The 144,179-nt window shown below is 38.0% G+C and overlaps 5 protein-coding genes and 4 long non-coding RNA genes across 12 annotated transcripts; 6 read left to right on the forward strand and 3 right to left on the reverse strand.

Annotated features, from left to right (window-relative positions):
• Positions 1 to 542: 542 nt before the first annotated feature.
• LOC136255684 (uncharacterized) lies at positions 543 to 3,742 on the forward strand. Its single transcript, XM_066048499.1, has 6 exons — positions 543 to 1,193; positions 1,392 to 2,599; positions 2,647 to 2,799; positions 2,851 to 3,039; positions 3,093 to 3,225; positions 3,299 to 3,742. Exons 1-6 carry the CDS (start codon positions 869 to 871, stop codon positions 3,580 to 3,582), a joined length of 2,292 nt encoding a protein of 763 aa, XP_065904571.1. The 5' UTR covers positions 543 to 868; the 3' UTR covers positions 3,583 to 3,742.
• A 901-nt stretch (positions 3,743 to 4,643) lies between these two features.
• Positions 4,644 to 43,253, forward strand: LOC136255685 (broad substrate specificity ATP-binding cassette transporter ABCG2-like). 2 transcript variants are annotated; one of them, XM_066048501.1, is made up of 17 exons: positions 4,644 to 4,753; positions 9,560 to 9,793; positions 10,016 to 10,075; positions 19,928 to 20,042; positions 21,207 to 21,359; positions 21,519 to 21,676; positions 22,258 to 22,409; positions 26,107 to 26,190; positions 26,324 to 26,499; positions 26,551 to 26,616; positions 26,903 to 26,985; positions 27,036 to 27,125; positions 27,703 to 27,827; positions 34,355 to 34,509; positions 38,885 to 38,974; positions 39,035 to 39,102; positions 42,994 to 43,253. In XM_066048501.1, the coding sequence occupies exons 2-17, from the start codon at positions 9,561 to 9,563 to the stop codon at positions 43,145 to 43,147; spliced, it is 1,962 nt and encodes a 653-aa protein (XP_065904573.1). In that variant the 5' UTR covers positions 4,644 to 4,753; position 9,560; the 3' UTR covers positions 43,148 to 43,253. The 2 variants fall into 2 exon arrangements, with proteins under 2 accessions (XP_065904573.1, XP_065904572.1); XM_066048500.1 differs by having other exon boundaries at positions 4,669 to 4,753; positions 9,545 to 9,793.
• An 8,184-nt stretch (positions 43,254 to 51,437) lies between these two features.
• On the reverse strand, positions 51,438 to 54,568 carry LOC136255219 (uncharacterized). Its single transcript, XM_066047944.1, has 9 exons — positions 54,326 to 54,568; positions 53,894 to 54,226; positions 53,799 to 53,840; positions 53,352 to 53,445; positions 53,155 to 53,295; positions 53,031 to 53,098; positions 52,480 to 52,534; positions 52,166 to 52,221; positions 51,438 to 52,111 (listed from the first exon to the last, which is right to left on the reverse strand). Exons 1-9 carry the CDS (start codon positions 54,566 to 54,568, stop codon positions 51,581 to 51,583), a joined length of 1,563 nt encoding a protein of 520 aa, XP_065904016.1. The 3' UTR covers positions 51,438 to 51,580.
• A 58-nt stretch (positions 54,569 to 54,626) lies between these two features.
• LOC136255220 (uncharacterized) lies at positions 54,627 to 57,432 on the reverse strand. The gene is made up of 3 exons (XM_066047945.1): positions 57,147 to 57,432; positions 55,350 to 56,744; positions 54,627 to 55,160 (listed from the first exon to the last, which is right to left on the reverse strand). The coding sequence occupies exons 1-3, from the start codon at positions 57,417 to 57,419 to the stop codon at positions 54,627 to 54,629; spliced, it is 2,202 nt and encodes a 733-aa protein (XP_065904017.1). The 5' UTR covers positions 57,420 to 57,432.
• Positions 57,433 to 83,944: 26,512 nt separating this feature from the next.
• LOC136255221 (uncharacterized) lies at positions 83,945 to 86,488 on the forward strand. The gene is made up of 5 exons (XM_066047947.1): positions 83,945 to 84,317; positions 84,396 to 84,708; positions 84,789 to 85,182; positions 85,392 to 86,075; positions 86,132 to 86,488. Exons 1-5 carry the CDS (start codon positions 83,945 to 83,947, stop codon positions 86,486 to 86,488), a joined length of 2,121 nt encoding a protein of 706 aa, XP_065904019.1.
• A 5,497-nt stretch (positions 86,489 to 91,985) lies between these two features.
• Positions 91,986 to 92,307, forward strand: LOC136256624 (uncharacterized). Its single transcript, XR_010701572.1, has 3 exons — positions 91,986 to 92,060; positions 92,113 to 92,154; positions 92,206 to 92,307. It is a non-coding gene; the product is annotated as an uncharacterized lncRNA (long non-coding RNA).
• Positions 92,308 to 92,616: 309 nt separating this feature from the next.
• On the forward strand, positions 92,617 to 93,654 carry LOC136256371 (uncharacterized). 2 transcript variants are annotated; one of them, XR_010701489.1, is made up of 6 exons: positions 92,617 to 92,799; positions 92,849 to 93,031; positions 93,101 to 93,169; positions 93,227 to 93,379; positions 93,439 to 93,489; positions 93,540 to 93,654. It is a non-coding gene; the product is annotated as an uncharacterized lncRNA (long non-coding RNA). The 2 variants fall into 2 exon arrangements; XR_010701488.1 differs by having other exon boundaries at positions 93,227 to 93,489.
• On the reverse strand, positions 93,639 to 104,016 carry LOC136256372 (uncharacterized). Of its 2 annotated transcripts, none has more exons than XR_010701491.1 (3): positions 103,913 to 104,016; positions 94,087 to 94,381; positions 93,639 to 93,848 (listed from the first exon to the last, which is right to left on the reverse strand). It is a non-coding gene; the product is annotated as an uncharacterized lncRNA (long non-coding RNA). The 2 variants fall into 2 exon arrangements; XR_010701490.1 differs by having other exon boundaries at positions 93,640 to 93,848; positions 94,087 to 94,387.
• Positions 103,061 to 103,556, forward strand: LOC136256617 (uncharacterized). The gene is made up of 2 exons (XR_010701566.1): positions 103,061 to 103,269; positions 103,322 to 103,556. It is a non-coding gene; the product is annotated as an uncharacterized lncRNA (long non-coding RNA).
• Positions 104,017 to 144,179: the final 40,163 nt, after the last annotated feature.

The following is a 144,179-nucleotide window of genomic DNA, read 5'->3' on the forward strand; positions in this document are numbered from 1 at the left end:
GTCTTTGCGGTCGACATCCATGTACATCTTTTGTGAACCCTAGCGTATCGCTTCATGGCTTGATCAAGCTAATCTTTTGTTATTCCATAAAGAAGGCCTTGATTCGTCGAACTGGTGGCGTTTTGGGTACTGTTGATATTCAAACATGCAGATACAGAATTTTAAAAAAAGTGTTGTTTAGGATTTTGTGTACGTGTAAAGTAATTTTTTTGGTTTAACGCGTAGGGCTGTGTATTAAACGTATGCTGTCTATTGTAGAACTATGCCAGGGGGGCACAAGCTGAAGCTTTCAAGTGTGAAGAGTTACAGAAAAAAGAGAAAAGAAAGGCTAGCAAAGAAGACGACATCGACTGTTGCTGCTACATTACCATCAACCGATCCTGCAACATTACCATCAACCGGTCCTGCAACATTACCATCAACCGGTCCTGCAACATTACCATCAACCGGTCCTGCAACATTACCATCAACCGGTCCTGCAACATTACCATCAACCGGTCCTGCAACATTACCATCAACCGGTCCTGCAACATTACCATCAACCGGTCCTGCAACATTACCATCAACCGGTCCTGCAACATTACCATCAACCGGTCCTGCAACATTACCATCAACCGGTCCTGCAACATTACCATCAACCGGTCCTGCAACATTACCATCAACCGGTCCTGCAACATTACCATCAACCGGTCCTGCAACATTACCGTCAACTGATCCTGCAACACCACAATCATCAACTATTGCTGCAACATTACCATCAACATTGCGTACAGAAGATGTTGCAGCATCAAGCCTAAGGGTATCAGTGCCACTCATTTCATACACTTGTAGTGAAACTAAAAGTTTGGATGAACTACACAGCCGTTTAATGAAGAATGGAGTGTGTTCAGGTTGGCAAGTAGTTGAAGCAAATTTGAATTGTCTTGCTTTGGCTAAAATGAAGCTTGTGCCTTCCCCTTATGTTGTTGCGTCAGTCCAGATATATTCAAATTTCAATTATAGTGTCACCATTGAAGGACATTCCATTAGTCTGGCTAAGCTAGGAGCAGCTGTGTGTTCCAAAATTTCTTGTATCAGTGATGCTTTATTGCTGCTTAGAACAATTGACCAATTGCACATGTGTGAAGGGAACTTATGTTCAGAATTTACAGAAGTCGTTCAGCATAATGAGGGAAAATTCCTTGGGACTGATCGTAAGTTTTAGTATACACTGATGTGTTGTTTTGTGTGAGTGTCCTTATAATCGTTGTCTAATATGAGCAATTTATTACTATGCTGAATATAGATTGAGTACATTACCATTCTCCATTGCAACAGCTCCCTTCTTAACATACGCAGATTGTATAATTTTGTGTGCATATTTATTAACTTTTTATTTAATGTTTATACAGGGAAAACTGTGGTAGCAAATATTGCAACAGTTGATGGGAAGCAAACTATCAGGCACCATGAATGCTACATTGTTGTCAGTGAAGGCACAATAAGGTGCAGCAAGTGTGCTGCTCATCGCAAATCTCTACAGTCAGCTGTTTCCAGACTCACTTCAAAAGCAAAGACTGTTCCTTCACCCAGTTCACATGTTGATACCTCACCTAGCAGCCATACAAACTTAGACTATTTGACATCATCCGAAACATCACTCAGAGTGCGCACATTGCAAGGCAGGTATAAAGCTAGCAAAAAAGTTATCAGCCGTCTCCAAGAGAAAGTAAAACAGCTCACTGAAACGCAAGGACTTACAGTTGAACAATCGTTGCATGATGATTTGGTCACAGTGATGGATCAACATGAAAGTGAGATCACTAAGCAGCATGAGGAATCATCATTCCAGATGCTGTTTTGGAAGCAACAACGGGAAGCTTTGAAGAAAGGCAAAGGCATTCGATGGCACCCTCTTGTAATTAAATGGTGTTTGTATCTTCACCATTGCAGCAGTAAAGCCTATAAGGTGTTGAGAAATTCGAAATGTTTACATCTGCCCTCAGAACGCACTTTACAGGACTATACCCATTTCAACACTACTGGTGCAGGCTTCTCAGCTGCTACAGACAATCAGCTAAGGGAGTACGCAAGGCTCAGTGCAACTCCAAATCACAAAAATAATGTTGGATTGCTGTTTGATGAAATGCATATAAAGGAGGGGTTGGTGTTCAGCAAAAACACTGGTAATTTAGTTGGTTTTGTAAACTTGGGAGATGTTAACAATGATTTTATACGTTATGCTAATTCTGAGGCAGATGGTGAGAGCAGCTTACCTTTGGCTAAGTCTGTGTTGTTTATCATGGTCAGAGGCTTGACTTCCAAATTAACATTTCCATATGCTCAATTTCCAGTGGATTCCATCAAAGGATCACAGTTGTACCCACTATTCTGGGAGGCAGTTCATCGACTTGAATGCATGAGTTTTAAAGTGTTCACCTGTACATGTGATGGTGCTACCTCAAATCGACGACTTTATCATCTGCTCACCAAATCAGAGCCTGAGAAGCACAAAGTGCGTAATAAATATAGCAAGGAAGAACGATATATTTATCTGATTTGTGACCCGCCCCACCTCCTTAAAACAATCCGTAACTGTTTTTCATCTAGACCACTATGGGTAAGTGTCTTTATACTGACTTATGGTGTCAGCCATAATTATTATAGCGTTGTGGAAAGTACATCAGCTGGCAGCATGTAGTGAGCCTCTATCGTCGTACAACAGGAGCAGGTACAGGAGTTTCGTTGGTGCCAAAGCTTAAGTATGAGCACCTTCACCTCACTTCTTTTTCTAAGATGCGAGTTGACCTTGCTGCGCAGGTATAGTAATAACTATATAAACTACCTTATTTTATTTCATAACACATATAGGTACTCAGTGGGACTGTATCCAGTGCAATGAAGTTAACAGGAGGAGAAGATGCCCGCGCTACAGCTGACTTCATTGATTATATCGATAAATTTTTTGACTCTCTAAATGTGGACAATCTTAATGAAGGCACACGGACAAGGAAGAAATTTCAGGAACCATACTATCTCAAGGATGATTTTCGGTTGAAGGTGAAGCTCCATGATTTTGGTTCTAATGCTATAGCTATTATACATTCTTCTAGTGGTTAAGTGATGATTTTACCTCGTACATGAACACGTGGAAAACATCTGTGGAGGCACGAGAGGGCTACACTGCTCAGCAAAAGCAGCGAAATCTGTTGAGTGAACTCACAATGGAGGGTATCCAGATTACAGGTATGTTTATATTATGCATACAACTGATATTACTAGCAAGTACAAACATCTTTTATAGTGTCATCATTTGTAGAGTTTGTACCATTAATTCTGAGTCAACCAGGTGTGACCTATTTTCTAAGTGAGAAATTATGTCAAGATCCCCTCGAGAAGTTTTTCGGACTCCAGAGGCAACGAGGGAAATCAAATGATAATCCTTTGCTCAACGAAGTGCAGAAGAACACTCAAGCTCTACGCGTGGTTGGTGACATCAATGTCAAGTCTATTGCTGGAAACTGCAGAGGCAAAAAAAGAGATGCTATTTTTACAGAGACTAATGTACAATTGCAGAAACGCAAGAAGTCTCGGAAAACATAATTAAATGTAACCACATGATTCACTTTCACATTGTTATGTAACATACTTTATTACGTGTACTTGATAAATACTAAAACAATTTCTTTCTCAATGATTTTGATTTCTGTGTGCTTTTTTTGTTCTTTTGCTTGTATTGTTCCATAAATCCTTTTGCAAAAGCATTTCCACGAACTGTCGTATACAAATCAATTGTCATCTTTAACAGCTCATCTCCTATTTCAGTGGGTGTGATGCCAATTGCAAGGTCCCAGTAGAACCCGACATCCACATCACCTAGTGCCTGGTCCAAAATCAAATGTTTCACATCACTCAGTTGGCTAGAATCACCATCAAACACATTGCAGCATATTTTCTCAATAGCTATCAAGCAATTGTAAAACATCTCGCTTATGTGGGTTAACCCACCACGATCAACTGCTTCAGTCCACTGTGCGCTTTCCAACCCTGTAGGGAGGTCTGACTGTAGTAACAACAAAGTATCGACATATGCTTTCTTGGTGACAACTTTTGTGTGTAACTGTTTGATAATGTACCCACCAATGTAGTTGATGGTATTCATTTCTTCAAAAGTCAACTGGTGTTCTGGATTACTAGAATCTGCACATTTGGTTTTGGTATTGACTTTGGCTCTCAGCATCTTCTTGAAAACTTCCTCAGTGATGAACTGATAAAACAGTGGGTTCACCTCCACACCAACCTGCTCCAAAAGCTTCTTCCACTCCAGTTTTAATGTGTCCCCAACAGCTAATTTATGAAATGCTGGCCACAATATGGAAAGATTCAAGGTGGTAGCAAATATTTTCTCTAAAAGGTGTACCAATTTGTGAGAAAAAGTTCTGCTGGCTTCGTGTTCTAACAAACGAGTTGCTGCAGAGTGAAAGAAACGATAACTTTCTACTTTTTGATCACTATATCTCGGCTCGCTTAGTACTTCGTTGCACACTTCTGTAAAGTAGTTAACTTCCACCCGTGTGCCAACTTCATCAGCAACAAGAGCTGTACTCTCGGCCGTTCTGGTACTGGTATCAAAGCTTGTACTAGAAGTCATTTCACTACCACACACGCACTCAGTTCAGTAGTATGGAAATAATTTATCAAGCGGCGTCTAAGATAGAAAGGTGTTGACAGAGGTGCGGATAGAGTCGTGAAAAACAACCAGTTTCATATCCCGGTGAGTAGAATATCTATGGCTAGATATTATCTAGAGTTATTGTAGTTAAAAAGTATGCACAGTAATAAGCAAATGATCCACTGGGTTCCGGGTACAGTGATTAATGATTGGAACAGTTTACCTATACCTCTGTTGTAGAAAGTACTTCAACTAACACTTTTAAATCCGGCTGTTAGATAGCTAATTATTTTTTTGATTTAATACATTAATCGGGTATACAGGCTTTGCCTCAAGTTTACCCGTATTTAATCATAATCATAATCACAGGGTTGCTTTCTTTCAAGAAGTAGAAAACGCCTCGGAAGCACGAATGAATTTTTGAATTCAAACTGTCCTACCACCCAAGACAAGAAAATCCAACTCTTTCTCATAGTGATGTGATAAGGTTGGATGCATAGTCTGTCTATGCTGTTAGTCTGGAAAGGATCTGAGACTTCTCACCATCTGGGTGAAGAGCATCAAAATTTTCGTACGTCATTTCAAGGGATTCTCTCAATGGTGCCAAAGTCCTTTCCATTACTTCTAATGCCACACTGCATGGTCACAAAATTTTGTTTAGAATGATGATAAATGATGGTATGAAACGTTTGGTGGTAGTAGCAGTTGGTGTTTCTGTGATTTTATTATACCAGCAGCTCACCAGGAGCTCCACCCAGCTTGAATCTAAAATGAAAGATTTGTACTCGTTTTCGGTTTGTTTTGGGATGTTTTGCTGCATAATGATGATGTAGGGTGATCTAGGGAAGATTTGAAGCTGCTGTGAAGCGTGAGAGTTGAAGTCAAATTTGCTGCCTTCCTTGCCGGATGAATCTAGCTTAGTGCCTCCGGATTCACAGTGGATCTAGTAATGGGATACTAAAATGAACATTCCACAATGGTAGGGAGATCGATTTGTAAAATTTGATTTTTCGGATTGCGGACCCTACCCCAGGTCAGGCAGCGAGTGGGGATTTGTAGGGGGTTCGTCAACCAAACTCGTCCCCAGAGTAGGGGCATTTGCAACACAAATACCATACTTGGCCATATTGTTAGTGATTCTCGGGATAAAGAATACGAATTAGTTGGGGATTTATAACTCGAAGTTGTCCCCAGGGGTGGGGAATTTGTCAGCTAACATTTGCAAATTCCCACCTCTGCCCGACCTGGGGTAAGTGGGGCTTGACATTGATAGGTGCATAAAATCCATCCCTCCTGGAGGAAGACTGAGTGTGGTCCCGACTAGACATTGGGTGACCTGCAGTTCGAATCCTGGGGTTGGAGGGATTTTTTCCTTACTTTGGCCCCTTTTCTGTTACACCTTTTCAGTCAGTCAGTAAGTCAAGTCATTAGGTCTAAGTCCCTGAAATTAGGTTAGGTAATCCTAAGGCTGCAGCACATGTTGCTGTCAGACCTTCAGTGCTGGTCACTGTAAAGTGCTAATAATAATAAATACTTTAGGTTTAAGGAAGAAAATCCATCCCTCCTGGAGGAAGACTGAGTGTGGCCCCGACTAGACATTGGGTGACCTGCAGTTCGAATCCTGGGGCTGGAGGGATTTTTTTCCTTACTTTGGCCCCTTTTCTGTTACACCTTTTCTGTGAGTCAAGTCATTAGGTCTAAGTCCCTGAAATTAGGTTAGGTAATCCTAAGGCTGCAGGTCAGACCTTCAGTGCTGGTCACTGTAAAGTGCTAATAATAATAATAATAATAATTACAGGGGCGGATCCAGGAGCTGGCAAGGGGAAGGGCACGAACAGACTAAGTTGTAGGTTGGGAACGCGTTACTCCCAACACTGGTGAGTGCATCGTAGAACCGATGACAAAAAGTCCATCAGGCCATGGCCTGTGGTAACTCTATGTATCTTAGAGACCTATGAATGTTTATCTTGTTCGAAAAGTTCAAAAGCAGTGGTTAAACGATTTCTTTGTACGTGCTAAAAAAATTTCTGTCAGACTGACTTTTTGTGCCCATTTTCAATAAAGCTAAAGTATACTGTGCACTTTTTGGCTTCTTGTATGGTTTTACTGGAGAGCCTGTTTTCCATAGACTCCAATATATTTTGTCATTAGCTGTTAATTAATCCCATATACTTTAGTGTGCAGTTTTCCACGTTTTTGCAATGCAAAGCGTCATGCAGGCATATACGTGTGCAGTTGTTCAACAGTGGATTTTTAGTGACGACTACTGACTCACTGGACTTCAAGCATGCCTACGCATACAAATCAACAGCCTCAGAACATTACAGGTGTAAAGAAGTACGCATACTGACACAATATTAGCGCATTTTGCATTGCAAGAAATTGGAAAACCTTAGTAGTGAAATGGGTTTTCAGAAGCTTCTAGAACCACTCTACTAATTGATTCTTGTTGAATAGTGCTGAGACCACAAATGAAGATCATATGCAGTGATACTGATGACCTGTTAATAGACTCTTCCCAAATATACGTCATCGCTTAGCAACATCTTTCCGACATTTTGATTGGGGCCACTATCAATAATCATAATTGCGCTGCATAAAGTTACGATGGTGAAAACAGCTCAAGCAGAGTAGTATTGTTGAAGGACAGGCCATGGAAGTCTTCAAGGTTCCAAATTAGTGTTCTGGTTAGAGACAGGTGGTTATCAAGGCTGAACAAGGTGCAAAACATCCACAACACTAATTTTCTTTTCTGCCTGTACAAGAAGCTGTTAAATAATGTGTGGGAGGTCAGCCGCTGTTAGTCACTATCTTTAATCACCCACACTAAAATGCTAGCTTCTTGTACAGGCAAGTAAGGAAATTAGTGTTGTTGATGTTTCACACCTTGTTGGGCTGTGATAACCACCTGCCTCTTACCAGAACACTAATTTGTAACCTCGAAGACTTCTATGGCCTGTACTACTCTGCTTGAGCTGTTTTCACCACTGTATTTCTATGTAGCACAATCATGATTATTGATAGTGGCCCCAATCAAAATGTCGGAAAAGTGTTGCTAAGCGATGACGTATTTTTGGAAAGAGTCTATTATGACATCATTTGTGTGTGGGTTGCCTTTAGCACTTAAAACAGGCTAGAGGAGATCTCTTTTGTGAGGTAGGCACTTAGTGGTTTAGAGTTTGAATGATTTCTGGCCTTGTAGCCATTAATAAGTGCTGTATTGCTTCGCCAACTGAGTAAACCTAGTTTTCACGTGTGATACTGGTGTTTGCCTTTATCTAACCATAAAGTCTTACAGTTCAGAGATTGTAATTGATGTTTTCTTTGTACTATTGTTTCTGGTAGCCTTCCTTACTGGCTAGCCTTTATCTTCCCTGCTTTCTAGATTATGTGCACAAATGATGTCATAAGTGAGTGATAATTTATACTGCTGCATATTAATGTCATGCTTCATGGTATGTACCACCAACATGGACTGGTTTAAAGAGTACTCCTTAAAGTTTATAAAGTTTCATAGCAGTTACCAATACTGTGAATTATACCCAAGTAACATGTGTAGAAAGAGAAGGCTAAAATAAATTGAAGCCATTGGAAAACATGGTTTCGTGGTTAAAATAAACTACTCCACTGAAGCCGTAAATTTAATTAGATTCTTTGGTTACTTATTGAAAATGGACTATTAAGGGAGTGTCATGTACAGTAGGCACACATCGAAGATTTGCGATCACGGAATGATATTTATCTTGAACTGTGACAGGTATAGCCTTTTCCATGTAACTTCATAGCAGATATTGATGATGATAAAAGTAATGTCTTATTGATTATTAAGGCAATATTTTATAGTGTTATATATTTTCAAGTGTTTCTGGCATGAAGTGACCCAGACATCGTATCTCAATAGAAATGAGATCATCAACTAACCCAGTATGTTGAAGATCATACAGTAAAGACCCATATTTATCTTCCTTCTGTGCTCTTGCAGCCAATAAGTGTTGCTGGGTATTAGTGGGACTGGTCAACTCAAACAGGTAGATGGAATTCTTAGAAACCAAGATCAACTCAGGTCTGCTAAGGGAGGTAGAAAGTTTGGTGGGTATAGTGCTAGGAGGACTGACACTGGCAAGGTAACCTGGAAGGTCAGCATAAAGTTTAAAAATTCTGGTAAATGCTTGTGAAACCCGTGGACAAAAACCTGCAAGACTGAATCATGCCTCCAGGTATACCCACCCTGAACAAGAGCAACAGAACATGCGGTCAAGATATGATTCGTGGTAGGTTGGGGAGTTTGACAGAGAGCACACTTTGGATTAGTAATTATAGTCCACCTGGACAAGTTCATAGGAGTTCGAAGAGTATCACAACCAGCACGTAGCTATACTTATAGATTGTGTGTGAGTTTCAAAGTTTTGAACATTCATTTGGTGTCTCATTTGGTGTCCCAGTCCTGCTTTACCAGTTGGGTGAACAGAGAAGGCAGAGCATTAACTTAGCACGAATTTTTCTGCCTTGGCCATTACTTTTTTGACATGGCTGCAGCAAGTTTTGTCATCCTGTGATGTGTTAACATAGAGCTAGTCTTGAAGACACCAATCACACAAACTCATAAGCTTGATTACACTCACCATATCCACATGTAGTTTAAAATAGTAAGCAGGCTGATTACCTGTGTCATATGCATGGTTCGCATGTGTGAAATCGTATACATACGTATATAGTTCGTATATAGCAGTGAAGATGTGGCCATAGGCAAACTATGCAAATGTTTCAAGTTCTGATCTGGCTTGTATATAGCTAAGGCATGTGTTAGAAATGCTTTTAACTCTTGCTACAATGCATAACTACATGGCTTATTACAGAATGTGCACAGAGAATCTTATTATTGTTTTAATTTAGTGAATTTGGTGCTAGAATGTCATCACGAAAAGCTAAAATTGCTTTACAATTTGAAGAATCTGATGAAAGTGATCTGGTAGCTGAAACTACTTCTCTACTGAAGGCATCTAAATCATCTACTTACAATACTGTGGGTATACATAGTGGCAACAATGTGTCATTTGTTAACATCAACTACACCATACAACCAAAATCATTCTTGGCTCATTTTAAGGAGATTCCTCCAAAAATAATCCTTGAAAATGTTAGGTAAGGCATATACTTGTATACACAGAGCATACTTTATGTCAATCAAGTACACACATGAAGCTACTTGACATTGCTTTAGGATATAATGTTTGATGAATTACAATATACAAGTTTCACACCCACGTTGTTCACAATTCTAATAACAAAGTTAAACAAGAAATGCTGAGCAATATTTAGTAGGAAATAATTAATGAAATTTTAGCTATTTGTCTTTGGTTGTAGTGGATCAATGAATCCTGGTCTGAATGCCATAATGGGACCAAGTGGAAGTGGAAAGACTTCGTAAGTTGCAAATACGCATATAATATAATGTGTATGGTGCCAAGTCATACACACCATAGTACACAACCATACTTAGACAATGCATGTCAAGAATGCTTTGATATTTGCAAAGTATGCAGGGTTTTTATTCTAGTAAGACACCTGTAAACAGGTGGAACCTAGTAAGACACCTAGCCACAAACTTCAACAAACAAATTGCATACTTTGTGGGTTCATAACAAAATTCCAGTCACCACAGGCCATTGTCTAAATTACTAAGACATACATTGCTAGGAGTCTTCAGTGGATAAACAACCCGAAGGAATGATGTAATAATCACCGAGGCAGAGAGCCGAGGTGATTATTACATCATTCCTGAGGGGTGTTTATCCACTGAAGACTCCTAGCAATGCATGTTTCTGAGGGGTGTTTATCCACTGAAGACTCCTAGCAATGCATGTCTTAGCTATATTTAATGACCTAACTTCTCTAGTGCTCACTCTCTCACATGCACACATACACACATGCTCAGTCTCACACACACAGAGCCTCACACACACACACACACACACACACACACACACACACACACACACACACACACACTCACACTCACACTCACACTCACACTCACACTCACACTCACACTCACACTCACACTCACACTCACACTCACACTCACACTCACACTCACACTCACACTCACACTCACACTCACACTCACACTCACACTCACACTCACACTCACACTCACACTCACACTCACACTCACACTCACACGCACACACACACACACATTACACGTACACACTACATATACATGCTACATACACACACACATGCATGCTAGTCTCGTTCTCATGCATGGACTCCTTTCACCAGTGTGGCACTCATTGTTTAGAGACTACATTAGTCACAAAGCTACTTGAAGTGCTTAATGGGGGCTTTAAATGATCACAACACCCGCCACATCACAGCCATGTATCAACCCCTTAATAATTTAGCTACAATCAAATTCAGTTTTTGCTGTTATGTAACCATGCCTTAATCTATTGTGGAACTCAAAACAGGGAGATCGAAATACTGTAACAAAGCACATGTGTATATCATAGCCATGCTATAACTAAAAAGTGTTCGTTAAAACCCAGATTGGACCAGGCTGGACTAAAATTTAATTGCTGGAAATTCCTTGCCATGACTTTAATAAATCTAGGCATGCCATAAATTTAAGTGCACTTATTCTCAAATCTCTATATTAGGCTTGGGTCAATAGTTGGCATTGAACATTGGCGCTCTTCACATCACTTATGATGCCACTAGCACTGAGGCAACAAGTGTAGCAATTGCATTGCAGTAGTGCAGCTTTACGATGAAGCAGCTTTTGAGGTAGCTACTTAATGGATCAAGTTTCGCCTTGATGTTCTTCCCAACTAAATGGTAGTATTTGTGTAGTCTCACTGTGACTCTCACATGGACAGCTCCTGTGGCAGATATTGATCAATTAAGAGGCTATAAATGTCCTTTTTTGATGGGCACTTATATGATTGATAAGATTCTAGAAAAGTCTGGCCTCACCAGGGGCATATTTAGGTGGATTTCGGTTCCAGAACCCCCTTAACTTTGTGGGTTTGCAGCAAGAATACCAGGCTATCTTAGCTAGGCAACACAAATACATGGAAACAGGACAGGACAATATACAGTGTAATAAGGAACTTACATTAGTTCCTTAAAAGTGCATTAAGGGGAACAGGGGTACGTAATGAAAGATCCTTTATAAAAGATCAAGATACTCTAATAGAGCAGTCAGGTGTACTCTAATAGAGCAATCAAAACTACTCTAATAGAACATTCATGCTGGAATACAATTTTAAAATGGGTAGCTTTCTTTTAGACTGGTATGAAATAATCTACCAGGAAGTGTTTTTGATTTAATTGGAAAGTTCAGAAATGTATTTGGACCATTAGGCTATGGTATAAGTATACTTGACCAACCATTAAAACTTTACCGATTGAAATTTGAAGCTTAATTGAAAGCATTACTTTTGTTGAAAATATTTTAATATATTATATATATATATATATATATAGTCTCCATGAAGTCACACATAGTAATTTCAAAGTCTTTTGTTGCTCAAAATGTGTTAGTGGCTGGGGTCACGCAAAATCTGGAAATCCGCTAGTAAAAATCCTGGATATGCCTCTGAACACGAGACTATTTAAAATGTCAAATATATACACTGAATTGATGAATACACTTTAAGTACTTTAAAACTTCATTGATCATGAGCTGAAAGGTTACATGTTACACATAACTTGTATACTTTACACTATAGCCTAAATTTCCATTAGTGTAAATACTAGTAGGTATATAAGACGAGTCCAGTATCTTAGTGACTGTCAACTGACTCCAAACTCATGAGCAACTAATTCCAGATGAACTGGAATGAAGCTTTGAATTATCCAGTGGCAACTGAAGTGTGCTCGGTACAAACAAAGGTTCAGCTTTAACAACACATGACAACTTCACATGATAGTGGCTGTTTGTTGCCTTTTGAGGATAACACCATGTTCTACTAGCCTTGTCAAAGTATGGTCTTTTTTCAAGATGGGCAACAGCAATATCATTTGGAACACTAGGAATAGATCCATCAGGTAGTCTGAGACTCCTTCTGCATCCTTGGCATACATGAATGATTCCACTAATAAAACAAATGAAAAAAAGGATTGCCTTATCTTGGACTTTCCATGAAACTTTGCTGCGGTGAACATGTTTGAGGTGGAACATTATGTGATGGACATGCTAGGGGTACATAAGGTGGAGCATTCCATGCCTGATATCCAACTTGAGAATATGGCAAGAATGAACTCAGTGAGAAATTGCTTTGCATTGTGGGTGAATGAAAGCATGACTGTTGATTATATTGGTTTTGCATTGGCATGTACATCCACAGATGAGGAGGCAGACGCTTCCTAAATGATGTAGGACAATCACTGATGCTTGAATTGACAGATGACACAGACACATCTGATGCATTTTGTTCTGTTACAGTTTGATTATCCAGTAAACCAAAGCAGGTTGTGCTTCCCTTCTTCCTCTTTCTTGGAGGCCTCTCATCTTTCCTCCCACTTCCTTTAGGTATGTCTACTTTTGATAGCGTACCCAAATTTGGCTTTGACTTGGAACCCCTGTACCAGGTTAAAAACTCTTCCAATTGATTAGAATAGTCTGCTGTAGCAATGCAATGTGCATATATTTTGGAAGATTGCCACATCAGGCATGACAGCTTACATGAAAATTGTCCCGACTTACTTTGTTGAATTATATGAGGGTGAATTATATGTTGAATTACTGAGATATGAATTTTAAATCACCAGCATCAATCACTGCCAGTTCAACCAAACGATAGCTCTATGCAACTAATTCTTTCATTGATTCATTGAGTTAATACCAGTGGAACTTTTTGTATTTTACTTTCTCATGAAGCATACTATTTAGACTTTCATTAGCATTAGTGTAGAAAGGAGACAGAGGGCTTCCTAAACCAGCAGCCTCCCTCAATGACATTAACATGCTGCTCTTAATATCTCTGGTTTTCTCTTTAACAAACCAATTATAGAACATTGGAAGACGATTTGAGGAAACAGAATGTTCACGGCGGTTCCAATTTTCCTGCAAAGCTTGTACTTGCATTCAAACTCTTCTTCTGCTGAGCAGTCCACTAGACCAACCTCATGCAGTCCATCTATGGTTGCTCCAAATATATCCTTCATAAATTGATCAACTATTTCAGATGCCATACCAAGAGCAGTTAACTTGGTGACAAGGTTGGCATGGAAATGTTGAAACCATCACAGGTGTACAGCATCAGGAAGCTGCATTTGAAAAGCCTAATATAGTTGAGCTTCTCCATCGATACCAAATGATCTGATGTTTTTGAGACAAGGACAGAGGCTTATTAGAGTTGATGCAAAAAATGATACGAAGAAAAATTCTTTTGCTGGTGAATGAGAAGTGGACCAAGTGTAATTGGTGAATGCCCTTGCTTTCTGTGCTCCAGAAGTAGATATCTAAATGCTGTAAGAGTTACGTTAAAGTCAAAGGTTGAGTCTATTCCCATTACTGTATGTTGATTTGGATCGGTCAGGAAACACACCATGTCATCCAACTGATGATTGGTGGCAAGAACTGCCATTGGTTCTGGTGCTGCAACAACAGTTTGAACAAATGTGGTATCAGAATTTGGCTCAGTTGACTTACACTGTAGCATCACATTAAACAATGAGTCACTTGCTGATGACTTTTGTTTACTTTTTGACATGCGGTATCTGACTTGACTGCAGCTTTTTGGAAGGCATCCCACACTACGAGTTCCAAGTAATCCTCCACACTTCTGTAATGAGTCTGCAAGCGCTTGTTTTGGTGTAGCATTTCCAGAGCTTTGTTTCAGTGTGTTGTGTACACTTTTCATTGTACAACAATAGGGCCGTTCTGTTTTGCTGTTGTCATGTGGTTTTGAATGGATTTCAAGTGGTTTTTTTATCAAAGTAGTACTGCACAAGACATAAGTGATGTCTAACTTTTACTAAATCTGTATAAAAAATCCAGAATAAATGATTATGATACACAGTGCAGTATTTATAAACATGACAATGCTTAACGGTAGGAATTCCCTAAGCTATTCCATGCTGTCACTGAGTACACAGTGAAATTTAAATTTCAACGCAAACTCCAGTTTTTGCTAAGAAACAATACTATTACGTCCCCAAATTCTATTAAATATCCACTCTTTAGTATGCTACACTACCGTACGATAACACATGATAATGCTATTCATTCTATGTTAAAACTTAAAGGTTAGGTAAGCATATTTAATTACTTTTACTATTTCCTTTGAGACAAGCCAGGACAACTTAAAGTGTACCGAGAAAGAATGCACCATCAACACATACCAAAAGGCTTATGCATGGCCTCTCCTACCTCATCATCATAAATATTATGGAGTATTGTATTTGCTTGGTTAAACACTGCGGCGTTTATTAACTTAGTTTTCAAAACTGATGAGGTGACTATTCAAAATCTACCACCACTTGATACTCAAAAATGATGTTTAAGCCCTTAAATCGATTGTGGCAACACTAAAGTGTAGCTACTATTTAAGGTGCAACATCTAACCAAGTAAATACAGTATTTGCTATAATAATAGCACTTTACTAGGATTATTTACTTGTGTTTGATGATAATTTCCAGATTTTCATTATGGATATACTCAGTGTTGGGAGTAACGCGTTACTTATGTAATGCGTTACGTAATATTATTACTTTTGTGGTAACAAAGTAATATAACGAAATACGCTATAAAAATAGGTAATATAACGTAAGCTACTTTACTTACAAATGTAACGCGTTACCTAAGTAATATAGTTACTGTAACGAGTCTAATATTATGCAATATTATTACTACAAGTAACGAAGTTACCAATCTCGTTAGTTATCCCCTGAGTAACGCCTAGCCACAACGAAGTAACGAGGCCTACTGAATGAAGCTTATTCACCAGCTTCTTATTTATAACCAAAATTTGCATATTGTCCAACAACGCAATCATATCACGTGATAAGGTGGTAGTTTCACACGTGACAGTTTAAGGCTATGGACACAAAGTAATATAATATGTAATATTATTACAGTTACTTTATTTTATGGGTAATATGTAACTGTAACTAAATAGTTCAGTTGCAAGTAATATGTAATATGTAACTAGTTACTTTTACAAAGTAACTTGCCCAACACTGGATATACTAGGATACAAAATACCTAACTGCTAGTAACAGAAGCTGGCATTTGCAACTTACCATAAATGTGGTAGAACACTCACCTGAAATGGTCATGCGGATCATGAGAATAATATGTGTGGACTAAACAAAATATCTTGCTGTTTTCATCTGGTGGCTTAGATTTTCTTTCAATAGATTTAACATACATTACTTTTCCATTTCGACACTCCACATCCACAGTAGTTGATTTGCGACCATTGTGTATCCAGTGTCCACAGTCATCGCTTTTTATATCATCAGGATCATCAAGTGCCCTCAAGTCAATAAGGAACACGTAGTTGTTTTCAACAAGGATTGGCTACTTCGTACATGTCAAACTGTTATTTCTATCTAAAAAGCACCCTGACTGCTTCACTGTATATGCACTCACTGCTACAGACGTCATAAATTGGTATGCATTTGTCGCCGCTCAAATATTTTGTTTCACTTTTACTCCTAAAGAAAATCTTGCATGAAACAAATACACACTACCATGATCTCCTTACAATATTGGAAAAGAACTATCACTATCATCACTACTTGTAGCTTCTTCATTGACTTCATCCTAAGAAATATGGATAGATTTTATGATAAAAATAAATTCATTACCTCTCTTTTATAGGTACACATTCTGAATCAGCAGCTGATTTGCTATCACAACTATTGTCACTGTGATATCCTCATCTCTGTGGAATACAGGTGGCTTGCAATATAAAAATAGTCTAACAGCAATGAGATTGAGCTTTCACCTTCTTTTGTATATCCAAATCCTTCAGCCTAAATATACATAGAAAATGGTGACATAAAAATGCTGATACCACATAGCTTCATAGACAATTCACTGTGTTGTAATTTATTACTGTGGTAGTAACCAATAAACTGACCCTAATGAAACACTAGGCAGGCAGGCAACACCGGCAGGTCGCAAAAAAATAATGTAAACTGTTTTACTGCAACTGACTGTTTTATTAGAGTATATCTGACTGCTCTATTAGAGTTTACAGACTAAGTGCCAAAGCTCTTTCTGAGATAAAATAAGGAAGCTCCATTTCTGTCCCTTTTTTAGTCTCATTGTCGCTCCTAGCTGCTACACCTACTGTTGATTGTGCACTATTAAGAGTCTAGGGTCCTTTTAGCACTTTTTTTCAGCAGATCACGTGATTTACATTTTTTATGAATTTGGCAAAACAGTGACCCGCTGCATCCATAAAACATTTGTCATGGCCTAAGTCATGATAGTGTTTGCATGCAGTGGGCATGAATTGGTGGAGCACGTGATCCATAATCTATTAAATTACTAAATACAAATGCCCAATATGCGAGACTAAATCATTACCGAATTGGTCACAGAACCATTACCCTTGTCATCTTGCTTATCAATCCAGCACAAGCATTCGATCCGCACTTCATCATTGACCATCATTTTGCTTCTCTGATGTTTCTCTCGAACTCAGCATCATCGGAATCACTTATGTCAGACTCTGAACTTATAATGATAGCCGCCATCATTGCTTAAAGAACACAGTACAAGGTGACACCTTCAACATGTGGCAACAAACCCATACATGAGAACCAAACGTCAGCACATCTTACACACATGACTACTAATGCTTCCAATAAACACACTTAATTAAGTCTTGCAAGGCATTTCCAGCAATGAAATTTTAGTCCGGTCCTGTCCTGGTTTTATCAAATGCCCAAAAAGTTAGCAATTAAAATTTTTAAAATGAAGCAGGGTTACAGCAATAAAAACTAACAAAATAATGTATGAATGATGGTAGTTATTACAACATAGCTATGTGGGAAGATCCCCACTTTGCCATTGAACAGATGGCGATAACTATGGAATTTCCCACATAGCTATTTTGTAAAGAAAATTCCTACTTTGGTATTGAACAGATGGTGATAACTTGTAGGGATTTTCCATCATAGCTGTGTTTTAATTGCTCACATATCTTGTTTTGATTTTATCACCATTCATTTTTAAGTCAGTAATACAGTGCCTATACCTTTTGTCTGAAAACTCATCAAGTCTGGTGAGTGATGATTGGTGTTGAATAACTACACAAAGGGGTAACAATTTGAAATGAGCTTTCTTTAGTAAAGTTATCATCACCTTTTGTGAACTCCTGTGTACCCATAAAACACCAAACATCACTCATTAGACTTGATGATTTCTCAGGGTTTAGGGTTTCACACCCAAGGGCGTAGCCAGAATTTTTTGAAGTGGGGTTCCAATAGTAATACTGAGTTACCAAAAGCAGGGGTCTGGAGACACAGCCCCCAGCCACTGAGAGACTTCCAATATTTTAATGAATCAAAACTCATTTTATGCAAAAATAGTACATTAATTATAATGCATATAAGTGTTCCTGGGATGAAGTTAGTACTAGGTAAAGCTACCTAGTGGAAACTGACAGCATAACACATAGACACACATATATTAATCTGTAAGTGATTATTATCTCACTGGTATAGGAACCATAAATCTACTGGTACAAATGTCATGACTTACAATCAAAACATTACAACTACACAAATATGCATAGCATGAATTCATTTTGCATAAAAAGTGATAAATTACTGGAATTCTATATTTTTAAACACTGCACACCAAAGCTACAGCAGTATAAGGTCATACTCAGTTTTGCATTTAGTGTTAGAATGTCTGAAAAACTTCATATGGATATGGATATTTACATGCATGTTCTATTAGAGTATACCTGACTGTTCTATTAGAGTATACACCTGACTGCTCTATTAGAGTATATTGATCTTTTTAACAAGTTTTGAAGAGGGTATGTTACCACTGTAAATCCTTCCCCTCGTCCTTCACTGAGAGATAAATGCAAGCTTCATCAATTGTTGTGCTGTGCCATTACACTACATTATTCACTCATTTTGTCCTACCACACTAAATGGAGTGTTAGGGTCCCGCTTGCAGAAGTCTAATTTTTACAGGGGGTGGGGGATTCCTGAACCCCTTGGAACCCCCTCTCTACATCCCTGACACCAGATCCTTCAGAGGAGACTCTTAATCAACAAAAAAATTTGGAATTTTTGGCTAGAGTACGGACCAAACCACATTGATAAAAAGTACTGAAACAAGTTGGAGTAGTCCATGATATTGAATCACAGTAAAACAATAGGAAGTGTTATATCCCTACTGTGCATTTGTGAACTTGTTTATTAAATTTAATAATTATGACTGGCGAACCTACGCATAGTACATCTGAAATGGTGCCACGTGCCGTATCCATTATGCTTTGTTGTCATCTATGTACACAACATTTTGTTGTTTGAAAATCACATCTCCAATCCATCCATACCAAAAGAAGCGGCACTGTGTGCCCCAGTTACTATATATCAGTTATTGTCTGAAAAGTGAAGTATCCATTATGCTTTGTTGTCGGCTATGTTCAACCCATATATTATACAGCAGTACGAATCAACAACTGTTCGAAAAGCACCTTTGCAATCAAAATAGCCACTATGAAAAATACAGACAACTTCCATTATGAAGAGAAGCCATCATGTGCTACCACCAAATTGACACTTTTGCTGTCAGCAAAGATAAATGGGACACAAAGGCGGACTCTGGTAAATCCATGAAGAATGCATTGTACGTACTGCGGTATGCCAAAAGACACCTCTTGGGCTGAAGCGATGTCAAATAGTGAAAAAATCAAGCCCATAGCCTTAGCCGCTATTGAGTTATGCTTGTCTGAAGGCATCAGTCAGTCAGTCAGTCACTAGAAAATTCCGTTAAATGTATATATATTTTAAATTCTGTAGCAACTTGTTGAAAGCATTTCTGGTCGATCTGAAAGCTTGTTTGGGCCTAATTAATGCTGCTTCATTGTCATCAGGGAAAATTGAGGCTGGTTTTTGGGTGATGTTATTTCATGGGCCACGCCTACTGCTTTGTGGTCCCTACTATACAGTATGATAATCACCCTGCAAGGACAATACTACACAAACACGCACTACACCCACACATGCATGCTTATACTTACACTCATGATACAATTCAATGATGCTATTCAATGTATTTTCAAAAGATTATTAGATGTCTTGGCTGACCGCAAGGCTAAGAAGGGACTATCAGGACATGTTCTTATTAATGGTAGGAGACAACCATGTAACTTCAAGTGTGCCTCAGCCTATGTAGTCCAGGTTAGTCAGGGTAGTGTTAATCCTTTTTTGCACAAGAACACAAGAAAAATTGGGAATTTTCAACTAGAGTAGGGACCATAGCACATTGATAAAAGTGCTGAAACAAGTTGGAGTAGTGCACGATATTAAATCAAACAATAAGAAGTGTTATATCCCTACTGTGCATTTTCATTATGGTATCTTGACACTTCTTATTGTTTTGCTGAGATTTAATATCGTACACTACTCCAATTTGTTTCAGTACTTTTTATTGATGTGCTATGGTCCTACTCTAGTTGAAAATTCCAAATTTTTCTGTGTACTTGATTGTTAACTTTTTTTGTGAATAATTATTATGACTGGTGAACCCACGCATACTGCATCTGAATGGCGCCGTGCATCTCAGCTATTGTCTGAAAAGTGAAGTATCCATTACTCTTCATTGTCAGATATGTTCAACCCGTTACACAGCATTTCGGATCAAGAACTGTTCAAAAAGCACCTCTGCAATCCATGCATACAGGAACAAAGAAATGTTGCTGTGTGCCCCAGCTATATCAGTTATCATCTGAAAAGTGAAGTATCCATTACGCTTCATTGTCATGCAGCTATATTCAACTTGTTACACAGCAGTACGAATCAAGAACTGTTTGAAAAGCACCTCTGCAATCAAATAGCCACTATGAAAAATACGGACAATTTCCATTATGAAGGGAAGCCATCACGTACTACCGCCAAATCGACACTTTCGCTGTCAGCAAAGATAAATGGGACACAAAGGAGGACCCTGGTAAGTCCATGAAGAATACATTGTATGTACTGCGGTATGCCAAAAGGCACCTCTCAAGCTGAAGCAACATCGAATAGTGAAAATATCGAGACCGTAGTCATAGCCGTTATCGATTTATGCTTGTCTGAAAGCATCAGTCAGTTACTCAGTCAGTTACTCAGTCAGTCAGTAGAAAATTAATTTAAAAAAAAATTCCATAGCAACTTGTTTAAAGCTTTTCAGGTCAATCTCAAGGCTTGTTTTGGGCTTAGTTTTACCTAAACAATACTACCTCATCATTGTCAGAGAAAATTGAGGCTGGCTTTGGGTGATGTTATTTCGTGGGCCATGCCTACTCCTTTGTGGTCCCTACTATACAGTTACTATTGTACTGTATGATACATTCAATAATGTAGGATGATTTGTTAATGGGTACATTGTCTGTGAGGGAGAACTTAGCCTTCTCTGCTACTTTACGACTACCCATGTCATTGACAAGGAAGGAAAGATCTGACAAAGTGGAGAGTGTTATAGCTGAATTGGGTCTCAGTCATGTTGCAAACACTAAGGTTAGATTGTGCTGTATGTGTATGTTGAAGATAGATGCACTAAAACTAGTGATTTTTGTTGGGTATGATGTTTCTATGATGGTTTTTAACTGCAGCATTTTGGGCGGCACCCATCATTTTTAGGATGACCCTACTAACTTACATTGATCACTCCCACAGGTTGGAACAGAACTGATTAGAGGAATATCTGGAGGTCAGAAGAAACGTACCAGTATTGGAATGGAGTTGATCATTTCACCTGATATTGTATTCCTGGATGAGCCCACTACCGGATTAGATGCTACAACAGCAGTATCTGTTGTCAGATTGTTGAAGGAGTGAGTGTGTAGTTTGTGTATTTATGTTTATACTATTGTACGGTTCACACTGCAATGATGTATTACTGTGTAGAAAATCAAATTTTCTACCTGCATTATATGTACTGTATTTTCCCATTGCAGTCTCTAATGCTTAGCCTGTCATTATTATTAACAGGAAATTGTCACAATATATGTTACTTAGCTTGTTATTGTGAATGTTGCATCATTGTTTGACCTAATGTGAAGTAGTATACTGTATAGTAGAAATATAAAACATTGACGAATTTGGTCCTTTTATTTGCCAAAGATTTTTCCACCAAAGTATATTTCCAGCCATCCATTGGTTAAAATCAAGCACCTATACTGGTATATTTCTGTATATCAGTTTTCAAAGAAAGTCTTACAGTAGGAAAACTGGTTACTAGTATTACTGGTATATCGCCGACCACCGTACAGAAAGCAAAGTGCAATAATTCATGCAAAAACATAGGTACAAGGAATTTTCCTTATATGTTGAGGGACACAGGTTGAGTGGATCAACCAAAAGTATATATGTGGTGATTACGTACATTATAGTGCTTGTATTTATCACTTAACAGATTGAGTTCATCAGCCAGGGTGATCATAATGTCAATACATCAACCACGTTACTCCATTTACAAGTTGTTTGATTCACTGACACTGATGTCTCGTGGTCGATTGGTCTATCATGGACCTGCTAACAATGCCTTGAACTATTTTTCTGAAATAGGTTAGTATTTACTAGTGCGTGTGTGGTTTTGTAATGATAGTTTAGTCTGTTACTAACAATTACACATGCTTCAATATTGTCAGGTTCCCAATTGAACAATTTTCATAGCATTTGAACATAATTTTAAAATTATCAATTTAAAAATAAAGGAGGGACCTACATATGTGGTAAAAGTAGTGGAACTTGAAACATATTAACATAGCTATGTGGGACATTCCCACATTGGATAGCCATGCTGTATTGCCCTCTTGTTTCTTGTTTCACTACGTTTTATCACATGGTTTCCTACTTCATTTTATATATGTAGTTTTTAAAAATGTTTGTAACAGCACAGCCATGACAATTATACACATTTGTCTGTCACTGGATTGTACATGGCTGTTGTATTAGGGTGGCTGCTTTATTAGAGTATATTGATCTTGCTGCTAACTTTAAGTGAGCCTCTGCTAGAGCTATCTCACATGCATATGATAGATCATTAGTTTGGAACATGTATTTTGTAGCGAAACTGAACATTGTAGCTATCTACCCCATCTTATACAGAGTAGATGTTCTTGGGTCCTTTCTTCAATTAAATAATATGTATCACTGTCTATTCCATTGTCTGAAACAAATCACCCCATTTGTAAGCTTTGGTCATGAAACTTCACAGCAAGAAGGTTAATAGTTGCTTTATCCATATGTGCAAATAAAAATTTTGAAATGCTATTGAGTTTTCCTGTAACTTTTGCATGTGCCCAAAAGGATGGTTTTCTAAAATTGGGTCATGTGTTATTTTCTAGTTACATAATATTTCCTTTGATGTCTGAGGTTACTAAATCCAATAGAAACTTGTGGTGGGGTTACTAAATAGTTAGTAACCTGTGGTCTTGCTGGTGGTTGTTTACTACATTCATCAAATAAAAATCAGCAAAGCCAAAAACAAAAGTCCTTACTGTTAGCTTGCTTTCTGGACAAGACAGGCTACTAGCGTTCAGCTAGACATTCAATACCAATACCCGGCACAGTGTGGCGCTGATACAACAAACTCGACGGATAAATCTCAATGCTAGCACTTACAATTTACTTCTTAATAGCTTACTTTTTGGACAAGACAAGCATCTTTCTAGCCCAGCATAGTAACTACTTGATACCGGCACTATTGTCGTGTACTGCCTTGGTCTCGCGTGGTCAAACCACTTTTTTCTCTTTGTCATTGGGTAGGAAGAAACCTACCCAATGACTAAGAGAAAAACCTAAACAAAAGAATTTGTTTCACATAATTTTTGTGATCAAGACAAACGGTAGTGTGTCGTGCGGCCAAGAAAGCCGGTGACCACACCATGAGTATATTTACAGGAAGAAAGAAAACAGCTTTTTCATGCATGCATAGCTCCATGGTCCCTTCTCCAAAGCACACCATTTCTGCATTATAGCTGTCCCCATAGTAGGGTACACCACACAGCAAATTTGATTAAATTCGCAACTGCCATTTGCGAGATATGGGCGTTCAACATTTCGCTTTAATTTCTTCGTTTTTTCTTCTTTTGCCGTACGGGAGCTATGGGGGCTTCGATTTCTTTTCGCACACTTTGCAAACGTTGTTATAAAATGCAAACGTATAACTCGATTGCCTCGATCTTTGGCACAAATGAAGAGTGTGTAATGATGGATTCACGTACCAAGTTTGTTGTGAATCTGAGTAGTATTCAGGGTGTTATGAGCATTTATTCACATAAAAAAGTATCAAACTTCTGTCACGGCTACAGGGTAAACCAAGTATACAAATGACTTGAACATTGGTGTGTAGATAGGCTGCTCATCATAGCAGTACCTTTTGATAGCTTGATAGCAATAGAGTTACAGCGACAAAGTTATAAAGCAAAAACTAAGCAAGTGTAAAATCGCGGGATCAAGATACTCTAAAAGAGCAGTCACCGGTAAGAAAGGTGTGCAAAAAATGTCAAGAAAAAAACTTACCAGAGTTCAAACCAGGGACCTCCATACCTAACACCTGCATCCTTAACCACTGAACTACTGCTACCTTGGCTGATCACCTCACTTAACGTCTGCTTTATAAATGCAATTTCTAGTTGAAATCTACTTATAATCAAACATTTGTAATTTCATAGATCTACCAATAGAAGTACTAGATTGTTCTAGAACATTCTATGTATGTTCTATTAGAAGTCCTCAAAAAAATGTGCACTCTATTAGAGTATTACAATAATATTATCAAATATTGAATTAAATCATGCAATGAAATACATTTATAAGTCTGTCTTCAATAATCATCATTGTATCTACATAGAAAAGAAATGTGAGTAAAAACAAACCTCAGTCAGCCATAGGCTGGTTTTGGGGCCTTATAAAGTACAAAAAGAAGTGAAATCCACACACAAACAGCCAAGCTGTGAAAAAATGGTGCGGCCTTAAAAAGCCTGGGTGAAAAAAGTTGTGAAATCAAAGGTGGCTGCCAAGAAATGGCTGCAATGATGTTAATGCTAAAACTTTTAACAATGGTTGTGTGCATTATTAAAATTTATTAGCATTAACATCATTGCAGCCATTTCTTGGCCACCACCTTTGATTTCACAACTTTTTTCACCCAGGCTTTTTAAGGCCGCACCATTTTTTCACAGCTTGGCTGTTTTTGTGTGGATGTCTAATTACATGTGCATACAGAAAGGTGTCAATATGAATAAGTTACACCTTGAGAAAATGATGAGAAGAATCGGAGGTGAGAGGTAAAGGAACAGCTCAGAGAGCAGATTTTTGTCAGAACTCAAAAAGGCAAATACCATACGTCAGCTTGTTACATATCACGTAGAATTGAAGTTGCACAATACATCATTTAGCCTCTAGTGTGTTGGCAGACAGACCAAAATCAGTAAAATTCTCCTGTACTTTTTGTTTACTTTTTGTGTAACATAATAATGTGACTGGTAAACCTATGGGAAGAATTTCACCAGACATACACTACCGCTCAAATGCAACGTCGTCTTGCGAGAGTGCGAGTGATTAAAAACTCACTAATTAAAGGCGTAGCAGCTGTTTCGCTCACGAGTATTCATCCCAAACAAAACAGGATGAATACTCGTGAGCGAAACAGCTGCCACACCCTTTAATTAGCAAGTTTTTTAATCACTCACACTGTTGCGAGACGACGTTGCATTTGAGTGGCTTAATCCCGCATCTGAATGTGCTCCCGACTATCAATTATGGAAGACCAAAGTGGCTATGTCACTTCATTTTCGGTTTGAAGAACCTCTGCAATCAATCACCTTGCTACAGAAATTACACACCTTTCCTGATAAAACTTAACAGTCAGCAAGAGAAACCATAGATGCACTACTGCTAATGAACTCCTAGTGGAGGAAGAAAAGGTAAGTCCATGATGTACACATTGTAGCTGCTACAGTTGGCAAAAATGGGCCTTAGCAATGTTGAACAGGAAAGAAATCAAATCTGTAGTGTTAACAATAGGCACCAGTTAGAAGAAAATTCAGTTATAGTTTTTTTGATTTCATAGTGACTTGTTGAAAGCATTTAGCATCACTCTGAAGGCACTTTGAATTTTGTTATGCCAAACTAATACTACCAAGCTGTTGTGAAGGAAAAGCAAGGCTGGTTATTGGTTTACTAGAAAGTACAAACCTTTATGACTTCTACTATATATGCTGTACTGTATGTTTATTGTACACATACATACACTCAGGTTACCAGTGTGAACAACACAATAATCCTGCTGATTTCTTCCTTGATGTGATCATAGAGAATGAGGAGGCTGATGGTCCTGAAGGTACTGCATTACATAACGTTTGTATGTAGAAGTCTCTTGAGTTTCTTTGAAACTTGTAAGCATGTGCCCTTAACTATGCACTAGGTGTATTATTGGAAACATGTATGCATTGTAGTCTGTCCTATTTGTGCAGGTGAAGATACAGATGGTTCAACAACAAACTCTTCATATGGTCCACGTCTTCTTAAGACATTTGAGGAGAGCAGGGAATATCTGGCCCTCAAACAGCACCTTGACACTCAGCTGAATACAGCTCTCAACAAGCCCCAAGGTGAATCTCCTAAATATGCCACCAGCTTTCTTTGGCAGGTTAGAGTTTATCATCATGTACCCTGTATATCTTCTTGTGTTTCTATACAGTTTAATGTATTGACAATTAGGACCATCCGCAACCTTGTTCGTAACAGATTATTCTCTGGAGTACAAGTATGTTTTAACATGTTAAGTTGTTGTATAAGTTTAGTTTAAAGGTGTGGTATTGTTTCAGTACAGATAGATATGGTATAAAGTGCTCTGATAAAACATCACTTAAAATGCCTGCCCTTTACTACAATGTATTTGAATTGTGTGGCTACTGTGCAAGAAATATACTGTACATATCAATGTAGTCTTAATAATGTGTGACAGCACTAGAAGGACCCTCTAAATGAAAACTAAATTTGTAAAACACTATAGTGTTTCACAACAAGTATAATCTTTTTTTGGCTCACAGATTTTTATGATGTTGGGTCTTGCAGTGCTGCTTGGACTAGTATTCTTTCAAGCTGATGATGATTTTACTGGTGTACAAGACAGGTACATACACACATGAATGTGTATGGCAAAAAATATTATGTTAATTTTAGAATTGGGGCCATGTTCTTTGAAACCATCATTGCAACGTTTATCAACATTGCAGCTATTGACTTATTTTTAAGAGAAAGACCATTGTTTGTGTAAGGAAATGATAAATGCCATAGTATTCAGAGTTCTGTCCACACTGGTCGGCAGTGGTTCAAACTGACCAGTACCATCTAAAAACTAACCAGTACCTCTAAAAACCGACCAGTACCTGCTAATACATACATCGCTGATATGCTCTAATATAACACACAAACATTCTAATACAACACACAGCATAACAGTTCATGTTAACTTTAGGCCACCACTTAGGAATTCCTGGGCAGAACCCTGAGTATTGTACGTATGCATGTATTACACATATGCACTATATAACTACCATATTTACTTAGTTAAATGCCACACCTTCAATAGTAGCTGTCCTCGAGTGATACAACAAACAGTTTTGAAAATAAGGGCTGCAACATCCTTTTCGAGCATTGAGTGGTAGTCAAGTTGCTTTTAGAACTGAGGTAATAAACACTGTGGCATTTAACCAAGTAAATACACTACTTTACTAATTGTATTTATAACTAATCCCATTTACTAGTTATGCGAATGTTTGCTTGGACCATACACTCATACACTAAACCACATGTTTACACAAAATTATAACTGTATTTTTCATTTTAGCCACCAAAATGTGAGTGGTTACTACAGAGTCTCTAGTTACTTTTTTGCCAAAATGTTGTGTGATCTTCTGCCAATAAGAGTAATTCCAATAGTCCTACATGTCACAATATTGTACTGGATGATAGGTAATTTATGTATATTTTGCTGTGTACTGTGTATTTGTGTATCAGTTATTGATGTAAGTAATTTTTACAGCATAGCTGAGTTGTTTACAAATTTAGGTTTGTTATATAGCAGTGCAATGGAGTAATAGTTTGTATAGCAGCCATAGCCACACAAGACATAGTCTAAAGTAGTTTGTACATGTATACAAGTATCTATGCTATTTAGAAGCCTCCAAAATGGTACAATAATCACTGCTCTTGGTGATCATTGCACCATTCCTCAGGTCTCTAAATAATGGTTAGACATCAAAACACAGGGTTCTATGGAACTTAGTAACCCAAAAGGTCTTGTGTTGTGGCATTACTATAGTGCCCGAGGGTTTCTAAATTCTGTGGAACCCTGTGTTTCGATGTCTAACTAATTTAGATTGCAGCTTGTTGTTGTACCTTCATTGCTGCTTGTTGTACCTTCACAGCTGCTTGGGACATAAGAAATGTAGTGTTCATTGTAGAAACAGCCCCAATACACCTCCCTGTAACTTGTTAAGGCACTTAGCTTGCTATCCAGTTAAACGCCCATGCTTGTCAATGTTACAGGTGCATTATTGCCATGTTTTGTATCGCCCCAGAGACAGGGATCTATTGAGACATAAACAAGGGATCTACAGAATTTAGATACCTGTAAGTAACCAATGAAATTTGAGTATTTTACCTTGCTGTGGTCTAAAATAGCATAGATACATACGTACTTTTTATATGCAACTAGCTTCCAGTGCAATTAATAGAGTAGGGTTCCAAGGATAAAATTAGACTGTGAAACAATAGACAAATGATGGTAGCTATTACAACATAGCTATGTGTATGTTGAAGACATGGGCCAAGTATGTTTAAAAGCACTTAAGTAAAGTACAAGTACTTTTGAGTTTTCGAAGTATAAGTACAAGTACTCCAACTGAAGTCACAAGAGTACTTACAGTTAAGTACAAGTACAGTACATTTTCCTATAGTAAAATTTATGTAGCCATGCAAAATAACTTAAGCTTGAGATACAAACATGCAAGGTACAGTTTCTATTTTCACAGAACCATTACATGGCACAAATAATCATTTAATTTTAAAATCAATATAAGTCTACTATGCTCAGGCTTAAATTCTTCTCTTGCGATGCTAAATAACCACTTGATCGGGGTAAATGAACAGGTACTGAAAAATCATCTTTTATCACAATGGAAAAGTAAAGATATGCTTTGCGATTATTCTTCCAAAAACTTTACAGGGTTAGTTTTATTTCAGTGCACATGGGGTTTCCTAGTAGACATCAAGTTCAGCATGTAAAGTAAATAAAGTAATTTCGATCAGTTACCATAATTGAGTTGTCTTCTTCACAAGTCGTGGTGCCTGATGTAAAAGGATGCATACGTATACACTATAAATAATAATTTTATACCACCAATTCAACAAAATCCTCATTACAGTGGTCACATTTAGCCTTGCAGTCTCAAAATCAGAAATTGAAAAATATTTTAGGACAACAGGTACTTTCAGGTTTTTGTCAACCATTCTCTTCAACTCTCAATTTAAACAACAGTATTGTTTTTATAATACCAGAATTCCAACCAGAATAACAGCTGCTAGTGGCTACATGATACATAGTAAGGTTGTAAAAGTACTATAGAAGCTGAAAACTGCAACTTCATCAAATATATTCATTGAACCTCACTGTGTACAAACTACAACGTTTGTAGTACTTAAAAAAAGTACTTTAAGTACTCAACTCAAGTACATACAAGTACTTGGCAAAATACTTGAGTATAAGTACAAGTGCATTGCAGTAAATTTAAGTAAAATACAAGTACTTTCAAACTTGTACTTAATCTGGCCCTATGTCTGGTACATTGACATTTGTTCAGTGCCAAAGTAGGGATTTTCCCACATAGCTATGTTGTAATAGCTACATACCATCATTCTTATAATTTATCTTGCTTCGCTATTTTTTTAAGCTCTATAACAACTACCAACATGTACTGTACTGGGGGCATAGCAACGTTGAAACCGGGTCACTACTGCTGACCCGGATGACCCACTGACCCGGATGTGACCCGGATGTGACCTGGATTAATTAAAGCCGAGACGTGTTTCGGCTAGTCTCGGGTGAGCGAACGAGTCTACATTTTGAGCGTTCGATTCGTGTTGAGTAAATATTGCAACTTCAGCCTAGCTGTAGGTTGAAGACCAAAAAAAAAAAAAAAAAAAGGTCTTCACCTAGCTACCGACAATAGCCACCCCTCACCATAGATACCCTCAGTTTCGTGCTACATACTGCACTTACTAACAAATAGGCATGGCTGAGCATATGTTGGTAATGCGATAAGTGGGCGTGGCTCATGAAAGAGCTACGCGATAGCGTTTATAAGTTCCACGTCGTCAAACGAACAATTTCGTTTCTCACGTGATCCAATCCGGGTCAGACCCGGATAAATTGTAAACCGGGTCAGACCCGGATGACCCGGAGAAAATGTGACCCGGATGACCCGACCCGGTTTCAACGCTGGGGCATAGGCAGGGGGGTTCCAAGGGGTTCAGGAACCCCCTGTAAAATTTATACTTCTGCAAGCAGGACCCTAACATACCATTTAGTGTGGCAGGACAAAATGAGTGAGAAATATAGTGTAACGGCATAGCACAACAATTGATGAAGCTTGCATTTATCTCTCCAGAGAAGGATTTAAAGAGGTAACATGAGCCCTCTTCAAAACTTCTTAAAAAGATTAATATACTCTAATAGAGCAGTCAGGTATATGCTATGCATGTAAATATCTACATCCATATGAAGTTTTTCAGACATTCTAACATTACATGCAAAACTGAGCGTGACCTTATACTGCTGTTACAGTAGCTTTGGTGTGCAGTATTTAAAGATATAGAACTCCAGTAATTTATCACCTGTGTTATGCAAAACAGTGGCGGATCTAGACGGGTTTCTGGGGTTAACCCCCTTTTAATTTTAGCTTAGTGGCATTCTCAATACGTAAACATTATTGTATTGACAATTTGTCATAGCAAACAACTATATACCAGTAGCATGCATGTAGTTGCACTTAACTAACACCATTTATAGCTATTAAACCCTCAGCAACACTTCACTTTCATCTCCCACTGCATTAAAACAATCGAAATACTCTAATAGAACAGTCAAGTAACTACTCTAATAGAGCAATTGAAGCTACAGCTTGCAGTCATCATTATTTGCCTTATAATTAGCTATAGTACTTAGTAACTATTTACAGCTTAAAGTATTGAATTTATTGTGTAATTGCTAACTAAAAATAGCCTAAAATCCAATCTGAGAGCTTCTAAAATCTCTAAAAATTTCTGGAAAATTGTCATCAGATGCCTTATTTAGCTATACCACTTTTCAGAAACTTCCTTTTAAAAATCCTAGATCCGCCACTGCAAAATAAATTCATGCTATGCATATTTGTATAGTTAAAATGTTTTGATTCTATGTCATGACATTTGTATCAGTGGGTTTATGGTTCCTATACCAGTGAGATAACTATCACTTACAGATTTCTATGTCATATCATCTGTTATGCTGTCTGTTTTCACTAGATAGCTTTATCTAGTACTAGCTTCATCCCAGGGGTACTTATATGCATTATAATTACTGTACTTTTTGCATAAAATATAGTAATTTGTAGAGTTTTGATTCATTAAAATATTGAAAGTCTCTCAGCAGCGGGGGCTGTGCCTCTTCTGGTAACTCAATACTGTTGTTGGAACCTCCATTCAAAAAAATACTGGCTGTGCCTCTGTGTACATATAAACTGAATCATGCTGGAATAGTAACAGTTGTTCATACACAATACATGAAAATGTCTTACTGTGTTGATTATAATAATATTATGGTGAGTGTAATAGTTCCATTGTACACTGCTATAATGTACTATTGAGTAATAAGTGTTAAAATGGTACAATCTTGGCAACCAGAGGTTCAGTCTATCAAATGAGATGATTGAAGAATTATTTACTAAGAAGTTTACTAACAGCCTATCTAGTAACAATAACTGTTCGCAATTGCAGAAACTATACTAATGATATGTATTGTAGGTTATGTACCTTCACTAGCTTGCAACCAACTGAGTCACCTTTCAGCCTAACCAGTGTTCAATCATAATCATAACTCGATCTTCCTACTTATTTTGAGCGAGATACGCAATAAATTAAGGGATGTAGTTGCCATATCTTAGAATCAGGATACGCGATACTGTGTTATGCGGCCAAGGAAAGCTAATGCATCTGGGTGCACAACAGACAAGTATGTGTTTTACAGGAGCCAAGAAAACATGATTTTCACACATTCGTACCTCAGTAATGGCTGAACAGAAATATCCCTGTGCAACATCCCTCAGGGTGGGACATCTCCCAACATATTACTTAATTTCTACCTTATAAATGGAAGTTCTAGTGTACTACACCAGAATGTAATTTCTTAGATCTATCCATGGAAACTCTAGAACATTCTATGTGCATTATATTAAAAGTGCTCAGAAAAAAATGTGCACTCTATTAGGTTAGAAGTACATGGAATTTTCAACTAGAGTTATGTTATCAGTATACCTCAAGCCTATACTTCACTTAAACAACTTAAAAATTGCACAGCAGGCCTCATAGACTGTTAGAAATCCTTCCAACTGATGCATACAAATATTTAATAAATTGTGTATTGCATTTTTTGCAAGAAGCAATGATAGACAAAGTTGATAAGATAATATAATGTAATCCAAAACAGCCTGGCTGTGAAAAAGGGTGCGGCCTTCCAAAAAAGCTAGTATGAAAAGGATGTGATATCAAAAATGGCGGCCAAGAAATGGCTGCAATGTTATTATACTGTCACTTTATTTGTGACATTACAAATTAATTGACATAATATCATTGCAGTCTTTTCATATCACATCTTTTTCATACTAGCTTTTTTGGAAGGCCGCACCCTTTTTCACAGCTTGGCTGTTTTGGATTAGATATTTCTTTTTTTTTGTATATGCTGGCTTTTTGTTTACCTTTTTTATTTTCCTAAAGGTAAAACAGAAGAACTAGACTTTAAGAAACATTTGTACTAATTTTCACAGCAAAACCCATGTATGAATACTAAATAATACTGACTGATACTAACTCTGTATTCATTGAATTTTACTCAGTATCTCTCTGTCTCGGAACAATTTTTTTTCAAGTAAAGCTTAGCCTGAAGCAAATCATAGTAGTAGACTATTAGTGTGCAAATTTTTACAGGATTTGAATAATGGTCCCAAGATGGAGTAATACTGAGTAAAATACAGAGTCAGTATCAGTCAGTATTATTTAGTATCCACACATGAGTTTTACTCTGTTTACTTCATATTAGCTGGCAATGCTGAACATTACATGTATATGACTGCTCTATAAAGAGACCTCAAATGTGCTTGGTACATGCACGTATGGTTAAGTTTTGCATTATAAATCATTGATGATTTCCATTACATTACTGAAGGTTTATAGTTTGTACCTTGATAGTTACCTAACATGTGCAAAATTTCAATGAGTTCACATAAGCAGTTTAGTTGGTAGACGTAACAACAAATTACAGCAAGGCTCACTGCTCTATTAGAGTATCTCAATTGCATGAATCTTACAATACCAGTACTAGTATTGGTGATATGATGGTCTTGACAATCTTAACATTCTTATGAACTTCAGCATTTGATCCTGCCTCTCAGACATGTGTTTTAACTAAGTTACAAAGTCCAGGGGCGGATCCAGAGTCTGGAAAGAGGGGGGGGGGGGGGCACCTTGCTGAAAAAAAGTTGAAGAGCAAAAAAAAAAAAAAGGTCACAACAATAATAGCTAGTTATCCTTTACCAAATATATTATATCACGTATGTTATCGTTATGTAAAATAAAATCCTATTTATAGCTTCCTAAGTAAGCTACACTTCCCCATGAACACTGTGACTGCTTTATTAGAGTGATTGGTGATTGACTGCTCTATTAGAGTATCTCGATCTTATATACATTTTTTAAGGGAGGGGGGGCACGTGCCTCCTGTGCCCCCCCTGAAGTCACTAGCTTCAGCAGACTAATTAATTTTTATTCTGAGAAAATTAAATGTGTAGATTGCTATGTAAATTATAGTTCATAAAAAACACAATTCATTTAATGCATAGTTGAATGAGAACTCTATATACATGTGTGACCAAAATGAAACATTATTTATACTAGTATTACATACATGTACGTACATACAGTAGGGGTCTAGACTCTGGAGGCATGTTCCCCTAGGAAATATTTGTGTTTCAGACTCTCAGATTGTTAGTACATGAGAATGACCAGAAGTTATCATTGTTTCTGATGCATTCTCAGGTACATTTCTCAGCTACTGTACCTTTGTTTTTTATTTTATTTTATTTTTGTTTAAGAAGGGGAGCATATGCTTTTCCCTTACTACCCCCTTAAATGAAGCCCTTATATGTAGTGAATATTTTAAACTTCTCATTTATCTAATTTGACATTAGGTTTTGAGCCTGATGCTGGTAAATTCTTTTTCTTCATGATGACGATTGCCTTGTTGTCTGTGACTGCTACCGCTATGGTGTTTGCCATTAGTGTACGTGCTCCAGTGGCCACCCTAGCAATAGTAGGAACTGCTGGAGCAATCATCTTACAAGTGGTGCGTTTATATTCAAGAGTGTTGTAAAGTGTATGGGCATACACACATATAGCTAGTGACTGATCTGTGAGTTCTGTGTATAAGGTTCTACCATATATGTACAAAATTTTGAGGGAAGTGATTTTCGTGGATTTTGGGGTTGCTTGGCTTTCTGCAAAATTTTCATCTTCAAAAATTAACAATTATCATATTAGCTCCATGCTTTCTAATTGGTAACATCAGGGAAATGGAGTGGTCCTTTCAACTGCGAAAATCCTTGAAAAAATTATATGCCTCAAAAGTTTGTATGTATATGGTATTGCATGGATATTTGTAACTGTTATCCTAACAGTATATATCTAATCCAAAACAGCCAAGCTGTGAAAAAAGTGTGCGGCCCTCAAAAAGGCTATGGTGAAAAAAGATGTGAAATCCAAGGTGGCGGCCAAGAAATGGCTGTGATGGTAGGTTTATGGTAAAACTTGTAATAATGACAAATTCAGGTGAATTTTTGTGCCGCTTGGTCTTGGCACAAAATTCAAAGGCTATGGTGAAAAAAGATGTAAAATCCAAGGGGCCGGCCAAGAAATGGCTGTGATGGTAGGTTTATGGTAAAACTTGTAATAATGACAAATTCAGGTGAATTTTTGTGCCGCTTGGTCTTGGCACAAAATTCACCTGAATTGTCATTATTAAAATTTTTACCATTAACCTCCATCACAGTCATTTCTTGGCCACCACCTTGGATTTCGCATCTTTTTTCACCATAGCCTTTTTGAGGGCCGCATACTTTTTTCACAGCTTGGCTGTTTTGGATTAGATTTCATTTCTTTTTGTATTTGTATACCCCAAAGCCGGCCATAGGCCGGCTTTGGGACTTTTTTAACCTATCTTTTTTTCTTTACCACAGGAAGAAGAAACGATGAAGTAGATGTACTTTAAATATTTTATCAGTAAATGTACAAATTATATATATATAATACATATATTGATTACAGAAATCTCCATGGTGGTTTCTTTGTAGCTGAACACTCTACAAGGTGACTTCTTCTAATTGCTCTCTCTACAGGGTGAAATGTTTGTAGCTGAATGATCTACAAGGTAACTTCTTCTAGCTGATCTCTCTACAGGGTGATTTATGTGTAGCTGAATTCTGTACAGGTGATTTGTTTGCAGCTGAGCTCTTTACAGAATGGTTTCTTTGTTGATGAACTCTCTACAAGGTAACTTCTTCTAACTGATCTTTCTACAGGGAAATTTGTTTGTGGCAGAATTTTCTACAGGGTGATTTCTTTGCAGCTGAACTCTCTACATGGTGGTTTCTTTGTAGCTGAACTCTTTACAATGTAATTTCTTCTAGCTGATTTCTCTACAGGAAGATTTGTTTGTAGCTGAATTATCTACAAGATAACTTATTCTAGCTGATCTCTCTACAGGGTGATTTGTTCGTAGCTGAATTCTGTACAGGTGATTTGTTTGCAGCTGAGCTCTTTACAGAATGGTTTCTTTGTACCTGAACTCTCTACAAGGTAACTTTTCTAGCTGATGTCTCCACAAGGTCACTAGTTTGTAGCTGAACTCTCTACAAGGTAACTTCTTCTAACTGATCTTTCTACAGGGTGATTTGTTTGTAGCTGAACTATCTACAAGGTAATTTCTTCTAGCTGATCTCTCTACAGGGTGATTTGTTTGTAGCTGAATTCTGTACAGGTGATTTGTTTGCAGCTGAGCTCTTTACAGAATGGTTTCTTTGTACCTGAACTCTCTACAAGGTAACTTTTCTAGTTGATGTCTCCACAAGGTCACTAGTTTGTAGCTGAACTCTATACATGGTGGTTTCTTTGTAACTGAACTTTCTACAAGGTGACTTCTTCTAGCTGATCTTTCTACAGGGTGATTTGTTTGTAGCTGAACTCTCTACAAGGTAACTTCTTCTAGCTGATCTCTCTACAGGGAGATTTGTTTGTAGCTGAACTCTCCACAGGTGATTTGTTTGAAGCTGAACTCTCTAAATGATGGTTTCTTTGTGGCTGAACTCTCTACAAGGTAACTTCTTCTAGCTGATCTCTCTACAGGGTGATTTGTTTGTAGCTGAATTCTGTATAGGTGATTTGTTTGCAGCTGAGCTCTTTACAGAATGGTTTCTTTGTAGTTGAACTCTCTACAAGGTAACTTCTTCTAGCTGATGTCTTTACAGGGTCACTAGATTGTAGCTGAATTCTCTACATGGTGGTTTCTTTGTAATTGAATTCTCTACAAGGTAATTTCTTTTAGCTGATCTTTCTACAGGGTGATTTGTTTGTAGCTGAATTCTGTATAGGTGATTTGTTTGCAGCTGAGCTCTTTAAAGAATGCTTTCTTTGTAACTGAACTCTCTATATACAAGGTAACTTCTTCTAGCTGATGTCTCAACAAGGTCACTAGTTTGTAGTTGAGCTCTCTACATGGTCGTTTCTTTGTAACTGAACTCTCTACAAGGTGACTTCTTCTAGCTGATCTTTCTACAGGATGATTTGTTTGAAGCTGAACTCTCTACAAGGTAACTTCTTCTAGCTGATCTCTCTACAGGGAGATTTGTTTGTAGCTGAACTCTCTACATGATGGTTTCTTTGTAGCTGAACTCTCTACAAGGTAACTTCTTCTAGCTAAGCTCTCTACAGGGAGATTTGTTTGTAGCTGAACTCTCTACATGATGGTTTCTTTGTAGCTGAACTCTCTGCAAGGTAACTTCTTCTATTGATCTCTCTCCATAGGGCGATTTGTTTGTAACTGAAATCTCTACATGGTGGTTTCTTTGTAGCTGAACTCTACAAGGTGATTTCTTCTAGTTAAACTATCACTTTCCATAGTTGCATGAACTCCCTACAAGGTAACTTCTTCTAGCTGATCTCTCTACAGGGTGACTTGTGTGTAGCTGATCTTTATACAGGTTTCTTGTTTCTAGCTGATCTCTTGAATTCTCTTCAGGGTGACTGCTCTATTAGGATGACTGCTCTATTAGGATGACTGCTCTATTAGAGTATCTCGATCTCGCACTTGCTGCACCAAGTTGGATTTCTTGTTATAACTCTGTGGCTTTAAGTCTGATTCTTCTACACCATTGATGAGCCTTTCTAAGATGATTACTCCATCTGTACAACGATTTTCAAAGCATTATCCCAGGCGGTTTATCTGGTAGGCGTGGCAAGCAGTCGTTTTTTTATTAGCTAATCTCGATTGCGTAATTGTTACACACTGTTGGTTTTTTCATTGTATCTTCCTGGTTTTTAGCTCAATTTCTTTCAAACCACAAAAGGTTTGAGGTTCAATAGTTAACCTATTCACCCACCGATTTTCAGCTTCTTCCCATACGCGGTTTACCCTGTAGGCGTGACAACATATTGGTGGTATTTTTCGTTAATAATCGCTCATAACTCTTTGCCTGTTTATCGTATTCCAGCCAAAGTTGGTACCGAGATGCGCCTTTAATCCCCCTTCTGTGTGCCAAATTTCAAGGCAATCGGATAACGCGTTCGTGTTTTATAGCAGTTTTTGTAAGTGTGCGACAAGAAAAAGAAAAATAAGAAGAAAAAAAAAACGAAGAAACTGAGCCAATTTTTGAAGTCGCATATCTCGGGAACGCGCGAAGCGATTTCGCTCAAATTTGGAATGTGGAGTGCTGCAGCTGGAGGGAATGTCCACAGAAAAAATCGTCTTGTTTCATCAAGGCAGCACAGAGCTACGGAGGTGCGAAAATTGCATTTTCTTTCTTCCTGTCAATATACTCACGGGTGTTACGCGCCGGCTTCTTGGGCCGCACGACACACTACCGTGTGTCTTGATACACATGAAAAATTTTTGTGGAAAGTGTAATTGTGACTGGGTCTGGGAAAACTGCACATGACAGCAAGTTTGATAGCTACTTGAATATGCTTGCAAAATCCAGGGTGAAGTAGCCTGCTTTTGCTGGTTTCTTTTTACAAGCCTAGCGGCAAGCCATGCCAGTGGTCTAGGACCTTGATGTAACTCTGGTCAACCTGAAGATAGCTGTATGTGGCTACATAACTCTGTGACGTTGACTTATGCTCTTAACTTCCTACAGTTTTGAACCCTGCATGACACATAACTTGAGTTAATTCACCTATAAGCATTCCTCTTCCATTTTGAAAACAACACTTTGCCCTCATCTTTATTGGAGCTCAATTAATCCCATAATAATAAACATCTAAGTTTGACTGTTAATTACTTGTATAGTGGATGAACACATACCTTCAACCATTTACAAGCTACAACACTCTAAATAACCTGCATTTCTTGAAACTTGCAAATACGTGGTGAGATGGGTTTCCCAACAGCAGTCACAATTTTTGGTCAAATACATGTATGTTTGACTATTCAGATTGTACTATCTTTTTAGATGTTCGCAGGGTTTTTGAAGAACCTCCAATCAATTGATGACTGGCTTGCTTGGTTAGAGTATCTCAGTATGTTTCGCTATGCACTAAATGTAGGCATATCTGTGTTCAGTGATTCATGGATGTTGTTATAGCACACAATTGTATTGTAGGCTATAACAGTCAATGAACTGGATGGAAATGAATACCCTCCTGGATGTGCGAGCAGCAATACTTCAAGGTACAGTACATATGTATAATTACATGCATGACTATATACAAACTGTGCAACTTGCAAACTGTCACTTAAACGTGTTACTTTACAAATATTGACTATAGATAAATCCAAGAATATGTATATATGTAACACTTTCACACCTCAGATCAAAGGAACCGCCCGGACTATATTTCATATGTAGCCCAGCTAACCGGGCTACATTCAAAATGTAGCCGGGCTACAACTAGGCAGTGATTATATAGACGTCAAGGCCAAAATTGATTGTGGGGATCGATTAATACTTATGTGATTAGGATGCAGTACTTGGGTTTTGCCATGAAAACTACTTAGACAGAGAGCGTTTTGTTATCCTCGCCATCCTACGAGTTGAAAAATGATGGGCTAAGGTGAGAACTAGTGCTATAGTCTATTCACCGATCATTTCCACTCATTCTCGAATACGGACACGCCCCCATCATGTAGCTACCACTCTGTATGGAGTAACCACTCTACAAGCAAGATTACCTATCTAGACCTTTAGTGAACTCCATACTTTTCCATACACGATTCGATAGCACTGATTAAAACATTAAACTTGCATAACCAAAATTCTCCATAATATCTCTAGGATATGTCTGATCATCGTAACCAAACGTAACCAGAATGTACTAGCTGTTCACCCATAATCAAACATTTTAGGTATGCATATATAATACAGCCAGTAGCTGTACTCATATTGGCTTGGGTGATTGATTGCCCTGTACAGGCTATCAACCTGATAAGTGTTACATATTAATAGTAACATGGGGCATTTGAGCTTTGCCTGATATGTATGCTCTATGCCCTCTGGCAGTCAGGCATACATATCAGGAAAAGCCCTTATGCTCATGTTACAACTATTACTTATAGGACACCATAATGTTATGTGCAAACATTAACTCTGGTGCCATCCTTTCTTTTGATGCAGTAAGTGTGGGTTCGTCAGTCATAATAAAGCTACAAAAAAGTAAATAAGCAATAGGGATCACAGAAAAATCTAGGGAACTAAGGGAGGTCACCTACACCTGCAGATGTACTAGTGAACATTTAATTGTGAATTAGGGATCAAATGTACACTAGTATATCTTCTAGTGTAGGTGACTTCCCTTTTTCCATAATTTTTTTTTCTGTGATCCCTAATTGCACTTAAAATTCCTATACGTAGTATAAACCATTGGATATTGTATTAGAAAAATAACCAGTATAAAATGACCAATGAACAAACACATATTGTTAAGCAGGCTATGTATGTCCATACTGTGTGTGGAGTTTTGTGGCTGAAGCTTTTATGGCTTGTGGCTTGTTGGACAAAATTTTGCTAAAACGTCTTGGTGACAAATGTATACTTACGTACTAACTGACTTTTGTTTGGGTAATAATGATATATGACTAGCTGAGCAAAACTGATGGCTTTTGCACATTCCTTGAATTCCATTTTATTGCTACTCTGTTATCTATAGTAACAAAGGAGTAGACAGCAAAGTTTTAGCCTTTTGTGTTGAGTAGTCTTGGAGTTATAGCGCAGGCAGTTGGAACAGGAATAAATTTGATTTGTACAGAAACAATATGGCAAATAAATTACAGGCGCTTATTAGTCAGTTATAACTCATGACTAAAACAAGCTATGAAGATGGAGTTTGGCTAGGGGTGTACCAATATACCAATACGTATCATATCGGTGGCCGATATCAAAAATTTGCCAATATTAGTTGGTCCCAATATGGTACCAAAAATCAATACGATATACTGATATAAAACTGAATTGCCTTAGCTGTAGTTGAGCCGCAGTATACTGTCTGTCATATAGGAAACAAAGATAGGGAAACAATAGTTTTCCATCTAAAACAAAGTGCTATGCTATGAGAAGCCATAGAAATACATGAGGAGTTAACATTTCCTATCACCTCACCTGTTGATATTGATCTGTTGCTACAGGATTTAAACTTTGTGCTTGAGTGGTGTGGTACTTGGTTGTCATTTTTAAATTTCCTAAAGTGTAAGCATACGAGTGTTGGCCCCAAAACTACATCCAGGCAGTATTACTTTTTACATAAACAATGATGCACACCCTATTAGTACTGTTCAAGAGGAGAAAGATTTGGGTGTCACATTTGATGAAGATTTAAATTTCAAGGCACATATCAACCAAATAATACACAAAGCCAACAATGTGTTAGGCACCATTAAACGAAACTTTAATTCCAGAGATCCTGTTGTAATACGATTACTTTACACCACACTTGTAAGACCAATTCTAGATATGCTTCTATGCCATATGGAATCCTTGAAACATCTGTGAGCTGGAAAATATTCAAAGAAGAGCCTACCTACCCTTCAAAACTTACCTTATTCTGATGGACTACAAAGCCTCAACTTACCTAGTTTATCTTATCATTGAAATCGTATGGACCTAATTATGACATAGCTATAAAATTTTGAATGGAGCAGTACTAGTAGATAAAGAATATTTTTTTACAATGAACACCAGTTACAGTTAAGTACTAGATCTAACAGTTATAAGAAATTTAACAAGACTTCAACACGATGTTTTACCTTTTCACAGAGAATAATTAATAACTGGAATTCTTAACCCTAATGGCTTTAAAATTTCCACTTCCCCTAATGTATTAAGTTTTAAGATCATTTTTTGTATAACCAACATTTTTCTTACGTTTGATTTAATTGAGATTGGTTTTATAAGATTCTGTCTTCTGTTTTGACCAATTATACATTGTATATAATTATACAACCAAGTACTAAGAATAATACGAAATGTGGCTTCACGCAATTTGTGTATTGTGATAATTTATCATATCATGATAAAAAAGAGAGCATTAATCTTGAAAGGAAATATAAAAAATCTGCCATATCGTACCACACTAAATTTATTGTTCCAATATTTACCAACCATACAGCAAACAATTATGGTGGTAAACTATACAAAGCAGCCATGGGATGAATGAACTAGAAACACTCTTAAACAACGAGCCGTCTTGTAAGGTTTGGCTCAGTCTGTCACTGCGAACTGGCAAATCAATTAAGGTATAGTGTTTTTCCTCTTCATAAGAAGGCCATTCCAACAATGAAATAACGATGGTAAACTTTATTTCTACTTCATCGTAAATACTGTAAGTGCACATAACTCACATGTCTTAAACTGTAAAAATGCAAAAAAAGATTTTTTCTGACTTCCCACAAAAGGTGAATCTGATGGTGTGTAGGTTTATTACTTTCAGCTTTGGTTCAGGGCATACTGAAGCGATTATAACATGCATACTTTCTATGTAGCACATGTATTTTTACCAGTTTATTTCAGTATGTTTTTCAATAGAATTTTGCAAAACAGCCAGTTTTTGCTCAGCAGGTCACATATATAATAAGTATCATAGTATCCTGTAAATATTCAAATTGTTTTACTAGCTTGCATAACTGCATTGTTGAGAGGTGTACTTATGTAACAATTATTTTAAAATATTGGCACAATTTTACTGACTGCATTCTTATTTACTCAGACCATTTCATTAGAAATAATTGATCATTTGTTCCATTAGTTAGGATCATGTATACTGCCATATAATAAGGAAGAAAATGTGTTAGTGAACTGGGTCATTTGTCAAATGTACCAAATGTTCCTTACCTTAATTTTTTGCTGTGCCTATACTGTATGTACAGCTAAAAATGTTTGAAGTTTTTATAGTTTATACTAAATAAATGCATGTACATGAAGTTTTTATACTCAAATTAAATACCAAGATCAATACTTTATGTATATATTGAATCCTTCATCCAACCCACAAAGCAAGTAATTTAAAGCTTTGTCCCTCAAATATTTTTAGTACTATAAACAAGTACAATTATCACATGTTGTTCTTGCAGTTCATTCAATTGTCTAGTTGGAAGGGATTACTTAGACAGACTTGGATATCTGGACTTTGATGTTTGGTACAACATTTTGGCATTGGGCTGCTTCAATGTTGGCTTTATGGTATTGGCATATGTGAACCTTCGACTGCTGAAGAAAGAAAAGTAAATATAACATTGCCCATGTAATTTTATCATAGTTGTACTTTAGTCTCTGAACTGAATCACATATTGTACATGTTTGCTGTAATTGCATTAACATTTACATCAGTAAATAGTTTCTTTTTTACTTACATGACACACACACACACACACACACACACACACACACACACACACACACACACACACACACACACACACACACACACACACACACACACACACACACACACACACACACATACACACACACACACACACACACACACACACACACACACACACATGCAGGGAAGGATTTCCTGGGGTTCCAGAAACTCCTCTTAAATTTAATCTTTTAGGCTTTGACCAGAAACAGCAAACTATCATACATAGTCAAAGTTTGGTAACACAAAAGTAGAGAAAAGAAAAGGAACTACAATGCAGCTAGCAGGAATGGTACATGTGATTACTCAAAAGTGAGCAAAGGTCTACATGTAACCACAAGGAAGATCAAGATACTTTTATAGAAAAGGCAAATGCATACTAATAGAGCAGTCTAACATTTTCAATCTAGATTTGCATTATACATCAGCCAAGAATAAAATGCATAGATTTATGAATCTAGTAAAAGTTGCGATGTTCAGTATTTGTCAGTAGTTACCCCAAAAGACCTCCTACATCTATCTATCCATGACTCATTATGAAATCCAAAAACCACCTTTGAAAAATCCTGGCTAGTCCCCTACACTAAGTATTCATATACACAAACAAAATACCATCTGCTGTTGTTATCTCTGTGATAAAAGCATGCAGTAGTAGCTATATAGTCAAGTCTCCTGTAAGTAGGACTGTGGTACCTCCCGGAATAGCATACAACACTGCTGCATGGATCACATTTTCCCATAAAGGAAAAACAAAATCATCTAATCATACATATATAGATTGCACGAACATTCATAAGGCTTTTGGTCGATCAAGCACGATTTTCTAAATCAACTGGTAAAATCGATTTGATTTGTCATCGATTTGTCATTCAAGTAAAAATTTTTCTACCACAGTATACTTTAGTTCAGTGTAGTTAGACACTACTCAGTTTCTATGTTGCATCATTCTAACACCTCTTACTCAGCATTTATGCCTCGAATATGTTGGTATTTGGTGTCTACCTGTTTTAGAAAATGGTCAGCCCAGTATACTGAGTCATGCCTAGTGCCACAGCTTTGCCAAGTCAGTGAAGAGTTTACGAAAGGCTGTACAGGAAACTCCACTCGAAAATGTACTTGCTCAGTTCTTGAATACTCAGCCAGATATGTTTTACTGTGGTAGACCAGTGATACATGCTGCTTGATTTTAGTGGCATCAACCAGTATTGCAACAGTTTAAGCATAGAGACCCACTGATTATGCTGGCATAATAATGAGCATAATAGGTGCCTTAAAGTATTGAGCATAATGCTAGTATAATAGGCAACACTTGTGCAGTACCATAAATTCTTGCTTATCAAAATACATATCACAGAAAAAGATGCTGTTACCAAAGCTAGAGAAGAAGAGTGGAAGTGGCTTGAAGCAGTAATGGCAAGTCTTAGAAACCAGCACTTAGAGAAAGCAGATTGGATATCTTGGTCGGCATACCATTCCAGCATGCAAGAAGCTGTGATCCCACCACCAATGCACTGTTACCATTGTTCCTAGATAGTGCACATTCTGTAGCTATGATCAAACATTCAATGGAAATTGTTAGAGCTGCAGTTCAGCACCTCAACCCTGGTCAAGTCCCTATTCTTGCTTTGGATCAACCACTGTATGCACTTGCCAAGCAAATTTAGTGGACTTGGCCGACCAGTTTAGGAGAAGATCACTTTGTACTGATGTTAGGTGGACTACACATAGAGATGACTATTTTAAAGGTATGTTTATATATCCCTTAAGACATTTAAACATTTGTAAATAACCACAGGTATTAGGAAACTGGCTTGAAGGGAGTGGATGGACCAGTGCTCTAGTACAAGCAGGCATTGCAAGTGCAGGTACAGCAGATTCCTTCATTAAAGTAAGCCATGTGACCAAGACAAGGCATGCACACCAAGTCACAGCCGCATGTATCCATGCGCTCTTGAAACAAGCATATGACGAATACACATCTGAGTCAGGGATTAATTTGCCTCTTGAGCAATGGTGCTTATCACAAGCACAACAGAGTTAAATGTTCAGCTACTGGTTTAAAACATTGTCCCTGGAGATTCTTTACTGCTGTATGTTAGGTCTATTCTGGAGGGAAATTTTCAGCTTTACATTGAATCCCTTGCAAAGATCACTCCCTGGATGTTTGCACTAGACCACATTCATTACTCCAGGTGGATACCTGTACATATTCGTGACATGATGGCACTTTCTGAAAAGCATCCAGATATTGTGGCAGAATTTCATGCAGGAAAATTCTTCATCCACAAAACTAGCAACAAGTTTTCAGCAATGGCTATTGACCAGTGCCATGAGCAAAATAATGCTACAGTCAAAGAGTCAGGAGGAGCAATTGGATTGACAACTGATCCCTTAGCTTTGAGGCGTTGGATGGTGGCTGGACCTGAAGTTGCAAGAATTGTAGTAGAATTTGAGGAGTATACGAACATAGCACAGGAAGATGGCAAACACTTACATCATGAACAGTATTGTAGTGTCCAGAAAGATGTACATTCTTTAATTGCAGTGTTCGAAGAGTTTGGAAATCCATTTCTTGAGAAAGGTCAAGATTTATTGGTCCTTGATACAAGAGATATTATGGATAATTCTGTTGGAAAAACAGTCCAGGAAATTGAAGCGATTGGTGCATGAGGATCAGTACAAAAGGTTTATTGAAGAACGACTTGAGAAATGTGAAAAACCCATCACAGAGCCAATCATAAAAAATAAGTTGTCTTTATTCAGCAAACCAACAGTCAAACATCATCCTACAAGACAGCAGAATCAAATCACAGCACTAAAGAATGACTGTAGTCTTTTTTCTAGATCAAGACACACGGTAGTGTGTCGTGCGGCCCAAGAAGCCGGTGCGCCACACCCGTGAGTATATTGACAGGAAGAACCGCGAAAACGTCATTTTCACACCTTTGTATCTCGGTGATCACTTATCTGATTGGAACCAAATTTGCTACACAGTTGCCCGCCAGCCAAGGGAGTCTACATTCCAAATTTGAAGGAAATCGCTCCAGCCATTTCCGAGATACGAGCTGCCAAAGTTTCGTTTTTTTTTCTTCGTTTTTTTTTTTTTCTTCTTCTTCGTCTTTTCGCACACTTGCAAAAATTGCTATAACAAGCAAACGCGTACTCCGATCGCCTTGAAATTTGGCACACAGAAAGGGAGTCCAACGGCGAATCCTAGCATCAAATTTGGTACAAATCCGATGAATGGTTCAGGAGTTATGACCGATTATTCGCGTAATACAAGATCGATTTGTTGTCACGCCTACAGGGTAAACCACTCCATGGAATGAGTTGAAAATTGCTATGTAGATGGAGTAACCATCGTAGGAGTGCCTTTTGGTGGTTTGAAAGGAATCGAGATAAGACCACGGAGATATGACACAAAACCCAACCTGTGTCACAATTACGCGATCGATTTTTATGAATAAAAAAGTATTAGTTTTCACGCCTACTAGGCAAACCGCTTAGAGCAATGAGCTGAAAATCGGTGCATAGCTGGAATAATCTTCATAGAAAGTCCTTGCAGTAGTACAGAAGAATCGGATTACAAACCACTGAGTTATGATTCGAAAGCCAACTCTGTGTAGCAAATGCGAGATCGAGATACTCTAATAGAACAGTCACCCTAATAGAGCATTCGGCTAGTTTATTTATTCCATTATAGAATTTTATTACATCACAAGTTATTCTGTAGGGAGTTCAGCTGCAAAAAGTTAATCTTATAGACAGTTCAGCAAGAAGACAATCACCATGTGGAGAGTTAAGCAAATATATCACTATAGAGATTCAGAACATTACAAGTCACACTGAAGAAAGTTCAGCTATAAACAAAGAAAGAAGACAATCACCATGTGGAGAGTTAAGCAGGAGCGATTTCCGTCCTGTCTGGGGTGCCTCAAGGTAGCACCCTTGGCCCACTGCTCTTCCTGCTATACATCAATGACCTACCATCTGTCATAAAATTCTCAAGTATATTCCAGTTTGCTGATGATACCAAACTATCTAAAAGTATTGCTGTTTCTTCTGACCAACTGTGCTTACAAGAAGATCTCAACCATTTATTCACCTGGAGTGTTAACAATGATTTTAGATTCAGTGTACCCAAATGCATCCACCTGAGTTTCAACAGTAAATTCACTACCACATATTCTATTGATGGCTGCCCACTCCCACAGCTTCTTTCTCATCGTGACTTAGGTTTGCAGCTTTCATCAGATATGTCCTGGTTCAAGCACTATCAAATCATAACTGCTAAAGCCTATAAATATTTAGGACTGCTGAGGTGTGTCTTCCATAGCTGCCATTCTATCAGAGCCAGAAAACTTCTCTATTTAACTCTAGTGAGATCTCAGTTAACTTATTGCTCACAATTGTGGAATCCTTATATGATCAAAGATACCACTATTCTTGAAAAAGTACAAAGACGAGCCACCAAGTTCATTCTAGCTGATTATGTCAGTGACTATAAAACACGCTTACTCCGGTTAGGTATCTTACCTCTAATGTATATGCTCGATCTCTATGATATTATGTTCCTTGTCAAAGCTTTACAACAGCCATCTTCTCAATTTAACATATACAACTACATATCATTTAGCTCTTCCAACACCAGGTCTTCGTCTACCAACAAACTAAATCATGTCCGCACTAATAGTAACTATGCCAGAAACTTTTACTTTAATAGAATTCCCAGGATATGGAACCAATTACCTTGCATTGACATCAACCAGTCCCTACCAGTCATCAAAGCTACTATTCAGAACTATTTATGGCAACACTTCACCACAAATTTCTCCCCTGACAATCCCTGCACCTATCATTACTGCTGTAGATGCAGCAAGTGCTATGATTCTGGACTGACAATTAACTTTACTACATAAGTTTAATTAACTCCCGGCTGCCAGCACAGGTTGCTGGCAGACCATCAATGCAACTTTTTCTTCATCTATACCCACCTACACATGTATAATTGTAATTGTATGTTGCATTGTAAAGCATTAATAATAATAATAATAGTAACAGTTGGAATACCGTAGAAAGATATTCCGCTACCATCGTCAGAACGATTATTACATCCAACTATAGCACACAATATCATTGTTACTTGTGCAACAAAATGGCGGATTCGTAATTTCAATCACGTCATGAAAACACTAATCACCCATTTTCTTTTAAATCCGGCACACCCATTTGTTTTGACATACTCCATTAACCATCAACCTATTTCATGGAGTAATCCTGTGAAGTATCTTGGTGTGTAGGTAGATTCCAAGTTAAACTGGTCTAAGCATTGCAAGTATGTTGTCAGTAAGGGCACCAAGTCTTTGAACTATTTACGTAGATCAATGTTTGGTTGCAATCGTGCAGCTAAGTGTGCCGCATACAAAGCTATTATCCGGCCAACGCTAGAGTATGCTGCAGTCGTATGGAATCCCCATAATTTGGGAGATATCCAACTACTAGAGTCCCTACAAAAGCGGGCAGCTCGATGAATCTGTGGGAGTCGCTGCAGTCCATCTACCAGCTCTTGGACCATTTCTTCTAATGATTGTTGCTCCCAACTTCACCTTCCTTCTCTCCAGTCAAGACGAAGTTTCCTTTCGGTCAGTTTCCACAATGACATATATCACCAGCAAACATCTATTACATTTAATAGTCACTGTTCATTTAATTCCGTAGCATCTACCAGAAGTCACCATCTTTCACTAGTCCCTCCACAGTCCACCATTAATTCTAGGAGATATTCTTTTTTTGTCAACACAACTTTCTTCTGGAACACTGTGCCATTACACATCCTTGAAGACAGTAATCGAAAACCTTTCCGGCATCACCTTTATAATTACTTATGTGTCAAGTAACTTCTTAATCACTGTTTTGTGTTTTGTTGTGTACTGTTTAGTTTGTAGTGTACTGTATATAGGTATATGTATATGTTTGTTTGTTTTTTGTAGGCGGACACCTTGTACAGGCTTTGCCTTTTGTGTATGCCTTCCTTTTTGGTAAATTGATAATAATAACAGGGGCGTAGCCAGGGGGGGTTCAAAGGGTTCGGACGAACCCCCTTTTCAGAGTTAAGTTTTTTAAATCGTGATACTGGTTAACTAGAACTGAATTAACTTACACAAATCCACTGAAATGGGTAGCTACAGGTCTTCAGGCAGAGGAATTCAAGTACCTCTACTCGCTATTGCGAATGAATTTATAAGAATACACATGTTTACACGTGTACACGTGTTTACATGTGCACACCTACGAAATAAATGAAGCGTAAAAGTGCTACCTCAGGTGGCATTCTAAAGTTTTTTTTCGAAAAGAATCCATGCAGAATCTAGAAGGCCAGATTCTAGTAAGTTGTAGCACATAGGCATTAGGGCAGAACCCCCCTTTTGGAAATCCTGCCTACGCCCCTGATTATAATAATAATAACATAGCTAACTTGGAACTAAGAGAGCTAGGGCCGTAATGGCTGGAGCTAATCAATTCGCCATAAATGACTTTACAATACCGAACCAATGTTGATACAGCAACTACAGGACTACAACCTGATCGTTGGTAACAATCATGAGATTAATTACCTGGTTGAGTTGGAGGTAATCGTTGAGGCCTTAAATACATCCGCGGCGGGATCCGTGGTGTATAGACGTGAAGGTTGGATGGATGAGCTTAGAAACCTAGTAAACAATGTGACCAACTAGCAGGTACTTACTGCTGCAAACAATCATGCTAAGAACCAAGCTATTAATCAATGGCTCCAAGCACGACACGTAACAGTGCCACCACCGATTGCCTTAGAATATTTCGTCAACCAGGCCGATGGAACCGTCAGTGAATGGATGCATCAAATGGGCCAAGGATGGGCAATACTAAGACTGCAACTTAGACAGAATACTTTTAAAAGGCTTGCCAATGTTATTAATACCATGCTAACATCATTAGAATGGCCACCACTCCAGTTAAGGAGAAAATGTGCAAGATTAACTCTTTTATACAAGATTATCCACAACCTAACCGAAATACCTAACAGCTACTTACCAACATTATCACCTGTCACCATTACAAGATCTAATCATGAACAAAAATGGGAATCAATTTATTCACCCAACCTGATGTCAGCACGTGAGATAATTGTTGTTTTACACGCGCTTATTAGCCTAGACTCTATCACTTCGTCAAATTTACCACTGGAGGGTTAACATCATACAGAAGGAAGTTTGCAGACGTTTGCTGGTTCTATCAGTACAGGCGGGGAAGACGTTCATGGTATAATTCGCCTGGTCTGGTATGCCATGAAGCTCGTGGTGGACTCCGGTGGAGCAATGTTGCCTTATTCACAGTAAATCCGAGTCCTTATATCGGATATATGATCTCGTATATATTATGATGGACTCAATTGGAAGTGGCAGTCCATGGCCAGTAGTCACTAGCTTAGCTATATTCCCTGGTGAGATACTAACTGTGTCTATAGTTTGTCCTGTGCCATCATTAAGTATACCATCCGGGCCTACCAGGCTGGAGCCTACCTGATAGCATTGACATATTGAGTCTGACTCTGTTTCCCACTGTGTGAGCTGTCACTGATGCTACGGTTGTACCCCCATAATCTGTCCCCCCAGACTAGTACAACAGCTGCATTTAGCTATATTATATGGTGTGAGTATGGAGAGTTTCCTGTGTTATTATGATCTTGTTAGTGATTTTTTTGTAGCAGTCAACACCTAAATGTTAATATTCTAGTCCAATTTTTTTTTGTCTATTTGTGTATGTCCATCTATGTCACTGTGAATGCTTGTATCACTAGTCACGCTTGAGTTCAAATGCTGGTATAATCTTAAATTATTTCATGTAAGCAATGCACATGTACATGGAGGCCTAAATTTCATTGTTAGCCACTTTCCTCCTTGAAATAATTTTATAATAAGCTAATAATATGCTGAGCTGTCTGGTCTACTTGGCATTCACGGCATTGGCATACTTGGCATTAAAACCAGATTTTGAAGGTTGCAAAGCCTTATAGGTTACAAAGCTTCCGAACCCTCATTCCAGTTCTATTAGAGAGCTCTTTATCATTATACCTTATAATTACTGCACAAACACATGCACACCTTCAACTATACTGTACACAGCTGTATATCCAGAACAGAATTGTCTATACCATCATGAGAAATAATATAATGTAATAAAGTTGTCATCAGCACAAGATGTCTTATTCAGGTACAGTATTTACACACTACGTGTTGTGCATGCAGCATGTACAATTAATCTAAGCTAAGGAAATCTTCAGTTTTACTAAGCAGGGGTCTGTCAAGCATGTATACTCCTCCATCTTCAGAAGCAATAACATCATAATGACAGCCATGCACATTAAGGAGTTCAAAGTGATCTATGTGATGTAGCCGTGAAGGAGGAGGCTCTTTTGGGTAGATCAGCTTAGCATTCTCCAGGGGCTTGTAGCACAGCCAGTGATAAGTGTCTTTGTAAGGAACTAATGTATACACGGGTATATCAAAAAGTGAGGCTGCTGCTAACAGCTCCACAGCTGTTCCCCACACCCTCGTTAGCCGCACTCTCGCTATGTATTCAACCATGTCTCCATCAATGTATGGTTGAAAATGAGTCCGGTTCCTAGATATAAAATCAGCCAGCAACTCCCTGATCTTTCCATGTAACATTTCATCACCGTAAACAATTTGAGCCACTGAGCGGTAGAAGCAGTTCCCATCGCCTATGATAGGTTTAACAAGACGATTCATCTCATTCAGTACTACCATTTCATTGTTCGGAGTAGCCTACGTTCAACAGAGAGGTTATATATTGTCTATCAACCAAATTATGGTGATTACCTTTGGGGTATCTTCCATATTTGTGATGACAATGCTTTTTTCAGGTGGCAGCTCCTCTATAGAAACCAATCAATCAACTACATACAGTCATGCATACTGATTGCACTATAATAGCCTCTCACTACAATAACTGTATAAACCAGTAAACTAATTGTAAATTAACAGTGCATCCATCCTCATACAAGTATTATTTTAACTTCATTTGATTTATCATGTGAAGTTATCACATGAAGTGTCAACAATTATTGTAATGTAATCGTATCAGTGGTTAGTGTGTGTGTGTGTGTTTTTTCCCTTGTTTATATACAACATACCTTCAACATTTAATACTGTTGAATCCTCTAACTGGTCTAGGGAAGTGCATGATACCTAAAAATAAATATCCATTAGTTGCCAGATCATATATTTTCAGCCCTATATATTCAGATAGTTTTATTTAATAGAAAGTTAATTTACAACAACAAATAAACTGGTATCAGCATTACTATATGCAAGGAAATTTTGACATCAAAACATTGATGGATTTGACAAATCACAGCAATTTGTCAAAATGCTTACCAATTAAGTGCCTCTCCACTTTGTGCTAAGCAAAAGCATGTAAAAGGCAGCCATATTATGTAAGCGCTTAGCAAGTCCAAGTGATTCGTCACCTTTTTTCATCAAATCCTTACAAGCCAGAATTCATCAATTTTTTTGACGTCAAAGTAAATTTTCTTGCGTATGGTATTACATACAGTATGCTTGCTTCTAACAAATCACTTAAAATAATAGTTTGCATAATACATAAACAACACTTCCTACTATTATGGTAAATGATTTCTTAATTAATCAAGTGGCTATCAAGTAATACACATTAAATAAATACTTCTGTTTTCTTGGCTGGTTGTACTCCAGGCATGACTACAGCTGGTAACTTTTGATGTGATGTCCTGCCTATAAATTCATACAGTGATGACACATGTACATGGATTTAACCATTGGATAAGTACCAGTGTTTAAACATTGACGATGCTTGCATCTCTTCTTTTTCTTTCCTGGGCCACCAAACCGTTTCATATCCTTGCAGTTACAACAGTCACCGCAATCATCTTGTACACATCCAGAACATTTACACCAAGATCTCTTCTTGCCTAAATTGTACATGTGTAGTACTAATATTAAATATCATTGGATACAATAATCAGACCTGCTCTTTCCACTCTCTGTACAGTTGCTGCTGTTGATGATATAGCGTTGTCAACACCAGATGTTGAAGGTTCAGTGATATCAATTCCGCAATCCTGAATAAAAGGATATTAAAGTGTAAAATACATAGCGAATTACACAACAATAGCTATATAATCTTTACAGTAGGTCAAATTTACTTTTATACATAGGTAGCATAGATCTATTGAAACTGCCAACCCACAAAATGTGTGTTGGTTATAATGCCTGTTAATTATTTTGTTTTGAACAATATGGCCACATTAAACTGACGCACAATGACTGATATCATGGGTAGTACTTGTATCATTAAGATATCTCTGATACTATAATAGCTACGAATTGAACAGGTGATGTCATATTAGAGGTTTGTCTTCCCCCCAAGCATGTATTAACACATTAAGAGTAAATATAAAAATTAAATGCTTACTTTTCCATTGGGGCCACTGCAACTGTTATCTTCTAACAATGCCTGTGTATAATATCCATTATCTATTATACTCTCAAGCAATAAGGTATATATACCTTTCTCAATTTGGCTGCCTTCACACCAACTCTGTTTCTAATTCTCCAATCTTGCCTCTTTCTACCTCTTTTACAATGAATAGTAGTCAATGACGAAAATCTAGACTTAAACTTAAGCTTTGCTCTGCGTGCAGTTAGTGTACTGGATAAGCTAGGCCTTAAGATAAGGCCATCAGTTGAGGGTGCCAAATCTCTGGCCAATACTTCCAGCTCATCACATTTGCCTTTTAAAACCTTAAGCTTATCCTTATCTATGATATTAAAAGACAATGTTTCAACTTTCTTTAAAACAATTCTTATTTGTTGTTGTGTCCGCTTCCCTTCTTGAGGTTTCTGCAGTTAACAAAGATATTAATATAGCATTGCTCTAACTAGAAAATGTAAATAATGCATGGTATGTGCAATACATTAAATTACAAATCTGTTGCATACCCGTTTCTTCAAATCGGAAAATTCTAATTCTTGTGACTTAACTTCAGTGTTAATTGTAGGTGTAGCATCATTTGAGCTGCAGGCCATCGCATCATTCGGGATGCCTTCAAGACTACTCTTTGTGATCGTGTGTGGCAGTAACCCGGCACCAGTTTCTTCCTTAGGTGGAATCCCTATTTCCACACAGAAATCATCCACATCTAGATCTGTCTGACTCTCCAGCATAGGCACTGCATCAGGCATAATACCTTTCACCATTGTTGTTTCTGTCAGTGCGTGAGTATCAGTACACATATATGCACTATTCAAATATGCTTCTGGCAGTGAATCCCACCTCCAACCAGACTGGTACAAAAAAAACGGCAAAAAAGTGCTTACAAGGATAGTGAGTTTTAGACCAGTCACCACACGTACAAGAAGGCTGACCATCAGATAATCCAAAATCAATGTGATGGGTGCTTGTTTCACCAGCAAGACTAAACTTTCCTTTCTGAATGTCACAGCTTAGAAAAGATTCTTTAGTAAATTTTCTCTTTGCTTTATCTAGTCGATTTAAGCAGTGTTTGATCAAAGCTGGCGGCCGCCCATGCAGATACTTTGGAACATCATCACTGTATGACCGGTAAGTGGAGCTCATTTTGTAATTCTGAAATATGTATTTCTCATGAGAATCTGGAAGAAAACTGTCAATCAGTATCTCAACTAGACATGAAAGTGTAATGTTTCTTCTGTGTGGCAAATAACTATATTTCAAAACTTTGTTTTGAGCTTCTATACCATTATTAGTTTCAACAGCTGCGTGAAAAGAAGTTTGACGATAGACTCTTGCCCACCTCTGTAACAAAAGCAGATAACACCAATTAATTAACAAAGAATATCAGGCGTTATACAGACTACTACTATTGTAGACTGAAATTGCATTAAAAGTACATGTACTATATACATGACATTGTATAGAGCGTAAACAAGTCAATTGTTATTTTCAATAAATTACCCTAACAACAAGGGCATGTTCAAAACTTACCTCAGGAATTCCCAGCCATGTTCCAATGAGCCACTCTTGTAAAGCAGTATGATCTTTCCATACATGTGACTCCTTTAGACGTTTCACTGCACACTGGTAATAGTAGTCTATCGGTACTTCTTCATCTTGACTTGGCACTGGTGCATGTGCACACTCACGTAGCAGGTCAAGAACCTTCTCCCTTTCTTCATTGGAAAGACCATGTTTATGGTCCTTTGTCCATCTCTCCCATGCTTGCTCCCTGTGAAAGTCACAAATATATACTGGGGTAGATGGAAAGACATTTTTGACTGCAAGATACTCTGCATCTGAGAAATCACTCATGAAATATGCTGGATTCCATTTAGGATTCCACTTCTTCAAAATAGAAATTGCTTCTCCAATCTCTTCAGCTGATTCTGAGGAAACAACAAATTCAGCTACCACCACATAGCCTACATTAGTTTTTACAGATAGAAAAAACAAAGCTACTTCATATTTTGTTGTTTTGTAAGTGGCATCAATCAACGTTATGATATTGCCATATTTGACTAGGAGATCTCGTTGCCACTTTTCTTGGTGTACCCACAAAAATGTTTGGGAGCAATCATCAAGGTCATCATCATAACTTGTGCTGGACTGGATGTTATCATTGCCTGTTGATTCATCTTGATCAACCTGCCCACCAGACTTTTTAATGTAAGGCCTGAAAAAATGGTTGGAAGAAGGAGAAGACTTTTTCCATTCTTCAATTCTTAATTTCAGATTTTCTTGGTCCAGTATTGACAACTGCAGGGCTCTTTTAGCTTTGGATATGTGGTTTCGAATGTCACATACCATCGGATAAAATGATCTATCCGTATGACAGGGTGTTATGTTTAGTTGGGCAGAAACTGTGTGTTTCACATAATTCCTTAGCATCTTTCTTATTTCCTGTATATCTGTGATTCCATCAGCAACTAACTCTGCTATCTTTGTTATTAGAATGGGGTGGACTCTCTGGCTATAACCAGATACTTCTGTGAAACTGTGATCAGTATGAGCTTTTAATGTAGGAAGAGAAACATAACAGTACTCTTCGCCTTTGACTTTTCCAGCGACTATTTGACCTCTAAGGTCCTTCAATGCTTTCTCCTTTTTATTTCGCAGCTGTCTAGAATTCATCATAGAAGTAACAGTGTCACACAGTTGAAATTCCTTATATACTGTGTAATACCGCAATTTAATATGAGCACAACATCCCTTTTTTCTTGAGCTTTGCAAGCGTAGCTGCTTATTCTTTTTCTCCTTCTCCTTCCAATATTGTGGTCCATACTGACAATCCAGCAGAACTTCTCTATCTACCGTAAATGGTGAATTATCAAAGCACACATCCTTGCTTCCTTCATTTTTTCTCCAGTACAATTTTCTCACATTCTATTGTATAGCAGATTGATAGTAAGCATACAGTTTATGTACCAAAAAAACTGAAAGCAAACAATGCTGGTGTAATAATATCTGCATAGTAAACGGGGGTGTATTTCGGGGAGTTTCCTGGGATTCTGAAAACCCCTCTGAAATTTTAACTTAGCTATGAACTGAAATTGCAGCAGGAAATAGTTAGTGTATCTTATGCAATACGTGACCTTGGCAGCATAAATAATAATTATATATTTAAAATGTACAGACCTCCATATGGAGTATTGTTGTACATATCAAATACCATACACTCAATTCAACCAGCAGTCAATAGAAAATTAGCTAACATTTACAAGTCATATAGATGCTCAAGAGTTTATCTATGGCCGGACTGCTGCTTGAAGTGCAAAAATGACTAACTGATGATTGATGATTTTCTTTCTCCCCAGCTGACGCTTCACTAGTTAAACAAGCAGATGAAACTCCAATTGTTCTAGATCGTCTGGTACCATAAGTAGTAACTGTCTCAGTGCTATGCTTGGCCAACAAATCATCAACATTCTTCATCTTCACGAATCCTTCGTAATATTCTCCAACTCTTTTCAATCCTTCTTGCCACGTTGAAGTGGACAGCTCCATAGTTCTATCTTCGAGCACAACAACTTGAAATAAATACCTCGAGGCCAGTGCCATGCATAGAAACAGGATTTGGCACCTTTATGCTAAGCGCCTATACAATATAAATAATCACGTGCTGACATCAAGTTGGGTGAATAAATTGATTCCCGAACAAAAATTCCTACACTATCATACATCAATAGACAACTGTAAATACTCATTTTTTCCAAGAACAATACCAGAATGGAATGGACTACCACAAGACATCATCAACCAACAAACTATTGACAGCTTCAAACAATTATTATACAATCACTTTTGATTTTAATGTACATTAGCACTTATGCCCCAGGCGGGCTCCGCTAATTAAACAATATAATAATAATAATGCTTTATGCGAAGTGGATAGATGATGAGCTGGCGGGAGCTGTCACGCTGCAGGTGGTCCCCCGCCGCAAGTGGTCCGGCCGGACCAACTACCGTGCTTCAAGTAGTCCGGCCGGACCATGTAAAGTTACTGCAGATGGTCCGCCCTGCTGCAACTGGTCCCCCCAATGAAATCTCCACTATCAGCTTCCCAGTCAGTACTAGCTCAACGTCTTGATCAAAACGCACTGCCCTCACGAAATACGAGTCCTGCAGCAGTGAAGCGAAATTTGCCGTGAGCAATGCATGACCTATTCTTAAACATATAATTCTGAACATTGCATCGTTTTGCATTTGCACGTGGTTCTTATGAGTCGTGTAACGCGTTGTGGGCACTGGTGCCCCTTTCGATCCCCCCTTCCAAAAATCAATACTAACAAAACATACTCTAATAGAGCAGTCAGTCAAATAGAACAGTCACCACTATGACATGTCTTAGTGTCTTTTAGTCATCCACATGCAGTTTCTAGAAGTATGTGACAGAATAACACTAAGATGCATCTCCAGAAGAGGCTACAAAGCTTCTGGGAACCTCCATCACTTCGGTGTAACTTGCAATGCTCAATTTACCATCTCCACTAAAATGTCACTTTCGTCAAAAATGGTATATTATACAGGCAGGCTATAGCTGAAGGGTTCTATTCTAGTCTTAGTGTGTAAACTTGAAATTCTCCATTAATGATACTACAACTACTGCAGTATGGTGACATTAAGTGGTTCTTACGGGCCAATAAGTTAGTAAACTAAAGTGTGACAAGGAATAGTTTAATTGAGTCACCGCACACAATGATTTTATTGTTCTATACCAGCCATATCTTATACCTTATTTACTTGGCTAAACACTGCAGCACTTTTACCTAAGTTTCAAAAATTGATGTGGTGGCTATTCAAACTTGACCACTTCTCAATGTTCACAAACAATGTTTAAATTTTGAATTTTGAGCATAATTGGCTGGACTTTTGAGCACAGCTCAACATCATAATAGGCTATTTTTAAAGCATAATTAGTTCAAGCCTATAGCAGAGAATAACCAAAGGTAATGCAAAAAGGCTGTCTTTCTAGCAATGAGCCTAATATAAGCAGCATGCACGTATAATTGGCTAGTTGAAAATAAGAGATCATTTGTTCAGTTATGTAGATTCTCCATTTTAAAATCTGTTATCCACTTTAATTTAACTTGATGTGCTTTTCAGTCACTTGGAGCAACTGATTGTGACAAACTGCAAGGATTAACATTTTAGGACTTACTTATGTAGAAAATCAGGAACAATTACAGCAAATACTGCATACTCAGTAATGTTACTTAGCAGTTGTCAGCAGACTGTGTGTGTGTGTGTGTGTGTGTGTGTGTGTGTGTGTGTGTGTGTGTGTGTGTGTGTGTGTGTGTGTGTGTGTGTGTGTGTGTGTGTGTGTGTGTGTGTGCGTGTGTGGTTAGGAGAGGTCACTGAAGATAAAGACAACCTGAATGAGTTGTATAAGAAATTTTTGGGATGAAATGGTGGAATTTTATTTTATTTCAAACTATTGTGACAATGAGTCAGTGCTGTGTAGTTTCACACTTTCCATTTCTTGAATCCTTGAGATTCATACCAGCATTGGCAAAATTTGCATCTAGTGGATTCTCAAAAAGGCTATAATATCCACTGTTTTACCCATAAATGTGTGAAAGCATCAGTGTTATGACCAGACCACCCGCACTGTTGGCTAGTGCTATATATGGTAGGTTAGGATGATTACCAATCAAGTAATAATTGCCAAATCTGAAAGCTCCACTTGATGTCCATGCAACTGTTTAAGTTACTATTTCACCATTTTACACATGCAGGGTCATGGGTGTCACATGGTTATATAAGAAAGGTTTCACTATGTTCACAACAACACTTCACTAAAGGACTGGCACACAATTCATCGCGAAGATTGTACTGGACACTCAAAGTTGCACTGCAGGACTCTAAAAGAGTATACATGCAATATAAAATAATATTATTAATTAAGTGTGAGTAAGTTAGTTATTGATCACATGATCATTACAAACAATTATCCTTGAAAATGATATCTGGTATCTCTATTGCTTGATATTATGACATTCACTTCTTGTGCATTATACTCCTTGACAGTGCAGGATATGGTCAATAGCTGTAAAGAGCTCAAGTACTTTAATTATAGATGGTGAAATTGCAGTTCCAGTTAACAACTGCTACATAGCTATTGCTTCAGATGGCACTGACCTTCCTAGTGACTTAATGACTACAATATCAGTTTATTGAGGACTGCATAATAGTGTTGTATACATGAGATCAGTGGTGTTACTGTACTTGCATGAAAATCTGGCTCCTAATTTAATCATGCTTCATGTCAACAACATAAGATTACCTTCCAAGAACCTCTTATAATTTCGTTTATGTGATGTGTATTAAGCCATTATACTTTTCATCATCATTTAGATAGCACTGTAGCTGTAATGTGTGGATGTGGGTACGTTATTATATACTCAGGCATCACAGCCAATAAACCTCCAGTAGCCTCTTACTGTGCCAGTAGATTGTGCCAGTCTTCAATACTGTGAACACTATAATAGTTACTTGATCAATATGCTGAGTATTATAATGAAATTTTGTCTTAGCATAATTATATGATCACTAATAATACAAATACTCATAAAACCACCTTATAAACGTCTTTCCAAGGTATTATCAGTGGATTTATGCTAAAATTTAGGCAACAAGGACCCGAATCAGCGTTGGAGGTTTACAAGATCGAGATACTCTAATAGAGCAGTCAGCTAACTACTCTAATAGAACATTCACTGGAAACATGTAGTTGGCTCTGTTATGGAATTTTTCCAAATCTGCCTGCACCTATATTCATGCAATGAAGTGAATTGGTCTGTTTAAAGGGCTTCATTCATCTACTTGTGTAGTTAATATGTATGACAATACTTAATTCAGGTTCACAATTTCCATTGAAAATGCTCTCAGATTCAATCTTGTATTGTTCAAATTTCAAAATTTTCCACTTTCAACATTATTATTCTAACATGCACCTATTCAGTGCTGTACAATTGTGAGAGGGGTGCATCATGTACTTGGTTGTCTGTACCTACCCAAACTTTTCCATTAGCAAAATGCTTCAGAGAGCCATACCTATAATCTAAAGGCAGTATATAAAATATCTACAGGCAGAAAATATTACGAATTTTATGTGGAAATTTCTCCAAATTGCAGTGTTTTAGCCTCTATTTTTCAAAATATTCTTGGGTGGGAGGGGGGGGGGGGGCATGCCCTCAGACCCCCTAGTTCCAGCATGCTTCGCATGCTGGGAAGTGTGCTTCGCTACCTCTACCCAAGAGATTAGTACCTTGAGTTAGCCCCCCCCCCCCCTTTTATAAATCCTAGATCCGCCCCTGCAGCTAAAGTTTTGTTATTATGTCATTTATATGTAATTTATCTTGTCAGCATTAAGTTGCAAGTAGAGTGGAACCTCTCTATTACAGATATTGTGGGACCCAGAATTTTTTACCACTTTTTGCTGTAATATAGAGGTTTTCCTTTTTAAAGGTATAAAAATGTATTTCCTAGACCAGTTGGGACCAAAGAATTTGTCCTTATTATGGATGTTTTTCTATTGTGTCCTTAATTCAGGGAGTTTGTTAAGAGAGGTTCCACTGCATGTATGCATGTGCTATAGCTACCTATAATGTTTTTACCCCTAATGTTTACAGCAGCTGATCCCAGCAGGGTTTATCAAAGGGGATGCACCAGTATATGGAGTAGGGATCTGTACCCCCAGAAGCTAAAGCTTTTTTTCAGGACAAAATAATCTTGAATGGTTTAGATCATACTGCTTTTTTTGTGGACTACATTGATCAAGAGTTGTATATAGGGACATTAAAGTGACAATCATGCTAGCAGATTATTATAGACCTAAAGAATGGCATCGCATGCATTTCATTTGCAATATATCCTTAGCAGGCAATGAAACTGTAGATGTTAGGTGACTGTTCTATTAGAGTATTGACTGACCGCTCTATTAGAGTATCTCGATCTTTTATAACACGTACGCATACTAGTAATTATAAGGCTACCTCGAAGGCCACAGTGGAACGGGAAACTAGGTCGGCACAGTGGGGCACTTTGTGCCTAGCCCTATACGCCTTCTCAAAGATCTATGATCGAGTCTATGATAAAGCCAGTGGGGGACCACTTATGGCAGAGGGGGACCAACTGTGGCGGCGTAAGTTGTCCGGGGGGGACAAGTTGCAGTGCTGCAAGTAGTCCGGGGGGACCAAGTATGGTTGCTGCAACTGGTCCGGGGGGACCGATTTTGGGGGGACCGGTTGTAGCATGACAGAGCCTGTCATGATGTAATAATTTTTTTTCAAGTAGAATTGTTGATAAATATTTATTTTAATGATATTTAATCAGGGAAAAATAGCGTCAGCCAAAGAAGGCTGTTTTTCAGCTATGCCCTGAGAGCACAACAACAACAAAAAAAAAAAAATACAATACAATATAAGTACATACATACACAACAAAACAGAATTACATTGTACAAAATAATGTTTTAAAACCATTCACAGTTTTAGCACAGTATAGTGCTTTAGGTAATATGTTCCATATGGCCGTACCCCTGTACACCAAAGACTGTTTTCCATAATTAGTTCTAACACTTGGAACAAATAATCGGTGTAAATTTCTACCAGAGCGACCAGTAACATCCACAGCATATGAAAAAATCCCATGTAAATATGGAGGGGAAATCTTGTTGAGAATTTTAAAAACCTGTACAGCTGTGTGAAAAGTATGCTTTTCAGTTAAAGATGATCGGAAGTTAAAGTTATCAGAGGAATGGAAAGATGATGTAAACTTAGAATGGAGTCTTTCCAAACGACGAGTACTACTAGAATTTGATGGTAACCACACAGTATCACAATAATCCAACACCGGTAAAATATAAGCTTGATATAGCAACTGCAGAACTCTAGAGGAAGCCGGCCTAACCCGATACATAGCAAAAAGTTTCCTTCTAACTCTACCAAGAACATAATCCACATGAACCTGTCAAGTGAGATGCCGATCAAAATATACACCCAAATACTTAGTAGAACAAACTTGCTTCAAGATAGCACCATCCAACATTATTGTGAGATTCAGCCCTCCAGTTCTCTGGCGGGAACCAATGAGCATACATAATGATTTAATCACATTCAATTTGAATCTATTAACAACCAGCCAAGTGGAAACATTCTCTACATCTGCTTGAAGAGTTTTCTCAACAACAGAAATACAGAGAAAAAAAATACGCATGACAACAAATGCTACAATTAGAATCTACAAAACAAACTATATAATCACAACGAATAAAATGCAACTACTGGGAAAGGGGGGAACAACAAAGAAAGAAAACTACAGGGAAAGGGGAAAGTCATCATCACTACCTTGCAGAGCCCAATACCTTAAAATCATTCAAGCATTATTTACCCATAAACAAACAGAGAGTTGTTGAAGTAGATTTTTTCTGGCCACTTTAGGTGAAATGCCACTATGGGTGGTGGTACGATCAGCAATAGAATTAAGAACTGACAAAGCAAAAGGTGTCCATACCCCAAAACTTTCCACAACTAGTGGAATGAAATCACCTCCTGCCTTCTCCACAATAGCAAGGTGCTTCGCATCCTTATGTAAGGTTGCCAAACTAAAGCTAAGATAATTTGCTCCAACTCACAAGTAGATTGATAACAACACTGTTCATAATAAGGAAGTACAATACACATATATACAAGAAAATACAAAAGGACGAAAGACCAATAAAAAGAATATGGTTATAAGCAATCATAGTACATGAATGCAATAAGCTAAATGGATTACAAAATGTAAAGGTTAACTACTAAAAATAGATACATAATAATTAAAGTGTGTGCATGATGAAATCACTTGTTTGTGCACTAGAGTTCACAGTCAGATGGCTTCAGTGCAACTGCTACAATACTCCCCCCCCCCCCCCCCCAGTGAACTGTACACTGTCCAGAAATATCCAAGGTGTAGTGTTTCTGATGTCTCTTCAATACCCGGAAAGGTCCATCGTAAGGAGCTTGTAGTGATCTTTTTACTCCATCATACCTCACAAAAACATATGGACATGTAGATAAATCTGTACTTACATATGACTTTCTTGGTTGTTGTTGTCGCACAGGACTTGGTTGGATCTGTTGCATGAAAGTTTTGTGGTGTGTAGCATAAGATGTAGGATCTAAATGTCATTGGAAGAATCACGTGTGAAAAATTCACCTGGAAGACGTAGAGTAGTTCCATAAACTAATTCAGCAGGGGTGTACTTCAAGTCTTGCTTAAGGGTGGTACAAATGCCCAACAGCACAAGTGGTAGTGCTTTAGTCCAATGAGTGGTGTCAGTTAAACACTTCAGTGCACCCTTCAACTGGCGATGGAATCGTTCTACTAGACCATTAGCTGTTGGGTGGTATGATGTAGCCCGTATTCTTTGTGTGCCTAGGAGTCTCATCAACTGTGTCCACAAGGATGATTCAAATTGAGACCTTCTGTCAGTAGTAATAGTGAAAGGTACACCAAATCGAGCAATCCAGCTGCTAACAAAGGCTTGTGCTACTGTTTCAGCTGAGATATCTGTAATTGGTACTGCTTCTGGCCATCTGGTAAATCGGTCTACACAAGTAAGTAAATAAGTGAATCCCTGCGATATTGGTAGTGGTCCTACTAGATCAATATGCACTTGGTCAAAGCAGACATCTGGAATGTTAAAGGTAGCAAGTGGTGTGACAGTGTGGTAATGAATCTTGGCTTTTTGGCACTGGATACAGGAACGGGCCCAATGTCGTATGTCTGAATTCATTCTGGGCCAAAAGAAACGAGTTGTTATCAGGAGTTGTGTGGCTCTGATACCTGGATGGGACAAGCTGTGTAGTGCATCAAACACTATGTCTGAATTGCTCAGGGACATATGGTCTTGGTGTTCCTGTAGAAATATCACATAGCAGGGGGTCAGTACACACAGGCAAAACAACTCTTGCAAACTTGATAGTAGTGTCTGGTCTTGCAGGTCAGTTTCACTGGGTTGGGCCTTGGCCATTGCAGTAAAGTCTATAGTGGGTGCGATAGCATTCATCTGGGCTGAATCTGCTCCAAAACGTGATAGAGCATTGGCAACTGGGTTCCCTTTTTCTGCAATGTGACGAATGTCACTGGTAAATTGGGAAATGAAATCCAGTTGGCGTACTTGGCGTGGTGAGTGACGGTCTGGCTTTGCATTAAGACTATGGGTTAATGGTTTATGATCTGTTAACACATAAAACTCACGGCCTTCTAAGAAGTGTCTGAAATGGCGGATGGAACAGCAGACTGCTAGGAGTTCTCTGTCAAAAGTGCTGTACCGCTGTTCTGCTGGTGATAGTTTTCTAGAGAAGTAAGTGAGGGGGCACCACTTGCCATCAAGATGTTGTTGAAGGACTGCCCCAATGGCAATGTCAGATGCATCAGTCACGATGTTGATAGGGGCATCAGGCTTAGGGTGCACAAGAAGTGTGGCATTAGCTAGTGCCTTCTTAATGTCCTCAAATGCTGTAGTGGTTTCAGTAGTCCATTGAAGAGTACGGCTGTTGCTAGGTGTAGCTTTCAACAGAGCATTGAGTGGAGTCAGGACATCAGCACATCGAGGAATGAATCTGTGATAGAAATTGACAAGTCCTAGGAACTCCCTCAGCTGTCGCAGAGAAGTAGGTTGAGGAAAATCTCTGATGACTTGCACTTGTTCAGGGAGTGGGGTTACACCCTTGTTGTTGACATGATGGCCCAGGAAATGTAATTGATTGACACCTAACACACACTTAGCAGCATTGATTAATATGCCATAAGACACAAAACGTTCAAAAACAAGACGCAAGTGTACCTTGTGGTCCGCTGGGGTTTCAGATGCAATGAGCACATCGTCGATGTAAGTGTAGCATAGGCGGCGGAAAGGGGGGGCTAGGGGGCTAAAGCCCCCCCTCAGAATGATATCACACCGAAATTATCTTTCTTGGAGTGGGGCTGAAAACGGTGATAAAGATCGAGATACTCTAATAGAGCAGTCACTCTAATAAAGTAGTCAGTGTGTAGCGAGCTATGAAAGGATTTTTATGTCGTTTATCAGCTAGAAATGGTAGTTGGTGAGGTGGAAAGCTCTTGTCAGTTGGTTGGGACCTTTTTTTTTTTTTTTTCTTTTTTTTTTTTTTTTTGGTCTCACTTTACCAAACTATAGAAATAAGTCTGGGTCAGCCCAGCCCCCCCTCATATTAACTACTTCCTCCGCCACTGAAGTGTAGCAAAAATCCAGTCCACGAAGTACTTGGTCCATGAAATGTTGAAATGTCTGTGCAGCATTCCTCAGTCCAAAAGGCATTCATGTAAATTCAATAAGTCCAAATGGTGTTGTTATAGCTGTCTTTGGTATGTCTGCTGGCTCCACTGGAATCTGATGGTAAGCACGTACCAGGTCTAGCTTGGAAAATATGGTGCTACCATGAAGGGTTGTTGTAAAGTCCTGAATGTGAGGAATAGGGTACCGGTCTGGCACAGTTACACGGTTGAGAGCTCTATAGTCTCCACAGGGTCGCCAGTCACTAGAATTTTTCTTAGGAACCATATGAAGAGGAGAGGACCATTGACTCTTAGAAGGTTGAATGATTTCTTGATCCAACATATGTTCAAACTCCTGACGAGCTATACGTAGTTGGTCAGGTGGAAGACGTCTGGCTCTTGCATGTACTGGAGGACCAGTTGTATTGATATGGTGAGTAACATTGTGTTTCACTGGTTGGGGAGGTAGACAGGGCTTTGTGACAGAAGGAGAAAGTCGGCCAGTAAGGCGTCATATTCTGTACTGTCCTGCTGCAGGTGAAAATAGGGGCGTAAAGATTCAACATGATATATGGTACCTTTAGTTTGAAGGTTTGTCGTCATGTCGACGAGTCTTCCTTGTGTCATGTTGACTAGTAACCCATATTCTCTGAGGAAGTCAGCTCCACTTATCGGAGTGCGGATGTCCGCGATCACAAATATCCAGCGAAACACACGTCGTAGTTTACAGTCTTTTGTCCAGCACTTTTACCATCTGGTGCTGGGGGTGGTGGCAAGGGGTGCAGGCACCCCAGGAAAAAAAAAAGGCTTGCGGTCACCCAGCTCCTCTGCCGTCAAAAGTTGTTGCAGACGTCTATGCTCAGAGGCTGAAGTTCTCTTGGTCAGTTCTTGCTTCAATACCTCATATGGTGTCTCGTCGGGAGGGTTAAGCAGTAAATCCCGGACTTCTACTGCAAATTCTGGAGCGAGCGAAGCAACTACATAATCGAACTTGGTTCTGGAGACAGTGACATGTCGTGTCGTAAACTGGGCTTCAATCTGGGCAAACCAGAGCTGTGGATCCTGCGGCCAAAACGGAGGTAACTTGATTTGGATTGCTGATACCTGTGCGGGCGGTTGAGGTAGGACTTGAGCCGCCGGAGGTTGGACTTGATCGTGAAGTTGAGCGTCAGGATTGGCGGAGTCAGCTGGTTGAGACATCATGATAGCAGGAAATAGCTACAGCAGTGTTCTGTCAGGGTCACCAATTGTAAGGTCGCCAAACTAAAGCTAAGATAATTTGCTCCAACTCACAAGTAGATTGATAACAACACTGTTCATAATAAGGAAGTACAATACACATATACACAAGAAAATACAAAAGGAAAAAAGACCAATAAAAAGAATATGGTTACAAGCAATCATAGTACATGAATACAATAAGCTAAATGGATTACAAAATGTAAAGGTTAACTACTAAAAGTAGATACGTAATAATTAAAGTGTGTGCATGATGAAATCACTTGTTTGTGCACTAGAGTTAAGATGTACAATTGGGAAAGCTTAACTCTTACAACCAATGTTGAAGCAGTTGCTTGCAAACTCCAGCTAAATCATCACCTACTTATAGTACTAGCTGTGTATAGACCACCAAATAGTGATGCTGCATATCTTCAGTCATTGTGTAATCTTATACAGGACATAATAACTGACTTCCCTGGGGCAATTATTTGGATTGGAGGAGACATAAATCTCCCTAACATTGACTGGCTTACAAATTCACATAATGGAAATAATTACCCTGTGTCTTTTTGTAACTTAGTACTGGAACTGTTCTGTGATTCAGGTATCTCACAAATGGTATCCTTTCCCACTAGGGGAAATAACACTCTGGATATTTTTGCTACAAACAGGCCAAATCTTATAAATAAATGTATCCCCATCCCAGGAATCAGTAATCACGATGCAGTTTATGTTGAATCATTCATTACGGCAAAGTACAGGTGTCCAGCTAAAAGAAAACTTTATCAGTGGGCAAAAGCTGGCTTCCAACTGTTATCACAAGTTATTACAGAATTTACTTCAAGTTTCACTAGCTCTAATACAACCACTTCATGTGTACAGAAGATGTGGAATGACTTCAAAGCAATGTGTATGGATTGTATGGAGCTTGTGCCTTACACATATCCTAGTTCTAGATTCAACCAACCATGGGTCACCACCAGAACCAAACGTATCTGTAGGAAAAAGAAAAGGTTATATAATAAAGCCCATTCTACTGGGTTAGCAAGTGATTGGTCCAACTACAAAAACATAAAAAGTTATCTCAGCATGAATGCCGCAGAGCATACTACAATTATGTGTCAAGAATATCTGACCCTAGAGTGAACAACAAAAAGTTTTGGTCTTTCATTAAAAATTGTCGTAAAGATACTACTGGAATCACAACCCTGACAGTTGAAGGGAACGCAATCACAAATGATACAGATAAGGCTAATGCTCTTAATGATCAATTCAAGTCTGTGTTTACAATAGAAGATACTTCAGTAACACCAGAAGTACCAGGCCCACCTTTTCCAGATATGGACTGTATTGAAGTTAATGTTGAAGGCGTGACACAATTACTGTCTAACTTGGATGCTCAAAAGGCTGGTGGCCCTGACAATATTCCAACCAGATTTTTGAAAGAATTCTCTTCAGAACTAGCACCTTGCCTTACAATATTATTCCAAGGATCCTTAGAACAAGGAATTATCCCTGATGATTGGAGGAAAGCTTTTGTGGTACCTGTTTTTAAGAGAGGGGATCGCTGTTTACCAGCAAATTATAGACCAATTTCTCTTACCAGTGTTGTGTGCAAAACCCTAGAACATATAATATCTTCAAATATCTACTCTCATTTAAATAAACACAATGTTCTTGCTGACCAACAACATGGCTTTAGATCCAGAAGATCTTGTTCAACCCAGTTAATTGAAACAATTGATGACTTTGCCACTACTCTCAACCTATCAGGACAAATTGATGCAATTTTCTTAGATATGTCCAAAGCCTTTGATACCGTACCTATTATACACAAACAGACTCTGCAGCAAACTTAGTCACCATGGTATTTGTGAAAATATATTAAGATGGATTAAAAGCTTCCTGACAAACAGATCCCAACAAGTTGTTGTGAATGGTGAATATAGCCAACTGTGTAAAGTAACTTCAGGAGTGCCACAGGGGTCAGTGTTGGGACCACTCTTGTTTCTATGTTACATTAACAATATTGCACACAATATTTCATCAAAATTCGGTTGTATGCAGATGATACTTTACTCTACAGAAGTATTCATTCTGAACAAGATGTGGTAGCCCTTCAGAATGATTTGGATACTTTATCACAATGGGCTGATGTTTGGCAGATGTCATTTAATCCTTCAAAGACTGAATTTTTGAGAATTACCAATAAAATGAATTATGTTCAATCATCCTATTACCTATCTAATACCTTAATACCATCAGTAAGTCATACAAAGTATCTGGGTGTCATTATCGACAAAAATCTTAAATGGACACAACATGTTAACATGATCACTGCAAAAGCAAACTCAGTAAGAAGTCTTTTACAACGGAATCTAGCAAAGTGTCTGCAACAGTTAAATGCTACTGCTATAATACATTTGTTCGCCCCATTCTAGAATATGCCAGTACAGTGTGGTCCCCATACCATGAACATAACATCTATAAATTAGAAATGGTACAGAGAAGAGCAGCAAGGTTTGTGATGAATAACTATAATAGAACAGCTAGTGTGACAGAAATGTTGAACAGTTTACAATGGCACACATTGGAGAAGCGAAGAAATAATTTGAAAGCCTCACTAATGTATAAAATAATTAATGACATGGTAGATATTAATGTGTACCAACAGTTTAGACCAAGCAACACCACAACTAGAGGTCACCATCAAAGATTTCTGCAGTTGCCAACAAGGGTAGATGCTTATATGAACTCCTTCTTTCCTTTTACAATAAAATTATGGAACCAACTAGATGATCATATTATCCAAGCTCCATCTCTTGATTTATTTAACAATTATATAAATTTGTAAATAAGTAGCTAACTACATAATATATGTACGAATATACTCATGATTGAGTTTGTACATTAACAAATATACATATATATATATATATATATAGAGTTCACAGTCAGATGGCTTCAGTGCAACTGCTACACATGCACTATAGACTATATAGACAGGGTAGTCACTATAGATTTTATAATCAGGTTAGTCACTATAGACTATATAGACAGGTTAGTCTGCTTAGTCACTATAGACTATATAGACGGGTTAGTCACGATTGACTGATCAGTTCCCCCGTGTGTCGGTTACTATAGCGCATTAATAAGAATTTCCGTTTTTAGTACTATATTAGTTCCATGTTACGGATATCCTGTCTTTAACGCCACTTCTACCAGACCCTTTATGGGTCTGGCGCGCGAGACTAGCTGTTCCCATTGTCCTATGAGAATCCGCCACCGTGATGCCTTAGTTAAAATCCTTCATCATGCCTTATTACAAGACCATCCAGGAGTTCTTAAAGAGCAACGTGCCTCTTTTGATTAAGTTCACGTCCAGGAGACATTTTCCATCCTGATTATCCGCAACTTGGTCGTCCTGCCTATTTTGATGTCTCTGTCCACAACACTACTCAGCCTGCTCATATTTCTTTCTCCGCTTCTTGTGCTGGGGTGGCTGCTGCAGCTGGAGTGGTGGCTAAGGATGCGAAGCACCTTGCTATTGTGGAGAAGGCAGGAGGTGATTTCATTCCACTAGTTGTGGAAAGTTTTGGGGTATGGACACTTTTGCTTTGTCAGTTCTTAATTCTATTGCTGATCGTACCACCACCCATAGTGGCATTTCACCTAAAGTGGCCAGAAAAAATCTACTTCAACAACTCTCTGTTTGTTTATGGGTAAATAATGCTTGAATGATTTTAAGGTATTGGGCTCTGCAAGGTAGTGATGATGACTTTCCCCTTTCCCTGTAGTTTTCTTTCTTTGTTGTTCCCCCCTTTCCCAGTAGTTGCATTTTATTCGTTGTGATTATATAGTTTGTTTTGTAGATTCTAATTGTAGCATTTGTTGTCATGCATATTTTTTTCTCTGTATTTATCAATCACTCATTCACAAGTTAGAGATGATACAACATCGTGCTGCACATTTTGTGTTAAATAGACCTTGGAGAAGGAATCATAGGGACACATAACTGAAATATTAGTGGAATTAAAATCTAATCCAAAACAGCCAAGCTGTAAAAAAAGTGTGCGGCCCTCAGAAAGGCTATGGTGAAAAAAGATGTGAAATCCAAGGTGGCGGCCAAGAAATGGCTGTGATGGTAGGTTAATGGTAAAAATTTTAATAATGACAATTCAGGTAAATTTTGTAAAGCGGCACAAAAATTCACCTGAATTGTCGTTATTAAAATTTTTACCATTAACCTACCATCACAGCCATTTCTTGGCCACCACCTTGGATTTCACATCTTTTTTCACCATAGCCTTTCTGAGGGCCGCACACTTTTTTTACACCTTGGCTGTTTTGGATTAGATTTCATTTCTTTTTGTATTTGTATACCCCAAAGCCGGCCTATGGCCAGCTTTGGGACTTTTTTAACCTATGTTTTTTTTCTTTACTACAGGAAGAAGAAAAGATGAAGTAGATGTACTTTAAATATTTTATCAGTAAATGTACAAATTATATATATGTGACCGGATTTGTGAAAAGGGGTCTTCCACACACATCCAATTTATGAACTTTGGCAGTTCATAATGTCAGATAGGAAAATAGTATTGCCTTGAAATTTGGACAGTGATGAGTAACAACATAGGTTAATACATGAACAAACTTTGAGGTTAGTATCTTCTTTGAGCACAAAGGTATGGTCATTCAAGTTCATAGAATTGGATGTGTGGAAGGCCCCTTTTCGCAAATCCGGTCACATATGTATTATATGTGACCGGATTTGCGAAAAAGGGTCTTCCACACATCCAATTTGCCAACTTTGACAATTGATAACTTCAGATTGGAAAGAGCTATTGCCTTGAAATTTGGGCAGTGGTGATTTCTTTGCAGCTGAACTCTCTACATGATGGTTTCTTTGTAGCTGAACTCTCTACAAGGTAGTTTCTTCTAACTGATCTCTCTACAGGGAGATTTGTTTGTAGCTGAACTATCTACAAGGTAACTTCTTCTAGCTGATCTCTCTACAGGGTGATTTGTTTGTAGCTGAATTCTGTACAGGTGATTTGTTTGCAGCTGAGCTCTTTACGGTTTCTTTGTAGCTGAACTCTCTACAAAGTAACTTCTTCTAACTGATCTTTCTACAGGGTGATTTGTTTGTAGCTGAACTATCTACAAGGTAATTTCTTCTAGCTGATCTCTCTACAGGCTTATTTGTTTGTAGTTGAATTCTATACAGGTGATTTGTTTGCAGCTGAGCTCTTTACAGAATGGTTTCTTTGTAGCTGAACTCTCTACAAGGTAACTTTTCTAGCTGATGTCTCTACAAGGTGACTAGTTTGTAGCTGAACTCTCTACATGGTGGTTTCTTTGTAACTGAACTTTCTACAAGGTGACTTCTTCTAGCTGATCTTTCAATAGGGTGATTTGTTTGTAGCTTCACTCTCTACAAGGTAACTTCTTCTAGCTGATCTCTCTACAGGGAGATTTGTTTGTAGTTGAACTCTCTACAGGTGATCTGAATTCTGTACAGGTGATTTGTTTGCAGCTGAGCTCTTTACAGAATGGTTTCTTTGTAGCTGAACTCTCTAAAAGGTAACTTCTTCTAACTGATCCTTCTACAGGGTGATTTGTTTGTAGCTGAACTGTCTACAAGGTAATATCTTCTAGCTGATCTCTCTACAGGGTGATTTGTTTGAAGCTGAATTCTGTACAGGTGATTTGTTTGCAGCTGAGCTCTTTACAGAATGGTTTCTTTGTAGCTGAACTCTCTACAAGGTAATTTTTTCTAGCTGATCTCTCTACAGGGAGATTTGTTTGTAGCTGAACTCTCTACAAGGTAACTTTTCTAGCTGATGTCTCTACAAGGTGGCTAGTTTGTAGCTGAACTCTCTACATGGTGGTTTCTTTGTAACTGAACTTTCTACAAGGTGACTTCTTCTAGCTAATCATTCAATAGGATGATTTGTTTGTAGCTTCACTCTCTACAAGGTAACTTCTTCTAGCTGATCTCTCTACAGGGAGATTTGTTTGTAGCCGAACTCTCTACAGGTGATTTGTTTGAAGCTGAACTTTCTAAATGATGGTTTCTTTGTAGCTGAACTCTCTACAAGTTAACTTCTTCTAGCTGATCTCTCTACAGGGTGATTTGTTTGTAGCTGAATTCTGTACAGGTGATTTGTTTGCAGCTGAGCTCTTTACAGAATGGTTTCTTTGTAGCTGAACTCTCTAAAAGGTAACTTCTTCTAACTGATCTTTCTACAGGGAAATTTGTTTCTGGCAGAATTTTCTACAGGGTTATTTCTTTGCAGCTGAACTCTCTACATGGTGGTTTCTTTGTAGCTGAACTCTCTACAAGGTAATTTCTTCTAGCTGATCTCTCTACAGGGAGATCTGTTTGTAGCTGAACTATCTACAAGGTAACTTCTTCTAACTGATCTTTCTACAGGGCAATTTGCTTGTGGCAGAATTTTATACAGGGTGATTTCTTTGCAGCTGAACTCTCTACATAGTGGTTTCTTTGTAGCTGAACTCTCTACAAAGTAATTTCTTCTAGCTGATCTCTCTACAGGGTGATTTGTTTGTAGCTGAATTCTGTACAGGTGATTTGTTTGCAGCTGAGCTCTTTACAGAATGGTTTCTTTGTAGTTGAACTCTCTCAAGGTAACTTCTTCTAGCTGATGTCTTTACAGGGTCACTAGTTTGTAGCTGAATTCTGGTTTCTTTGTAACTGAACTCTCTACAAGGTAACTTTTTCTAGCTCATCTTTCTACAGGATGATTTACTTGTAGCTGAATTCTGTACAGGTGATTTGTTTGCAGCTGAGCTCTTTAAAGAATGGTTTCTTTGTAGCTGAACTCTCTACAAGGTAACTTCTTCTAGCTGATGTCTCTACAAAGTCACTAGTTTGTAGCTGAGCTCTCTACATGGTGGTTTCTTTGTAACTGAACTCTCTACAAGGTGACCCCTTCTAGCTGATCTTTCTACAGGGTGATTTGTTTGAAGCTGAACTCTCTACAAGGTAACTTCTTCTAGCTGATCTCTCTACAGGGAGATTTGTTTGTAGCTGAACTCTTTACATGATGGTTTCTTTGTAGCTGAACTCTCTGCAAGGTAACTTCTTCTATTGATCTCTCCACAGGGCGATTTGTTTGTAGCTGACCTCTCTACATGGTGGTTTCTTTGTAGCTGAACTCTACAAGGTGATTTTTTCTAGCTGAACTATCCCTTTCCATAGTTGCATCAACTCCCTACAAGGTAACTTCTTCTAGCTGATCTCTCTACAGGTTTCTTGTTTCTAGCTGATCTCTTGAATTCTATTCAGGGTGACTGCTCTATTAGGATGACTGCTCTATTAGAGTATCTCGATCTCGCACTTGCTGCACCAAGTTGGATTTCGTGTTATAACTCCGTGGCTTTAAGTCTGATTCTTCTACACCATTGATGAGCCTTTCTAAGATGATTACTTCATCTGTACAACGATTTTCAAAGCATTACCCCAAGCGGTTTATCTGGTAGGCGTGGCAAGCAGTCGTTTTTTTTTTTTATTACCTAATCTCGATTGCGTAATTGTTACACACTGTTGGTTTTTTCATTGTATCTTCCTGTTTTTTAGCTCGATTTCTTTCAAACCACAAAAGGTTTGAGGTTCAATAGTTAACCTATTCACCCACCGATTTTCAGCTTCTTCCCATACGCGGTTTACCCTGTAGGCGTGACAACATATTGGTGTTATTTTTCGTGAATAATCGCTCATAACTCTTTGCCTGTTTATCGTATTCCAGCCAATGTTGGTACCGAGATGCGCCTTTATATCCCCCTTCTGTATACCAAATTTCAAGGCAATCGGATATGGCGTTCGAGTTTTATAGCAGTTTTTGTAAGTGTGCGACAAGAAGAAGAAAAATAAGAAGAAAAAAAAAAACGAAGAAACTGAGCCAATTGTTGAAGTCGCATATCTCGGGAACGCTTGAAGCGATTTCGCTCAAATTTGGAATGTGGAGTGCTGCAGTTGGAGGGCATGTCCACAGCAAAAATCGTCTTGTTTCATCAAGGAAGCACAGAGCTACGGAGGTGCGAAAATTGCGTTTTCTTTCTTCCTGTCAATATACTCACGGGTGTACGCGCCGGCTTCTTGGGCCGCACGACACACTACCGTGTGTCTTGATGGCCAACGCTGGAAGATCGTAGGAAACAGGAACGTCTGATGCTGTTGTTTAAGTTTGTAAACAAATTAATTTATGTTCCAAATCAGTATCTGCCAGTGTTATCTCCTGCAACAAGTACCAGGGCAAACCATCCCTTGAAGCTATTACAGTTGTATGCCAGAACAAATCGATATAGTAACTCTTTCTTACCAAGATCAATACCAGACTGGAACAATTTAGATATGGAAGATCTTGACAATATAGACTTACTTACTTTCAAGAACCGTTTGCAAAATGCATAGACACTAAAATTTTGTTTTTGTACATTAGCGATTTACCCAATGGGTTTTGCTAATCAATAATAATATAATAATCTAATCCAAAACAGCCAAGCTGTAAAAAAAGTGTGCGGCCCTCAGAAAGGCTATGGTGAAAAAAGATGTGAAATCCAAGGTGGCGGCCAAGAAATGGCTGTGATGGTAGGTTAGTGGTAAAAATTTTAATAATGACAATTCAGGTGAATTTTTGTGCCGCTTCACAAAAATTCACCTGAATTGTCGTTATTAAAATTTTTACCACTAACCTACCATCACAGCCATTTCTTGGCCGCCACCTTGGATTTCACATCTTTTTTCACCATAGCCTTTCTGAGGGCCGCACACTTTTTTTACAGCTTGGCTGTTTTGGATTAGATTTCATTTCTTTTTGTATTTGTATACCCCAAAGCCGGCCTATGGCCAGCTTTGGGACTTTTTTAACCTATGTTTTTTTCTTTACTACAGGAAGAAGAAAAGATGAAGTAGATGTACTTTAAATATTTTATCAGTAAATGTACAAATTATATATACTGTATAATACATATGTGACCGGATTTGCGAAAAGGGGTCCAATTTGCCAACTTTGACAATTGATAACTTCAGATTGGAAAGAGCTATTGCCTTGATATTTGGGCAGTGGTGAGCACCACTATAGCTGAATACATGGTGAAATGTTCAGGTTAATAATTATGTTACTTGAACACTGAGTTATGGTCTCCAACATTTACGGAATTGGATGTGTGTGGAAGACCCCTTTTCGCAAATCCGGTCACATATATTGATTACAGAAATCTCCATGGTGGTTTCTTTGTAACTGAACACTCTACAAGGTGACTTCTTCTAATTGCTCTCTCTACAGGGTGAATTGTTTGTAGCTGAACGATCTACAAGGTAACTTCTTCTAGCTGATCTCTCTACAGGTGATGTGTTTGTAGCTGAATTTTGTATAGGTGATTTGTTTGCAGCTGAGCTCTTTACAGAATGGTTTCTTTGTAGCTGAACTCTCTAAAAGGTAACTTCTTCTAACTGATCTTTCTACAGGGCAATTTGTTTCTGGCAGAATTTTCTACAGGGTGATTTCTTTGCAGCTGAACTCTCTACATGGTGGTTTCTTTGTAGCTGAACTCTCTACAAGGTAATTTCTTCTAGCTGATCTCTCTACAGGGAGATTTGTTTGTAGCTGAACTATCTACAAGGTAACTTCTTATAGCTGATCTCTACAGGGTGATTTGTTCGTAGTTGAATTCTGTACAGGTGATTTGTTTGCAGCTGAGCTCTTTACAAAATGGTTTCTTTGTAGCTGAACTTTCTCCAAGGTAAGTTCTTCTAACTGATCTTTCTACAGGGTGATTTGTTTGTAGCTGAACTATCTACAAGGTAATTTCTTCTAGCTGATCTCTCTACAGGGCGATTTGTTTGTAGCTGAATTCTGTACAAGTGATTTGTTTGCAGCTGAGCTCTTTACAGAATAGTTTCTTTGTAGCTGAACTCTCTACAGGGTGATTTGTTTGTAGCTGAACTATCTACAAGGTAATTTCTTCTAGCTGATCTCTCTACAGGGCGATTTGTTTGTAGCTGAATTCTGTACAAGTGATTTGTTTGCAGCTGAGCTCTTTACAGAATAGTTTCTTTGTAGCTGAACTCTCTACAGGGTGATTTGTTTGTAGCTGAAATCCCTACAAGGTAACTTCTTCTAGCTGATCTCTCTACAGGGTGATTTGTTTGTAGCTGAACTCTCTACAGGTGATTTGTTTGTAGCTGAACTCTACAAGGCGATACTTCTAGGTGATTTCTCTACAGGATTCCTTGTTTCTAACTGAACTCTCAACAGGGTGATCTGTTCATAGCTGAACTTTCTACTGGGTGATTTGTTTGCAGCTGAACTCTCTAAATGGTGGTTTCTTTGTAGCTGAACTCTCTACAATGTGACTTCTTCTAGCTGAACTCTCTACAAGGTGACTTGTTTCTAGCTGATCTCTCTACAGGGTGACTTGTTTCTAGCTGAACTCTCTACAGGTGATTTGTTTGTAGCTGAACTCTCTACATGGTGGTTTCGTTGTAGCTGAACTCTCTACAAGGTAACTTCTTCTAGCTTATCTTTTTCACTGCATATTTGTTTGTAGCTGAGTTCTCTACAGGGTGATTTGTTTGCAGCTGAACTCTCTACATGGGAGTTTCATTGTAGCTGAACTCTCTACAATGTGACTTCTTCTAGCTGAACTCTCTACAGGGTGACTTGTTTCTAGCTGAACTCTCTACAGGTGATTTGTTTGCAGCTGAACTCTCTACATGGTGGTTTCTTTGTAGCTGAACTCTCTACAAGGTAACTTCTTCTAGCCGATCTTTGTACAAGGTGATTGAGTTTTTTGCAGCTGAACTCTTTACATGGTGGTTGCTTTGTAGCTGAACTCTCTAAAAGGTGACTTCTTCTAGCTGAACTCTCTACAGGATGATTTGTTTGCAGCTGGATTCTCTACGTGGTAGTTTCTTTGTAGCTGAACTCTCTACAATGTGACTTCTTCTAGCTGAACTCTCTACAGGGTGACTTGTTTCTAGCTGATCTCTCTACAGGGTGACTTGTTTCTAGCTGAATTCTCTACAGGTGATTTGTTTGCAGCTGAACTCTCTACATGGTGGTTTCTTTGTAGCTGAACTCTCTACAAGGTAACTTCTTCTAGCTGATCTTTCTACAGGGTGATTTGTTTGTAGCTGAATTCTCTACAGGGTGATTTATTTGCAGCTTAACTCTCTACAAGGTGACTTCTTCTAGCTGAACTCTCTACAGAGTGATTGATTTTTTTTGCAGCTGAACTCTCTACATGGTGGTTTCTTTGTAACTTAACTCTCTACAGGGTGATTTGTTTGTAGCTGAACTTTCTACAGGGTGATCTGTTCATAGCTGAACTCCCTATAAAGTAACTTCTTCTAGCTAATCTTTCTACAGGGCGATTTGTTTGTAGCTGAGTTCTCTACAGGGTGATTTGTTTGCAGCTGAACTCTACATGGTAGCTTCTTTGTAGCTCTACAATATTACTTCTTCTAGCTGAACTCTCTACAAGGTGACTTGTTTCTAGCTGATCTCTCTACAGGGTGACTTGTTTCTAGCTGAACTCTCTACAGGTGATTTGTTTGCAGCTGAACTCTCTACATGATTGTTTCTTTGTAGCTGAACTCTCTACAAGGTAATTTCTTCTAGCTGATCTCTCTACAGGCCGATTTGTTTGTAGCTGAACTCTCTACATGATGGTTTCTTTGTAGCTGAACTCTCTACAAGGTGATTTCTTCTATAGCTGATCTTTCTACAGGGTGATTTGTTTGTAGTTAAACTCTCTACACGATAGATTCTTTGTAGCTGAACTCTCTACAAGGTGATTTCTTCTATAGCTGATCTTTCTACAGGGTGATTTGTTTGTACCTGAACTATCTACATGATGGTTTCTTTGTAGCTGAACTCTCTACAAGGTAACTTCTTCTAGCTGATCTCTCTACAGGACAATTTGTTTGTACCTGAACTCTCACATGATTGTTTCTTTGAAGCTGAACTCTCTACGAGGTGATTTCTTCTAGCTGATCTTTCTACAGGGTGATTTGTTTGTAGCAGAACTCTCTACAAGGAAACTTCTTCTAGCTGATCTCTCTACAGGGAGATTTGTTTGTAGCTGAACTCTCTATACATGATTTGTTTGCGGCTGAATTCTCTACATGATGGTTTCTTTGTAGCTGAACTCTCTACAAGGTAACTTCTTCTAGCTGATCTCTTTACAGGGTGAATTGTTTGTAGCAGAACGATCTACAAGGTAACTTCTTCTTACTTATCTCTCTACAGGGTGATTTGTTTGTAGCTGAACTTTTTACAAGGAAACCTCTTTTAACTGAGCTCTGTACAGGGTGAATTGTTTGTAGCTGAACTATCTACAAGGTAACTTCTTCTAGCTGATCTCTCTACAGGATGATTTGTTTGTAGCTGAACTATCTACAAGGTAACTTCTTCTAGCTGATCTCTCTACAGGGTGATTTGTTTGTAGCTGAATTCTGTATAGGTGATTTGTTTGCAGCTGAGCTCTTTACAGAATGGTTTCTTTGTAGCTGAACTCTCTACAAGGTAACTTCTTCTAGCTGATGTATCTACAGGGTCACTAGTTTGTAGCTGAATTCTCTACATGGTGGTTTCTTTGTAACTGAACTATCTACAAGGTGACATCTTCTAGCTGATCTTTCAACAGGGTGATTTGTTTGTATTTGAACTCTCTACAAGAAATCTTCTTCTAACTGATGTTTTAACAGGGTGAATTGTTTGTAGCTGAACTCTCTACAGGGTGATTTGTTTGTAGCTGATCTCTATACAGGTTACTTATTTCTAACTGATCTCTTTAATTCTGTTCAGGGTGACTGCTCTATTAGGATGACTGCTCTATTAGAGTATCTCGATCTCGCACTTGCTACACCAAGTTGGATTTCGTGTTATAACTCCGTGGATTTAAGTCTGATTCTTCTACACCATTGAAGAGCCTTTCTAAGATGATAACTCCATCTGTACAGCGATTTTGAAAGCATTACCCCAAGCGGTTTACCTGGTAGGCGTGGCAAGCATAATAATAATAATAATAATAAAATAAAAATATTAAAAATTAGCTAATCTCGATTGCGTAATTGTTACACACTGTTGATTTTTTCGCTGTATCTTCCTGGTTTTTAGCTCGATTTCTTTCAAACCACAAAAGGTTTGAGGTTCAATAGTTAACCTATTCACCCACCGATTTTCAGCTTCTTCCCATACGCGGTTTACCCTGTAGGCGTGACAACATATTGGTGTTATTTTTCGTGCATAATCGCTCATAACTCTTTGTCTGTTTATGGTATTCCAGCCAAAGTTGGTACCAAGATGCGCCTTTATACCCCCCTTCTGTGTGCCAAATTTCAAGGCAATCGGATAACGCGTTCGAGTTTTATAGCAGTTTTTGTAAGTGTGCGACAAGAAAAAGAAAAATAAGAAGAAGAAGAAAAAAAACGAAGAAACTCAGCCAATTTTTGAAGTCGCATATCTCGGGAACGCGCGAAGCGATTTCGCTCAAATTTGGAATGTAGAGTGCTGCAGTTGGGGGGCATGTCCACAGCAAAAATCGTCTTGTTTCATCAAGGAAGCACAGAGCTACGGAGGTGCGAAAATTGCGTTTTCTTTCTTCCTGTCAATATACTCACGGGTGTTACGCGCCGGCTTCTTGGGCCGCACGACACACTACCGTGTGTCTTGATATAATATCAACAATTCTACTTGAAAAAAAATTATTACATCATGACAGGCTCCCGCCAGTTCATCGTCTATCCACTTCGCCATAAAGCATGGTATTAATAACATTGGCAAGCCTTATAAAAGTACTCTGTCTAAGTTGCAGTCTTAGTATTGCCCATCCTTGGCCCATTTGATGCATCCATTCACTGACGGTTCCATCGGCCTGGTTGACGAAATATTCTAAGGCAATCGGTGGTGGCACTGTTACGTGTCGTGTTTGGAGCCATTGATTAATAGCTTGATTCTTAGCATGATTGTTTGCAGCAGTAAGTACCTGCAAGTTGGTCACATCGTTTACTAGGTTTCTAAGCTCATCCATCCAACCTTCATGTCTATACACCACGCGGAATCTCGCCGCTAATGTATTTAAGGCCTCAACGATTACCTCCATCTCAACCAGGTGATTAATCTCATGATTTTTACCAACGATCAGTTTGTAGTCCTGTAGTTGCTGTATCAACATTAGGTTCGGCATTGCAAAGTCATTTATGGAGAATTGATTAGCTCCAGCCATTACGGTCCTAGCTCTCTTAGTTCCAAGGGGTTCGCTATATTCACTCGACCTGAAGTCCGGAAATAATGTAATGCATAGAAATTGAAGCACTGCGCGTTCTTCCAAATACCGTTTTGGCGCGAATCTTGGTGAGGGTTCCTTTCTCCGTAGAAATTATTATTTATTTATTATTTGTTTTTACTGTGCAGAAATCACAAATGATTATAACGCACAGATATAATTACTTAAGTTGTTACAAAAATTATCCAGGGAAGGGGAATTAATTATATAGGGGGGAAGGGGGTTCCAAAGTTTAATTGCAGAGGGGAAAAAGGAAAATTTATAATTTATACGAGTCAATGTTTGTCGTCAGTTGCCTGTAGTATCCTTTTCTTAATCGCGAATCATTAGGGGTAAAGTACTCTTTGGGGATATCAATAAGATCATTAATAATTTTATACATCATTATAAGTTTAGCTCTCTCTCTTCTTTGTTGTAAAGGAGGTAAGTTAAGTGTGCTTAGTATGTTAGAACACTAGAGTAACTTGAAAACTCATTTAGGCAAAATCTGGCCGCTCTTCTCTGTACTGCTTCAATTCTATTAATATTATTTAAGGTATGGGGATCCCATACAGATGATGCATATTCAAGCACTGGCCTGACCATACTTCTGTAGCAGTTACATTTCACAGTGCTTGGACAGTGGCGCAGGTTTCTGTAAATAAAGGCATTGATTTGGTTAGCTTTATTGGTGATTGTTTGGATATGGTCATTGAAGGTAAGCTTGTTGTAGATGGTGACCCCTAGATATTTGGTAGATGGAACTTCCTTAATGGGAGAATTTTCAATATAATACGTGTGCAAGATAGGATTGCGTTGGTTTGTTACTCTCAGGAACTCACATTTCAGGATATAGAATGTCATCTTCCATCTGTTGTCCCATTGAGCAAGTAGGTCTAAGTCCTGTTGTAAGCTTAAGCAGTCAGCAATTGATGTTATTTGAGAATACAACAATACGTCATCTGCATACAGTTTGATCTTATTGTGGATGGAAAAAGGTAGGTCGTTAATATAAATCAAAAACAATAGAGGGGCAAGAACCGTGCCTTGAGGTACACCAGATAGGACCTGGGTGGTATAAATGTACCGGTGGAGTGATGGTCTGGCTAGTTCTGGGCCTAACTATTACACCGGACTTGTAACGAATCTAGAGGAGACTTTGGAAGCTCACAAGCAACAGACCAAGAGCTGTTTTGGTACGAGGTCGTCTGTTAACAAGAAGCTGGTTGTGGGTTTATTTTAAATAGCTAACTCTTGTATCTGGTGCCTATATTATCTCATTAGCTGTACAGCATATGTGGTAGTCTCTTAAAATTGAACAGAATTTGTATAGCTTTCCATACACAGTATCATAGGTGTCTTGAGCCAGTGTAGCTAAGCTATAAAATTATTCAGACAAAGCCTAGCTACAGCTACTGGAAATGTCAGTAAAACTGTATGCCAGACAAAGTCTTTACTCTACGGAAGTCATGAATTCAAAACATGCATGCATGGTGCACTTTCAAATGGAACTAGCCATGACATGCATAATGTGATATTTCCTGGACATATATCTTTAATGGAGTATTTAGCTATACCAAACTGTAAAATTGTATCAAGTAATGTATCAGTAATATATATATATGGGTCAAGTACTGTTTTATTAATGGAATGTACCACTATGTACACAGGGGAAATCCTTGGGTATATTCATAGACAGACAATTAGTGAATTCATTGCCAGTTAATTTCATTGTTGCAACCAATGCTACTAATTATTGCAATCAGTCTGACAGACATGCACCACTTACCACTCAACATTTTTCAGATGTATGGCATAATTAATGCATGGATCCCTGTTACTAATGTGTGTGTTATAAACTGAAGCTAAATAAATAATCAACTGTAGTTAGCATTAAGTTTGGTACAATTTCAAGCAATGAAGAAGTGTAGTAACAGGTTGCAGTATACTGTATAGAGGGAAACTTTGGTAGGGATGAATAGCTGCATTTGGCAACATAAACTTTGACAAAATGTTTAGTTATAAAGATGCTAATCTGAGTATTTGGCGGGTTAAACTTTGGCAGATTTGTAGCAAATTTCCAAATTTGTAAAAGTTTCCCGCCACCAAAGTTTCCCTTTATACGATAATATACTTCTGATCACTAACCTTTTCATAGTTTCTGTAATAATTATACAGGATCACATTTAGTTTGACAGGAATCCACACGAATATTTTGGGAACACACTATCCATGGACAAAAAGTATGCTTTGAGAATACTCCATTTTATGTGTCTGAAATTAGAAAGATGGACTGCCAGTTTGGAAGCCACTATTACAAAGACAAGAGCACTGGCAAAAGAACATGTCTACAGGGAACACGGAAAAGAGGTTGTGCTGCTCACATTGAAGTCCATGTGGTTTCCCTGTTTCCAGAATATAAACTGTCCTTTTCTGATGGCATGACTGGAGTGAAGAAGGTGAAAGACATTAAGCAAAAGAAATTGCAGAAACTCAAGAGTAACCTAGCAGAACCCACAGCAACTGTGTTCTCAGAAAGTTGTTATTTTGTAGTTTTGCCAAAGGAGGAGGCACACTCTCATGACATTGATGGTCCAGCTTTATATGGCCAACGAATCCATCCAAAGCTTGTCTCTAAAATCTATGAGCTGGTTGCAGAAGGTATTACGAATGTACAAGAGGTGAAAAATCATCTCAAGTGCTATGTATTGCATGTTTTGTATGTTCATCAAATACCAGATCTTACAGACAGAGCTTATTTTCCTAACACTAGTGATGTCAGAAATCATGTCTATCTTGCACAACATGCATGCCAACTGTCTAAGTTTGACCAGGAAAATTTGAGGCTTAAAATTGAACACTGGAAACAAGATAACCCAACTGCATTGCATTTCTATCGGCCATTCATAAGTTCTGAAGACACCAGCAGCACATCAGAGAACAATAGCAACCAGACCTTGCTCTTTGTTCACCAGGAGGCTTGGCAGCAAGATTTGCTATCTAAATATGGAAACACAATTTCCTTGATGGATGCTACATACAAAACAACCAAGTATGAAATTGCACTATTTTTTGTCACTGTTAAAATAAATGTAGGATATAGTATAGTGGCAGACTATGTGGTGCAATCAGAGTCAAAGGAGAACATTTCAGAAACCCTCAGTCTGTTGCTTTCTTGGAACCCAAATTGGAATCCACCTTTTTTATGACAGATTATTCAGATGCTGACATTGGTGCAATTGAAGCTGTATTTCCAAGCTGCAAAGTGTATATCTGTGATTTCCACAGAGAGCAGTGTTGGGAGAGATGGGTCAAGGATAGGAAACATGGACTTGCTTCAAGTGAGGCAGATACTTTGTTGAGTTTCCTCAGAGACATAGCTAACTCGCCATCACCAACATCCCCAGACCTATCAGTTGATTACCATTACCAGAAGCATGTAGACAGCCTGAAGAGTGGAAACATATGGAAAAATAATTTACAGCTACGGGAGTGGTTAGAGAACAAATGGTTGTCATGTCCACAGGTAAGTACACTTGTAAAATGAATCATGAATATAACACTACAAATGTAGTATGGTGCACACAAGCACATGCACATGGACACATACACATACTACACGGATCCATGTACAAACACACATACATAGGTAACAAATTCGCTTTTATACTGCAATCAGAGTTTAGGAAAACAGTGTTCTTATACTCATGTACTTATATTGTACTTTAATCATAGCGATGGGCAAGAGCATATCGTGATAGAGATTTCCATGCTGCTGTTAACACCAATAATGGTACTGAAGCTTTGAACAAAGTGTTGAAATATAATTACCTTCCTCACAACAAGAATATGACATTGTCTGCTACTGTTACTCTCATTGTAGAGAAGTTTCTTCCTGACAGCTATCAGAAGTATCTATTCTTGAATTACAAGCAAAGTGACATGTATCGTACTTACAAAAGCTTTGTGCCCAGTTACCTACAAGGAAGACCTCGATCTGTTATTTTGCATTGCTTAGAAAAACGCTCTAAAGCCTTAAAGTATATTTCCTCAGATGTAATTGTGCTTGATGAAGCAACAGGCAAGTTTGAAGTTAAAGGTTCCAGTGAAAAACACCATACTGTTTTCTTTGAGGATCCTTCATGCACTTGTCGTGACTGGACAGAATGGAACTTACCATGCAAGCACTTCTTTTGCATATTTGAACTTTATCCACAGTGGAACTGGGATCATCTACCTGACCGATACACCAAGAGTGCATACTTAAGCACCGACCAAGCCGCACTGAACAGCTATTTTTCTACCAGTGTAGATCAAGACGCTACACTTCATGACAGTTATGTTGATAGTAGCAATGATGACATCAGCGAACTACCTCCTCCAATGGATGGTTATAATGAAGAGATACCAGCAAAAAAGGTATGTATCACATAAAATTTATTATATATTTTACTAGGATTCTGCATCATTTACAGACCTATTCCTGTTCACTAAAGAAAGAGGGAGAGCGTGCTAGAATTGGTTTAAAAGCCCTGGAAACTTTGACATATTGTTGTGTTAATCCAGATGATTTACATGAAGTAGGAAATAAGATACAAAATATAATCACCTTTTTAAAGGAGAAGCTTCCCAGCTGTGAAGGTTTGATTATTAGGCCAGAGCTAAGGAACACTGTAAGGAAGCAAGCAAGAATGCAAGCACTCAAAGTATGCCAGAAATATCGAAAGCTACCATTGCGGAGTAGACGTGGTCCAGCAGCAAAAGATTGGCGGTATCGCAATAGGGTTGGGATCAAGGCAGACAGTCTTAGAAAGGTACATGTTTTGTTGTAATGTACGTAAATTGGATCTGTTGCATTGCTGTTGTTCAACTGGGGCTTTTTCAATGCAAAAGTAGTTGCTAATACTCCACCAATGCATATACAGTGTATGGAACCTGATTACTGTTAAAATAATCTAATCCAAAACAGCCAGCTGTAAAAAAAGTGTGCGGCCCTCAAAAAGGCTATGGTGAAAAAAGATGTGAAATCCAAGGTGGCGGCCAAGAAATGGCTGTGATGGTAGGTTAATGGTAAAAATTTTAATGACAACAATTCAGGTGAATTTTTGTGCCGCTTGGTCTTGGCAAAAAATTCATCTAAATTGCCGTTATTAAAATTTTTACCATTAACCTACCATCACAGCCATTTCTTGGCCACCACCTTGGATTTCACATCTTTTTTCACCATAGCCTTTTTGAGGGCCGCACACTTTTTTTACAGCTGGCTGTTTTGGATTAGATTTCACTTCTTTTTGTATTTGTATACCCCAAAGCCGGCCTATCCGGCCATAGGCCGGCTTTGGGACTTTTTTAACCAGTCTTTTTTTCTTTTCCACAGGAAGAAGAAAAGATGAAGCAGATGTACTTTAAATATTTCTGATTTTATCAGTAAATGTACAAATTATACATATATTTATTACAGAACTCTCCATGGTGGTTTCTTTGTAACTGAACACTCTACAAAGTTACTTCTTCTTGCTGCTCTCTCTATAGGGTGAATTGTTTGTAGCTGAACAATATACAAGTAACTTCTTCTAGCTGATCTCTCTACAGGGTGGTATGTTTGTAGCTGAATTCTGTGCAGGTGATTTGTTTGCAGCTGAGCTCTTTACAGAATGGTTTCTTTGTAGCTGAACTCTCTACAAGGCAACTTCTTCTATAACTGATCTTTCTACAGGGTAATTTGTTTGTGGCTGAATTTTCTACAGGGTGATTTCTTTGCAGCTGAACTCTCTACATGGTGGTTTCTTTGTAACTGAACTCTCTACAAGGTGATTTCTTCTAGCTGATCTCTCTACAGGGAGATTTGTTTGTAGCTGAACTCTCTACAGGTGATTTGTTTGCAGCTGAACTCTCTACATGATGGTTTCTTTGTAGCTGAACTCTCCACAAGGTAACTTCTTCTAGCTGATCTTTCTACAGGGTGATTTGTTGTAGCTGAACTCTCTACAAGGAAACTTCTTCTAGCTGATCTCTCTACAGGGAGATTTGTTTGTAGCTGAACTCTATACAGGTGATTTGTTTGCAGCTGAACTCTCTACATGATGGTTCTTTGTAGCTGAACTCTCTACAAGGTGACTTCTTCTAGCTGACCTTTCTACAGGGAGATTTGTTTGTAGCTGAACTCTCTACAGGTGATTTGTTTGCAGCTGAACTCTTTACATGATGGTTTATTTGTAGCTGAACTCTCTACAAGGTAACTTCTTCCAGCTGATCTCTCTACAGAGAGATTTGTTTGTAGCTGAACTCTCTACAGATAATTTGTTTGCACCTTAACTCTCTACATGATGGTTTCTTTGTACCTGATCTCTCCACAAGGTAACTTCTTTTAGCTGATCTCTCTACAGGGAGATTTGTTTGTAGCTGAACTCTCTACAGGTGATTTGTTTGCAGCTGAACTCTCTACATGATGGTTTCTTTGTAGCTGAACTCTCCACAAGGTAACTTCTTCTAGCTGATCTCTCTACAGGGAGATTTGTTTGTAGCTGAACTCTTTACATGATGGTTTATTTGTAGCTGAACTCTCTACAAGGTAACTTCTTCTAGCTGATCTCTCTACAGAGAGATTTGTTTGTAGCTGAACTCTATACAGGTGATTTGTTTGCAGCTGAACTCTTTACATGATGGTTTCTTTGTAGCTGAACTCTCTACAAGGTAACTTCTTCTAGCTGACCTTTCTACAGGGAGATTTGTTTGTAGCTGAACTCTATACAGGTGATTTGTTTGCAGCTGAACTCTCTACATGATGGTTCTTTGTAGCTGAACTCTCTACAAGGTGACTTCTTCTAGCTGACCTTTCTACAGGGAGATTTGTTTGTAGCTGAACTCTCTACAGGTGATTTGTTTGCAGCTGACTCTCTACATGATGGTTTCTTTGTAGCTGAACTCTCCACAAGGTAACATCTTCTAGCTGATTTTTCTACAGGGTGATTTGTTTGTAGCTGAACGAAACTTCTTCTAGCTGATCTCTCTACAGGGAGATTTGTTTGTAGCTGAACTCTCTACAGGTGATTTGTTTGCAGCTGAACTCTTTACATGATGGTTCTTTGTAGCTGAACTCTCTACAAGGTGACTTCTTCTAGCTGACCTTTCTACAGGGAGATTTGTTTGTAGCTGAACTCTCTACAGGTGATTTGTTTGCAGCTGAACTCTCTACATGATGATTTCTTTGTAGCTGAACTCTCTACAAGATAACTGATGTCTCTACAAGGTCACTAGTTTGTAGCTGAACTCTCTACATGGTGGTTTCTTTTTAACTGAACTCTCTACAGGGTGACTTCTTTTAGCTGATCTTTCTAGAGGGTGATTTGTTTGTAACTGAACTCTCTAAGGGTGATTTGTTTGCAGCTGAACTCTCTACATGATGGTTTCTTTGTAGCTGAACTGTCTACAAGGTAACTTCTTCTAGCTGATCTCTATAAAGGGAGATTTGTTTGTAGCTGACCTCTCTACAGGGTGATTTTTTTTGTAGCTGAACTTTCTACATACAAAGTGACTTGTTCTAGCTGGTCTCTCTACAGGATGACTTGTTTCTAGCTGATCTCTCTGCAGGGGGACTTGTTTCTAGCTGAACTCTACCAGGTGATCTGTTCATAGCTGAACTCTCTACAGGATGATTTGTTTACAGCTGAACTATCTACATGGTGGTTTCTTTGCAGCTGAATTCTCTACAAGGTGACTTCTTCTAGCTGAACTCTCTATACGGTGATCTTCTCGGTGATCTTCTCGTAGCTGAACTCTCTGCAGGGTGATTCTTTGCAGCTGAACTTTCTACATGATGGTTTGTTCATAACTGAACACTCTACAAGGTAACCTCTTCCAGCTTATCTCTTTACAGGATGACTTGTTTCTAGCTGAACTCTCTACATGGTAATTTGTTGGTAGCTAAACTCTCTACAATTCGATTTGTTTGCAGCTGAACTCTCTACATGGTGGTTTCTTTGTAGCTGAACTCTCTACAAGGTAGCTTCTTCTAGCTGATCTCTCTACAGGAAGACTTGTTTCTAGCTGAACTCTCTACAGGGTGATCCTTTCGTAGCTGAACTCTCTACAGGGTGATTTGTTTGCAGCTGAAGTCTCTACATGATGGTTTGTTTGCAGCTGAACTCTCTACAAGGTAACTTCTACTAGTTGATTTCTCTACAGGGTGACTTGTTTCTAGCTGATCTCTCTACAGGGTGATTTGTTTGTAGCTGAACTCTGTACAGTTTGATTTGTGTGCAGTTGAACTTTCTACATGGTTGTTTCTTTGTAGCTGAACTCTCTACAAGGTAACTTCTTCTAGTTGATCTCTCTACAGCATGACTTGTTTCTAGCTGAACTCTCGACAGGATGATCTGTTCATAGCTGAATTCTCTACATGGTAGTTTCTTTGTAGCTAAACTCTTTACAAGGTGACTTATTCTAGCTGATCTCTCTATAGGGTGATTTGTTTGTAGCTGAAATATCTGCAGGGTGATTTGAACTCTCTACAAGGTGATATTTTCTAGTTGATCTCTCTACTTAGTCTGGATGACTTGTTTCTAGCTGAACTCTCTACAGTGTGATCTGTTAAGTTTCTACCTGATCTCTCTATAGAGTTATATCTTGTTTGTATAGCTGAACTCTTTTACATGGTGGTTTTTTGATTGGTTGCTGAACTCTCTCTCCACGGTGACTTGTTTGTACTACAGAGTGACTTGTTTGTAGCTGAACTCTCTACAGAGTGACTTGTTTGTAGCTGAACTCTCTACAGAGTGACTTACTTGTAGCTGAACATTGCCTAAAGTAACTTGTTTGTAGCTGATCTAGATGAACTCTCTACTAGGTAGCTTTTTTGTAGCTGAACCCTTTACGCAGTGACTTGTTTGTAGCTGAATTCTCTACAGAGTAACTTGTTGTAGCTGAACTCTCTACAAGGTGACTTGTTTATAGTTGAATTCTCTTCAGTGTGACTTATAATGTTCTGAATCTCTACAGCAACATATTTGTAGCTGAACTCTCTACAGGATGACTTGCTTGTAGCTGAATTGTCTATAAGATTAACTGTTTGTAGCTGAACTCCCTACAGAATAACTTGCAATGCCAAAGAAATTCTATAATGGAGTAAGTTATAAACGTAGCTGAATGCTTTATTAGGGTGACTGTTCTATTAGAGTATCTCGATCTCGCATATGCTACACGTAGTTGGCTTTGGAATCATAACTCAGTGGTTTGTAATCCGATTCTTCTGTACTACTGCAAGGACTTTCTATGATAATTATTCCAGCTACCCACCGATTTTCAGCTCACTGTTCTAAGCGGTTTGCCTGGTAGGCGTGAAAACTAATAGTTTTTTTTATTCATAAAAGTCGATCGCGTAATTGTGACATAGGTTGGGTTTTGTGTCATATCTCGATGGCCTTTAACTGGATTCCTTTCAAACCACAAAAAGGCACTCCTACGATAGTTACTCCATCTACATAGCAATTTTCAGCTCATTCCTTCAAGCGGTTTACCCTGTGGGCGTGACAGACCTTCGACCTTATTTTACACAGATAATCGGTCATAACTCCGTGAATGTTCATCGGATTCCTACCAAACTTGGTACTGAGATTCGCCTTAATGAGCCCTTTAAGTGTGCCAAATTTCAGCCCGATTGGAGCACGCATTCGTGTTTTATTGCGGATTTTGCAAAGTGTGCGAAAAGAAGAAGAAAAAAACGAAGAAAAAAAACCCAAACTTTGGCCGCTCGTATCTCGGAAATGGCTGGAGCGATTTTCTTCAAATTTGGTATGTGGACTCCCCTACCTCGCCGCATTTCTATAGCAACTTTGGTTTTAATAGGATAAGGAATCACGGAGCTACAAAGGTGTGAAAATCGCGTTTACTTTCTTCCTGTAAATATACTCACGGTGTGGCGCGCCGACTACTTGGGCCGCACGACACACTACCGTGTGTCTTGATATACACCTACTAATTATTATACTGTAGCACACGGTGGTTTCCGCTATAACATAAAAGTGTGTTAGTAACCTCTGTACAAAGACAAATTCCAATGCACTTCATTGTAACAACTGATGGAGAATTTACAAATTTACAGTCAACATGTACTGTAATCATTTATACTAATAGCTTACAGGGTCATAATATACTGAATTTACTGGCCGGCCACTCTGATGCCAGCTGAAGATCTGGATATCTCTATTATCATTTTTTTTGTCAGTTTTAGCATTTGAGTTTCAATTTGCTAAAATACATGTTACAGTGCATGTTACCTCAGGACAAATTGGACACTACTGGGTGTATATATGTATTAATGATTTTTCTTCTAGGCAGCTACAGCTGAACAGATTTTGAAGGATGCAACCAATAGGTTAAGGTTGAAAGTTGATAACAAAGGAGAAGGTAAATAATTTATGTAACTTGTCTATTACTGATGTATGACTATACCATTAAGACGTACCCAATACAAGTGTACCATCCAAACTAAAATCAAGTGGTATGCTCATGTGTTTACGGTGATTGCGTGTACATACATACATTCATGCAGCAACAAGAACAGGAATGAAGAGAAAGCGGTGCGGAGACTGTGATGGATGCCAGGCCGCAAATTGTGGAGAGTGTACCAACTGTTTAGACAAGAAGATATTTGGTGGCCCTGGCATCAAAAAGCAGTGTTGCATGCGCCGCCGCTGTTTGACCTTCTTAACCCCATTACAGGTACTAAATTAGTAATAGATTATTGTACATACTTTATACACCTGAAATCTAGCAACTATCACAGAGAATATTGTCCAGCAATGAGAATGTTGAGAAGGAGACAGATGCATATCATGTGGATGATACAGTAGGAGACACTGAGAATGTATGTGATGTCATTGTTATGCACAATCACACATTTGTGTTTTGCGTATATGGATAGTGGGTGGATGTTATGAAACAAGATTGGTATGTACTGAGTAAGAAGCAGAAAGAAGAAGTTTGCCATTGTAAACAGATGGATGATAATTTATGTACATACTGTATGAACAAGGTTTACAAGATATGGAACAATGCAAAGAAGAAAACACTGACAGTACTACCTAGTGGGCTCTCATTAAATGATGTCTGGTCACTATTTTTAACTCACTGGCTCACAGACAAGGTTTGTAAATATTAGTTTCCAGTATGTGACTATTTTGTTATTCTCACAGGTGATCACAATGTTTTTACAAATTGCCTTGCAAAAGTGTTCAAATGTTAGTATGCAATGCAAATGCAACTGAAGGTATTTAGAAGCATTTGTTTAGGATACGAGAAGAACATTTGTCGCATCGACCTTCTTATGCAACAGCCTGAGTCGACATTCTGAAGTAACAAGAAGGTGGTACCAAAAGGTATACAAATTTTTTTTTGATAATTTAATTAAGGGCCTTCTAATGCATTTTTTGTATGACTTGCTGTAGGTTAATTTCCAGGAGTACAATGTGTGCTTGTTTCCAGTTCATGTGCACAATAATCACTGGATACTTCTGGTATGCCTATAGAGTACCACTATAACATACAATTAACAAAGATTTAATACCAAATAGGCCTTGCATATTGCTGACAAAGAGCTCTTAGTGTATGATTCACTTGGTCGTACACAGTACAGCTGTGTAGAAGCACTGAAAGGATGGATTTTGGAAAAGAAAGAAATAATTACAGAATGGGATGATGTGAATGTTAGATACGTACCTGAAAAGGTTCAGTTCAAGTTAAAGTACTGTACTGCAATAACAGTACTTACTTACTGTTTTGTTAGGAAGTGCCACGACAGCAAAATGGTCATGACTGTGGTGTATTTTTATGTGTAGTAAGTGAATACATGACGTATGACATTATTATTTTATGTTTTCTCTATAGTACGCCTTACATGAAATGTTGGGGATTAAGACTTACAACTGTAATGCGGTAAGCTGATATCTTTATTATAGTAATAGCAAGATAGTGATGAAGTTAAACACTTTTTTTAGGGTAACTTTAATCATATTAGGGAATGGATGACATGGATGCTGTTTAATACGCATTGACAATGAACACTGTATACAACACATGGCATATAGTATGTACATATGTATATTAACTCTATTCTTGTACGAAGCCCATCTTTGAGTTTGAACACACATCATACGTATCTTCACAGTAGTGTTTTTAAAATGCTTGATGGGATTTCTGTAAATAAAAACCATGTTTCAATCACCAGTGCAAAAACTTCACAAGTAAATGACTTAGCCCTGGAGATCCATACAAACTATACAAATTCACAACTCTTGCAAGCAGGCATGCAGTCCACACACACACATTGACAAAAAAAATCCCCGAACAGTGTTGTATACAAACCTCACAAACAATTATACTTGCGTGCACTATGCTTATATCTACTGAGTTACAAGGACTTATAATATAGTACCTCATTAAAAAGTCAGACCAGGAGCCCCATTAATGGACTAGAAATTGACCAATACTAATCCTTGACAATTTTGTAATACGAATACCAATATGTACGTGACTTTGTCTGACAATACCAGCCTTAAGCTTTTCCAGATCTACAACTTTTCACAACTCATAACTTCCCAACCCTTTAATGAATCTACTTGAAACTTAGCCACACTATTGTGGTGACTACTCCACACTGGTCACTGGATGAGGTACTCTTCTTATCATATAAACACCATCCAAACAAATTATCAGACAACAAACAAGACCTGCAGCTACATAATATTATGTACAAAATAAAAATTAAGACACATGATATTGTACTGCAGAGTATATACGACCTGCTGAGTGATAACCTGACCTGTTTGCATAATTTTGTTTTTGAGATAAATGCCATTGATATACATTGGGTAAAAAACGTGCGCTTTTTACACATGTTTTATTCGCTTCAGTAAACCGTGAAAGAAGACCTGAATTGAGATATCTGATATAGAAGTGCCTCTGCAATCAATCCAGTCACCATGGAAAATATGAATGATTTCTGTTTACAAATGTACTGTAGAGAAACCATGCACCGTGCTATCATGAATCAACAACTTGGACTATCATCAGCAAAAAGAAATGGGACACAAAGAAGGACAAACATAAGTCCATGATGCGTGCATTGTATGTACTATGGTACTGTATGCCAAAAGGCACGTCTTAGGATGAAACGATGCTGAAAAGTGAGAAAATCAAGTCCGTAGCCTTAGCTGTTATCAAGTTACACTTGCCTGAAGGCAGGCAGGCAGGCAGTACAAAATTCTATTTTATTATTTTTTTTAATTTCACAATAATCTATTGGAGGCATTTAGGGTTAGTACTGAAGGCAGTTTTGGGCTTGGTTATAGTAGTTATAATAATCTAATCCAAAACAGCCAAGCTGTATAAAAGTGTGCGGCCCTCAGAAAGGCTATGGTGAAAAAAGATGTGAAATCCAAGGTGGCGGCCAAGAAATGGCTGTGATGGTAGGTTAATGGTAAAAATATTAATAATGACAATTCAGGTAAATTTTGTGAAGCGGCACAAAAATTCACCTGAATTGTCGTTATTAAAATTTTTACCATTAACCTACCATCACAGCCATTTCTTGGCCGCCATCTTGGATTTCACATCTTTATTCACCATAGCCTTTCTGAGGGCCGCACACTTTTTTACAGCTTGGCTGTTTTGGATTAGATTTCATTTCTTTTTGTATTCGTATACCCCAAAGCCGGCCTATGGCCAGCTTTGGGACTTTTTTAACCTATGTTTTTTTTCTTTACTACAGGAAGAAGAAAAGATGAAGTAGATGTACTTTAAATATTATATCAGTAAATGTACAAATTATATATATAATACATATGGGACCGGATTTGCGAAAAGGGGCCTTCCACACACATCCAATTTGCCAACTTTGACAATTGATAACTTCAGATTGGAAAGAGCTATTGCCTTGAAATTTGGGCAGTGGTGATTTCTTTGCAGCTGAACTCTCCACATGATTATTTCTTTGTAGCTGAACTCTCTACAAGGTAATTTCTTCTAGCTGATCTCTCTACAGGGAGATTTGTTTGTAGCTGAACTATCTACAAGGTAACTTCTTCTAGCTGATCTCTCTACAGGGTGATTTGTTCGTAGCTGAATTCTGTACAAGTGATTTGTTTGCAGCTGAGCTCTTTACAAAATGGTTTCTTTGTAGCTGAACTCTCTACAAAGTAACTTCTTCTAACTGATCTTTCTACAGGGTGATTTGTTTGTAGCTGAACTATCTACAATGTAATTTCTTCTAGCTGATCTCTCTACAGGGTGATTTGTTTGTAGCTGAATTCTGTACAGGTGATGTGTTTGCAGCTGAGCTCTTTACAGAATGGTTTCTTTGTAGCTGAACTCTCTACAAGGTAATTTCTTCAAGCTGATCTCTCTACAGGGTGATTTGTTTGTAGCTGAATTCTGTACAGGTGATTTGTTTGCAGCTGAGCTCTTTACAGAATGGTTTCTTTGTAGCTGAACTCTCTACAAGGTAACTTCTTCTAACTGACCTTTCTACAGGGCAATTTGTTCGTGGCAGAATTTTATACAGGGTGATTTCTTTGCAGCTGAACTCTCTACATGGTGGTTTCTTTGTAGCTGAACTCTCTACAAGGTAATTTCTTCTAGCTGATCTCTCTACAGGGTGATTTTTTTGTAGCTGAACTCTCTACAAGTTAACTTCTTCTAGCTGATCTCTCTACATGGTGATTTGTTTGTAGCTGAATTCTATATAGGTGATTTGTTTGCAGCTGAGCTCTTTAAATAATGGTTTCTTTGTAGCTGAACTCTCTCAAGGTAACTTCTTCTAGCTGATGTCTTTACAGGGTCACTAGTTTGTAGCTGAATTCTCTACATGGTGGTTTCTTTGTAACTGAACTCTCTACAAGGTAACTTTTTCTAGCTCATCTTTCTACAGGGTGATTTATTTGTAGCTGAATTCTTTACAGGTGATTTGTTTGCAGCTGAGCTCTTTAAAGAATGGTTTCTTTGTAGCTGAACTATCTACAAGGTAACTTCTTCTAGCTGATGTCTCTACAAGGTCACTAGTTTGTAGCTGAGCTCTCTACATGGTGGTTTTTTTTGTAACTGAACTCTCTACAAGGTGACCTCTTCTAGCTGATCTTTCTACAGGGTGATTTGTTTGAAGCTGAACTCTCTACAAGGTAACTTCTTCTAGCTGATCTCTCTACAGGGAGATTTGTTTGTAGCTGAACTCTCTACATGATGGTTTCTTTGTAGCTGAACTCTCTACAAGGTAACTTCTTCTAGCTAATCTCTCTACAGGGAGATTTGTTTGTAGCTGATCTTTCTACAGGGTGATTTGTTTGAAGCTGAACTCTCTACAAGGTAACTTCTTCTAGCTGATCTCTCTACAGGGAGATTTGTTTGTAGCTGAACTCTCTACATGATGGTTTCTTTGTAGCTGAACTATCAACAAGGTAACTTCTTCTAGCTGATCTCTCTACAGGGTGATTTGTTTGTAGCTGAATTCTGTACAGGTGATTTGTTTGCAGCTGAGCTCTTAAAGAATGGTTTCTATGTAGCTGAACTCTTTACAAGGTAACTTCTTCTAGCTGATGTCTCTACAGGGTCACTAGTTTGTAAATGAATTCTCTACATGGTGGTTTCTTTGTAACTGAACTCTCTACGAGGTAACTTCTTCTAGCTGATCTTTCTATAGGGTGACTTGTTTGTAAACGAATTCTCTACATGGTGGTTTCTTTGTAGCTGAACTCTCTACATTGTGGTTTCTTTGTAGCTGAACTCTACAAGGTGATTTCTTCTAGCTGAATTATCTCTTTCTCTAGTTGCATGAATTCCCTACAAGGTAACTTCTTCTAGCTGATCTCTCTACAGGGTGAATTGTTTGTGGCTGATCTCTCTACAGGGTGACTTGTTTGTAGCTGATCTCTATACAGGTTACTTGTTTCTAGCTGATCTCTTGAATTCTCTTCAGGGTGACTGCTCTATTAGGATGACTGCTCTATTAGGATGACTGCTCTATTAGAGTATCTCGATCTCGCACTTGCTGCACTAAGTTGGATTTCCTGTTATAACTCCGTGGTTTTAAGTCTGATTCTTCTACACCATTGAAGAGCCTTTCTAAGATGATAACTCCATCTGTACAGCGATTTTCAAAGCATTACCCCAAGCGGTTTACCTGGTAGGCGTGGCTATCAGTCGTTTTTTATTAGCTAATCTCGATTGCATAATTGTTACACACTGTTGGTTTTTTCGTTGTATCTTCCTGGTTTTTAGCTCGATTTCTTTCAAACCACAAAAGGTTTGAGGTTCAATAGTTAACCTATTCACCCACCGATTTTCAGCTTCTTCCCATACGCGGTTTACCCTGTAGGCGTGACAACATATTGGTGTTATTTTTCGTGAATAATCGCTCATAACTCTTTGCCTGTTTATCGTATTCCAGCCAAAGTTGGTACCGAGATGCGCCTTTATATCCCCCTTCTGTGTGCCAAATTTCAAGGCAATCGGATATGGCGTGCGAGTTTTATAGCAGTTTTTGTAAGTGTGCGACAAGAAAAAGAAAAATAAGAAGAAAAAAAACGAAGAAACTGAGCCAATGTTTGAAGTCGCATATCTCGGGAACGCGCGAAGCGATTTCGCTCAAATTTGGAATGTGGAGTGCTGCAGTTGGGGGGCATGTCCACAGCAAAAATCGTCTTGTTTCATCAAGGAAGCACAGAGCTACGGAGGTGCAAAAATTGCGTTTTCTTTCTTCCTGTCAATATACTCACGGGTGTTACGCGCCGGCTTCTTGGGCCGCACGACACACTACCGTGTGTCTTGATACTGCCTAGGTACTAGCATGACATTGTGAAGCTGGTTTTGGGTGATATTGTTGGCCAGAAAAACCCAAACCTCAAAAATTAATATAGGGATCCAAGCGATAAAAAGTAGATCAATGATGGTATTACATACAACATAGCTCTGTGAGAAAATCCCTACATTGGCATGTTATAGTAATAATTTCTTCAATGCCAAAGTAGGTATTTTCCTACAGAGCTTTGTTGCAATACCATCATTCATCTCCTTTTTCACTACTTTTTTATTGCTTGGATCCCTACTTCATTTTCAAATTAATAATCTTTAAATGTACTACTTTTTATAGCTACAGCTATAGTCTGTTCACATTTACCTGAGTCCTTGTCTCTTGTTGCATGGGCCAGCTGCCCAAAGATTATGCAAGGGCTATAAACTGACCCAGGTTTAAAGTACTTCACAGGACAAGTTATCATATGTCAATATATGAAGGCTATAAGACTGGTTTTGTCACATACAAGTACTGATTCAACTCTAGTGTCTATAATACGTATTTCAGTGCCTGTAAATTCTCCAGTTATAGTACCCTGTGCACTTGGCTGCATGGATTGCAAGGTTATATCACATGTTTCTGTGCCTGGCTATTGATAAGTATTTCAAACCTTCTGCTATTACTTTAGTTTTACGTCAAACCATTTTTCATATGCTAAACTTTAACATAAAGCATATACTGCAATGCAATATATCCCATGTGATTTATATTATACCAATAGTCCAGCGATTTTAGCCTACCATTGATTGGCACTCTTGGCGAGAAGGGTAAAACTAATACTCTAGGAAAAATTATGTACAATGTTGGCTGGGAGAAAAAAATTATATGCAATATTGGCTGAGTAGGGGAGACAGTGTGTCACTAACAGGCATTCATGTCCAACTCCCATATACCCTACTACTGTACGTAACCGTAGAAAGGCATAATGTGATGCACACAACACTCGAACATAACATCAATTGTAAGCATACATAACAATGTAGCTAGAAACTGAACTACTCAAGCATCACTGTCACAATGAACTAATCATAGCTTAGAGGCATTTTCACTAGGGTATATTCATGAATGGGAATATGCACGTGGTTGCCACTGACAGTATTTAAAATACACTCTCTATAGGGCATATAAGAGTAGGACATCCTACTCAGAACATAATATATTAACTCTTGTAGCTAACTTTAGCTGTGGGGGAGTCTGGGGACTTGCCTTTACCAGAGAATTGCCTTTAACCTTTTGAGTGCTACTGCCTTTGTATTAATTGAACACACCACTTAGCAACTTTGATCACAACCCAATACATGCATTGATAAATGGTACAAATTGTTGGGATGTGTCTCGGGATGTGTGGGGATTTATGGATTTACACCACCATTACTACTGCCTCAGTAAATGAGAAATGTAATTTTCAATGTCCCAAGCCAGGGCCGGAGGAGGGAAAATTGAGTTGGTCAGGCCATTGACTATAATGTTGAAATTGCTACTATATACATGCCAATGAGAGAGGGGCTGTTGCACAGTGTGCGAAGCACACTCTGCGAAGTGCGAAGCACGAGCGGGGGTTTGGGGGCATGCCCCCACAGGAAATTTTTGAAAATTACACACTCAGATATGCAATTTTAGTGATATTTCACTGCTAGCTAGCTATATAAATATGCTCAAGCCTATCTGTTGTTCTTCAGACTTGCTATACTATGTATAATTGTAGACCTGACATACAGGGGACACAGCATGAAACTTGCCGTATGGTTCATTTAGTTATAGCTAGCAATTAGAAGGGGTCTGGGGGTGCAACCCCCAGGAGCTACAGAATTTTTGCAATTTAAAGGTTTGAAAATGCCTTAAATTTAAAATTGATGCTAAATTTTAAAGTAAAACTAGCTAGCAACTTGCAACTTTCCCCCCAAATTTCACAGGGAACCCATGCAGCATGGCCCCCTTTAGCTAGGATATAATTACTATACAGTGAATTCACACAGCTACAATAAAAAGCTACACAGCTACAAAAATACAGTATACTACTATACTGGTTTGTATGAAGTGAACGGATCATCACGTAAATATACTGGTGGACAGTCACGAGACCAATCAGTATTCGAAAATGGCGCGATGTGGGTGAGACTGAGAGCTTGCTCGGTATCTCGGCAGGACGAGTGGGTAGTTGAAGAGGAGTGATTTCTACTCAACATCTCATCCAGATGGCCACCATGTAATGTATGGGTGCACAGCTTCTTGCCGCGGAATGAGTCATCTGGTTTGTCACGGCCAGCCCTTCGCCCAGTAAAAGAAGCCAAGGAATGCTAATGATTATTTTATGAAGATTGAATTGTGATATAAGTGCTGGTTTAGAATCAAAGAAGGCACCTGCCTTACATGTGACAAATGCCAACTGTCAGCACACGCGATACTGTACGTAGAAAACCCACAATCATTTCTGTACAAAACGATACGAATGCTATGCTGTACTGTAAGGTAATTGGAGGTACTATACGTGTAGTTCTGTGCTTTAGTTAGGCTGAGAAACTAGGTAACTAGTGTCATGCATTTTCAATAACATCTGTAAAATGTAGGCAGGTTATATAGAGCCGGTACCGGTTACACTGTTTTGCCGGCTATTTTGCTGGCAGTGGAGGGTATAATACTTAGAATGTTACGTGCATTAAAAAAAACTTGTACAAAAAACCTAAGAAAGCGAAAAAAAAAAGTTGTCTAAGCGGGGGTTCGAACCCGGGCATCCGTACTCATAAGCAACGTTTGTAACGATTATACCACCTGTGCTGCAGCTAGTCACATTATTTAGTTTCTACATTATAAACATCCGACTGAAGTGACTTCTATATATAACAAGAGTGAAGAAGAAACCAAAGCTGAACCCTAGCCTACCCCTAACGCTAAGGAACTACTTTTCGCATCCCCTAAAGTTGAATGCTCGGGGCAACCTACTAGACGCGTGCCCTAAAGTTGAATGCTCGGGGCAACCTACTAGTGCCGGCACAATAGCAGTGGCGTAGCCAAACCCGGGCAAGCCAGGGCATTGCCCGGGCATCAGACTTCTTTGCCCCACCATCAGCTCCTAGAGTAATTATAAAGACGTGGGCTGGATAGCTCGAGATTTTGCTAAAGTTACTTAACTAGTCACTGTACAAGAATAAGTAGAGTAGCTCACCTAATATCGGACGGGCTCCAATATCGGACGCCATTTCTCCTAAACTACAATGAACATTCAAACATTCTGCACATCTCCAAGTAGGCCAATGCTTCATCAACTTGTGTACCAAGTTTCAGATCTCTCGGGTTCTTAGTCTCGGTACAGCAGTCTTTTGAAGACAAGTCCGAATTATACGTAAAATCGGAAAAAACGCTCAATTCAAGGACAGCCATTGTTTGCAGATCACACCTGCATTAAATCAAAAATTGCATACCTTCAGATTGTTGGGCTACTCATTTACTTTCTAAATATGTATGGTTTATTTCATTTAAAGTATTGTACTGATGAGTTATAGACCAAAGAAAAGAGGCTGTCACTGGAGCAATAATCGCCCTAACTCAAAATTGTAATCAATGCTTTGAAAATAATTTAAAATGGATAATTGCATACAATTAATCATTTACAAGTTGTCAAAGAACTTTTCTAATAAATTCACTGTCCCCCAGACTTGAAGTATTACAGGAATACCAAAACCCTCTAATAGAGCAGTCAAATACTCTAATATAACAGTCACCAATTTTTTGCAAATAGGTGGTGTAAATCAATTCTACATAATGCTGATATGCTTAAAATGTGGTTCTACGTACTTTTTGTTTTAGAATTTTAGGCTTTCAGCTGAAATGATTGACTTTTTATGTTAGGAGTGTTTGACAGCTGTATTACAGATTTTGCTATTTCTGCAGCCACGTCTGCAGTATTTTATGTCTTTATAGTGTTGGATTTGCAGGAACTAGTGTTTAACGACTTTCAGTACATAATCGAAAACAATCATCCACCTTGTATGCATTTTCAAACCATTTTTTCTGATTTTGAGCAAAAATAGCTATGACGATTATTGCTCCAGTGACAGCCTCTTTTCTTTGGTCTATAACTCATCAGTACAACACTTTAAATGAAATAAGCCATACATATTTAGAAAGTACATGAGTAGCCCTACAATCTGAATGTATGCGACTTTTGATTTAGCGCAAGTGTGATCTGCAAACAATGGCTGTCCTTGAATTGAGCGTTTTTTCCGATTTTCCGTATTATTCGGACTGGTCTTCAAAAGGTTGCTGTACCGAGACCAAGAAACCGAGAGATCTGAAACTTGGTACACAAGTTTATGAAGCATTGGCCTACCTGGAGATGTGTAGAATGTTTGAATATTTACTGTAGTTTAGGAGAAATAGCGTCCGATATTGGAGCCCGTCCGATATCAGGTGAGCTCCTCTATAGCACAACTTATACAACACTCACCGTGCCATTTTCGCCGATGGTTTCCTTCTTTTTGGCTAAAACAGAGATGGGGTTATCCAAGGGATTTCCCCTACGAGTAACTTGATTGTGCACAAATAGAGGAGGCAATAAATAGAAGCAATATCACGTGATTACAAAAAACACGCAGCATTGTGGCAAGGAGTGAAGGACAAAGAATTGGTTTCACTATAGTGGGCTGGACGGTTTACATTTGGATTAAGTGATCACGGTAGCTATCGGTGTGGTCAAAACTCGGGAGGCAAAGCAGTCTAGAGGTATTTGTGAAATTAGCACCCATCTATCCGTGTGGATACTGCTCCGTTCAAACGGTATGGAGTACTTGTTCAGTCAGCAATTCTTTTTTTGTTTCTACTTTTCTAGGCTAACCACTGTAGTGGCAGAGCATAGTCATCACGTGATAGAGCGCCTCGTGCTTTAATTCAGGAATCTTTGTGGTCTGGTATTAAGACACATGTAGCTAGATGTATGTAATATGTTAGAAGGCCAATAGCTAGCTAACTAGGCGTTCGCTTCTATTAGGTTGATATTAGTCATCTTGCATACAGTAGTGTAGGATGATACATAATACATTTTAAAAATGTTATATTGATGTCCATATGAAGATGGGCATGTGTACGTGTGTTGCATGGGAAATGGCTTGCCCACCCATTGCCCAGGCATGGCGAAAAGTCTGGCTACGCCACTGCACAATAGCCGTTAGTGTTTGCAAACCGGTACCGGCTAAATATACACTTCGTAAAAGGTACGTAGCTACATGTAGATGTGATCGTCCAAAGATTGCATGAGAGTTTTAAATGTAGTTCGAGCTGGTCAGCTAGTTGGTTCAACTCCAGATTATTGGTCCGGCTCAGGCCTGACCAACCGGACCGTCTCCTCCGGCCTTGCAAGCCCCCAACTCAAGTGGTTGTATGGGGATTAGATCTGGTACGTTATTAAACTATAAAAACTCACGTCAACAGATCATCTTGTCACAAAGTGAAAACGTCAGATCCGCTATATAGATTTGCGATAGTAGCAGTAGCCAGCCAGCCAGGGCCATAGATAGCCAATTAATACAATTTTTTTTTTACTTTACAGCGTGACAAACCACGTGATTGTGGGATTCGCTGCGTGATTTTTCGCGGATTTTTTCTACTCTATTTCCTCCGTTTTGTACGCTATTGTGATTTAAAATCAATACCTAGACGATTATTCCAAGGCACGAGAGTTCTGGTTGACCACAACACGAGAATGGGGAGAGGTAGACCTATCCCCGTGACCTCTCAAGATGATGATACCTCGGATGGCACTGTTACATCGAAAAGAACTAAAAATCTCAACTCGTCCTGTCCTATCTGTGAACGAGCTTTCGAACCTGGGCAAGAATCTATTATCTGTGATGGCGACTGTCAAAAGTTCATTCACCGGCAATGTGCAAGCCTAACCAAACATCAATTCAAGCAAGCTGGTGAGTCAGACTTACCTTATTTTTGTGTTCATTGCACTTTGTCTAAGCAAAACTCAGAAATAACTAATCTCAAACAAGTTATCACCGAGCTCACTGACAAAATCAATTCCCTTACACCGGTGAAACCTGTTGATGTACATTCTGCTGTACAATTACCTGTACGCATATCCACAATCCTGCTAGTCAACCTCCAAACACTGCTACCACAACAGTGCAACCAGCTGACCGTAAATTTAACTTGGTCGTATATGGAGTTAGTGAGTGCCCTAATGGAACCAGTCGGCCAAACAGAATGAAACATGACATAGACAAGTCTGTTTCTGTCTTATCAAAGATTAACAATGACATCAATCCCAACTCAGTCAGGGACTGCCTAAGATTGGGCAAATACAACAAAGAGCAGTATCGTTCTTGTCCACTTTTATTAAAACTTAATCGAGCTGTTGATGTGATTTCAGTCCTTTCAAACCTGGGTGCCAACCAGGACAAGTCAGTTTCCATCAAACCTGACATGACCCCAGATGAAAAGCAAAAGGAAGCGTTGTTACTTAAAGAAAGGTGGTCACTGTTGCAGTCTGGTGTCAACAAAGCTGATGTCAAAATCAGGTCGGGTTCTATTTACGTTAAGGGTAAGAAACATGGGTATGTCTCCAATTCAGTCTTCCACCTTGCAAATGCTAGTCCACCGACTATGTCTGTGGACAGTGGTTCCACGGACAATGCCAGCCCACCGACTATGTCTGTGGACAGTGATTCTGCAGACAATGCTAGTCCACCGACTATGTCCGTGGACAGTGATTCTGCGGAAAATTCTAATTGACCAAAAAAAGATCTATATTTGTGTTTGCATAATTATAGAAGCCTTGCAAATAAGTTGACAACGTTTCAAAACTTTGTCTATACTTCTCACTACAATATTATAGGAATAACTGAAACGTGGTTGAATTCTACGATAGCAGACAATGAAATTCTTCCTGCTGGCTTTACAATATACCGTTCAGACAGAAACACTAGAGGTGGAGGAGTACTACTAGCTATCAGGAATTCTGTTCCCAGCCAACTTGCAGACTGTCCTGTGAACTTAGAACTAATCCTTGTACATGTTGGCCTAAACAATCCAATTCGAATTTGCTTACTATATAATGCTCCAAATACTACTACTAGTCATAGACAAAACCTAATAACATATCTTGAGAAACTTACTGCTGATCCCAAGCCACTTGTTATAATGGGTGATTATAATGTCCCAGATGTAAACTGGGCCACTTTAACTGCGTCAACTAGTTTTTCATCCCAACTGTGTGATTTAGTATTTCAGTCCAATTTGTTGCAGATAATTGACTGCCCCACACATATCCATGGCAACGTACTCGACCTTGTATTTACCAACTGTAATGATGCCATCAATTCATTCTTTGTTTATACGGATAACACAATATCTGATCATTATTTAATAACCTTTAAAATGTCATTTAACTTTACTCATTCCGATTGGCAACCATCGAATTATGTATATGATTTTTCAAAGGCAGACTACGATGGCTTTTGTCATTTTCTCCTAAGCTGTGACCTTACTAGTTATTATAACTGTACTGATGTCAACGAAGCGTGGACCTTCATCAAGCAACTAATTATTACAGGGATGGATCAATTTATTCCAAAAGTTAGGTTGAGATGCTCTCAATATCCTAAATGGTTTAACACTCATATAAGACACCAAATTAAGTGTCTCCGATCACTACGACGAAAGTTAAGACGACGCTTTTCTATACCTACCCTTAATCGCTTGATCTGTGCAGAAGATAACTTACAATCGGAGTTACAAACTGTTAAATCTAATTACGAGCAAAGTTTATTAGACAATTTTGCCAAGCATAAAGACCCTAAAATATTTCACTATATCAAGAGTCTGTCTAAATCGAGATCATTGCCTACAGTCCTGAAATACAACTCCATCTCAGTGGAGTCTGACAAAGAAAAAGCAGATATGTTCAACAACTACTTTTTCTCCGTGCTTACAGATAGTACTTCTGACTTACCCATGTTGCCTGAGCTAAATAGCTTAATAACCGATATATCAATCAATCCGAATGAAGTATTTGAAGTGCTAAATGCCCTCCAGATGAACAAAGCGTCTGGTGCAGATAATATTGGCCCTTCTGTATTAAAGAATTGTGCTGCTTCTCTGGCTCAACCATTACATTTCCTTTTTTCCTTGTCTCTAAGAAACGGTGAGGTGCCTTCACAGTGGAAGCACCACACAATTATACCAGTGTTCAAAGCTGGTGACAAATCCAGTGTTAATAATTATCGACCAATTTCACTATTAAGTAATATCTCAAAGGTCCTCGAACGGATAGTTTATAATAAAATAATGGAAGTTTATTCAGACTTAATATCACATCGTCAGTTTGGATTTTGTAGAAACAAGTCCACGTTACAACAATTACTGCTGTATTTTAATGATCTTTGCTCCTCTAAAGCACAAAAGGACTGTATTTATTTAGACTTTTCTAAAGCTTTTAACAGTGTCCCACACAATAAATTGTTATCAAAGCTATGGTTTAATGGGATCACCGGCAATTTATGGTCTTGGTTTCGTTCATATTTGACTTCTCGTTACCAATGTGTGTCTGTTAATGGCTGCCTTTCCAATGTCCTACCTGTTAAGTCTGGTGTTCCACAGGGCAGTATACTAGGACCGTTACTATTTTTAATCTATATAAATGACTTACCTCATGTCGTAGTACATTCAACTATATTCAAGTTTGCCGATGACCTCAAGTGTTATCTACCTATAAGAACTCATATGGACTCCACTCATCTCCAACATGACTTGAACCTATTATATAAGTGGAGTACAGAGAACCTTCTTTCTTTCAAAGTTAACAAATGTGTTGTCCTACAGTGTTTACCATCATCAACTTCAGCTATCACTGTTTACAATCTTGATAATTTTGAACTATCTAAAGTACCTCAACACAAAGATCTTGGCATCATATTTACAACAAACTTAACTTGGCAATCCCATTATGAAGCCATTACAGCTAAGGCTTATAAATCAATTGGTCTGATACGGCGAACATTCAAAAACACTATATCAATCCAACCCAAAAGAACTCTTTATTTAACCTTAGTCAGATCAACCTTATTGTATTGCTCTCCTTTGTGGCGGCCAAATCTCATTAAGGATATTTCGATGTTGGAAAGAATTCAGCGACGTGCCACTAAATTTATTTTAAACGATTTTACTTCGGATTACAAGGAAAGACTTATGGATCTCAAACTATTACCCTTGATGTACACATTTGAATTACTAGACATTCTATTTTTCATCAGATCATTAAAGTATCCTACTCCTAGTTTTAACATCTCCAATTATGTAACCTTCAATAATTCTAATACCAGATCATCAAATATCAAACTACATCACAAGATTTTAAGTAATTCAATATGTGCCAATTCTTATTTTTATAGACTTCCCAGATTATGGAATTCTCTGCCAGTAATTGACCTTACCCTCTCCTTCAACACAATTAAGCAACAGTTAAAGAGCTATCTATGGGAACATTTTTAAAGTAATTTTAATTCAAATAATAAATGTACTTTCCATTTCGCATGTCCTTGTTGTAATTGTGCTAAGCTCCCCAACCCTTGTAACTATCATTTATTGTAGTAACTAGTTTCATAGGCTTTTGGTAATTAAGTTAAGTATAAGTAGTTAGTTTTATAGGCATCTGGCATTGATTGTCATTTGTCCTTCAGATCACCTTTCCAATCATACTGTCTTATTATTGTACCTACCATCCTTGTAATTTTGCTGTGTATCTGTAAAGCAATGAAATAAAATAAATAACACAACCACACTGTAAAAACAAAGAATGAGCGAGCGCAAATAGTAAGAAACGTGCAGTGCCTTATAGTCGTATGCTTTACGTCATTTCCGGACCTCAGATCGTGTGAAAATAGAAAACCCCCTCTGTTAAATGGTTCAAACCAGAAGTTCATACACCGTTGAATGAAGGAATTACAATTGCGTGATGAAATGGTGACGATAATTGGCGACTTACGCGAATAGGAACCAGGACAAGGAGTGTTATGTAAGTATGTCATTTTATTGCAACATGTTGTGATGAGGGACCAGTTGCATAATTGATATAATACTTTATAAACGACACCGAGGGGTAGAGATAGTCTCGTCCTCGCAGACCCATTCTCCGGGGTGGCGCTTATCGATTAGAGATTATAATAAGGGGCGCTTATAATCTCTAATCGATAAGCGCCACCCCGGAGAATGGGTCTGCGAGGACGAGACTAGGGTAGAGAGTGGCACTGAGCGCTTGATCCCAGGATCAGTGTCACATTTATCAATCAATCCAAGGTCTATTTTAAGCGATCAAGCACTAAAACAGGCGATCCGTTGAAACAATTTGTAAGCTTTCAAGAACCTTCATAAAAATTAAAGGTTTTTTGGTTGATTAAGCACAATCATAGATTATATCTATGGCACAATCAACTGGTAAAATTAATACGATTTGTCATTCAAGTTTCTCTACCACAGTACTTTAGTTCAGTATAGTTAGACACTGCACCTCAGTTTCTATGTTACATCATTCTACTCAGCATTTATACATCAAAGATGGTGGTATTTGGTATTATTATCAATTTTGTCAAAATGACAGGGTCGTACAGAAGGACAAGCCTGGTGTCTATCAGTATAACTGTTTTAGAAATGGTCAGCCCAGTGTAGCCATGCCTTGTGCCACAGCTTTGCCAAGTCAGTGAAGAGTTTATGAAAGGTTGTACAGGAAACATGTACCTGCCCCGTTCTGATTTACTGTGCCAGATGTTTACTGTGGTAGACTGGTGATACACACTGCTTGACTTTAGTAGCATCAACAAGTATTGCATCAGTTTCAGCATAGATGCTATTTACTAATACTAGTATCATTAATACCTATGGTTTGAGTAAGGACAAAATGCATGGAAAAGTAAGTCCAGACAAGTAGCTCACAACTACCACGAATAAGACTTGATCAGCTTCACCCTGCTCATGTAGAAGTGAGAGTGAGTGTTGCAAAGCTAGCAACATTAAAATGCTGCTTGTCACAGAAGTGCAGCCCGTGTTCTAGAAAAGTAATGCACCAATACCTGCCTTAGTTGGCATTGCAGCTATAGCTGACAAAAAAAAATTATTTCAGCGGTTTATTCTTGTGTGCACAGTGATAACTAATTAACTGGTGGTCAACCTTAGTACTAAGAGACTTCTATTGAGTCTCTTTTGTGATATAGAAACTTCTATTTTAATTGAACTTCAAAGCATTGTTAACATACCATTTCTAATGATGGTCGCTACCCATGAACCTGTCATATTGATTTTTAATAGCTAATAGCACCAAAACAGGTTTGTAATCAACTGGGATAGCTACAAGAGGAGTGCCCATTGAACAGTGTCATGACCCAAACCAGGGACATAAGAAGATGTTTAGCTTATGGGTTCCCTATGACTAATGATTTTCATCTCCAAAGAATTTCTAGACACATTGGAATCAGAAACTCTGTTTAGATAATTGATAGCTAAACAGTTAAATGACTGCTTATAATAATCCTATACTCTTGAATGTTTTACGTTTAGAGTATAGCTATGACTGCTCTATTATATTGTCTTGATCAGACTTGTATTATATATTTTTAATTCACACCTGTGTTTATAAGCCTATGGAGTATCCAGATGGGATTTAAGATTTAGATTTAAGATTAGGTACTGGGAAGTCAGCTCAGCTGGTTTTCCCAGGGGGTGAAAACCCCAAATGGTACAATCAAATACATACATACATACATACATACATACATACAATTTGATAATTAATTACAGTAGTGAAGGTTAAGTACGTAAATAAATTCATCCAAGTTTCTTGATTCTATTATATTAATTGGCAACTCATTCCAGTCTTTAACAGTTCTAGGATAAAAACTATATTTACAAGTGTTGAGAGTTGCTTGTGGCAGAATGAAATGATTGGGGTGATGTTGCCTGTACAAAATTGAGTTCTTTGATAATGTGAGGGGATGGAGATCGGTAGTGTATTATTAATTATTTTATAGAATAGTGTTAATCTTGATTACTGATGGCATTGTTGTAATGTAGGTATACTAAGAGAGGACAATAATGATGTAACACTATTTCTGGAGTAATCTGATAAATCCATCGAGCAGCTCTTGTCATCGGGATCACTGGCAAGAGTTAGAAAAGGAAGGATGATACTGCCTTTATTTATGTGTGCCCAAGCAATTATTTCACCCATGCTTCCTAAGCCCCCTGCAAACCCTACCTTACTGGTTAACATCACCTGATCTAGTAAAGTGCTGGACCCAGTCAATATTAAAAGTGTACTAGTCACATTTCACTTGCATGGGCTGTTTTTGTGTGACACATTCTGATACAAACTATTATAAGTGATGATGGTAGATGATTTGAGTGAAGTGTGGACCAAAATTAATTATGGGTTGACCCTTTCTATTAGTCATGAAATACATGTTTGAAGTTTATCAAATATTTCCCTTTATTACCATAAAGGCATCTTGTTTTCAATAGTAGCACATTCCTGTACAAACTTGTACTGGAATACTCAGCATTAAGGGTAAGTATAAAAAAGCTGTAGCTACAAGTACTAGTGTGATCATTCAGTTGTAGTTGTATTGTGTTGTGTTGAGAATTAAATTACATGTGGTGAATGTGTGTTATTTGGCTGGTCTGATATCAGTACTTTTCTTGCTATCAAACTGGACTAAGTATTGTAATCAATGGATCAAGATCAAGACAGTTCTCATAAAGAGTTTCATGTCAACCTGTTGATACTTCCTACAGAGTTGTTAGTTTACATAATCTCATTTTTATCTTCACTATGTGACAAGGTAAAACTAAGATATGTTTCAAGATGGTTGAGGTGTGTGGTTAAAGATACACCATCACCGTGGAAGGAGTTTGTGTGGCTTTATTATGACAGTTGTGAGGAATGTAGTGTGAATGAGGTGTTGAAGATGAGTGGACAACATGTCAAAGTATTGTCCTTTCCTTACTGTAGAGAATCATCAACAAGACTGGTAGAGATGTTGCAGTATTGTAGTAAAGTACAACATCTTAGTCTACCATCAACCAAGTTAAATCGTGAACAACTACACAAGATAACAAATCATATGGGATGTTTGCAAGCACTAGAGCTTAAGGTGGATGATGAGAGTGACATTGAACAATTATTTTCTAACACTAGTCACCTTAAAGAAATTACAATAATTTCTGATTATCGGCCACCTCTTGGAGACCTGTTCATGCATTGGAAAGAAAAAAGGTTTAGACTACCAAATTGTAATGTAGTTTCTGATGATTGTGTGTATGTAATTGAATTTTTGGATGACTATGCTGCTCAACTTACCACTATTCCTACTGGATACACTGCTAACTTTAGAGTGTTTAATGCATATAAAGTACCCTTAAACTTTTCTCCTTCACTTCCAGTCTTTCAACTACAGATTGAGGCATCTGGTAAAGTGACCATTCCATGTGTGGAGCTCACAATTGGTGACTTTGATGATTTAGTAGACATGACTGAATGTCAGTATGGTGGGAGGATAATGTATGGATTGAGGTTGAGAGATAACTATAGTGAACTGATCACGAACACAATAAGTATTGCAAAATCACACAACATTAAATGTGTTACTCATTTTGATCTTGCCCAGTGGTACCCATTAGAAATTTCTGGATATAATTATTTGGAACAACTAGCTATTGCTTGTCCTAATCTTCAGAGACTCAACTTACAGAATTGTTATCATTGTTTGGAAATCCTGCAAGGCCTGAAGGCTATTGCTAATTACTGTCACTACCTACAAGGATTAAACTTACTTGGTCTATGTGTCCCAAAAGTTGAAGCTCGTATTCAATTGTGGGAAATATCAAGTGATATGAAGTTGACCAACTTAGCAGTGAATTATTGTGTTGTGTGCTCAGAGGTTACAAGTAAAGAAAGGTTAATTTGTTTGCTTCAGAAATGTTTGACTATAAAAGGAATAGAATGTGATGATGGACTATGTGATGATTATGATTGTGAGAAATTAGATACACTAATGTTATCCTATTTTAAATCATTACGCTACTGTTACCTAAGAAGGTATGAAGTTCATTCACCAACTATTGTACAAGATATGGTAAATAACTGTAAGGAACTCAAGTGTGTGAGAATCGTTGTACATGATTTGTCACTGGACTTAGTCCAGAACTACAACCTACAACAATTATGCATCCAATCAATCAACACTGATGTTCCTGATGATTTTATGACCTCGGTTTCAGCTCATGGTGGACTGGTACATGTACTTTTGGATGTATGGTCTTTGACAGCTGAAGGAATAACATCTCTTGTGAGAAACTCTCCCAAACTGATAACATTATATTTGAATATTAGAAGTGATGTAGGTTTTAAGCATCTTGATGCCACCCTAAAGAAAATGTTTTCCAATAGAAAATTATTTACAACTGGTTACTGTGGTATAATGGACAACAGATATAGTGCATCAGATCATGTGTTGTGCAAAATAAGTACAGATCTTGTGTCACTTTGGAACTAATCACTTAGTAGCATGTTTTTAGTATTATTATTTGTATTCATTTTGTTTCACTTAGTACCATATAGCTAATCATTGTATTTGTATATTATTGTACACTTGACCATTACTAGTATGTATCATAGCACTGGAAATGGTTAACGATTATGTAACTTGCATGTATGATTAAAGTATTATACCACAGGCACTCGTGCTTTGCCTGGTATATCGGCTGGAGGGCAAGTGTGTATATACCAGGCAAAGCACGAGTGCCCGTGGCTGGTATAACTAATATGTGCCATGTGGGTTAATCACCTACACATGTGGGAAATTGCTGGCATGCTTCACAAGTGTTGGGTTTTGTGAATTCCGATAGTGGACACTGGAAACAATGTAAAAATAATGAAGACATTGCTGTGCTAAGAGTTCAAATGTCCACACAACAACACCAGCATAGAGTGAGAAGAACCATCATTAAGATGTTCAAACAGTAATGTGAAGCACAATTAATAACAACAGTGGATGACTTTTCACAGAAGTGAATTTAGGTCTACAAACTGATGTGTTGCTCCTAGATTTCAAAAAAGCATTCGATAAGGTCCCACATCAACATTTGTGTTATATATAAATTGTCGGGATCTGTGGTGCAACTCTTGAATGGATTAAAATTTTTCTTATGAACAGAACCCAAAAAGTGATTGTAAATGGATACAGTAGTAGTTCTAGTGAAGTGATATCTGAAGTCCAACAAGGCATAGTCTTAGGACCATTATTGTTTCTTTGTTACCATAATTCGATTTATATTTGTGCAAAAAGCTTGTGATAAAAGTTTTCGTGTAGTATGTTTTCATAAGATTTAAGTGAATGACTGCTCTATTGCTTGTGTAAAAATTTTAATGTAAGAAATTTTTGTACAAGTTTTTGCATGCGAAAATTATTTTACAATGAAAAAGAAGCTAATTATGGTGTATCTATAACTTATACCCAGTCATGTTAAATCATCTTTAAACTCGATGCTGATGATGTTATACTTTACACAGCAAGAGACCATGAGATGCTTCAACAGGACCTTTTTTCTTTATCTAATTGGGCCAATACTCGGCAAATGACATTTAATTTATCTAAACGTGAGTTATTGCATATTACAAATAAAAAGAACCCATCAAGATACTGCTACTATTCAAATGGTGAGAATGTGAGATCTGTGCCTCACACCAAAATTAATATCTTGGAGATATCCTGGATGAACAGTTGACATTTAATGAGCATATTAAGAAGACCTCTTAAAAACAAATCAAGTTAAGTTTTTCTTTTTACAACGAAACATTAGCTCTTGCCCAACTACAGTGAAAGAAGCCTGTTAATGGTGAGGCCAGTGATATAGTATGCTACTATAATACTGTGTGATCTCCATACATAAAAAACAAACATCAACTTGATTGAAGCAGTACAGTGAAGAGCTGCAAGATTTGTTACTGGGAACTTTGGACTAATATCTTGTGTTACAGAAATGTCACACACTTCCTTGGAGCAATGCCGTGATATCTCGCATCTCACCATGTTATGATATTTTAGTCAGTATACCTACCTATAACCATCACTTTCCTACAATGACTAACTGGAGTACAGGAGGTCATTCATAAAGATTCCAACAACTGCAAGCTCACCTTGATGTTTATTTGCACTCCGTTTTTCCTTCAACTCTTGAAATGTGGAACAGTTAGGCCACTTCAACTAAATTTCTTGTTTCTCGGACCCGACCGACCTATAAATTTGTAAATGAAATGTTTTTGTTAATTTTTGAAGATCACGTATTTGATTGCGTGAGTTTGTGTCATCAATGTATTGTTGGTCATCCATATCTGCTAGTTATAATAACCGGAACTGGAATCAGGAATGGAACGGAATGGAATGACTAAACCAGGTGAAGAAGAAGAAACCAAAGCTGAACCCGACCCTAACCCTAATGTGAGGTTTGCCTGTTAAGTATAATGATGTCTTTCACTGTCTGTATGAATTAAGGTAAGCGAGCTAGGGTTGGTACGCAAGGGGGTGTCACGTAGGTACGCGCTGTAGGTAGATCTGCGACCGCGGTCAAAGTCTTGACCGGCCGAAATTTCGCTTTGACCTGTGACTAAGCCTTTTTCGACCTTTGACCGGTGACTTAGCGACGATATTTCAGCACTTTTCAATTGTGGGTTGGAAGCTTTTACCCTTGACCGTTGAATTGGCACGATTTTGGTGGCCTTGACCTTTGACTTAGACTTTGACCACGGTCGCAGATCTACCTACAGTGAGTGCCTGTGTGTCTGTCACCCCCTTGGTACGGTTTCACTGGCCGGGACGCTCGCTTCGCTTGCTCCAACCCTAGCTCACCTCGAACTCACCAAAAACTCACCTTCACTATACAACCAGTGTGTTTGATAGTGGAGTTATCAGAGTGACCATTCCGTTCCATTCCTGGTTCCGGTTATCGTTATAACTTGCCATCTGCTATGTGTGGGGCGAGCTAGGCTATAGTATCTATGGCTTGGTTAATACAAGAAGACTTGTAAAAGAAGACTTTGGATGGACGTTTGATAATTTATATGTATAGCTATACTAACCATAACTGATAGTTTGTCATCGAACCAAGGGGCCACTCACACTCAAAATCGCATACGAAATTTGAAATTTCTCAGATTTTCGTAAAAATTTTAAGGTTTGAGCTTGAAATTTCAAAATTTGAAATTAATTTGTGATATTTCAAAATTAGCTAATTTCTGAAATTTCAAATAAACTTAATACTACCTTTTGTGTTGCAATTATGTAAATCCAGGCAGTAAAAGATAACAGTGCATGCAGGTAAGTAACAAACAGCATTAGCTATATATAGTATGGGATCCCTGTGTTGGATATTCCAGTTGGTGTCGGACCCCTTACTAGCTATATGTAGCGCTTTTTTTTGTTTAGGCTGCACTTTTGTAAAATAATTTTATGTCTAGTGAACCAGAGTATACTGCATCAAAAACAGAACATTATTATTAAATAACTGAACTTGAAGTGACTATTTCACTTTGTTTTCGCCTGTTTCACCTTCTATATGCAAACAATATGAGAAAAGCCTCGGTAATCAATTCTCTCCCTACAGACAGGGCCACCCAGAGAAATTAAGGGACCCAGGGCAAAGAGTTAAAGTGGGGCCCCAGAGGCAAGGAGGTTTCCATTGTGAATCACAACTTCACCCAAGCTGTACTGAAGTTGAAGACCAAAAAAAACAACAACGGTCACAGCAACAATGGCTGCCCTTTACCAAATGTATTTACTATAAAGTATACAAAGATCCTTATTGAGATCCTTATTCATAGAGCTTCACAGTTAAGCTACACTGCCTCATGAACACTGTGACTGCTTTATTAGAGTGACTGTTCTATTAGAGTATCTCGATCTTGTATGCAATTTTTTTATTGAAAGGCTGTGCCCCCTCCCCCCCTGGATCCACCACTGTATCTCTTTACTGTAAAGCACAAAAACAAGTTGTTAGTATTTGAAGAACCGCTTGATATTACTGAGAGGTCTAGCGAAATGTGATATAAACGTTTGGTGCTACAGTACCTGGGGTTAGTATATCTATGGTACAACCTAACCGGACTTGACAAGAAGTAGCCGCAGTGAGTGAAAACGGCGGGAAGAGGAACCAGGACAAGAAGTGTTCTGTAAGTTTATCATTAATTTTGTAATAACATGTTGTGATGAGGGACCAGTTGCATAATTGATTATAAACTCGGCGACCTCAAGGGGTAGAGAGAGTGGCAGTGCCGCTTGATACCAGGATCAAAAGCTACAGTATCAATCGATCCAAGCCGTCTATTTTAAGCGATCAAGCACTGAAACGGGCGATTAAACAGTTTGTAAGCCTTCAAGAACATTCATAAGGCTTTTTGGTTGATCTGATGAGTCACTGAACTAATAAAATTAGTACAGTTTGTCAGTTCTCTACCACAGTTATAAAGGGGGGGGGGGGGGGGGCTAACTGAAGGTACTAATCTCTTGGGTGGAGGTGTTTTCACACACCTCCCAGCATGTGAAGCATGCTGGAACTAGGAGGGTCTGGGGGCACACTCCAGGAAAATTTTGAAAAATAGATGCTAAAATACTGACATTTCCACATAAAATGTATATTTCTGCCTGTAGATATTTTATATACTGTCTTCAGATTATAGGTATGGCTCTCTGCAGCATTTATTAATGAAAAGGTTTGTGTAGCTAGGTTCAGACAACCAAGTACATGATGCACAACAATTGCACAACAATAGGTACATGTTAGAATAATAATGTTGAAACTGGAAAATTTTGAAATTTGAATGATACGAGATTGAATCTGAGAGCATTTTCAATGGAAATTGTGTAGCTGAATTAAGTATTGCCATCCATAACAACTACACAAGTAGATGAATCAAGCCTTTTAAACAGAGCAAACACTTCATTTTATGTATAGGTACAGGCAGATTTGGAAAAATTCCATAACAGAACCATCCACTGAATGTTCTATTAGAGTAGTTAGGTGACTGCTCTATTCGATCTTGTACAACTTCCATTCTGATCCTGGTCCTTGTTGCATAACCTTTAACATAAATCCACTGATAATACCTTGGAAAAATGTTTATAAGGTGGATTTAGGAGTATTTGTATTATTATAGTGATCAATTATGCTAAGACACTAATACTCAGCATATTGATCAAGTAAAACCTAAAAGTGAAGGGGGGGGGGGGGGGGCTTCAGCTCCCAAAGCCCCCCCCCCTACATCCACCCCTGTACACTACTTCTCAGTTTCTGCCTCCTATTCAGTATTTATGCTTCAAAGATGTTGGTATTTGGTGTCTATCAGTATAACTGTTTTAGAAAATGGTCAGTTGAGTGTAGCCATGCCTTGTGCCACAGCTTTGCCAAGTCAATGAAGAGTTTACAAAATGTTGTACAGGAAACTCCACTTGAAAATGTATCTGCACAGTTCTGAATACTGAGCCTGGTAGACTGGTGATACAAGGTGCTTGACTTTAGTTGATCGACAATAGTTTCAGCATAGATGCTATGTGACTAATAATAGTATCTATGGTTTGTGTGAGGACAAAATACATGTAAAAGTAGCTAAGTCCAGACAAGTAGTTTGCAACTACCATAAAGCAACACTCGATCAGTTAATGGATCACTTCACCCTGCTGATGTAGAAGAAATGAAAGTGGGTGTGTTATAAAGCTATGTAGCAAAAATAAAGTGCTGCTTGTTACAGAAACACAGCCCATGTTCTAGGAAAGTATTGCACCAATACCTGCCTCAGTTGGAATTGCAGTTAATTCACTGGTATATATAGCTAGCTACTAGGTTGGTGAAGCTATTGTTTTATTGACAATATTTTGGTGGTTTGTTCTTGTGTGTGTAGTGATAACTAATTAACTGGTGTGATTAACCTTAGTACTAAGAGACTTCTATTGGCAGTGTTGGGAGTAACGTGTTACTTATGTAACGCGTTATGTAATATTATTACTTTTGTGGTAACTAAGTAATATAACGAAATACGCTATAAAAACAGGTAATATAACTCAAGTTACTTTACTAACAAATGTAACGCGTTACCTAAGTAATATAGTTACTCGGTAACAAATCTAACATTACGTAATATTATTACTACAAGTAACGAAGTTACTAATCTCGTTAGTAATCCACTGAGTAACGCCTAGCCACAACGAAGTAATGAATCCTACTGAATGAACCTTATTCACCAGCTTCTTACTTATAACCAAGATTTGCACATTGTCCAACAACACAATCATGTCACGTGATAAGGTGGTAGTTTCACACGTGATAGCATAAGGCTGTGGACACAAAGTAATATAATATGTAATATTATCAAGACACACGGTAGTGTGTCGTGCGGCCCAAGAAGCCGGCGCGTAACACCCGTGAGTATATTGACAGGAAGAAAGAAAACGCAATTTTCGCACCTCCGTAGCTCTGTGCTGCCTTAATGAAACAAGACGATTTTTGCTGTGGACACTCCCTCCACCTGCAGCACTCCACATTCCATATTTGAGCGAAATCGCTTCAAGCGTTCCCGAGATATGCGACTTCAAAAATTGGCTTAGTTTCTTCGTTTTATTTTCTTCTTATTTTTCTTCCTCTTTTCGCACACTTACAAAAACTGCTATAAAACGCGAACGCCATATCCGATTGCCTTGAAATGTGGCACACTGAAGCGGGGTATAAAGGCGCATCTCGGTACCAACTTTGGCTAGGATATGATAAACAGGAAAAGAGTTATGATCGATTATTTACGAAAAATAAAACCAATATGTTGTCACGCCTACAGGGTAAACCGCGTATGGGAAGAAGCTGAAAATCGGTGGGTGAATAGGTTAACTATTGAACCTCAAACCTTTTGTGGTTTGAAAGAAATCGAGCTAAAAACCAGGAAGATACAACGAAAAAACCAACAGTGTGTAACAATTACGCAATCGAGATTAGCTAATAAAAAACGATTACTTGCCACGTCTACCAGATAAACCGCCTGGGGTAATGCTTTGAAAATCGCTGTATAGACGGGTTGCCTTTTTAAGGCGTGGTCGTTTTACCGTAAATTTTCCACATACTTTCCGAGTTCGCTAAGTCAAAAATGTATTACGGCTATTGGAGAAAATGAACGTTTCGGTTAACTTTAGCAAGCAGGAGTTAGCCAGCCTTCAGAACAGAAAGTATGTTATAGAGAAAGGTTCGAGCTATAACATATCCAGCGTGTAAGGTGAAGGCTGAACGAGAAGATGATTTTCTCTCAATCTCGGGTTTTTGGAAAGCGATAAAACTCGCTGAAAACATTCTTTATAAGACTTTGCTACTACTTAGAATGATAGACTGGATGATTTTAACTTACCTTGTACCTTTGAAGAACCAAAAACGTTTGCCTAACTATTTTAAAAAATGGGTTTTTTGTTGACTTGTGATGTTGACCGATTGTTGCAGTGGTCTCACACATGGTTGCTTCGGTTCAATATACTTATATAGCTAAATGTAAGCTGATGCGGATTGGTAACTCTGCTCCGTTCACCTACTCTATGCTGGACAGTTCCACCAACTTACCCTTTGAAATCACAGAAGTGCAAGAAGAAAAAGATCTTGGTATTTGGTGCACTGACGACTTGAAACCATCTCTACAGTGTCGTAAGGCTGCAGCAAAAGCTATGCAAGTTCTTGGTTTGCTAAGAAGGTCCTTCAAACTTTTTTTCTGTTGACTTGTTGACTTTTTTGTACAAAATGTATGTCAGACCTCACTTGGAGTATTGCATCCAGGTCTGGAGCCCTTACTTGGCGAAAGATATTGATCTCCTAGAGAAAGTACAGAGACGTGACACCAAGTTATTACCTAGTTTATTTGATTTACCATACGAAACTCGTCTAGAGAGACTTGGTATATATTCACTGTATTGTAGACGTCAAAGGGGAGATCTAATTGAGACCTACAAGATATTGAATGGTTACTATGACATCAACCCTACCTCATTTTTCACTTTGAGTAATACGGATACCACCAGAGGTCACCACCGTAAACTCTTTAAATTTCGATCTCGGCTGCTAGTGAGGCATAATTTTTTCACCAACAGAGTAGTTAATTTGTGGAACTCTCTTCCAGCAGATGTTATTTCTGCACCAACCGTGGCATTGTTTAAGAAGAATCTTGATGATTTATGGAGAACAACAAGATATGGGCACTCTCAAAGGCCTGCGGCCTAGCTTGACAGTCTTGTACTGCCAAGCAATTTTTGTCCATTAATAATAATAATAATAATAATAATAATAATAATGACTTCTTGACCAACATTGTAATCATGCGTAAAACGGAAAGTCGCGTTTGTTCGCGTTACACAAGGGACACGCCCTAAATAGGCAACCCGTCTATAGATGGAGTAATCATCTTAGAAAGACTCTTCAATGGTGTAGAAGAATCAGACTTAAAGCCACGGAGTTATAACACGAAATCCAACTTGGTGCAGCAAGTGCGAGATCGAGATACTCTAATAGAGCAGTCATCCTAATAGAGCAGTCATCCTGAAGAGAATTCAAGAGATCAGCTAGAAACAGGTAACCTGTATAGAGATCAGCTACAAACAATTCACCCTGTAGAGTGATCAGCTACAAACAATTCAACCTGTAGAGAGATCAGCTGGAAGAAGTTACCTTGTAGGGAGTTCATGCAACTATGGAAAGAGAGAGTTCAGCTAGAAGAAATCACCTTGTAGAGTTCAGCTACAAAGAAACTACCATGTAGAGAGTTCAACTACAAACAAATCGCCCTGTAGAGAGATCAATAGAAGAAGTTACCTTGTAGATAGTTCAGCTACAAAGAAACCATCATGTAGAGAAATCAGTTGCAAAAAATCACCTGATGTGTAGAGAATTCAATTACAAACAAATCTCCCTGTAGAGAGATCAGCTAGAAGAAATCATCTTGTAGAGAGTTCATCTACTAACAAATCACCCTGTAGAAAGATCAGCTAGAAGGAGTCACCTTGTAGAGAGTTCAGTTACAAAGAAACCACCACGTAGAGAGTTCAGCTACAAACTAGTGACCTTGTAGAGACATCAGTTACCTTGTAGAGAGTTCAGCTACAAAGAAAACATCATGTAGAGTTCAGCTGCAAACAAATCACCTGTAGAGAGTTCAGCTACAAACAAATCACCCTATAAAAAGATCAGCTAGAAGAAGTTACCTTGAGGAGAGTTCAGCTACGAAAAAAACGTTCAGCTGCAAACAAATCACCTGTAGACAGTTAAGCTACAAACAAATCTCCCTGAAGAGAGATCAGCTAGAAGAAGTTTCCTTGTAGAGAGTTCAGCTACAAACAAATCACCCTCTAGAAAAATCAGCTAGAAGAAGTCACCTTGTAGAGAGTTCAGTTACAAAGAAACCACCACGTAGAGAGTTCAGCTACAAACTAGTGACCTTGTAGAGACATCAGTTACCTTGTAGAGAGTTCAGCTACAAAGAAACCATCATGTAGAGAGTTCAGCTGCAAACAAATCACCTGTAGAGAGTTCAGCTACAAACAAATCTCCCTGTAGAGAGATCAGCTAGAAGAAGTTTCCTTGTAGAGAGTTCAGCTACAAACAAATCACCCTCTAGGAAGATCAGCTAGAAGAAGTCACCTTGTAGAGAGTTCAGTTACAAAGAAACCACCACGTAGAGAGTTCAGCTACAAACTAGTGACCTTGTAGAGACATCAGTTACCTTGTAGAGAGTTCAGCTACAAAGAAACCATCATGTAGAGAGTTCAGCTGCAAACAAATCACCTGTAGAGAGTTCAGCTACAAACAAATCACCCTATAAAAAGATCAGCTAGAAGAAGTTACCTTGAGGAGAGTTCAGCTACAAAAAAACGTTCAGCTGCAAACAAATCACCTGTAGAGAGTTAAGCTACAAACAAACCTCCCTGAAGAGAGATCAGCTAGAAGAAGTTTCCTTGTAGAGAGTTCAGCTACAAACAAATCACCCTCTAGAAAGATCAGCTAGAAGAAGTCACCTTATAGAGAGTTCAGTTACAAAGAAACCACCACGTAGAGAGTTCAGCTACAAACTAGTGACCTTGTAGAGACATCAGTTACCTTGTAGAGAGTTCAGCTACAAAGAAACCATCATGTAGAGAGTTCAGCTGCAAACAAATCACCTGTAGAGAGTTCAGCTACAAACAAATCTCCCTGTAGAGAAATCAGCTAGAAGAAGTTTCCTTGTAGAGAGTTCAGCTACAAACAAATCACCCTCTAGGAAGATCAGCTAGAAGAAGTCACCTTGTAGAGAGTTCAGTTACAAAGAAACCACCACGTAGAGAGTTCAGCTACAAACTAGTGACCTTGTAGAGACATCAGTTACCTTGTAGAGAGTTCAGCTACAAAGAAACCATCATGTAGAGAGTTCAGCTGCAAACAAATCACCTGTAGAGAGTTCAGCTACAAACAAATCTCCCTGTAGAGAGATCACCTAGAAGAAGTTTCCTTGTAGAGAGTTCAGCTACAAACAAATCATCCTGTAGAAAGATCAGCTAGAAGAAGTTACCTTGTGGAGAGTGCAGCTACAAAGAAACATTCAGCTGCAAACAAATCACCTGTAGAGAGTTCAGCTACAAACAAATCTCCCTGTAGAGAGATCAGCTAGAAAAAGTTTCCTTGTAGAGAGTTCAGCTACAAACAAATCACCCTCTAGGAAGATCAGCTAAAAGAAGTCACCTTGTAGAGAGTTCAGTTACAAAGAAACCACCACGTAGAGATTTCAGTTACAAACTAGTGACCTTGTAGAGACATCAGTTACCTTGTAGAGAGTTAAGCTACAAAGAAACCATCATGTAGAGAGTTCAGCTGCAAACAAATCACCTGTAGAGAGTTCAGCTACAAACAAATCTCCCTGTAGAAAGATCAGCTAGAAGAAGTCACCTTGTAGAGAGTTCAGCTACAAAGAAACCATCATGTAGAGAGTTCAGCTGCAAACAAATCACCTGTAGAGAGTTCAGCTACAAACAAATCACCCTGTAGAAGGATCAGCTAGAAGAAGTCACCTTGTAGAGAGTTCAGCTACAAAGAACCATCATGTAGAGAGATCAGCTGCAAAGAAATCACCTGTAGAGAGTTCAGCTACAAACAAATCTCCCTGTAGAGAGATCAGCTAGAAGAAGTTTCCTTGTAGCGAGTTCAGCTACAAACAAATCACCCTGTAGAAAGATCAGCTAGAAGAAGTTACCTTGTAGAGAGTTCAGCTACAAAGAAACCATCATGTAGAGAGTTCAGCTGCAAACAAATCACCTGTAGAGAGTTCAGCTACAAACAAATCTCCCTGTAGAGAGATCAGCTAGAAGAAATTACCTTGTAGAGAGTTCAGTTGCAAAGAAACCATCATGTAGAGAGTTCAGCTGCAAACAAATCACCTGTAGAGAGTTCAGCTAGAAACAAATCTCCCTGTAGAGAGATCAGCTAGAATAAGTTTCTTTGTAGAGAGTTCAGCTACAAACAAATCACCCTGTAGAAAGATCAGCTAGAAGAAGTTACCTTGTGGAGAGTTCAGCTATAAAGAAACCATCATGTAGAGAGTTCAGCTGCAAACAAATCACCTGTAGATAGTTCAGCTACAAACAAATCTCCCTGTAGAGAGATCAGCTAGAAGAAATTACCTTGTAGAGAGTTCAGTTACAAAGAAACCACCATGTAGAGAGTTCAGCTGCAAAGAAATCACCCTGTAGAAAATTCAGCCACAAACAAATTGCCCTGTAGAAAGATCAGTTAGAAGAAGTTACCTTGTAGAGAGTTCAGATACAAAGAAACCATTCTGTAAAGAGCTCAGCTGCAAACAAATCACCTGCACAGAATTCAGCTACAAACAAATCACCCTGTAGAGAGATCAGCTAAAAGAAGTTACCTTGTAGATAGTTCAGCTACAAACAAATCACCCTGTAGATAGATCAGCTAGAAGAAGTTACCTTGTAGATTATTCAGCTACAAACATTCACCCTGTAGAGAGAGCAGCAAGAAGAAGTCACCTTGTAGAGTGTTCAGTTACACAGAAACCACCATGGAGAGTTCTATGATAAATATATTTATTATATATATAATTTGTACATTTACTGATAAAATCAGAAATATTTAAAGTACATCTGCTTCACCTTTTCTTCTTCCTGTAGTAAAGAAAAAAAGACAGGTTAAAAAAGTCCCAAGGGTATACAAATACAAAAAGAAATGAAATCTAATCCAAAACAGCCAAGCTGTAAAAAAAAACAGTGCGGCCCTCAAAAAGGCTATGGTGAAAAAAGATGTGAAATCCAAGGTGGCGGCCAAGAAATGGCTGTGATGGTAAAAATTTTAATAACGGCAATTTAGGTGAATTTTTTTGCCAAGACCAAGTGGCACAAAAATTCACTTGAATTGTCGTTATTAAAATTTTTACCATTAACCTACCATCGCAGCCATTTCTTGGCCGCCACCTTGGATTTCACATATTTTTTCACCATAGCCTTTTTGAGGATCGCACTGTTTTTTTACAGCTTGGCTGTTTTGGATTAGATTATAGTTACTTTATTTTATGGGTAATATGTAACTGTAACTAAATAGTTCAGTTGCAAGTAATATGTAATAATTATGTAACTAGTTACTTTTACAAAGTAACTTGCCCAACACCATCTATTGGTGTCTCTTTGTGATAATTATAGAAACTTCTATTTTAATTGAACTTCAAAGCATTGCTAACGTACCATTCTAATGATGGTCACTACCCATGAATCTGTAATATTATTGAATTTTATTAGCTAATAGCACACAAAGAGGTTTGTTATCAACTGGGATAGCTACAAGAGGAGTGTCCATTGAACAGTGTCATGACCCAAGCCAGGGACACAGGAAGATGTTTAACTTATGGGTTCCCTATTACTAATGATTTTCATCTCCAAAGAATTTCTAGTCACATTAAAAATGGTTAATGGTGAATAGTTTCAGAATTATAATGCTCGACGGTATAGAAATCAATAAGTAACACTTTCACACTTCATATCAAAAGAGCCACTTTGGCTACATTTTGTATGCAGCCCAGCTAGCCAGGCTGCATATGAATTGTAGTCTGTGCTACATCTTGGCAGTAGTAATCACAGCTTAAATCACTCTAAATATGGAGAAAACGGAGCACTGTCTTAGCAAGCTGCAAATGGGCAAGGACATTAGATAACAGAAGGGATGGCTCTAGATTGGTTTCTGATACTGGCAAAGTAAGTAAGATAACATATCCCCGAAACAGAGCAGCCCTATAATAGTGCAGTCACTGCACAACTCCATACTCAAGTTAAAGTCTGAGCGCCAAAAGTTACCCTGGGAGTTTCCCCAGACACTGCACTCATATCGGCACAGGGCTATACCATAGCTACATCCCTATGATTATTGCCTATGTATTCAGTGACCTGATCTACTGCCTGTCACATGGGCGGTAGGGATGGGGGGGCCAGGGGACCATGCCCCCCCCCACTTTTATGGGACACTGTTTGCAAGAAAAGATCGAGATACTCTAATAGAACAGTCAGGATCTGGATATACTCTAATAGAGCAGTCACAGTATTCAGAGAAGCAGTGTAGCAAGCTACTTAGCTACGTATATTATAAATAAGGAGATGTAATTAGTGGAGAACAGCTATTGTCAACAGGCAGTGGCCTTTTTTTTTTGGTCTTCACCTTACAGCTGGCCTGGCCCCCTCACTCTTTGGCCTGATCCACCGCCCCTGTCCTGTCATGATCATGAAAATATGTAATAATGACATAACAAAATAACATTATTTCTAAGTCTGGTTCCACTGGTGGTAGTGCATGTAATAAATATCATGTGTACTGTTCTGCAATTATTGCATGCATAGCACGACAACCGTGCCATCACAGAAAAAGGTAGAGGAAAGTCAGGTTAATCCAGCTGCTCATATTATGTGAGCCTTAGAAATATAACTTGCTGTATATTGTCAACAATCTATACTTGCTTCTAAATAATATTCTACTGCATGATAATATTAGAACATTCTGAAATATCACCAAGTTTTGACAGTCACATTGTCATTCCCAAGGTTTCAATGCTGATGTTACAAATCTCAATCCTTTGATCTTCATTCTCTTCCAATATTTTTATAGCTTTCTTTTGGTCTGTAAATACAAATAAAAACATTGTAGTGTAGTAGATATGTGAAAAAGATGTTCACTTCTGGCAGAAAGCATGAAATTCGGTATTTTGGAGTTTTATAACATGCTTATCCAAATTTTAGAGGAACCACTTCATCAGAACAAGGCTTCCTGCTCAAAATGGAAATTGTAATGATTTTTAGGTTTAAAAAATGACTAATTTGTGATCTCTGCACATTACCAACATTACCATTCTGCTGATTGGACATTGCAGCAGCTAGATGTCACTACACATGCTCAGTAACTGTGCTCATACATCACTTTTCATGTTTATTAATGTGGTCCAACTGCTGAGCAGATTTGAGTCTTGTCCAAAGTGAATTTTGGGTGTATACAGCCTTATTCCATCTACACAGTCAGCATTCACTGCATACAAGAATAATTTAGAGACAGATAACATGACAGCAAAGCCATTAATTTTTGATGAGTGGTGTGCAGACATGGAAAGTAGTCACCCATAATTCTCGTACAGGAGCAAAGCTCTGTCCTCTTCCCCTAATTCATGTGATTGTAATGAAAATGGAAATTTCTCAACGTGCTTGGTAGCACTGAGTGGCATCATTCTTGGAGGATCCCTTTCATTATGCGTGGTGGCTTTCAGTATATGTGAGGGACCTCATACAGCTGGAATGTGAATGTCCCAGAGTTTGGAATCTGTTCCTTAAGGGGCACTCTGTCACTCAGAAAACCTTGCATACCATGATAGCTCATGATCAGATTCATGAACAGTTAAATGCCATTGTGAAGGGTGATGGTGGAATGATAGAGAATAAATCGGCTATGCGATGCTGAAAGATTGCTGGGTCACATATGGCTGAGATAGTAAGTGAGGTCAGCACACAGCAGTGTGGAAAACCAAAGTGCAGTCATCATGAACAACTGCAAGTACACAGAACAGATTTGCAAGAAATGTAAAGGATAGAGGTATCTTTCCATCATCCTATTATTATACCTACAAAGCAAAAAACTTTAGCGCTTGGCGCGCGCAGCGCTAAAGTTTTTTGCTTTGTAGTTTTGGAAATTCGATTTCACCAAATCCAATTTCCAAAGTTGAAACTGTTGAGCTTTACCCTATCTGGTTGGCTTGCTTTTGTGGCCATCCAGCGTTAATTGGCCAATTAATTGAAGCCATTATGCATACACGTTATTACACTGCTCTCAGTTACAATAAGGTTTCTACACACTATCGCGATATTAGCTTATCCTCCTTTAAAAGAAGTACATTGAATGCATCTCCCCTTCATTCCGTCTAGGCCGAGGCTTCCCTTATAGCTATATGCTTCACTGACAGGCTCAGTAGAATAAGTGTATGCACGAGTAAAATAAGTGTATGCACTAGGCAGAGGGAAGGGGTTGAGCTACCCCTGGAATCTTATCCGTAATCTGAGAGTTGGTAGCATAGGCTATTCTAAGGAAGTGGGCCTGGAGAGACATGTACCTCCTTCCCTTGCTGAACAATGAATTACTTAAACTATTGGGGTAAGTTATAGTACAGCTAGCTATAGATAGGCATTGTTCTTAGCATTCTTAACAATTATCAATTAAACCATTTTAAGCCTTTAAATTGCAAAAGTCAAACAACCTAAGTGTTAATTTACATTCCCCCACTCCCTCAAAATTCCAATTTATACTAAATCTATATGCAACAGTATTGTGACCGGATTTACAAAAAAGGGTCTTCCACACACATCCAATTCCATGAACTTGGAAGGCCATAACGTTGTGTTTAAGAGACGCACAAATCTGAAATTTTCCCTAGCCATTACGCAATGTTGGCACTAACCACTGACCAAATTTCAGGTCAATATCTTGTTGTATTTCAATTTTATGGATCGTCAAAGTTGGTAAATTAGATGTGTGTGGAAGACCCCTTTTTGCAAATCCGGTCACATCTCCCCCAGGTCTAGAATCACCACTTAAGGTGGTAGGGTGCACCAGGGTAAAGTTCATGCACCGGTCACTTTAATGTCAAGGTGGCATCTGCTTGGTAGAGTTTACTAGATGTGTTATAATATTATGGTAAGATTACCATGTACACTGTATCTCACTGCATACAAACATAATTTTTGTATTTCTAAATTTATTCACTGATGTAGATAGATATATATGTTGTGCAGTTGAGGGAATATGACCCAGTGATGCTTATAAATTTTATAGGCATCAGTATGGAAAGTGATTGAGGATTCTTATTTTGTGTAAAATATGATTACAGGACATTATGTATCATAAATACACCCTGTCCATATTTTCAAAATCAAGCCACTCTGCCCTTATTTAAAATCTAGTACGGATGGCAGCAGTATTCTACTCTGGTTTGATTGAGTAGTTGTATGCACCTGTGAAGTCCTGTGAACTGAAAGAAGACATTTTTATACCTAGCAATTCAACTGCCTACCAGAGCAACAAAAGTCAAATATACCTAATAGAACAGTCAACATTAGATTGACATGTTCACTACATTTCCTGTCACACTGACACATGCCACCACACACCAACTACTTTGTTATGACACACCACTCCATCATGGCCCTTTTCCTTGGCTTATTTCAAGTAAAAGCACTAACCACCTTGGATGCCGATCTAAATGTATGCTACTACAACAAGGCAATGTATTAAATTAAAAAAACATATTACACTAGAATGGGTGAAGCAGTTATCTTGTTAGGGTGATAAAAACAGGCTGTAACATAAGGTCATTCACTGGCATTGTTGATAACTCCAGTGTACAAACTTGTACTGGAGAAGCAAGAGGATAAAATAAACAAATAAAAGAAATTACAAAGTAAGCACATAATATTATAATTATTAAAGCATGTGGTCTGTGTGCACCACCAGTGGTTGTTGGTGTTACACACCAACATTGGCTATTAAAGCTACTTGAAGTTTCATTGACTGTTGTGAGATGGTTTACATACAACCATTTACTATTCTAGCTACTTGATATTTGACGCATCACATTGACTGTTGTGAGATGGTTTACACACAGTGTGTAAACCATCTCACTTACAGCAGTCCATGGTTATCTTTCAAGGATCAAGCAGCTAGAATAGTCAATAGTGTCGTGTAAACCACCTCATAATAGTCAGTGAAGTGTCAGAGATCAAGTAGCTAGAATGGTCAATTGCCCACTGGTGTTAAACCATCTCACAATAGTCTATGGTGATGCATCAAGCATCACGTAGTTGGAATAGCAAAGGTTTACATGCCACCTGGTTACTTAATGTTTGATACATTACCATGCACGGACTGTTGTGAGATGGTTTACACACACCATTTACTACTCTAGCTACTTTACGTCTGATACTTGACATGGATTGAATCTACAGTGACACCTGTCTTAGTGGCCACCTGCTAAAAAGACCACCTCTAAAAAAAGTTTCTCTAGTTAGACATTTTTATGTTAACCCACCACAACCTTTGGCCTATGAAGGCCAAAAAGTTTCGGCCCGAAAACCATTTTAGACAAACAGATGGACTCTGATATTATAAAAATTCTAGCTTATCACTGACTGTTACATTGAGATGATGATAATGAACACCTTCCAGCATAATTACTATGATATATACAGGTAGCTCTGTCTTCCGCTTTCGAAAATGAAGTGCATGTCTCTATAGGAAAAGTTTATTCCCCACTGTAAGTGTTGTATTGATACAATACTAAAATGCACGCTACTAAAGTCAGTTCAGTTGTTTACCAAAAGCTCAGTGTAACTCATAAATATGTATGGTGTACAGTGTAGCTACACTACATCACAACAATAGTCAACCACAACTTCTGAAATCAATAATATCCTGCTGGGATGTTATATATACAAGAGTAATGTATGATAATATACAGGAAATGGTCAGTATAATGAGGTGATATTTTTAATGAGGTCATAAAATGTACCTTAGCTGTGTTCCAGACCTACTTGACTTGGCCACAGTGCTCACATTGGATCACTCCATGCTGTTGATGCACAAGGGTTTTGCCTTTCTGGAAGACACTTGTGTATCTTGAGGTTCCCTTGTTTCCTAAAAAGTTCTCTGATGCATAGCAAAGGAATCTGTGATGGAACTGCTGGTTCCCTCTCCACTATAGTATCTGCATCACTGCAAGCCAGCCCTCCTCTGCTTCTGCACCATCTATAGCATAAGGAGCACTGTAGGTAGCTCTTGCACTGGTAACTGTCATACTTATGAGCTTTATTGCATTTCCTTCTAATGGTTCTCATACAAACACTAGTGTTGTTCCAGTACCAGCTTGTTATTTCAATTCCAGTTCTAGAATTACAAACCTTTGGAATTACAGTTTCAGTTCCAGTCTAGAACTATAACTGTTTGAATTACAGTTCCAGTTCTGGAACCATAACCTTTAGAATTATAGTTCCAATTCCAGTTCTAGAACCATAGTGTTTAGAATTACAGTTCCAGTCTAGAACTATAACTGATAGAATTACAGTTCCAGTTCTGGAACCATAACCTTTAGAATTATAGTTCCAGTTCTGGAACCATAGCTTTTAGAATTACAGTTCCAGTTCTAGTTCTAGAACTACAACCTTTAAGATTACAGTTCTGTTTTTAGTTCTGCATAATTAGTTTAGTGCTCCATTTCTAAAACAATGCACAGTGTGCACTAAACTATGGGTTTTGATTTGATTGTGTTATGTATCTAGGCAGCAAGGTATTAATGCTCCAAGGCTTTGATTTGATTATGAGGGATGATTTGAAGTTAATTATCAAACATTAAACTAGATATAAACACGTTTTGGAATGACAGAAACACCTAGATAGTGAGAATTGTTGGTTTTGTTTCAGTGTTGCATTGGGTGTATGTGTATACAATCACTGGACTGGATTGTGGACTAGACCAGTGGACAGACCACATGGACTAGACCGGGAGACAAGCCATGAACTGGACCGGTGGATAGACCATGGACCGGACAAGTTTCTTTCTTTTTTATTGCAAGTATTTAGGAAACTGGTTGTAACTACAGTATTTTTTCCACAGCGGCACTAAATGTAGACTATACATGTAGGTGGACCTGTCAACTTACAGCTTGTATATGGAAAAGCAAGATCGACAGATAAACTACAGCTACTTACTCGAATGCCCATAGCTTGTGTTAGACGATGCATATCACTACTATAATATTAGATGTTAAGAACAAGAAGGATGGTGGATGCATGTTCACACACAGAACTAAGAGTTTAACTGTAAATGGATATATTTAATACTTCAATTTTAACAGCTATTTTGTTCAAGATTGAATAGCAAACAATTCCTGCTCAAAACATTAACACAAGTTGTTATTTGTAAACAACCCTAGAAAAATGAACAAGCAATGCAGGTGGGCAAAGTTGATAGGTTCATTTGCATATTCTACACATGTGTAGCAATATCATTTCTTTTATAGCAGTATAGCTAAGTTCAATATCTCAAAAGCATGGAAGTTAAAAGCCATAATTGTCCTCAGAAACAAGAAAGAATTAACTCTAACAATGTAATGGTTTCTCCAAGCCTGAATATTATAAGGCATCCAGTAGGGACCCGCCGATTATGCTGGCATAATTATGAGCATAATAGGTGTCTGAAAGCATTGAGCATAATGCTAGCATAATAGGCAGAATATTTGTGTAATAGTATGAATTCTTGCTTATCATCACAAAAAGATCGATATACTCTAATAGAACAGTCAGTAACTCTAATAGAACGATCATATAACTGACTGTTCTATTAGAGTATATCGATCTTTTCTGTGATATACATTTTGACAAGTAAGTTTGTGCTTCAGCCACTTATTATTTATCCATAAATTGGAAATTATTACTATAGAGCATGGGAACTGAAGCATAAATAATTGGGCATAATTTGAGCATAATGGGTAAGTATATTGAGCATATATTTAAGCATAATAGGTAAATTTTTTAGCAGTGCAGCATAGCATAATAGGTAAAATTATGGGCATAATCGGCGGGTCCCTAGCATCCAGTTGTCCAGTCCTCCAGTTCAGTTCAGTGTTTCTAGCTATATAACCTTTTGCATCATTCTATTTGAATACTTATCAGTTCTTGCTACTGTAGCTATAGCTATACATAACAGAAAACAGATTCTGTTGGCTTTGCTAAACTTTTGAGCTATATTGGAGGAACATCTGTGATAAATCATTACTTTCGGATAAACCAAAATGAGTATTAGAAGTACTAAGCTGAACATACTCAGTAGTGTTGACTGTTGCTTATAAAAGAACATATTATTAAAATCATTCATTTTATATGCATACATGTTTCAACTGTATCCATAACTTCAGGTATAGAGCTTTTATTATTTTTGTGGTTTACAATAGCAGTATATGACAAGATAATTATTTAATAGCTGCACACAATTAGCTGATTATAGTTTGTTCTGAACGTAATGAGTGTTTGACTTACTGTTATTATTGTAAATAAATCATCCTTCACTTTTTTGAGGGGCTGTGAACTCTACTTTTATGGAAAATTGACTGACTGTTGCTATGCAATCAATATCACTTCCATCATCATCATCAACGAATAGTTAATTTTATGTTCTCATTTCTTTGGAGTCTTTCAGTGAAGTCTAAAACTGCTTTTCTTATGAGGACTGTTCTACCTTTACCCTGTTTTGTCTTAATAGCTTGAACTCGTTACCTAATAGATCTATATCTACAAACATGATTAAACACAAACTCTACAACTTTTAAACACAAACTCGAAATGTCACTTGCTCCTAACTGGAATACAACACTTTCAAGTCACCACAGATCGCACTCCACTTATCCCAATTCTTAACCACCACCACCACCTACATAGATGAAATAGAGATCCTCGCCTTCAGAGGTTAAAAATCAAGCTAGTGGCATGCAGCTTCACAACAGAATGGGTTAAAGGCACAAAAAAACGATGCCCCAGATGCACTGTTAAGAAACACAGTAGTAGACCCATTACCTGAAGAAAGCCTTGTTAAGTTATATATTCTTTGTCAACCAGACCTATCCATTACTGAGATATGAGCTCTCACATCAAATGAGCCACTACCCTATCGCCTAGATGACCTCAAGAGAAAAGTGCTCAAGAAGATGCTGAGTACCAACAACTCTAACAGTTCATTATACATGGATTTCCACATTATAGAAATCAACTACCAGATGCTTGCTAGAGATACTGGAACACTCAAGAAAGCCTAACCATTGACGATGACCTCATTGTTTATAGCTGCAGACTCCTAATTCCCACAAAACTGTGACCCGTTAACTTAATAAATCCCATCAGGGTTCTGTCAGAACAAAGCAATGTGCCCGCTTTCAGTATACTGGCCAGGAATAGACTGTGACATTGACAACATCATCCTCTCCTGCCAGCATGCTAAGACCATCTTCCCAGCCATCCCAGAGAACCAATTGTTCAAAAACCATGTCTGGACTGCCCATTCCAGATTTCCATACACCTTTGTTCACTTGCAGGTTACACTTACCTAATTATCGTTAATTGCCATGCTGACTTTTTCTTCTAGACAACTAAGAAATCAGTTTGAGGAAAATGCAATCTAGTCAGGTTTTCATTCAGTGGGAGTACTCCAGCAGTACAACTGATTAGCCAGGTGTCAACCCTATACACTCTAACACTGCAATTCACACAGTCATCTCAGCTCCCGCAGTCATTCTGCTGCACCACCATACTTGACACTGTATAGTCTGATGGTGGACCACAATTCGCATCCAAGGAATTCACTGACGTTTCTAAATACTGGGGTTTTCTCCACAAGCTTTCCTCATCAAGGTACCCTCAGAGTAATGGCAAGTTTGAAGCCACCATAAAGTCAATGAAGAAGGCGCTCCAACACTCATGGAATGGCAGAGCCCTGGATGATGAGAAGTTTTGTTGATCACTTTTGCAGTATTACAATACACCCAGTAGGAAAGATGGCTCAAAACTGCTTGGTCACCTGGTGTAAGATACCTTGCCAACTCACCATGCTCTTTCCTTCCGCAGTGGCAGCAATCAGTTCAAGAGGCCACACAGCAGACAGAATTAATGACACTTCCAAATCTTCTGCAGCCTACTACAACTTCCATGCCCACAACCTTGCCAGACATCCACGTTGGGTCACATGCTGCAGTTCAAAATTCTCACTCTACATTTATTGGGTAGTTACAAAGATTGGTACACACCATAGATATTACATGAAGACAACACGTCACAGAGTTTTAGTCTACAACAGATACTTCCTACACTGCTGTATCCCAACTTCAGTACTCAGAGAGATTTGACCCTCACACAACTTCCAAATCTGATAGATCTGGAACTCCTCACACACAACACAGATCTACCTGTGATAAGAGTCCCACCAGAAGTTAATCAAGGACTTAGCTTGGCCTAAACTGAGTACTCTATGACCCTGACTGACAATGTCATATATATAGCTAGGCTACCAGTTGATTTCTTAACTTATGTAGTATTTGTTTTGTAATTTATTTCTCCCATCAAATGCTTGAAAATGGGGAGATGTAGGAAATAGGTAATTTAAGCAATATGATGTAAAGTACAATCACATGTGATTCTGATTGTGGTTTTATGTTCCTATAAAGTTCACTCTACATGCTGCGGTTGGTGAAAAGGTATGTCTCGGGATGAAATAATGTCAAACAGTGAAAAAAATCAAGCCCGTAGCCTAATGCATTGTCCAGTTATAGTTGGCTGAGCAAATCAGTTAGTTCATTAGTAGAAAATTCAGTTAAATAGAAAATTTTAAAAAAATCATAGGAACTTGTTAGAAGTGTTTGGGGGCGCACTGAAGGGATTTTTGGCTTGGTTATGATTATCCAAAACTGCCAAATTGGAATAAATTTGAAGTGCCAGAAAGCCCAAAAATTTCATGTTCCCTAATATACAATGCTATCTTATTGTATGATACACTAAACTATATACATACTGAATTCAGGTTCTAGTTGAAGAGACATGTGACTTATTATTGTGATCTGTGTAATTGGATTATGAGAGTGTAGGCGAACACAGACCAGGGTTATACCATTTACATGTGCATAGGAAAATGTTTATATATGTGTGGACCAGCAAAGACACAACATTTTGTGTACCATTGATCACACAAAACACTCACTAATGTGGGACTAGTTTGAATTAAACATTGTATTGTGTATTCAAGGCTCATTGGATAGAACCTACCAAAAATTCAAAGTCAAAGAAATATACAACATTATGTGCCATCATTAGTTATGTTTCATTCACTACTTATATAGTAGGTGTACAAATCAATTGTGGGTTTTAGTTTTCATAGTAATCTTCCCACCACATTACTTGTTCTATATCAAAACAACATTCTAGTCTTGTCTCAACCACAACTATAAACACCACACAATAACAGAATCACTACAAGTACTACTATTGTAGCATGTGTACAAAATGATTTTGGGTTTAAATTATAACACCACAACTACATGTGACTATCTCAACAAAAACTTGCTTAGTTGGTACAAGTGTACATCTTATAATAGATGAAGTTATGCATGCTTAAAGGAAAGAAATGTGAGTTTTAATTGAGTGATTACTTAGGAAGACAAGTCTAAAATCTATGCACCATCTTATTCACTTGTTCATGGATAGTTTAAACATCCTAGCTTTGGTTCTGTAACAACAAGGGTCATCAGTGTGAATTTATTTGTGACGGAGTAAAGTCAGTACATATCAAAACATATGTATGGAATTTGTCAAATCAAGCATTTTCAGGTGGTCAACATTAAAAGTTTTCAAAACACTGGGTTAAACCCTTAAAAATTAAGAATTATGCATTGAATAAATCTAATATCTGTTTAATATCTTTTTTGAAACTTCAACTTGGTAAAACAGGCTGATTACAAAATCTCATCATTCCTTGTCATTTGTTGTCCAATGCAAAATACATGTATTTTACACTACATACAAAAACACTAATTTACAACCTTTAACTCACAAAATCTCTACAACACATCATACAATAAAAGAAAGCCCTTGAATTTCTCTATCCAATTCCGATCATACAAATGGGAAAATGTCACCATAGCGACAGTTGTTTACTGCTGATGATGACATAATACACGCTCCATACATTAACCGATTGGAAAATTTAATTATCTCGGCGGGAAAATCCCAATTTACAAGTTGTTATTATCAACCAAATTTGCTAAATTTGGTATCATTTTACGCAGCGAAGGATGCTTAATAAGCTCTGACCGTACAAATTGTTAAATAAGTTAATCTACAGAGATATGTTGAAAAACAAGTGTTTTTACGGGCATTGCGAACACGTAAATTTCACAGTACAAAGTTCCTCTATTGCTTCCCCTTTGTTACTACACAAAGAACTTACACATGAATTGAATCGCCTTCATCAAGGAATCTGATAAACCAAACTTCGTGTCTGTCAACCAGAGTACGCGGAAGTTATGACGCCTTGTTTAAAAGACGGTGCTATTTTATACAAAATGGGTATAACCAATTTGGAAATCCGGAATATTTTACACAAGTTTTGATATGAAACATAAACAAAATTGTTGCTATTTCTTGTTTAATGGAGGTTAATAGCTTAACTGTGGTTAGCACAAAAAGAATCACGCATGCCTCCAGCCAGTTACGCACGTGATGCAGAAGGCGCCATTTGTTGGCTCGTGTGATCGAACTTCAACTCGTCGTGCGTAAAAGTGCCCCACCACTCCCAACCCCGTTCTACGAATTCCACCACATACTCCCTTACTCCTAATAAACAAGGAATAAGGTGAAAGGTCAGATCCTTCTCCACAGCACGGGCTATGGAACTCTCGTCCAGATAGGCTCGAGTTAGCTGCAGGGGCCAAAAATCCTACATCGAGCCATACAGATTACAACAAAGGCTCGAAAACGCAATAGCAGCTACGTGCTTGTCACCGACCTGCGTTGAGAGGGGATCACGTGCACCTGATCACGTGATTAAACAACCTGACCACCTGCCAAAAAATATAGTTAATAGTGATACTACCAGCATCTACTAAATGTAATTCGATGAATACTTAATACCACCAACAACCACAATACGTGATTCGATAAATATGTGCTAAAGTAGGGTTTGCATCAAAAGTGACGCACGCCACCAAAAATACCGCCTTTTAAAACCAACTTATAAACTTCTTACATGACGAAAATCACCTTTACGGAACAATATTAGTCCATCTAACATCAAATGTAGCGTTAAAAACAAGAAAACACCTACTGGCGGCTGGATATAGAATTTTTTTAAAAATCGTCAAAACTTGAAATTTCGTCTCACTCACTGCCTGACCACAGTCGCAAGCCTAGAGCCCAAACGAAGCAGTGCACGGTCACCATTTTACGCCACAACAACAAACTGACCAATGGGATGTGTCTTTTGGGGTTCTGACGAGTGTGCACCCTGTGCGTCTTATCTTTTCTTTTATCTTCAATCAGGCTGCTTGTCTTCTTCTTCATCCAACGAAACTATATCGAGGCATTACTGAATTTTCCATATCAATGTTGTAAATAGTTCTTCGATTAACACTTTTAAATCATTATTAGATAGTCATTTAATTGATTCAAGATTTATTTTTGTATAAGTCATTTAATTGATTCAAGAGTTATTTTTGTATAATTACTGCATTGATCGGGTATGCAGGCTGTGCCTTTACCCGTATTTAATCATAATCATAATCATAATCAATACTTTCTTTAAGCAGCATAATAGACGCCACAAAATTATTTAAGGCACTTAGACTACGCTACCGTATGGAGGTACCAGTACCGTACGCAAGGAAATTTTGACGTCAAAAAATTTGACGAATCAGTTTATTTTGTCAAATTTAAATTCGTCAATGTTTATAAAAGAACAGGGTTTGCCTACAATTTCTTGATTTTGGTCAACATTTTATTCATCAAATCTGCTGAAGTCTGAATTCGTCAAATTTTTCTTACGTCAAAATTTCCTTACGTACGGTGCTCCACAATAGGTCACGTTCCAAGCTATAAAAAGTAGTGAAACAAGAGATGAACAATGGTAGCTATTACAGCATAGCTCAGTGTTAAGTGCCTACTTTGGCATGGTATAACAATTATTTTGTGTTCAATGCCAAAGTAGGGATTTCCCACTGAGCTATGCTGTAATAGCTACCATTGTTCATCTCTTGTTTCACAACTTTTTATTGCTTGGATCCCTACTCCATTTTTAAAATTATAATTTTTAATATACTATAAATGTCTTAATAGTTGTATGTACAAGTAAATACGGGGCTACCGCACCTTGGTTGATTTGTCAATTTATGATGAGAATTTTAAGCTAGATTCCAACTCTGTAGACAATTAGGCAGGATGCTTTTTAAAATCTTCCAATTATTCTTTCTGGCAATTCTTTTTAAATTGACCACTTTTTCCCAAAATTATTCCTGGAATTTGTGCAAAAGTAAGCATATTGAGTTTCACAAAAGTGACTGCTATATTAGAAATGAAATGTGGAGAATATACAACCAAATTCTGGTAAGTAGCTACACTGTTAGCCTGACTTCAGTACATCATCTGATTTGTTGATCATATATGACTGTTTTTAGTTTACACATTTTCCAAATTTCTTTTTAATGCCTCGATATTATCTACGGTGTACAAGGAATGGTTACCAAAGTTTGTGGTGAACAGTTTTAGAGTTATAACACTAGATAGTAAGTATAGCAAAGAAATCAATTTGTGAATTGACTACATTGTAAATACACTACAAGCACTTACATTTGCAGTCATAAAGTTAGTTTGTATTGTCTATAGGGACGCATCTAAAATTATCATTTTCCATAGTGTCTAAGTATTGATGTCATGTTCCAACTCTGTCATCATCTCAATTGTGGGAGTGTAAAACTGAATGACAAATTGGCCATAATTGAAATAGTTAAGTTATAATATTATCTAACTAGCAATACAATTCCTTACAGTCAACACAAACAGATAGGAAAATAGGCAAAAAAAATATTATAACAAGTACAAGAAAAAAATTGGACTTATTAATTATCAAAGAAATAGAAAATAGTGGAGGTACGTAAGATATACTAGTAGACATTAAATTCCTAATTCAGTCTACAACCATGCCTCACACGCAGCAGAAGTAAGCGTGCTAGGTATGATAAAAGTTGGTCAAGGCACAACAACAATGCTATACAACTAACTGTTGTACGATGAACGTGTAATTGTAATGGATGCCTGTGACAGAGCTAGGTGAGCCTCAACCTCTCTATATTTGCAGCTACAGTGGCATGTAAATTTATTCTGGCAGACATTAGAACCCTGTAGGCCATTTTTTTCTTCTCCAACAGAATACTCATCCCTCAAGTGTTTCGACATACAAACCACAAAAAATTAACAAGTGGAAAAATTCATATTTGGTATAATTTTATTTTGATGGTCAATGCAGCCATGAAATATTATTACTGTCGATCTACAGTATTCTTTGATAACAATCATGGAAGCGATTCTGGTTACTATATTTGACAGGATTTTGAAAATCACTCTTACTGTCGAGCCTGAAACTTTCAGAATTTTTGAAACTATAGCATGGTGCTGTTAATAGCAGAAAAACATTTTAAATATTTCTAATTATTTTGTAATTCAAGGTATCTATCTATGGTACATTCTGGAATTTAACATATAATGTTTTGTTTCAGAACCAAATAATATTGAATGCACCCATATAAGGGTGATTTTCAAAATTCCGTTCACATTATAGTAACACGCAGATAGCCAATTTTCCACAACAAAAGGTAATTATATAAGGTCTAAACCTGATTTGAAAACATGTGACTTAATATTATTGTGATCTACATAGTTCAATTATACATGTGATACATGGATCAAAAATTACAAAACACAATACAGCAATGCCTAAACTGTGCAGACCAGCAATGGCATAACCAGCAATGGCATAACTTTTAGTGTATCATTGATCACACAAAACACTCACTAGTGTGGGACTAGTTTGAATTAAAAATTGTACTTTGTATTCAAGGCTCATTGGAGCCTGTCAAAAATTGTAGGAGAGGCCCTAACTATGATAACTGCATTCCATTAATGGTCAAGTTTCATTCATTACTTATATAGTAGAAGGTGTACAAATCAATTGTGGGCTTTAGTTTTCATAGTGATCATCCTACTACATTACTTGTTTTATATCAAAACAACATTCTACAAACATCAGTCTTGTCTCAACCACAACTATAAACACTATACAATAACAGAATCACTAGAAGTACTACTATTGTAGCATGTATACCAATTGATTGAGGGTTTAAGTTATAAAACCACATCTATATGTGACCATCTCAACAAAATTCTGCTTAGTTGACATAAGCATACATTTTAATGAAAACAGGTGAAGCTGTGTATGCTTAAAGGAAAAAGTGTGTGAGTTTTAATTGAGTCATACAGGAATGCAACTATCAAAACTATACCATCTTATTCACTTGTTCATGGAGAGTTTAAATAATTTTATATAATATCAAGGGTCATGTGTGTGCAGTAAATGTAAAGTTGTATGCACAAGTAAATACAGGACTACAACCATACCTTTAATCAATTTGCCAATTCATGGTGAGCACGTTAAGCCAAATGTCAACTGTACAGAACAATGCAAACAAATGATATGACTGTGAATGCAAGTGCCTGTAGTTTATTTTAGTGTACAAATTGATTTTCTTTGGTCAGCTTTACTGTCTAGTGTTACAATTCCAAAATTACTCACCATAAACTTTGGTAACCACTCCTTGGATATTATAGATAATACTGAGATAATATATAAAAAGAAATTTGGAAACTGTGGGAACTAGATGGGAATGATCTCGTATGATCAACAAATCAACCAGTTTACATAATCATATAATATGGTGGTAGTACTGTATTTTTATTTAATGCAGAATTTTTAAGTACATGTGTATAAGCTAAGCTAATTATTTAAGGTGAGGAACACTGGCAATAGACTAAGGCACTAGCAAAATTTTAATTGATAAGCAGTTCATAATAAGTATAAATTTTACAGAAATACAAACAGTGGGTTATGTCTCCAGATCTCTACCCTCAGATGTTATTCAATCATGTTCCACAAACACCTACAACATTTTCTCTTTCACTAGTATATTATTTACTTTAGATTATGTACCTTACATCCTATCACAAATAAAGTTTCAACATCAAAAACACTGAAATTTCAAAACGAAATTTTACTGACTCTAACATACTGTGTTTTCCAACCAACCCCTAAGACTCGCATATACCAAAACCAACCCATGACTCAAAACAGCCAAATGATGAAAAGGGGTGTGACCTTCCAGAAAAGTTAGTTTGAAAAAGATTTGATACCAAAGATGGCAGCTTTTTGGCTGCTACCTTTGATATCACATCTGCCTATATTTTGGAAGGCTGCACCACTTTTCCACAGCTTGGCTGTTTTTCATTTCTTTTTGCATTTGTATGTGCAAGCACCAAAACCTATGGGGCTGGCTTTTGTCCATAATTTAGAAGTAAACAGAAGAACTAGACTTTAAGTGACATTTTTACACTTATGAAATAAGTTTTGTACTATTTTTGTATGGCTGCTGTATAAGGCTTTTGGCTTTAGATATCCGCTGACCTTTGGTATTTTTCACAATGACTTTAAGGGTGATTTTTAGAGACTAGTATGCAGTTTGTGTGTTGTGCTTATGCTACAATTATGGAGGTCCACAAAAGTACCAATTTGCATTTAATGCTGTCCAGTTGACAGAATGGTACTGAAGATGCCGTAGTACCTGGAGATACATAGCAAACAATTACTGTACAGCTTCTGATACATTTTGATCCGTTATAACATTTGCTTCCTTGCTGACAAGGAACAAAATACTCCGAAGTGATTCTGGTCTTATAAAAAAAGGAAATGGTAAGGAGAAAGATTAGACACATTTTAACACTCTACTGGGTGGTTTTCACTTCACGGATTAATTGCCTCATGGTTCAAACACCTGAAAACCAGACTTCCAGTGAATCGCTTCAGATATATATGGACTGGCAATCTTTATTGTACTGTTATAAACACTTCAAGATTGTTTATGAGTAAAGAAGTATATCATTGATCACAAAAAAAACACTCGTTAGTGTGGGACTAGTTTGAACTAAACATTGTATTGTGTATTCAAGGCTCCTGCCAAAAATTCAGCAACAATGAAATACACCTTTGCTGTGACATCTTCTTAGTTAAGTTTTATTCACTACTTATATAGTAAACTATATGTATACATAATTCATTGAAGAGATATGTAACTTAATTGTTGTGATCTGTGTAATGATATTGTGGACCAGCAAAGACATAATATTTTGCATACCATTGATCACACAAAACACTTACTAGTGTGGGACTAGTTTGAATTAAACATTGTATTGTGTATTCAAGGTTCATTGGAGCCTGCCAAAAATTCTGAATCTTCATATATCAGGTATGCTGTTAATAAATTTCATTCACTACTTATGTAGTAGAAGGTGTACAAATAAATTGTGGGTTTTAGTTTTCATAGTGATCATCCCACCACATTACTTATTCTATTCTACAAACATCAGTCTTGTCTCAACCACTATAAACAGAACACAATAACAGAATCACTACAAATACTACTATTTTAGCATGCGTACAAAATGATTGTGGGTTTGAGTTATAACACCACAACTATATGTGACTATCTCAACAAAAACTTGCTTAGTTGACACACAAGCATGAAGCAAATCTTTAAAAAGGGCAAAGTTATGCATGCTTGAAGGAAAAAAAATACGTGAGCTTTAATTGAGCGACTACTTAGGAAGACAAGTCTCAAATCTATGCACCATCTTATTCACTTGTTCATGGATAATTTGTTATGACTAAATACAGTTAAAGACAGTTTAAATATCTTTGTTTTGTTTCTGTAGCAACATGTGTCATCAGTGTGCATTTATTTATGATGGAATAAACATAAACAAAATTTGTTGTCATTTCTTCATTGTAAAATGTCTTCATAGTTGGACTTTTAAGTTTGATAAGGGATCAAAGAAATAGAAAATAGTGGAGGCACAAGTGGCAGATCTACGGGTTTTAAAAGGATGTTTCTGAAAGTTGATATAGTTGAAAAATGAGGCCCCTGAGGACATCTCTCCAGAAAACTTTGAGACTTTAGAAGCTCTGAGATTTTAGGACACTTTTAGTAAACAATTACAGTAAATCCAGTACTTTAAACTATATCCTTACTTTGGCCCCTTATCTGTTACACCTTATCAGTCAGTATGTCAAGTCATTAAGTCTAAGTTCTGAATTAGGTTAGGTAATCCTAAGGCTGCAGCATATGTTGCTGTCAGACCTTCAATGATGGTCACTGTAAAGTGCTAATAATAACAATAAATATAAATACTATAATTAACTGTACGATAGAAGTTATGACTGTGTT

Source organism: Dysidea avara, chromosome 5 (genome assembly GCF_963678975.1).
Source record: "Dysidea avara chromosome 5, odDysAvar1.4, whole genome shotgun sequence".
Lineage (NCBI taxonomy): Eukaryota > Metazoa > Porifera > Demospongiae > Dictyoceratida > Dysideidae > Dysidea > Dysidea avara.

What these genes read in the sequence shown, in the direction of transcription:
- LOC136255684 (XM_066048499.1), top strand. Translation starts at nt 869, where the DNA reads ATGAAGAATGGAGTGTGTTCAGGTTGGCAAGTAGTTGAAGCAAATTTG. An exon ending in GAGTTGACCTTGCTGCGCAG is followed by an intron (nt 2,800 to 2,850) that starts GTATAGTAATAA and finishes TAACACATATAG; the next exon opens with GTACTCAGTGGGACTGTATC. An exon ending in GGAGGGTATCCAGATTACAG is followed by an intron (nt 3,226 to 3,298) that starts GTATGTTTATAT and finishes CATCATTTGTAG; the next exon opens with AGTTTGTACCATTAATTCTG.
- LOC136255685 (XM_066048501.1), top strand. Translation starts at nt 9,561, where the DNA reads ATGTCATCACGAAAAGCTAAAATTGCTTTACAATTTGAAGAATCTGAT. An exon ending in GGAGGCTGATGGTCCTGAAG is followed by an intron (nt 26,191 to 26,323) that starts GTACTGCATTAC and finishes CTATTTGTGCAG; the next exon opens with GTGAAGATACAGATGGTTCA. An exon ending in CCACCAGCTTTCTTTGGCAG is followed by an intron (nt 26,500 to 26,550) that starts GTTAGAGTTTAT and finishes GTTTCTATACAG; the next exon opens with TTTAATGTATTGACAATTAG.
- LOC136255221 (XM_066047947.1), top strand. Translation starts at nt 83,945, where the DNA reads ATGGACTGCCAGTTTGGAAGCCACTATTACAAAGACAAGAGCACTGGC. An exon ending in GCTACATACAAAACAACCAA is followed by an intron (nt 84,709 to 84,788) that starts GTATGAAATTGC and finishes TGGTGCAATCAG; the next exon opens with AGTCAAAGGAGAACATTTCA. An exon ending in AAGAGATACCAGCAAAAAAG is followed by an intron (nt 86,076 to 86,131) that starts GTATGTATCACA and finishes CATCATTTACAG; the next exon opens with ACCTATTCCTGTTCACTAAA.
- LOC136255219 (XM_066047944.1), bottom strand. Translation starts at nt 54,568, where the DNA reads ATGCCTGATGCAGTGCCTATGCTGGAGAGTCAGACAGATCTAGATGTG. An exon ending in TTTCCGATTTGAAGAAACGG is followed by an intron (nt 54,227 to 54,325) that starts GTATGCAACAGA and finishes TGTTAACTGCAG; the next exon opens with AAACCTCAAGAAGGGAAGCG. An exon ending in ACAGAGAGTGGAAAGAGCAG is followed by an intron (nt 53,296 to 53,351) that starts GTCTGATTATTG and finishes TGTACAATTTAG; the next exon opens with GCAAGAAGAGATCTTGGTGT.
- LOC136255220 (XM_066047945.1), bottom strand. Translation starts at nt 57,419, where the DNA reads ATGGCACTGGCCTCGAGGTATTTATTTCAAGTTGTTGTGCTCGAAGAT. An exon ending in AAGAAAATCATCAATCATCA is followed by an intron (nt 56,745 to 57,146) that starts GTTAGTCATTTT and finishes GCTATACAATAG; the next exon opens with AATGTGAGAAAATTGTACTG. An exon ending in CATGGCTGGGAATTCCTGAG is followed by an intron (nt 55,161 to 55,349) that starts GTAAGTTTTGAA and finishes CTTTTGTTACAG; the next exon opens with AGGTGGGCAAGAGTCTATCG.